The sequence below is a fragment of the Myotis daubentonii genome, chromosome 18 (genome assembly GCF_963259705.1).
Source record: "Myotis daubentonii chromosome 18, mMyoDau2.1, whole genome shotgun sequence".
In the NCBI taxonomy this organism is placed as follows: Eukaryota; Metazoa; Chordata; class Mammalia; order Chiroptera; family Vespertilionidae; genus Myotis; species Myotis daubentonii.
The window spans coordinates 5,543,058-5,685,293 of NC_081857.1; the positions used below are offsets into that span (position 1 = coordinate 5,543,058).

Genomic DNA, 142,236 nt, shown 5'->3' on the forward strand with positions numbered 1-142,236 from the left:
CAGGGGAGCTGCTTGCTGACTTCCTTCACGTGTACTTTGTGCTCTCAGACACCAGGACCCTACGGCACATGCCCTGGGCCCCCCAAGGCCTCCCTCCTTAACACACACCGGACCTGCTTCATCGACATGGACTTGAGACGATTCCGTCCTAAGTTACAGTTCCCCTCCTTCCTTTTTACCTTGTAACTAGACTTTAAAAACAAAAACACACGCCAATAGCCCTGGCATCGCAGGGAGGGTGTGGGAGAGGCGGCTTGTCTGGCTTGAGTTTAGAAAGTGCCAGTTGGGTGGTCAGGAGGGTCTTCATGTGTCTTGAACATGTGTCACGGCGCTCATGTTTGATCTAATCCAAAACACTGTCTCCAAGCAGCAACTTTGGGATCAATGTATTATCCTTTGCTGTTGGTTTGCCATCTCCCACTGCTCCCTGCAGCAAAGGGACCTGCGTTCCCTAGACGCTAAGTGATACTGATATGACATGCACTCGGGGAGTGAGAATTCCGGATTTCAGGTCATTACTGTTGGTCCCGCCACTGGTGTCTGTGGAGCTCCCCCTCTGTGATGGTCTTAGTTAGTCCTGTGTCATGATCTTCCCGGAAGATGAGGACAACATGGTACCTGCCCTCCCAGAGCTTTGATCCCAACGGGGGAAAACAAGACTGTTCACCTACAGTCCCGAGGGCATGTGCTTGCCGCATGCTTTCATGTGGGCACATGAGTGAAACAGACACAGAACTCCCACAGGACTAGTATGGTGCGATACAAGTAGATTTCAAAGCCGAGTTGATATGTCAGTGGGGATAAACATTAGCAAGGCTAGAGCTACTAGTAGAGCACATCAATGCCAGACATGCTCTTATAGGAGCAAACTGCAGTTGTAGTTTTAACATGAATGTTCGGATTCATTATTTGGTAAGAAATTCTGGTTTTACTTGTTTAATTAATTTATGCATTTATTTTTGCTCTACCACCAATAGGATTTACACTTGGGCTGCTTACCTGATTGCGATGTTTCCCATTTGTTTTGTTTTGTTTTGTTTTTTGTGGGGTCTTTTTGGAGGAGGATGTGAATAGCTGCCACTCTTCACAGGCCAAGCACTGGGTTTAGCTCTGAGGAGCGTTCGCAGCAGAAGCAGAACTAGATCCGTGCACCTGAGATTCTGAGCTGCTGGTGCGGAGTAGAGGGCCCTCTCTCGCTCTCACTTCCCCGTTCCTCCCAGGAGCTCTTCCCCGCGCCAGTCATGCCCGGGAGCCACAGCTGCTCTCACCCTCCGGGAGGAGAGACGCTGCTGCTGGAGGCCTCGCCGAATTGGGGGTGTCTGGGGCTCCAAGAAGAGCAAAGCCCTCTGCTCCCCAACAAGCAGCAGGTAGCTGATGTGTGTACCCTGAGAGCCTAAGTCGGGCGTCGCTCACGCCTGCAGTCAGTGTTGGCAACCAAGGGCTGGGTGGCCAGCCCCGAAGCACAGGTCGGAAGGAGGCTTTAGGAGGTTTCTCTCCTCCTCAAGCTGAAAATCACACCTCGCTTAAGATCCCACTTTCACCACTCACGCAAGCGTCGAACCAATGTCACTGTCCTTAAAAGTCGTGGGCATATTCCTTTGGCCCCAGGCGACTTCGGATCCTGTGGGACGGACAGGCTGCAAGAAGCCCAGAGCAGCAGGTCTCAGAGAGGCTCCTGCCCCGGGGTAAGGGCAGCCATGAGTAAATGCCCCAGCTCCAGAGGCGGGAGGAGCGTCTGTCTGTCCGAGATGCAGTGGGAGTTTCGTCATCGTCTTGCAGAGGCCACAGCTTGCACGCCAGGCGCCCAGGGTGGATGACCCAGTGCACACCACCGCTGTCCCTCCACCCCGTGTGCATGAGTTGCTGCTGTTACTGTCGCTAGGGCATCGTAGACTATCGTGTTAATGGTGGGCTTTTTGTTGTCACAGGGCAGTTTTAGCTGTTAAACCACCGCGTTCCAGACCCTGGCGCCCTTCATCCTGCAGGACACTAACAGTCCTCACGGGCCTTCTGTACTGTAGACATGACTCCTTACACAGCACTCCCCCTTCCGCGGCTCTAACCGAGCAGTAATAACAATTGTACGATACTGTTCTCGGTTTGTAATGCTGTCGAGAAGGGCCTCCAGGTTTCAACCTGGAGGGAGGAAACATAAATTAAGGATATGGGGTCAGAGAACCGGTCGCTCTGACCCCAGGCAGGCGTTTCCGGGGTGTCAGGGAAAAGACCACCTTGGAATCCGGCAGCCAGAACTGCCGCTGTTCAGTGTATCCTAGACTTCTGTGTGACCTCCCTGCGCCTCCGTTCCCTCCTGTGCGGGACTGCAGTCTGTTGGCAGTCGCTTCTGGGGCTCTGATCTCTGCTGGGCTCTGTGGCAAGCGCTGCGTGTACAGCTGTGAGTACACAGGCGGGGCCGCACCCTCACAGACATGAAATAATATCATGTCAAAGGCCTATTGCAAAGTACTCAGTCAATGCCAGTTTCCTTCTAACAGACCATCATTATATAGCGCGACATGTCAAAAGTAAGAGGCTGCCGACCATGTCCTACCTCCATAGTTCTGCGTGGGCCCAGCCGCCCATGGCACATGGACTTAGCATTCTGCCTCATGGCCCTTCTTCCTGCCTGTGACCTGGATTTAATTCCACGTAACCACGGATTGCTATCTGTGGTCCACAATGCATCTGTATTTTAGGTGAAGTTCAGGGAATTATACCCACATTTATCCTTTTTTAAATATTGTTTTATTGATTTCAGAGAGGAAGGGAGAGAGAGATAGAAACAGCAATGATGAGAGAGAATCATTGACCGGCTGCCTCCTGCACGCGGCCTACTGAGGATCAAGCCTGCAACCGGGGCAGGTGCCCAGACCCGGGAATCGAACCCGTGACCTCCTGGTTCATTCCACATGACGCTCAACCACGGAGCCCCGCAGGCCCAGCACATTGACCCTTTAGGTGGCTTGTGAAGTCAGTGAGAACCGGTATTACATTAAATCAAATTTACAGATACTGGAGCTGCTAGAAGCAGATTCTCTGAGGCCCCTTGGTCCCCTGGCCCTGCTCTGTGCGGAGGACCCGCTGGGGGCACGGCCGCCGCTCACTCTGCCTCCTCCCCTGCAGGCGGCCAGCGATGGGCGACTGGAGCTTCCTGGGGAACATCCTGGAGGAGGTGAGCGAGCACTCCACGGCCGTGGGCCGCGTGTGGCTCACGGTGCTCTTCATCTTCCGCATCCTCATCCTGGGCACGGCCGCCGAGCTGGTGTGGGGCGACGAGCAGGCCGACTTCGTGTGCAACACGCAGCAGCCGGGCTGCGAGAACGTCTGCTACGACGCGGCCTTCCCCATCTCGCACATCCGCCTGTGGGTGCTGCAGATCATCTTCGTGTCCGCGCCGTCGCTCGTGTACGTGGGCCACGCGGTGCACCGGGCGCGCGCGGAGGAGAAGCGCGCGGCGCGCGGGGCGCGGGGACCCGGCCCGGCGGGCGGGAGGGAGCCGGGCGGCGGCCCGCAGGGCGCCCGGCGGTTCCGGCTGGAGGGCGCCCTGCTGCGCACCTACGTGGGCCACATCGCCTGCAAGAGCCTGTTCGAGGCGGGCTTCGTGGCGGGCCACTACCTGCTGTACGGGTTCCGCATCCCGCCCCTCTACCGCTGCAGCCGCTGGCCCTGCCCCAACGTGGTGGACTGCTTCGTGTCGCGGCCCACGGAGAAGACCATCTTCATCCTGTTCATGCTGTGCGTGGCCGCCGTGTCCCTCCTGCTCAACCTCCTGGAGATGAGCCACCTGGGCCTGAAGCGGGTGCGCTCCGCCTTCCGGGGGCGCGTGGAGCCGCCGCCGCCGGGGGAGGGGCCCGAGACGCCCCTGCGCTCCATCGCCGTGGCCTCCGTGCAGAAAGCCCAGGGCTACCAGCTCCTCGAGGAAGAGAAGATCGTGTCGCACTACTTCCCGCTGGCCGAGGCCGGCCTGGGGGAGGCCAGCCCGCGGTCCGCCCAGCCCTTCCGGCGGCTGGAGGAGAGGAGGGGCGCGGGGCCCCCGGGGGGCCTGCCCGGGGCTGACCCGGAGGCGCTGCGGTCCTGCGCGCAGGTGGGAGCCCCGGGGTGTGAGCGGGGCGAGCAACCCGGGGAGGAAGGAGCGGACCCCGAGCGGGTAGCGGTGGCGGAGAGGCAGGAAGCGGAGAGAGTGAGCACCGACGGGCGGGAGACCCCGGCGGTGGAGGGGGAGGACGAGGCCTCCCGGGTGGGGAAGGAGGGGGAGGAAGGAGAGCTACCGGCTGAGAAGGTGGCGAAGCAAAGGCTGCCGGCCGAGAAGGCACCTTCCCCGGGTGCAGAGCTGCCTGGGGATGACACCAGGCCCCTGAGCCGGTTGAGCAAAGCCAGCAGCCGGGCCAGGTCCGATGATCTGACCGTATGAGGTGGTGCCAAAGGAAGAAAGAGAACACGCGAGCTGGCCTAGGGGGCCAGGCGAAAGGAAAAATGCCCACAGGAGCTGAGTCTTCTGCCCCTCCCCTCGCACCCATGCCTGGTCGCACAGTGCAGGCTGCACAATCAGTGAACTGTCTTTCGCGTATGTAAGGGCTACAAGACAAAGCCATCGGTCTCCTCTGGCTGCCCTGCCCTCTACCCCAGCGGCTGTGGGACTCTGCGTCGGTCCCCATTTCTCCATAGAAATCCTTCTGGTCAGACTTACGACTGCCTCCTACCTTTGTACTAGCCTTCCCTCAAGCTCACTCAGTGGACTTTGTCACCCAGCCCTTCCCCAGCAAAGACCATGTGGCCCTGTACCAGGAGTTCCAAAGGCAACCTCTAGAGCAGTGGTTCTCAGCCTTCCTAACGCCGCGACCCTTTAATACAGTTCCTCATGTTGTGGTGACCCCCAACCATAAAATTACTTTCGTTGCTACTTCATAACTCTAATGTTGCTACTGTTATGAATCGTCATGTAAATATCTGATCTGCAGGATGTATTTTCATTGTTACAAATTGAACATAATTCAAGCATAGTGATTAATCACAAAAACAATATGTAATTATATATGTGTTTTCCGATGGTCTTAGGCGACCCCTGTGAAAGGGTCGTTCCACCCCCAAAGGGGTCGCGACCCACAGGTTGAGAACCGCTGCTCTAGAGGCTGCAGTTGGTGAGGTGGGCCTGTTCGCATGCCCTGGAAACGCTGGGACTGTGAACACTGGAGAGCAGAGTGCAGCTCCTGCTCCCAGGCTGTGGCTACCAGGCTGTCTGATTTTTCAAGAGAAGCCAGAAACGCAAACATTTAAGTGAAATTTCCAGTATTTTTAATGTTGCCCACTAAGTTTTAAATATGCCCATGAGGATCAGACAAATCATGTGTACGCTTGGGGCACCAATCTGCAAGGTCAGCACACTAGTACACGAGTGAGCCCCGCTTTCCTGTGCTATTGGTCATTTTTTTTTATGGTTTCAATTTGTTTCTGTGGCTTCTGAACCCCTTTGCACCATTTTTGAGTGTTCAAATGAAATCATCAGTCTAAGATCCCAGCCCTCGGGGGGGTCAGTGGTTGAGCATCAACCAATGAACCATGAGGTCACAGTTCAATTCCCGGTCAGGGCACAAGCCCTGGTTGCGGGCTCGATCCCCAGTATGGAGTGTGCAGGAGGAGGCCAATCAATGATTCTCTCTCCTCATTGATGTTTCTATCTCTCTCCCTCTCCTGTCCTCTATGTAATCAATAAAAAACATTTTAAAAAAGGAAAGAAAAGAAATCATCAGTCCAAGAGATGCCCAGAGTTCTCAGTGTCCTTTCTTTTGAGTCACTGTAGCCCCTGGATTCTGACACAATGATATCCCTCATCTTGTTGGGAATTCTGCTCTGAGTACCATCAGAGAAAGCAAGCAATACCCCTGTGAACCACAAAGGCTTTCAGGCCTGATGGTAGCTTTCTTCCCGGAAGCAAAGAAGGCCCCTTTCTTTCCTTTCCTCTTCCAACCTCAGTGCCCAGTCCAGCTTGGAGCCAGAGGATGCCTGCCCACAGACCTGCCTTAAGGAGGGTCCGCTCCCCAGCACCAATTGGCCCATCAAAGTGGCACTAGGGAGAGTCTCTTACAAAGTGTGAGTCCAAACAGCCAGGGCCCCAGAATTCAGTCCCAGGCCAGGTTTCATCCTGGAAGGGATGTGGAGATGGAAGGGAACAAGAGGGTTCTCTAAGGTCTCCTGTCCTTCATCCCCACAAACAATAACCCTCAAGCACCGAGTCCAGTCAGGGAAAAGCCTCAGGTACATGTACATATTTCACACAGGGAGCCATTGTACCAGAGCCAATCCATGCTCAGGGCAGAGGGAGCAAGTCAGTGGTCACCAAGATGGTTCATCTAAACCAAGGTGATGCTTCATGCAGTAGGAGGCTAAGGTAGGCGGGTAGAAACTAAGTTGACATGGCGGGGATCTAGACAGGACACCAGCAGGGGACCCCATAAAGGTACCTAGAAAAGCTGCCTTCCTTCTGTCTTCCCCACAACCAGCACCGTCCTAAGTCCCTTGTGCTGCCCTCTGGTCGCCACTGGTTTCCTTTGAGATATTCATTCCAGAGTGAAGCCTCCCCCGAAACTGTTCCTCCCCCAGGGCCATATGCCCGTTTCTTGGTGCCCTTTGCAAAGCAGGGGGGTCTAAAGATTAAGTTCATTCTAATATAAAAAACTATACTTTCCCGGTTCATCCAAAGTGATCAACTTTCAATGAAAGAATGTCTCAGGCAACGCACAGAACAGGGATGTTTATCTCACAGACGTGACCTTCTGGCTACTGCTTGAATCTTCCCCTTGCAACCAACACTATTCCACACCTTCTTCTGTCTGGTGAGAGAAGTAGCCAACTCCCAGGCATCATTGATCCCCAGTGGCTACACTATTGCCCCTACTATTCTGCTCTTGAAGGCCAATGTTAGGAAAACATCAAGTCAGAGCCTGAGAACAGCTTGATTCTTACCAGGAGGAAGGAGAACGTGTCTCTCTCAACTAGGACCTAATCCAAAAGAGAAAGCACTGCTCCGAGTGGAAGCTGCTGGTGCTGTGTCGAAGCAGCTGTAGAGGTGACAGTGGCTGATCTCCTCTCTGCTGGGCGACACGTGTGTGGGTGAGCGCATTTCCTGGGATGAAGCAGCATCCTGCTTCCCTCTCTACCCACCCTGCCACCAGGGAAGTTGACATTTCCCCTCTTTTGGAAGAAACAGACACAGGCATCAAGGGACCAGGATTCTTTTTTTCCTATTTCTGCCCTGTAGGAGCTGCGTTATTATCATCCCTTAACCTCTCTGCACCTCAGTTTTCTGTCTGTGAACTAGAGATAGCATTTGGCTGCCAAGCCTGGAGCCTGCTGAGTGGTGTCACTTCCTGGGAAGTCCCTCCCACAGCAGGGAGACCGGGCAGAGGGGCAGTGGATGCTTTCCATCTGACCCTCCCATCTGCCTGCAATTACCCGGTGAGAGTTTTCCGTGTGGAATAGACACGCCGGAGATCAGTTTTCCCAGAGGAGACTCAAGACAGAATCTTAACACCACATGTTTAGTAGGAACCTGAGACTCTTTGACCTTGAGAGATGTCTGAGGACAGACTGGCAATGACTTTCATCCTCTGAAAAATGTCCCTTCGTGCCCCATCTTAAGCTGCCAGCTTCCATTCCCAGGCAGCTCTGTGTCCATGGAGGCCCTGCTCTCTTTTCACAGCTGGGTCTCTCCATAGCTCCCTCTGAGGCAAGTAATTCTGACTGACTCCGGATTATAATCCACCGGGCTCCATTAGCTCCAGCTTTAAGTCCTACTCCTTGTCCTTCCCTTGTTGTAATAACTCTTTAGGGCACATGGACCCACCAATAAAAAGTGTTGGACAGCAAGACATACAAGTGCCTCCCCCTCCAGAGGACAGGGGCTACTGATAGCAGTTACAACACCTCCTTCAGGGGAGATCTGTGGCCAGGAGGGACAGAGCTACTCAAAGTGCAGTTAGAAAGTTTCAGGCCTGGCTCTGTAAGCCCCATGCCTAGCTTTGGGGGCATTATAAAAAGGCCTACCTGCTTTCACCATGACTTTGTCACTTGCCACACAGGTGAAGCATCCAACTCAGAATTAAACATATATTCCTAGAGGTCGATGAGACCTGGGGATCGGATTTTCCCATAAAGAGCGATGAAGTTCAGCCCGGCGGGTGTCACTCAGTGGCTGAGTGTTGACCTATGAACCAGTTTTTCTAATTCATCCAAGTTTTCCAGTTGCATTTTTCTATCTTTTTCATTTGCTACAGTTATCTCTACACTGGCCAGATCTCTAGATGGAATACAGAATGAGTCACCTCCAGAATTGAGGTGGTCGGCAAACCGCGGCTCGCGAGCCACATGCGGCTCTTTGGCCCCTTGAGTGTGGCTCTTCCACAAAATACCACGTGCGGGCGTGCAAGTACAGTGTGATTGAAACTTCGTGGCCCATGCGCAGAAGTCGGTTTTGGGCCTGGGCGAGTCTATTTTGAAGAAGTGGAGTTAGAAGAAGGGGGGGGGGGCTATTGGTCGGTCGGACGACGGGAGACCAGGCACAGGCGGGCCACCGGATACACAGCGCGGGGGAGGTAAATTGTTTTGAGGTGCGTTCACTGAGGTCGACCCCTTCCAACTCTCCCATCCATACTCGTCTGTCTGAAACAAGTATACAGACGAGTGTGGATGGGAGAGTTGGAAGGGGTTGACCTCAGCGAACGTACCTCAATCAGATTGAGGATGTTTTTAGCAAAGGCCAGCTTAGGAGTACCCTAATTAAGTTAATAACAATGTACCTACCTATATAGTTTAAGTTTAAAAAATTTGGCTCTCAAAAGAAATTTCAATCGTTGTACTGTTGATATTTGGCTCTGTTGACTAATGAGTTTGCTGACCACTGAGTTAGGCTAATAAAACTAACAGAAAATAGATGAGATCAAATAAATGTAGGTGAGCTGAACCAACAGAATATGATGGTAACAACAACAACAAAAAATCCTCAGTCACATCTTTAAAGCAGACATAATGGCCACAACAAATATGGGCATCTATAATAGCTCCTAGATCAGACCTCACCTCTGGAACAACTCTGTATCTATCTTGAAATACAAACTAGTTGTCTTCCCTTTATTTATTTATTTTTTTTAAGAAAGAACTCATGGACATGGATAACACTGTGGTGATTGCCAGGGGGAGGGGGGCGAAGAGGGTAACGGGGAGGTAAATGGTGATGGATGAAGACTTGACTTGGGGTGGGGAACCCACTACAGTGTACAGATGATGTGTTGTGCAATTGTGTAACTGAAACCTGTATAATTTTGTTAACCAGTGTCACCCCAACAAATCCGATAAAAAATAAAATAAATATTTTATGGATTTATCTAATAGTCAAAGACCCTTCTTGACTTTTTAAAAATCCTGTTGACCTAATTACTGTATCTAGTTAGGTCCCACACATATACTGGGACAGATGAGTAACAGACACGGAAAATAACAACAAAGAGGTTGCTGACAGCCGGGAGTCTGTGAAAGGCTTCAGAGAAGAAAACCAGTGGACACCAAAGTAAACGAATAGTGTAATTTCGAAAGATATTTACTTTAGAAAAAAAAAGTTTAAAATCTGCTTTGTGCTCTCAAAATTTTTAAAGAAAACATGAACTCTACAAAACAGGAGATGAAACACATGATAATGAGATGATAAACTGAGTTGGAAAAGGAGCTGGCAGAGTTAAGAATTCAAAGAAATTCACCATGGACCAGGAAAAAAATCTAGCTAAGCGTTTATTTGCAAGTGTAAAGGCATTATTCTACCATTTTCAAAATATAAGAAAACAACCCTTGCCATGATTTGTGTACTGCTAATGGACAGTTATGCTCTCACATTCTTGCCCAGTTGTGAACAGAGTAGGATCATATCCTGTCAGTAGGAGGTGAGGATTCCTGTCAAGAGAACGGCTATTCTGATGTCAAATCCTGAAAAAGAGAAAGATTCTAAAATGAGAAAGAGAAAAAAAGGATTTGGAATGCGAGCCTTAAATAGGAAGAAGAGGGAATTAATTTCTTTCTCTGTCTGAAGCTCATTCTCTTGAGCCTGGAATCCCAAGTCCCAATGCGCTCAATATGTTTCCAAAAGATAAGGGAATAATGGTCTCTGCCATATGGAGGCAGGTTAGGGACGGAGTTGGGGAGTTCATGAGTTAGTCGTAGAATAGTACCTAGCACATAGTAAACACTTGGTAAGTATTGGCTATCATCACCGTCACATATTATTCTGTGATGTAATTACTATTGTTCAGCACAGTATCATTACTAAGACACCTTAGACTCAGCTGGGATTCAGAGATTTAAGGGGAGGCTGTGCGCTTGGTCTGAAAGGCTGGGGGGGTGGGGAGAGATTTCCCTCCCTCTCAGACGCCACTGTTGGTCGGGGGATTAGTCCTAGTTCTAAAGGAAAGGGGAAGCAAGGTAAGGACAAGAAACCCAAACCTCACGGCTTTCCATGACAGCCATCCCTCCCAATGTGGAGTTAGGAAGGGTGTTTATTAAGTTACCCTCAAAGGAAGAAAATATCAGGCTGGCTTCATACTTTTCCATAACATATTACATTTCAGAAAACACTAGAACATCTGTAGACTACTGAGGATTAAATGTTTAAGTCAAGAACTCCACAGTAATCCATATTTCATTCATAAGTGAAGGAAATTTGAAAGGCATTCTCAACTATCAACATACCCACAAAACCTTCTTTAAAGAAAAATGTATTTAACCGAAGGAGAAATAATTTTAAAAAATAATTTAAGCCCGGCCAGTGTGGGCTCAGTGGTTGATCATCGACCCATGAACCAAGAGGTCACTGGTTTAATTCCCAGTCAGGGCACATGCCCTGGTTGCAGTTGTGGGCTCGATCCCCAGTAGTGGGCATGTAGGAGGTAGTTGATCAATGGTGTTTCTCTCATAGATGTTTCTATTTATCCCTCTCCTTTCCTCTTCCTCTAAAAATTAATTTTAAAAAATTTTTTTTAAAAATAAGCATATCCACATACCTAAGCATTAGGTTGAGATCCTATTTAAAAAAACAAAACAGAATTCAAAAAGGTAAAATATGAAAAAGGCTGGTGATGAATACTGAAGATGTTAAGTATAAAATCAATCAAACAAAACTATAGTATGTATAGTTACCAACAGAATACAGGTGTCATAAATAATTCTTAACACATTGTAATTTTTTAAAATTGAGGTTTAAAACTCCAGATTATACTAACATAAACTTGAGAACTGTGTGAGGTGGAGGGAGTCAGGGAGGAGAAATATGAGAAAGTAGAAGGCTCCAATATTCTTAATGTACAAAGATATTATTTTAGTCTCTATGTTAATACTTAGAAAAACTGCAAGTGTTATTTTAAAACAAAATGTATGCCTTCCAAAGTACTAAGAGGAAAAAGTAAGAAACATACAGTCAATATAGAAAACCAGATACACAAAATAAGAGGGAAGAATCGTTAAACCAAACAAAAATATTTAATTTTATTGATATAAAATATAACATGCAACAAAGACATAATATGAATCATTTTGTAATTGAAAAAGTAGGCATTGGGCCATATGTAGCCCTCAGAAATATAAGGAGATATGAAAAGAAAAACAGTAGTAGTGAGAGTCTTTAATAAGCCTCCTTCAGTTCTTGACAAATAAATAGAATACAAAAACATAGAGGACCTGAATACAATTTGTAAGTCTGACTTAATGGATATGTAATGGAGTATTAAATTAATATTTCCTATATCATAGACACAATGATTGCCCCTTGCCCAGAGAAGTTTGAAGACTTGGATAAGTGTTTTTTGTGAACTAAATTTTTCACCACAGTATTTTATTGTAACAACCAAGCAAACAGAAAAAGCAGACTAGTGAAATAAATCATGGTAATCATATGATGGATGCCACTGAGTCAATAAAAATCTTCAGCATGAGAAAATGCTCATGATATATTTCTAAGTATATGGCAAAATATGTTGCGCATTGAACCCATTTTGGAGAAAATGAAAAAGTATGTGTGCCTGGGTATGAGTGCGGAACTGAGGAATCAAGAATAAGAATGAATATCCCAGATTTTAAAAATACGCCAGAAAAGCCAGCCAGCATGGCTCAGTTGTTGAGCATCGATCTGTGATCCAGGAGGTCAGGGTTTGATTCCCAGTCAGGGCACATGTCCAAGTTTGGGTTTGACCCCCCAGTGTGGGGCGTGCAGGAGGCAGCAGATCAATGATTCTCTCTCATCATTGATGATTCTCTCTCTCCCTCTTCCTCCCTCCCTGAAATCAATAAAAAAAAATACATATTTTAAAAATACGCCAGTATTGGGCTCCTTTGTGACCATCTTACCGTAGCCATGGTGGCAAATCACACTTAGTGGTAAAGGCGGGGGCTTCTCTAGAATGAGGGAAAGTTCTCACTGGTAGCATCCCCAGCAGAGGTGAGTCCTGGAGCAAGAAGTGGTGGGGAGGCAGGGAGAGGTTTGGGCCCTGCCCAGGCCCAGAGGGCGGGACACCCAAAGGTTAAGTGTTGAGAAGTGCAGGAAGTTCTTATGGAAGGGCATGCACATCTTTTACTTTTATGTATGACTTTCAATTTATATATTCAATTTTAAATTTTCTATTATTCTTCCCTTTTGTTCATAAATTATATGGATCAAGTTAATTCTGTAGAAGAATCATATTAGTAAGGAATCCTCTGAGTTTTAATAAATGGGGAAAAAGTTTAATGTTATATATTTTAAATATGCCTCTGAGTCTTTCCAACTTTAGGAGGTATACAATCACCAGTCTTTTTATTTCCTTTTAAAAAATTCTTTATTGTTGAAAGTATTACATATGTCTCCTTTTATCAGCCTTTTTTATTTCAATGTGAATAATTGGCAACCACCAATTTTAAATATACATTTAAACTGATTAATAATAAAGGAAAACTCTGAATGGAAATTCATAATAGTAATAATGGGTAAAATTATTGCATACTTACTAGAAAGCACTTAGTTTTCTTAAAGCTTTAAGTATACTACTTATTTATTCCTCGTAATAACTTTATGAAATAAGCTACTATTACTTATCCCTCTTTTTAAGATGAGGAAAATAAGGTGCAGCGAGTGAAGTTGCTTGCACAGGGATACGTAACTATTTAAAGCTTCATTCCTCAGGAATCAGCGGTAAGAACAGCCAAGCACTTGATTCAGAGTGAACTCTAGCTTCGCTGAACCAATCAAGGTCGAGGACAGGACGACGTCCTAAGTGCCGACCAGGTGAGCACCAAGGTCGGCAGATCCAAAATGAGGCTGTAGCCTGGCCAGCGTGCCTCGGTAGTTGAGCTTCGACCTATGAGCCGGTAGGTCACGGTTCGATTCCCAGTCAGGGCGCATGAGAGATCTTCAAAGTGTAATATTTCGTTTGTGCATTAACACATCATTCCTTTTCACCCGGGGTACAAAGAATGCAGCACTCCAGGTGCGGTCTGATGGGTACCTAGTAGGACGTTGTCACTCCCTTGCTGGAGATGGAGGGCTTTGTTGTTGCTATCACACCTGAAATTGACTTGGTTAGCTAGATTTGCTAAAAATCCCACCTGCCTTGACACTCTTCCCTCACCTTATTTGTGCTGTTGTTTGTGGAGCCAAGTATACAGTAGGGCCTTGACTTACGAGTTTAATTCGTTCTGTGATGGAGCTCGTAACTCAAATTACTCGTATGTCAAATCAATTGTGAACGAGTGAGACACGTGATGCTGGGCTGATGTGGTGTTCACTGTGACGTTCGCTACGCCAACTAGGGGTGGGATATCTGAAGCTGGCCCATAACCCGAATTTTAGCTCGCAACTCAAAGCAAAAAATCGGCTGAGAGACGACTCGTATCTCGAAAAACTCGTTAATCAAGACACTCGTAAGTCAAGGTCCCACTGTACTAATAAGTTGTGACATTTAGAACACAATGCCTGGCTTATGGTCTCATTATAATAATCATTATTAACTTCATCTTATTAGCTATGACCACTCTGACCATTACAAAAAGGAATTACCACTTAAAATAAAATGTTAGGTCAGGCCCCACCTCCTTCAGCCTCAGAAATGAAATACTACCTTGCATTACCTCGGCTTCTGGATTTTCAAACCCAGTGTCTTATCTCCCCGAGCCTTCCAGCCAGACTACCTCCAATTAAGCCCCGCCTCCAGAGCGGTGTCTGCCTGGCCCCGCCCCCGTCCCCTAGGCAACCCGCGCCCGTCCCGCCCACTCCTGGACAGAGTAGCTGTCGGTCTCATCGCTGATTGGCTGGCTTGGGCGCAGTTTGATGGCGTCAGGCTGAGCGGCCTCAGTCCCCGCCGACGCCCGGGGCAAAGGCCACAGATGTAAGGGGCTGGGCAGCCCGAGCTGCTGTGGTCGCGGGGAGCGGGCAATGGAGGCACGCGCTCTCCTCGCACGTCACCATGAGTTTCCTAATAGACTCCAGCATCATGATTACCTCCCAGGTGAGCCCCGCCTCCTGCCCGGGCCCCCGGCCTCACTTTTCCGACCACAGAGTCGTCTCCTTGCGGCTCAGCGGTGCTGGCTGGCCGGTGTCTCGCCGCCTGCGCCGCCTCGACCGTGCGCGGAGCTCGGGGAGGGCTGGGGGTTTGCTGCGTCCGGCTGTCCGCCCTTGTTGTCGGGAGGCGGCCTGCGGCAGTCGCACCCCACCCAGCCTCCAGCCACTCTCCCTGCCCCCCACTTTCCTGTCCTGTTTTGGGAGGGGTCGAGCGGCTTCAGAGAGGAGGGAGCGGTCCCCGAAACTCCCGCCTGCGCCCCTGACCCATGAATCGGGGAAGGTGTGGTTCCGGCGCCGTGCGCGGCGGACCAATCGGAGCCGGCTTCTGCGGACACGTGGGCGCTGTTGGTTCGCTGTCAAACGCTGGATCCCGGTGTGGACGCTGTCACTGGAGAGATCCCCAAAGTGCTAGGTTCTTTGGACGAGAACACAGCATCCATCCTCTCTTGGCTGCCCGCGCTGTTCGGGTCCTGCCGAGTTCATAGCTGGATCCCCCTCAGGTGCAAGCACGCAGTAAACATTCGTTGGCCAACTCTTAATATTTGGAGCTCTTCCCCTCATCTTCCCCTCCCTCGTTTTCCAGTAATTTAAACTACCTTTTATTTTTTTACACTTCTCTTGGATTTATTGGGGTGACTTTGGTTAATAAAATTATATACGTTCCAGGTGTGCAATTCTATAACATATCATCTGTATACTGTATTGTGTACTCATCACCCTAAGTCAGGCCTCTCCATCACCATTTCTTCCCCCTGTACCTCCTTCTGCCTTACCCCACCCCACTTTCCCTCTGGTAATCACCATACTGTTGTCTGAGTCTATGAGGGTTTTCTGGTTTGTTTGTTTTGTTGGTTGGTTGTGTGTGTGTGTTTTGCTTAATTCCTTCACTTTTTTCACCCAGGCCCACGACCCCCTTCCCTCTGACAGCTGTTAGTCTGTTTGTTCTCTATGAGTTTTTTCTATTTTGCTTGTTAGTATTATTTTGTTCATTCAATTCCACATATGAGTGAGATCATATGGCACCTGCCTTTCTCTGACTGGCTTATTTCGCTTAGCACGGTGCTGTATAGGTCCCTCCATGCTGTTGCAAAAGGTACTGTTTCATGGTTGTAGATGTATCACAGCTGTTTATGTTATCCACTCGTCTACAGATGGACACAGGCTGCTTCCAAATCTTGGCTGTTGTAAATGACGCTGCAATGAACATAGGGCTGCATATATTCTTTTGAGTTAATGTTCTAGGTTTCTTCAGATAAATTCCCGGAAGTGGAATCATAAGGCAGTTTCATTTTTAATTTTTTGAGGGTTAACTCCATACCGCTTTTCACAGTGGCTGCACCAATCAGCCTTCCCACCCACAGTGCAGGAGGGTTTTCTCTGAATCCTCGCCAGCACTTGTTGTTTGTGGGTTTATTGAGGATAGCCATTCTGACAGGTGTGAGTCATATCTCATTGTGGTTTTAATGTCCATTTCTCTGATGATTAGTGATGTTGAGTATCTTTTTATATGTGTGTCGGCCATCTGTATATCCTCTTTGGAGAAGTGTCAGTTCAGCTCCTTTGCCCATTTTTTAATTGCATTGTTTGTTTTTGGTGTTGAGTTTTATAAGTTCCTCATAAATTTTGGATAGTAACCCCTTATCAGATATATCATTGGTAAATATATTCTTCCACTCAGTGGGTTGTCTTTTCATTTTGTTGATGGTTTTCTCTGCTGTGCAAAACTTTAATGGATGTAGTCCTATTTGTTTATTTTTTTCTTTTGTTTCCTTTGCCCCAGGCAATGTATCAAAAAAAAATTGTTGCTATCAGAAATGTCTGAGACTTACTGCCTCTGTTTTCTTCTAGGATTTTTATGGCTTCAAGTCTTACATTGTAGTTTTTTATCCATATTGAGTTTATTCTTGTGTATGGTTTAAGATGGGGTCTAGTTTCATTTTTTTGCACATATCTGTTCAGTTTTCCCAAGACCATTTATTGAATAGACTGTCTTTACCCCATTGTATGTTCTTGCCTCTATTCTGTTCCATTGGTCTATACGTCTGTTCTTATGCCAGTATCGTGCTATTTTGATTACTATGGCCTTGTAGTATAGTTTGATATCAGGTCATAGAATTCCTCCAAATTGGTTCTTTCTCAAGATTGCTGTGGTTATTCGGGGTCTTTTGTGGTTCCATATAAATTTTTGGAATATTTGTTCTAGTTTTGTGAAATATACCATTGGTATTTTCATAGGCATTGCATTGAATCTATAGGTTGCTTTGGGTAGTATGGACATTTTTATGATGTTAATTCTTCCTATCCATGAGCAAGATATATGCTTCCAATTATTTGTGTCTTCTTCAATTTCTTTCTACAATGTCTTATAATTTTCTGAGTACAAGTCTTTTACAGCCTAGGTTAAATTTATTCTTAGGTCTTTTGTTTGTTTGTTCGAATCCTCACCCAGGGATATGTTTTCCTTGATTTTAAGAGAGAGGGGAACATCAATGTGAAATAGAAACATCCAACAGCACAACCTAGGTGTGTGCCCTGACCAGGAATCGAACCCACAGCCTTTTGGTGTATGGGATGACAATCCAACAAACCAAGCCACCAAGCCAGGGCTTTCATTTTATTTTATTTTATTGATGTAATTGTAAATAGGATTGTTTATTTCATTTGTCTTTCTGATAGTTCATTGTTGATGTATAAAAATGCAACTGATTTCTGGGTATTTATTGTGTACCCTGCTATTATACTGAATTCATCTATAAGTTCTGGTAGTTTATTTGGTGGGATCTTCTAATGTTCCCTACATTAGAACATACAGTATTGTGTCATCTGCAAATAATGGACAGTTTTACCTCTTCCTTTCTATTTGGATGGCTTTTATTTCTTCCTCTTGTCTGATTGCAGTGGCTAGGACTTCCAATACTTATGCTGAATAAGAGTGAAGAAAGTGAACATTTCTGTCTTGTTCCTGATCTTAAGGGAATGCTTGTAGGTTTTGCCGATTAAATATGATGTTGGCTGTAGGTTTGTCATATATGTTCCCTCTATTCCTACTTTGCTGAGAGTTTTTATCATAAATGGGTGCTGGATTTTATCAGATGCTTTTTCTGCATCTATTGATATGATCATGTGGTTTTTATCTTTCGTTTTGTTTCTGTGATGTTTTACATTTATTGATTTGCAGATAGTGTACCAACCTTGCATCCCCCAAATAAATTCCACTTGATAATGGTGTATGATCTTTTTAATATGTTGCTGGATCTGGTTTGTTAACATTTTGTTGAGGATTTCAACATCTGTGTTCATCAGGATATTGGCTTATAATTTTTTTGTGTGGTATCTTTGTCTGGTTTGGAATTAGGATAATGCTTGCCTTGTAAACTGAGCTTGGGAGTCTTCCCTCTCTTGAATGTTTTTGGTTTGAGAAGAATAATGTGTTAGTGCTTCTCTGAACGTTTGGTTAAACTCACCTGTGAAGCTATTTGGTCCAGGGCTTTTGTCTGTGGGAAATTTTCTAATTACTGCTATAATTACACTAGTTGTAAATTGTCTGTCTACATTCTCTGATTCTTCCTGACTCAGTTTTAGAACATTGTATGTTTCAAGGAATTTGTCTGTTTCATCCAGATTGTCCAATTTATTAGCATATAGTTGTTTATAATATTTTCTTTTATTGTTGACTGTATTACAGATGCCTCCCGTTTCCCCTCCTTTTCCCTCATCCTCCTATCCCCCACACGAACCCAGGCCTTCATCACACTATTGTCTGTGTCCATATACAGTATAGTGGGGCCTTGACTTACGAGTGTCCCAACTAATGAGTTTTTTGAGATACCAGCTGTCTCTCCGCCGATTTTTTGCATTGAGTTGATAGAGTAATTTGAGTTAACGAGCTCTTTAACAAGCTCGGTCTCTGAACGAATTAAACTCGTAAATCAAGGCCCCACTGTATACACATATGTTATTTGGTTAATCTCTTCCAGTCTGCCCCACCCCCGTCCATTCGGAGAGCTGTCACTCTGTTCCACGAATCCATGTCTCTGCACTATTTTGTTCACTGGTTTATTTTGTTCAATAGATTCCAATATAAGTGAGATCATGTCATATTTGTCTTCCTCTGGCTGGCTTATTCCGCTTAGCATAATAATCTCCAGATCCATTTATGCAGCCTCAAGGATAAAAGAGCCTTCTTTTTCATGGGCACATAATATTCCGTTGTGTAAATGTACCACAGCTTTTTTTATCCACTCATCTGCTGATGGGCACTTGGGCTGTTTCCAGATCTTAGCTATCGTAAATAGCACTGCTCTGAACATAGGGGTGCATATATTCTTTCTGATCGGTGTTTCAGGATTTTAGGATATATTCCCAGAAGTGGGATCGCTGGGTCAAACGACAGTTCCATTTTTAATTTTTTGAGGAAACTCTACACTGTTTTCCATAGTGGCTGCACCAGTCTGCGTTCCCATCAGCAGTGCACTAGGGTTCCTTCTTCTCCACATCCTCTCCAGCACTTGTTTATTATTTACGGATGGTAGCCATTCTGGCAGGTGTGAGGTGATACCTCATTATAGTTTTAAGTTGCATCTCTCCGATGATTAGTGAGATTGAGCATTTTTCATATGTCTGTTGGCCGTCTGTATGTCCTCTTTGGAGAAGTGTCTATTCAAGTTCATTTTTAATTGGATTATTTGTCTTCCTGGTGTTGAGTGGTATGAATTCTTTATATATTTTGGATATTAACACCTTACCAAATGTATCATTGCCAAATATATTCTCCTCTATAGTACTTTACTTTTTCATTTTGTTGATGGCTTCTTTGGCTGTGCAGAAGCTTTTTACCTTGATGTAGTCCTGTTGGTTTATTTTCTCCTTTGTTTCTCTTGCCCTAGGAGATATGTGGTCAAAAATCCTACATGAGATGTCTGAGATTGTCCTACCTATGTTTTCTTCTAGGATTTTTATGGTTTCATGACTTACATTTAAGTTTTTTATCTATTTTGAGTTTATTCTTGTGTATGGTGTAAGTGGGTGGTCTAGTTTCTTATTTTTGCATATACCTGTCTAATTTTCCCAACACCATTTATTGAAGACACTCTTTACTCCATTGTATACCCCTGCCTCTTTTGTCAAATCTTAATTGACCAAAATGGTGTGGGTTGATATCTGGGGTCTCTCTTCTATTCCATTGATCTGTATACCTGTTCTTGTGCCAGTACCAGGCTGTTTTGATCACAATGGCTTTGTAGTATACTTTAATATCTAGTATTGAGATCCCTCCAACTTTATTCTTCTTTCTCAAGATTGCTGAAGCTATTCGGAGTCTTTTTAGGTTCCATGTAAATTTTTGGAATAACTGTTCTAGATCTGTGAAATAGGCCATTGGTATTTTAATAGGTATTGTGTTGAATGAATAGATTGCTTTGGGTGGTATGGACATTTTAATGATGTTAATTCTTCCTATTCATGAACACGGTTTCCATCTGTTTGTATCTTCCTCTACTCATTTTTTCAATGTCCTATAGTTTCCCTGTAGTACAGGTCTTTTACCTCCTTGGTTAAGTTTATTCCTAGGTATATTTTTTGTTGTTGTTGTTGCAGTGGTAAATGGGATTGTCTTTTTGGCTTCCCTTTCTGAGAGTTCATTATTGGTGTATAAAAATGCCATCGAGCCCTGACCGATTTGGCTCAGTGGATAGAGCGTCGGCCTGCGGATTGAAGAGTCCCGGGTTCGATTCCATCAAGGGCATGTACCTTGGTTGTGGGCACATCCCCAGCAGGGGGTGTGCAGGAGGCAGCTGATCGATGTTTCTCTCTCATTGATGTTTCTAACTCTCTATCCCTCTCCCTTCCTCTCTGTAAAAAATCAATAAAATATATTTTTTAAAATGCCATCGATTTTTTTGGATGTTTATTTTGTATTCTGTTACTATGCCAAATTCATTTATTAAATCTAGTAGATTTTGGTAGAGACTTTGGGTTTTGTATGTACATTATCAATGACAGTTTTACTTCCTTCTTTCCAGTTTGGATGCCTTTTATTTCTTCTTCTCTGATCACTATGGCTACGACTTCCAGTACTATGTTGAATAAGTGTGATGAAAGCAGACATCCCTATCTTGTTCCTGATCTTAAGGGAAACACTTTTAGTTTTTGCCCATTGAGTATGATGTTTACTGTAGGTTTGTCATATATGGTCTTTATTATGTTGAGATATGACCCCTGTATTCCCACTTTGCTGATATGATCATGTGATTTTCATCCTTCATTTTGTTTATGTAATGTATCACTTTTATTGATTTGTGAATATTGCACAAGCCTTGCATCCTCAGAATAAATCCCACTTGATTATGGTGTATGGTCTTTTTAATGTGTTGCTAGATCCCATTTGCTAATACCTTTTTGAGGAGTTTACTATCTATGTTCATCAGGTATATTGGCCTATAATTTTCTTCCTTGTGGTGTCTTTATCTGGTTTTGGATTTAGAAAATGTTGGCCTTGTAAAAAGAGCTTGGAAGTCTTCCTTCCTCTTGAATTGTCTGGAATAGTCTAAGGAGGGAAGGTGTGAGTTCTTTTTTGAATGTTTGGTAAGACTCCCCTGTGAGGCCATCCAGTCCAGGACTTTTGCTTGCTGGGTATTTTTTTTTTTTGTATTACTGCTTTAATTACATTAATTGTTATTGGTCTAGTCAGATTTTATGATTCTTTCTGACTGAGTTTTAGAGTATTTTATGTTTCTAGGAATTTGTCCATTTCACCCAAGTTGTCCAAATTTTTGGCATATAGTTGTTCACAGTATTTTCTTACAATTCTTTGTATTTCTGTGGTGTCCGTTGTCATTGCTAACCCATTCATTGTTTAATGACATGCTATTTAGCCTCCATGTGTTTGGATGTTTTTAAGAGTTCTTATTGTAGTTGATTTCTAATTTCATACCATTGTGATCTGAGAAGATGATATGATTTCAAACTTCCTAAACTTATTTAAGTTTATTTTGTGTCCTTACATGTGGTCTGTCTTTAAGAATGTTCCATGTGCACTTAAGAAGAATGTATAGTCTGCTGCTTTGGGATGCCGTGTTCTGTAAATATCAATTAAATCTATTGGATCTAGTGTGTTATTTAATGTCACTGTTTCCTTGTTGGGTTTTTGTCTATAAGATCTGTCCAGTGATGATAATGGGGTATTAAAGTCACCTACTATGACTATATTGCTATAAATCTCTCCCTTAAAGACCTCTAAGAGTGTTTTGTAGGTTATTTTTTTTAATATATTAGGGGCTCTTATATCGGATGCATATATGTTTACCATGCTTATATCCTCTTGTTGGATCGATCCCTTTAGTATTACGTAGTAACCTTCTTTGTCTGTTGTTATAGCTTTTGTTTTAAAGTTTATTTTGTCAGATATAAGAAAAATGACAATATTTAAATAGCTCTTTTTACTCAATGTAGAAATAAAGATGTCAGTGAGGAAATTGGCATTGCATGTAGCCTCTAAGACTTTTTTGTCTAAAGTTTTACATATGTCTCCTTTTTCCCCAGTTGACCCCCTCTATCCCCCCACCTCTAAAACTTTTAACATGGATGTAATTGATTGATAGGGTGAACCAAGAAAGTGGCTTTCTGATATTTTATGCCCTTTAATACTTTAACTTTTACACATTGCATTTCACATGTAGTATTAAATTCTTAAACCTGTTTTTACAAATGAGAAACAAAGACCCAAAGAATTCATTGCATGAAATATTCTATATCCAAATATTTATGTGGCTACTTCATCATTATTTAGGTATCAGTAAAAATGTCACATTGTAAAGGCTTTACCTGACTCCCCAACCCCTATCAAAGTAGTCTCTATTCCAGCCACCTACTATCTCATTTCACTGCTTATTTTTATTATTTTAAATACATTTTTATTTCAGAGAGGAAGGGAGAGTGAGGGAGAGATAGAAATATCAATGATGAGAGAGATTCATTGGTCACTTCCTCCTGCACGCCCCACACTGGGGATCAAGCCCATAATCCAGGCATGTGCCCTGACTGGGAATCAAACCGTGACCTCCTGGTTCAGGGGTCAATGCTCAACCACTGAGCCACGCCAGCCGGGCTCATTTCCCTGTTTTAATTTTTTCTTAGCATCTATCACTATTGTTTGTGTTTTTGTTAAATGTAAACTCCATGAGGTCCAGGATATTCTCTTTCTTGTTCTCTGCTGTAGCCCCTAACATCTAGATCAGTTGCTGATAGTAGAGGCCTAGTAAATATTTACTTAGTCAAAGCCCCTGTCTAGAGAGATGCGGTTACCTTAGAAACACCTGTCCCCTCATTTTTCCTGATTTATATGAACTGAGAGATTTATTTGAAATGAAAATCTGAAATTACAGGTCATAAATTAATGAAGCTAGTCAGCCTCAGGTAACATCTTAGTGTAGAGATGTTCACCATGTCACAGGATAAAGTGCAAATTCTTAATACGGCTTGAGTCTTATGATGAAACCCAACTCTCACCTCTCCCGCCTTGGCTCTCACCAATTTTCACTTCACCTTATACTGTAGCCCTCTACTTCCTTAACCTTCAGATTTCCAGTTTGTCCTCTTCCTGGACCCTTCACCATATCCTCCACTCCTTCTCCTGGCTGATTCCTTCAGATTTCCAGTTTGTCCTCTTCCTGGACCCTTCACCATACCCTCCACTCCTTCTCCTGGCTGATTCCTTCAGATTTCAGCATGAACATCCAAGAAGCCTCTCCCAGATTTGACTACACGTCCCTATACATATTTCCATAGTACCCTACAGACTTTCCTTGTAATATAATTACATATTCACATTGTTTTATAATTACTTGTCTGTCTCTCCCATAGACTATAAACTCCTTCAGAGCAGTCCACCATTCTGTTCCTGGAACCTGGCACATAGTAGACACTAATAAATATTTGTTAAGTGAATAAAATGGTAAATAAATGACTCAAGAAAGGGGTCTTTTTCAGGCAGTTCTTTAATAACCAGCTTTTTAAAAAAAAATCTGTAACTAATTTTCAATGTAGGAGTGATTTTGTTAATAAAAGCAACTGTTATCTAGCTCACATTTTGAGCCTTCTATGCAGTCATAAGACTTATCAGTTCCAAAGTCCCAAGGTCAAGACTGTACAATTTTTAAAATATTAACCCTCTTTTTTGAATAAGAAGCTGTGCACCTTTTATTTGCAAAACTGTTTGAAAATCCTTTTATTCTTTCTGCGTGTTTTTTAGATTCTCTATAATTTTACCACAATTTATATTTATCTTGGACTTAACTCTCCAGTTGCCATTATTATTATTATTATTAATATTATTATTATTAGTTGGGTAAAAGTCTTAAGCTTTTTTGTCAATGTGAAAGGAGCCCACAAAGAAATATTAAAGGTATAGATTTCTTTTTCTTTGTCTTCCATTTCCCATCCTTTCATATTTATTTTCATTTGTGCTTGTTTTCTTTTTCTTGTTTAAAGATCCATTTCAGCCCTAACTGGTTTGGCTCAGTGGATAGAGTGTCAGCCTGGGGACTGAATGGTCCCAGGTTCGATTCTGGTCAAGGGCATGTACCTTGGTTGCGGGCACATCCTAGTAGGAGGTGTGCAGGAGGCAGCTGATCGATGTTTCTCTCTCATCGATGTTTCTAACTCTCTATCCCTCTCCCTTCCTCTCTGTAAAAAATCAATAAAATATATTTTTAAAAATAAATAAATAAATAAATAAATAAAGATCCATTTCAGGGTGCTCTTAGTGTTATATATTCTCTTTTTTATCATCTGTCTTCATCATACCACTCCCAGTCCTAGATGCCTAACTCCCCCAACTTCAGACATGTCTTCTTAAGTCCTCTAAACTCTCAATTTAAATGTCTTCTCGTAATAATGTATAATAGCCAGAGGATCTCCTGGGTAGTCTAGGGGTATTTTCTCCTAATCTGTTCACCCCTTTTCTTCTCTGTCTGGATTCATATTTCGAAACTACTTTCTCATACCTCCTCGTTTCTTTATCTACATACAAAACTCCACACTTGGGTCACTGCTGTAGTTTGTCCATTATTAATTCAGGGCCTGAGGGCTGATGTAGAAAACCATGCAGTTGTGCAGCTTGCCAGTGCCAAAATGGGGTTTGTTCCCTTAACTCCATCTGTCCTTGGTTGTGGTTGGCAAGTGACACTGAATCGTGGTGTGTTTTTCTTGACCTCAATTAGCTACTTGTTCCATTCCCCTCATAATTTCTCTGAGTCTTTATCTCTCTCTTCCAAGTCCTTTTTTTCCACCCTCACCTCTGGTACTCTTAGCGGATGACCTTGCCTCCTACTTTATCAATAAGAGTGAGGTCAAAGGTGTGATCGCCTTCTACTTCCTCCCTCTTAACCTAGGCAGTTATCTATCTCCACAGCCATTCCCCACTCCTGTCTTCCACGTCAGAAAGTCAGGTGCTCCCTACACCTATTGAAGACCATTTTCTCCACCTGTGCCTTTGATCGTGGAGCAGCTAATTGTGAAATGGTTAAAAGCACACACTTTTAGACTCTGTCACACAGACTTCAGATTGAATTCTGATTCTGACACCTTTTGTAAATGGATTAACTTCTGTAAGACTCAACTTTCTCTGAAATGAGGACAAACCTGCCTTATCAGGTTTTCCTGATGTAATGGCTTTACAACACTAAGCACTTAGAGTTCCTGGAATATACTAAATGATCAATAAAGGTTAGCTACTGCTAATGATAAATTAATAACATCATCAGCTCAGCCCCTTACTGGAAAGGGGACCTGGCCTGAGCAGGTCTGCCTGGGCCCACAGGGTCCTGTGCGGGTTCGGGACTTTGTGCAGGAAACATTTCACAGCCTGAGTCCAGGTGAAATTTGGAGGATGTTCATTAAAGCTGGGGACAGTGGAACAGGAAGGGCCAGGGAAGTGAGCTCACCAAGATGTCCTTGGACAGGTTTGGGGGTTTGCTCGGGGTGAACCGCCACTGCCCGTTTCTGCCCTGGTTACAAGCCTCGTGGGGTCCCTTAGTTTAGGAGATGCATGCCTGTGGGGGGAGAGGGGGAGTTAAGGTGCAGGCGTGCTCCTGGGAGAGAGTGTGTGCACTAGACCTTTGGTTTGAGGGGTTTTAAAGGCTGGGCATTTAGGGGAGGATCTCAATAGATTGTTCACCAGCTTTATGCTGATGAACCAAAATGAGGTTTGTTCTCTTAACTTCATCTGTCCTTGGTTGTGGTTGGCAAGTGGCACTAATTGGATTTCTGATATCTGTCTCCCTGAGTAAGGTGATTTAAGCTATTTGCCCTCTGGTTGGGGAGAAGTACAATCCATCCATACATATAAAAGCCTAAGTGAGCAAACGACCAGTGGACTGGTCGCTATGATGCGCACTGACCACCAGGGGGCAGACACTCAATGCAGGAGCTGCCCCCTGGTGGTCAGTGCGCTCCCACAGGGGGAGCAACACTCAGCCAGAAGTCGGGCTAAGCTGTCAGTCGGACATCCCCCAAGGGCTCCCAGGCTGCGAGAGGGCACACACTGGGCAGAGGGGGACCCTCCCCCCAGTGCACAAATTTTGTGATCCGGGCCTCTAGTTTACTCATAAGTGTCCCTGGTTTAGGGAAAACAGGATTTACTAAGTGGCTGCAGACTGCTGTTTAACTGTCTGTCTGTTTCCCTGTTCTGCTTGTCCTTGCTACTGGCCTGTCTCAGTCCTCCCATGTCCCATCAGTTCCGTCTGTTTATCCTCTTACTCCACTGCCTTCTTCCTCCTGCTGGGAACTTTCCCTACCCCGCTCTCTTCTCTGGGCTCCTACCTAATGTTTTCTCTCGTCCGTGGCTCTCCCTCGGGCAGTCCGTGCTTATGGTCTCTGTCGCCTCATCCCGGCCTGCTAGTCTGGTTCCTGCCTCCCTCTCACTGTTCCGTCTGTTTTCCTTAAGGTCAGCACTGACCTCCCGGTTCCCGAATCCTGTGAACGCTTTCCTGTCCTGCTTCATTTACTACGTCTTTAAACTCTGTTCCTTTGGTCTGAGGATTCCACACCCTCCTGGTGGCGGTTGTTTCTCTGACCTTGGACGTTCCTCTCCTTCTTCCTGGTCTCTTTCCATCCCTGCCCTCTAGTGCCTTCTGGTCATACTGCTCCCTCCCTCCACGTGCTCCTCCTGGTGGCTTTCCTGCCTTGTGGTTTCAACTCAGGTGTATCTCAGCCCTGCCCTCACTCTGTCCTTTATGGTGACCCGGATGGCCCTTAGGCACTTAGCGTTTCTAAAGGTGAACGGCTCATCTTCCCACCCGCCCCCCCATTCCCAAACCTTTTCTTCCTCCAGCCTTCTTTGTGTAAATTGGGCGCCTCACTCATCCTTGATTCCTCCTGCCGATTTTACCTTCCAAATGCTCCTTAAATCTGTTGCCTCCTCCCCACCAGTGTCTTCATTCAGATCTTTATCAGCTCTCTTCTGCAACAACCTCCTGTAGGCTTCTCTTTCTGCAGTGTTGTTTCTTTCAAATGTATCTTCAGTGTAGCCACCACCGTGCTCCATAGAAGACCAACCGAGCCATGTCTTTTTCCCACTGAAATGACTCCTCATCCTCTATAGACTATAATCCGAGGTCCTTAGGGTGGCCTTCAGGGCCTCTCTCGCCTCATTTTAACCACTTCGTTCTTTGAACTTTGCTTTCCAGCCATTCCAAACCATGTGTCGTTCCCAGTATATGCCTTACTGGGTCTTACCTCTGTGTCTTTAATCGTACTCTTTGCTCTCTGGAAAGAAAACCCTATCCTCCTGCCCCCACCCCCTGGCTTTTGCCTGCCTAAAGCAGAGTGATTTTTTTTAATATTTTAGTAGTGATGGAAAACTTTGAATATGTGGTGAATACCTGAGAACCTCTCTTTGGAGAAAATGCATATAATCCCCAAATTTGCACATGATATCAGGTTTTTAACCCAAATTAAAACCTCCTTCAGTTAAGGTATTATCTTCTCCAGGAAAATCTGTCCTAACCCACTACAGACTGGTCTGGTCTCCCTTTTTCATATTCTTTTACCATACCATGTGCATATTTCCCTCACTGCATGTCCGATGTTACATTAAAATTACTGATTTAGGGTATTTGCCACTATACTTTGAGCTCCTTGAAAGTAATGACTATCTTGCTCATCTTTGTATCACCAGGACCTTGCACAGCACATGGGAATTATTACACACACAAAAATTAAGGTTGAATATTCCTAAAGAACAAACCGGCATTTAGCAAACAGCAAACATTTATGGAGAGCCTGCTATGTGCATGCATTGTGCTGGGCACTGTGGATTCACAAGACAAACATGATCCTTGTCCTCACCGAACTTACAATCTAATATCTAAACAATAGTGTGTGTGTCTGTATGTACTTATTTTTTTACTATGTGCAGTAAAAGAGTTAGCATGCTTCCACCTCTTCTCACCTCCCCTATCATTCCTCCCCTCTATCACCAGCTTTTAGTTAATTATATTCTACTAGAGGCCCGGTGCACAAAATTCGTGCACTTGGGGGGCAGTGGCGCTCTCAGCCTGGCCTTTGCCCTCTCGCAATCTGGGACCCCTCACTCCTTACCACCCACCTGCTTGCTGTTCCTTAGCGCCGCCACAGAGGTGGGAGAGGTCCCGCCACTGCCGCGACACTCGCCAGCCATGAGCCCAGCTTCTGGCTGAGCAGTGCTCCCCCTGTGGGAGCGCACTGACCACCAGGGGGCAGTTCCTGAATTGAATGTCTGCCCCCTGGTCAGTGTGCATCATAGCGACCTGTCGTTCTGCCGTTCAGTCAATTTGCATATTAGGGTTTTATTATGTAGGATTATGATTTTAGTTCTAGTATTTCTTTCTATGTTTAAATATCCTTTGTACTTTTATATATCTCTATATAACTTTATACCCTTAAATGTTCTTTTACATCTATTAGTTGACTTATCAGTTTTAATATTCTTTGGACTCATGTTATGAAAGATAAGTTAGTCAGTACATTGAAGCGACTTCATATCTTCCCTCCCCTTATGTTTATCCAGCATTAATAGTTACATTATTTCTAAGTTGTTTTTTTTACATATTATTTTTACTTATTTTTACATATTTTTAAGTTGTTTTCTACATGGGTCTGTGTTTTTAAAAATTTACCCTTGCCTCTAGTCTTTCTTTTCTGTGGTTTCCTAGTCATTTTGTAGTTGACTGAAATTCCCTGGTTTTTTTTTCACTCCCCCTTTCCCTGTTCACACTTTGTACCTCACTGTCCCCGAGTAAAAGTAGCAAGAATATTAACAGCAACATTTATTGGTACTTAGTGTGTGCCTGGCGCATTTATTATTTGTTTTTCTTTTTCTTCTTTTTAATTTAGCTTATACAACTTTATCATCAATAAGTGTTTGATTTTTTTAAAATTTCTCCCATCCCTGCTCTTCCCTCCCCTTTGGCAGCCATCAGCTTGTTCTCTGTAACTATGCGTCTGTTTCTGTTTTGTTTGTTCATTTGTTTCATTTAGATTCCACGTGTAAGTGAAATTATGACCATTCCTCCTCCTCCTTGGTCTCTTTCCATTCCTGCCCTCTAGTGTCTTCTTGTCATATTGCTCCCTCCCTCCACATGTACTAGTAAGTGAAAGCGTATGGTATTTGTCTCTGTCTGACTTTTTATCTTAGCATAATACCTGTTAGGTCCATCCGAGTTGCAAATGGCAAGATTTCATTCTTTTTCTTGTTGAGTAATATGAGAGAGCGAGAGAGATCATCTTTATCCACTTATCTATTGATAGATACCTAGTTTACTTCCATATTTTGGCTATTACTGGTAATGCTACAATGAACATAAGGGTACATGTATCTTATAGAATTCGTGTTTTTGTTTTCTTCAGATAAATACCAAGAAGTGAAATTGCTGTGTTGTATGGCAGCCCTGTTTTTTATTTTTTGAGGACTCTCCATACTGTTTTCCATAGTGGCTACACCAATATACAATCCCACCACTGTGCATGAGGGTTCCCTTTTTCCACATCCTCAACAACACTGTCGTTTCTTGATTTATTGATGGTGATCATTCTGATAGGTGTAAGCTGGTATCCCATTGTGGTTTTAATTTGCATTTCTCTGATGATAGTGATGTTGAGCATGTTTTCATATGTCTGTTGGCCATCTGTATGTACTCTTGGGATAAATGTCTATTCTGGTCCTTTGCCATTTTTTAATTGGATTGTATGGGGGTTTTTGGTATTAGATTTTATAAGGGCCTTATATATATTGCACATTAACCCCTAACTGGGTGTATCCTATCCCATTGGTATGATGTCTTTTCATTTTGTTGATAATTTCCTTCACTGTGCAAAACTTTTTAGTTTGGTATTGTGATGTTTTGTTGAGAGTTTTTTTTAATCATAAATGGATATTGAATAAAAATGTATGTATTTAAATTAAACATTGAAAAAATGTATGGTAAGTGCTTTGATAGGGGAAGTAGGGATAGAATAGGGATCGTATAAAAAGAGCAACTTGTTTTTATTTGAGAGGAGGCCTTCCAGAGGCATGTGGAGACCTGGAGGGTACGGAGGAGGGGACTGGAGAGAGTCTGCAAAGGTCTTGATACGAAGCAGTGTTGTGTCTAAGAGCCAAGGCAGCCCCATGTGGCTGAAGCTAGGACTTCGGTGGGTAGGAGCAGCACAGCAAGAGGAGGAGGCGTTAAACTGTGTCCAAGAGTTCGCCCTTGCTCCTCAATTCATTGGGAGGCATAAGGAATTTTATCCTTCAATAAAGTTCCTAGCCAGTGTAAGAAAAGAGGAGTGTGCCAGAGAGAGAGAGAGAGAGAGAGAGAGAGAGAGAGAGAGAGAGAGAGAGAGAGAGAGAGAGAAGGTGCTATTTACTAGTGGAAAACAAACCAGCTTCCGAGCACTGACCAGAGCTGCCATGTGGCTTCTGCCTCTGATGAACCAAACCGACAGAGTGGTATCATGCAATCGCTTGGATTCACACTGAGATGGAAACCACGTCATATGGATTAGGGGGATGGTACAGAAGCTAAGAAGGCCCCACGAAGGAAAACATAAAAAATACCACTCTTTCTACTACTTTTCTTGGTCTTTTTTTTAAATCTTAACTTCTTTCCCATGAAGTTGTTTGTTATTGTTTTTTAAATACTTGCAAACAGGGATCATCTGTAAAACAGCAAGTTTCACTGCCTTTTTTTTTATTTGCTAATTTCTCTGGCTCATAAAAGGATTATCATTAAGATTACAGGAAAGCCCGACCGGTGTGGCTCAGTGGTTGAGCATTGACATATGAACCAGGAGGTCACTGTTCGATCCCTGTCAGGGCACATGCCCAGATTACGGGTTCATTCCCAGTGAGGGTAAGGGGGGAGGGTGCAGGAGACAGCCAATCAATGATTCTCTCTCATCATTGATGTTTTTATCTCTCTTTCCCTTCCTCTCTGAAATCAATAAAATATATTTTTTAAAGGAAACTTAAAGATTACAGGAAAAACATATACTTTAATTTTTGCTAACTTAAAACACATTCTAAAACATGGATAATTTCAAAGATTGAAGAGTATTTTAATATCTACTCCTAATGTTGAGGATTTCAGTAAATCTTTTATGAGTAGATCTCATCTTTAATATCTGAAATAAACTATTTAGCAGACCTTTTATCATAAAATACTGTATATAAGGCATTTATCAAAAGATATGTATACTGACTTTCTATCTTCTTTTTCCTTCAGATACTTTTCTTTGGATTTGGGTGGCTTTTCTTCATGCGCCAACTGTTTAAGGACTACGAGGTGAGAAGAGATCATTTTGATGATGCTAATATTGTATGAATTTAAATTGTTTTAAAATGGGGCAGAAAGAATACCTCCATTAAAAAAAAAGGTCATGTTAAATAAACCAGACAGAGAAAGGTAAAAAAAAAAAAAAAGAAGAAGAAAGAAAGTCATGTTCACTTCTAAGATAGAAGTTTTTGTCAAATGAGCCCTATGTAATTCTTAACTTGGAGAATATGATTAGGCTTAGTTGGCTTTTTGTTGTTGTTTTTTGTTTGTTTGTTTGTTTTTTAAGCAAGTCGTGTATACAGCCAAGAAGCCAGGAACAAGAAATGCCACGCCTTGGTGACATCAGTGTGCACACCCAAAGCAAACAGTTATTCTTTGGTAGAGAATTTAGCTTATGTCTCATAAATGTTCCTGTTCATTTGGGTATCTGACCTTCAGTATTAATGACCAATCTTACCTCCTAAATTAATACCAAAATCATTGAATCCAGAAAAATACCAACCTCGACTGGACTTTTCCTAATCGATCCTCCCCGTTTAGTGAAAGCTCCATGGTTACAGACTACTTTGAGGTCACTCCTAGGTTGTTCTCCAATAAACTTCCCTCGTGAGATGGGGCTATTGTCTGAAAGAGCCCGGGATTCTAGAGTTTCTAGAGTTTCTGTTCTGCTCAAGACTTCAGGGCCTCCCAGGGGAGGGTCCAGAACTGGCCCAAGGTCTGCAGAGCATTGGAGAAACCCTTTTAGCTCTAACCTGTGGACATAAATCTGCCATTTTGATTGTCCGTGTCAGGAATTCTAAGGGCCGCTGTGACCCTGTCACTTCACTTTCTTATCCTTACCCTCCCCCTTCACAGGAGGGGGATGGTAACAGTGACCCAGGATTCAGAAGTACACCTACTTCCTTTTAATTTCTAGTTTATTTTTACTATATTTTACTGAAGTTATGTTAGGTAATAAAATTACATAGGTTTCAGTGTACAATTCTATAATACATCGTCTGTAAATTATATTGTGTGTTCACCACCCCAAGTCCACTTCTGTCACTGTTTGTCCCCCTTTACCCTCTTCTACCTGCCCCCACCCCCCTTTTCTCTGGTAATCATCATACTGCTGTCTGTATCTATCAGGGTGGTGTGGGGGGGGGTGTTATTGCTTAATCCCTTTATCTATTTCACCCAGCCCCCCAACCCCTCTCCCCTCCAACAGCCCTCAGTTGTTCTTTCTATTTCTGTTTTGTTTATTTATTTTGGTCATTGGATTCCACAAATAAGTGAAATCATATATTCATCTTTCTCTGCTGACTTAACTCACTCAGCATAGTGCTCTCCAGGTCCGCCCATGCTGTCGCGAAGAGTAAGAGCTCCTTTTTATGGCTGAGTACTATGCCACTGTGTAGATGTACCACAGTTTTTTACCCACTCATCTACTGATGGGCACTTTGGCTGCTTCAATGAACATAGGTGTGCATATATTCTTTCAAATTAGTGTTTTGTGTTTCTTCAGATATATTCCCAGAAGTGGGATCACTGGGTCAAAAAGGAGTTCCATTTTTAATTTTTTAAAAGTTATCTTCATTGTTGAAAGTATTACAGATGTCCCCCTTCCCCCCACCCCATTGACCCCCTGTACCCTGCTCCCATCCCCTCCCCCAGACCTTCACTGCACTATAATTTTTTGAGGAAACTCCATACTCTTTTCCACGTGGTGCACCAATCTGCATTCCCATTACCTACTTTCATCTATTTCTTTAGCTCCAGGCAAGTTACTTTTGTGGCCTTCTTTCTAATGACTTGAGAATTTCTTCAAAATAAGTTTTCTGGCTTATAACCAGAAGATTATCAATTCAGTATTTCAAACAAGAAAATGACCCTCAGTCTCTGCTTGGCTTTTAACAGGTACGTCAGTATGTCGTACAGGTGATCTTCTCGGTGACTTTTGCGTTTTCTTGCACCATGTTTGAGCTCATCATCTTTGAAATCTTAGGCGTGCTGAATAGCAGGTGAGTAAGGGTATTATCGGGCTCTCCGCTTGAAGAGACCCTGTGACTTTCTTTGCAGTAGATGACTGTCTTGGATCCCATAGCTGAAAAAATCCAACATGTGGGTAGTTTAGGCTCAGTGCTATAACAACACCAAATACGGGTGTCACCCACCTAGTAACTGGTTTGACAGAGATTGTGAAATAGCAGGGAAAGTCTGACCATTAGCTCTGAGATATTAATTGAGAATAAGTTTCTAAGAGCCTCATCCTACCGAGGCTTCAGTCCTAGAAGTTTTACTTTTTCTCAGCTGTTCTCTGACTGAATTCCCGTAACGGCCTTCCACATTGTGCTGGTGATCGAAAAATCTCTACTTGAGAAGATCAGAATTCCTCCAAGTTAGTTAAGGGTTTCTTTATTTTTTAATATATATTTTTATTGATTTCAGAGAGGGAGAGGGAGAGAGAGATAGAAACATCAGTGGTGAGAGAGAATCAGGGATCGGCTGCCTCCTGCACACCCCCCACTGTGGATTGAACCCGCAATCCAGGCATGTGTTGAGTACGGAGGCAGCCATCAATGTTTCACTCTCACACAAATGTTTCTCTCTCTCTCCCTCTCCCTTCTTCTCTCTCTAGAAATCTATTTAAAACTCTTTACAAAAATAAAAGAATGACTGGAAACAAGATTGAAAATAAAGGTGGGATGTTTTTGGCTGCAATGCTACAAATTAATTCATCCTTAGAGAACTTAGATCTGGGTGCCTGTGGTCTGGGAATGCAGAGTGTGATAGCACTTGCTACAGTCCTAACTCAAAACCAAACAATTAAAGGAATAAATCTAAACCGACCTGGACTGGAAGAGTCCATAGTATACGGGACTCACATGTGTGAAAAGGGGCTTCTGTCTAGGGTACATAAAAGTTCTTACAACCCAGTAATAAAAGGGCAAATAACACAACTGAAAAATGGACAAAGGATCTGGCTAAGCCTTTCTCCAGATAAGATGAAAAGGCCAATAAGCACATGAAAAGATATTCCACAGCAGATCAAAGAAACCACAATGTGATACCACCTGGCACCCACCGGGATGGCTACAATCACAAAGACAGTAATGCCCTAGCCAGGTTTCTCAGTGGTTAGAGCATTGGCCTGTGGACTGACGAGTCTCAGATTCAATTCTGATCAAGTGTGCGTATTTCAGTTGCAGGCTCAACCCCTGGCGCTGGTCAGGGGTGCACATGGGAGGCAACCAATCTATGTTTCTCTCTGTCTCTTCCCTCCCTCTCTAAAAAAATCAGTGGAAAAAGTATCCTTGGGTGAGGATTAACACACACAAAAAAGGCAGTAACAAGTGTAGACAAAGCTGCGGAGAAATTGGAACCCTCATACACTGCAGGGAGAATTAAAATGGTGCAGCCACTTTGGAAAACAGTGGTAGTCCTTAAAAAATTAAATACAGAGTTATCATATGACCCAGTATTTCCACTCCTAGGTATTTAATAAAAATAAAAACATATGTTCACACAAAAACTTATACAGAAATGTCCATAGCATCATGTTTATAATAGCTAAAAAGAAGAACAACCCAAATGTCCACCAACTAATGAATGGATAAACAAAACGTGGTTTATCTGTACAATGAAATGAAAATAATCCAGCCATAAAAAGAAATGAAGTATTGATAGATGCTACAGTATGGATAAACCTTGAAAAATTATGCTAAGTGGCCCTGGCTGGTATTCTCAGTGGTTAGAGTGTTGGCCTATGCACCGAAGGGTCTCGGGTTCAATTCCTGTCTAGGGCACATCCCTGGGTTGCAGGTTCAATCCCCAGCCCCAGTCGGAATGCAAGTGGAAGGCAACCAACTGACGTGTCTCATCAATGTTTCTCTCTCCCCCTCCCTCCCTTCCACTCTCTGAAAAAAAATCAATGGAAAGAATATCCTTGGGTGAGAATCAACAAAACAAACAAACAAACAAAAATTATGCTAAGTGAAGGAAACCAGTCACTAAAGACGTCATATTACATGATTCCATTTCTAATAAATGTTCAGAATAGCAAATCGGTATGGACAGAAAGTTTCCTAGGGCTGGGAAGGTGGTAAGAAGGAGGAGCGACTGCTAATGGGTATAGGATTTCCTTGTGCAGAGTTGAAAATGCTTGAAATTAATAGTGATGGTCACACAACTCTCTGAAGATACTAAAACCCATTGAATTGTACACTTTATTTTTTTTCTTAAATTTATTTTTAAAAATATTTTTATTGATTTCAGAGAGGAAGGAAGAAGGAGAGAGAAATAGAAACATCAATGATGAGATAGAATCATTGATCAGCTGCCTCCTGCACATACCACACTGGGGATCAGGCATGTGCCCTGACTAGGAATTGAACTGTGACTTTTTGGTTTATGATCAATGCTTAACCACTGAGCCACACCGGCTGGGCAAATTGTACACTTTTTAAAAAATATATATTTTATTGATTTTTTACAGAGAGGAAGGGAGAGGGATAGACAGTTAGAAACATCCATGAGAGAGAAACATCAATCAGCTGCCTCCTGCACACCCCCTACTGGGGATGTGCCCACAACCAAGGTACATGCCCTTGACCGGAATCGAACCTGGGACCCTTGAGTCCGCAGGCTGACACTCTATCCACTGAGCCAGACCAGTTAGGGCTGAATTGTACACTTTGAATGGTGAATTATATCTCAATAAAATGATTATAAAAATTCTAAAATATTTTAATAAATAACATATTTAGGTGCAATAATAAAGTCATATAAATCAGATGTTTAGTTCTGTACCCACAAGGTACAGAAGAAGTATTTCTGAGTCTTTATAGAACACATTACTATTAACATTTTTTTAATTCTCATATTAGAATAAGACTCCCAGTGGTGAGTGAGACAATAGTCATTGTGCCAGTAATAATATATGTTCATATATATTATTATACATTATCTATGAATATAACTAGAACACTAACATTCTCATTTTAATAAGTGAAATGTTAAGAGGTTAAGATGATTATATATACCTTCTGGAACTTTTTTTCTTCTCTCTATAAATGAGCAGGTAATAGCAGGCTAGTTGACTAGTTAGATGGGTATATTCAGTATTGAGTTCAAAGAGCAAGAGATCCTTGGAAGACTAAGGAGAATGACAGCTGCTGCCCTTCCCTCCTAGTGACGGGCGTTGCCGTGTCTTGCAGCTCCCGTTACTTCCACTGGAAACTGAACCTGTGCGTCATTCTGCTGATCCTGGTCTTCCTGGTGCCTTTCTACATCGGCTATTTTATTGTGAGCAACATCCGCCTGTGTGAGTGTTTGACCCTCAGGGGCTGTTGTTTGGGGCCACCTCACACACAGCATCTTAAAGGGCTGGCACAAAATAAATATTGAGTGAACGGTTAGGTTATTTGTCCTGCCACAGTTCTGGTTCTGGTTCTGTCAGATCATCTCCCATAACTCAACCCACAGCTTAATTTCAGCCAAATTTCTCTTAAAGTGATCAGCATGCTTTCTCTAAAAATAACATTGTTCCATCGCTCATTTGCCAAGTGAACAAGCCAGCCAAATATTAGTTAGTGTTATCCCATAGCTTTTAAGTAGAGCAAGCTCTTTAGCTTGTATCTATTTAACCTTAGTCTTGTCTCCTCTTTCTCAGTGCACAAACAGCGACTGCTTTTTTCCTGTCTCTTATGGCTGACTTTTATGTATTTCTTCTGGAAACTAGGAGATCCATTTCCCATTCTCAGCCCAAAACACGGTGAGTGTTGGGGGGAGAAGAGGAATGGGTTGTTTATAATTATCTGATACGGAAAAAAAAAATAATTTTTAAAAACTTGTAGTTGTGAGAAATATAGCAAATTAAGTCTCTAAAAGTTTTCTGGTTTTGAACCAAATTGTCCCTTCATCCTAGGAGGGGTCACATGCTGGTTTTTGGAACAGACTTCTTTCATTCAGAATCGGAGTTTTTGACCTTAGAGTAGTGACTAAACTTCAAGGGAGTAAGGAGTGGACAAAGGTCTCTTTAACTTCAATGTCCTGACACTCTGTGTAGATTATGGGAATATATTTGTGTGTGTATTTGGAGGTGGCATGTCCATAAGCTTTTACCAGATTCCCAAAAGGGTCTGTGGCCAAAAGGACACTGCTGGAGTGAGGCTGAAGATTCTCTTCAGGGGGCATATGGATTTGGGGAAAGAGCAGTGAATAAAACACAATTTAGTGAAAGTAGAAAATTTTCTATGAAACAGTATCTCTCTTCACACAAAAAGCTCATTTTAAATCCAGGAACAGGTCATGAACAGTCCTAATTTCTCTGCTAAAAACAAACAAAAATGTCTTGACTAACAAATTCTTCCAGGACTACTTCACAAATACATGTACAGATCTGTCTAAAATCCATTAGCTCACCTGTAATAAACATACTAGAGCTTTCATACTGGAGCTTTTAAACTATATATATAGCCATAGCCAGTAGCTCAGTGGTTAGAGCGTCAGCCTGCAGATGGAAGGATCCTGGGTTCGATTCCGGTCAAGGGCACTTGCCCAGGTTGTAGGCTCGATCCCCAGGAGGGGGTGTGCAGGAGGCAGCCGATCAATGATTCTCATTATTGATGTTTCTGTCTCTCTCCCTTCCTCTCTGAAATCTATAAAATTATATTTTTAAAGAATTATATATATATTCATTTAACTTTTCTGCTCTATAAGATCCTTATGGCAAAAAACAAACAAACAAACAGAATCTAACTAATTTAAAGCAGAAAGGGACTTATTACTGGGTTTTAGGGAGTTTATAGAATTTCTAGGAAAGTACAGATGTGAAGAGAAGTATCATAAAAATACCACAGGACTAAACCTGAAAAAAACCACTGAAGTTACCACCTGCCACTTAAGACTGTGACATCAGGGACTAGACAATAGAACCTGTGTCCCAGCTGCTCCAGCCCCCAAGCGCTGTTATTCCTACAATAGTTACGAATGCATTTGAGGTTTCACATGGCGGGTGGATTTGATGCGGCCTCAGAAACATTCAGACCCTTGCCTTCGAGGAAGTCTAGGAAGAACCTTCGGCTTTCCTCCAGGTTCTGTCGCGAAGGAAGTGCTAGGAAGGGGAGCATCATGAATGAGCCAGGTCTAGCATCTGCCTCTCCCCCACGCATCCTTCCGTGTCGCCTCGTTTCCTGTGCCAGGGATTTGGAAGAGAGGTTATGAGACGCTCCTGCAGGAGGAACAGAGGAAATGTACAGATTTTAAAGCATGTGCAACACCATAAACAACTGTATATTTTATAAACTAACTACTTTGAAATGTTAAATAACATTAAAGAAGGCCAAACAGTTAAGAAACACCAGCCTACCAAAAACGTTCAAACTCAACATGGCATGCAAGACCCTCCGTGGCCTGACTGTCTCTGTGTCTGCCCTCCGGGCCTCCCGAAATACTGAAGTTTCTGGAGCTGCTCTGTCAGCCTGGACAACCCCTCCCCCCTGCCTGCCTGGGAAATGCCGATTTATTCTCTCAATAGTCAACTCATCAGTTCCTTTAAGAAGATTTTCTTGGCCTTCATTAGGGAATATTAATTGCTCCCATCTCAATGTACTTATATCACCTATAAAATTTAAAATTACTTGTTTTCTGACTTCCTCATTCATCTTTGAGTTCCCTGAGGTCAGAAACTACATCTTGTTTATCTTTGTATCTCTAGTGCCTAGGGAGGGACCTAGCACATAAGTGTTTATTACCTGTTTATTGAACCAATGAATGAAAAAAAGTTTGTCTTGCCAAGGTAGTAGGTGAACTTACTCACCTGTGAGTTCCCTGAGGCCAGAAACTACATCTTATTTTCTTTGTATCAGGAAAGTAACTGTCACTCTGGATAGGGATTTGGGGTGTGATAATATGGTAAGGTGCCCATGCCAGTGTAGGGAAAGATGGAGAAGGGAGACCCTGATAAGACAGCTCTCATATAAACTATCTCAAATAAACCCACAGAGGCAAATTGTTTCAGATTTGTTTGTGATACTAGAAATGAGGGACAAGAGCTATTAAAGGACCCCAGGGCTGCTTACATGATAGCACAAGGTCACATTCAGTCCAAAACTGACGAAGGACACCATTCTCCAGCTTTTCCCTTGTGAGCAGCCAGAGCTTGCCCCAAGGAAAGAGCAGACCATCATACCTTTTGGGCCTGAAGCTATCCCTTTTTCTAAACTCTCTGGGAATATCCTGAAGAACACTGAGAGGAAGAGCTAGGGAGATCGTTTCCCTTTAGTCTTACCTTTGTGCTCCAGTAAGTAGGCATTTTGATTTTCTGTCCCAATGTCCAGGTGTCTAATTTATTTGGCCTGAAGAGAAGTAAGTTGGGAGGAAAGTTTAGGCAGTGGCTGGGGAGCAGCCAGCCCCGCACTGCTTGGAGCTTTCCCAGGACTGTGCCACAGCCAGTGCGGTTTATTGCTGTGGAAATCACACTAAAACTATCAGACCTACATGAAAACATGCCTGCAAAGTGCTCTAAGCAGAGCCTGGCTCTGGAGAGGTTGGACACTCCATAGGGAAAGAGGAAGAGACTGGAACAGCATGTGAAGCAAGAAAGAATCTGTGTGGGCAGATGTGACAGTGAATGGTCTGCAAGTTGCCTCATCGGTCTGACTCCCCATTTATTAGCTGGAAAACAGGAAAGATGATGACGGTCCTTTACTTCATAGAAATGCTGATATAAGGAGATAGTATCTACAAAGTACTTTAAACCAGAAAAAATATTCAAGAAAGGGACGTCACCTTAAGATAAAAGTAAAGGAGACATTTTTCCAATTCCTTATATTTAGTAACCTGTATTAATCCCTTGGATATTTTTCATGTTACTGGGTGATAACTACATCCCCAGAGTCAACAAATCTTTGTTTTCCTGGCTGCCTGGCACATGGAAAGTATTTAACAAATATCAGTCAGACATGACTCTTCTGTAGAGAAGATGCAAACTCAAGGGCTATACGGAAAGTAGAAGCGACAGAATTTGGGTGAGGATTTGTTCATTCATTCAATATTCCATAGCTATTTACTGAGTGCCCAGTTTATATTCTGTGCTGGAGATACAACCATGAACAAAACAAACTTGACCTCTGCCTTCTTGAAACTTCTAATCTGGCCGGAGCGACTAAACAGTAAAGAGGTAAATATATAAACAGACATTTGCCAGTTCTGATCATTGTCACCGAGGAGCAAACAAGCAGCTCTGAGAGGGAAGAGTGAAGAGAAGGATACCAGCTTTAATGCAAGTGTTAGAGTCAGTCTTTCTATATTTAAACTGAGATCTAAAGGGCAAGACCAAAGGTCGGCCAGCAGGAAGGCACAAGAGACATCATGTAAAGCTTCAAGGTGTGTTCCACGAGGAATGAGAGACAGAGTGAGAGCAGGGCACAGATTGTTAACGTTGGTGACTAGAGAGCTGACGGTGTCATTTTCTAAGATGGTCATCAGAAGAAGGCAGTTAGCCGGAGCTTGGGATATGTTGAATTTGAGTTACCTGTGCACATCCAAGTGAGGTTCAGTAGGCAGTGGACACAGCGTCAGGAGCTTCGGAGAAAGACATGGGTTCATCAGTCCTCATGGAGCTAACTCCAGGAATCTAGAAAATTAGACATCCTCAGCTAACTGCCCTTAGAGGAAGCTGGGCAAACGGGCGAGATCACCCACGGAAGATGTATAGACTGAAGTGAAAGAGAATTCTGGTCCTTTTGCAGAGCAAAAGGCCCAAAAAGGGGGGCGGGGGGCGGAGGCAGCTAGAGAAATAAAAGGGAAAATGAGGGAAATGGTCATATGAAAGCCAAGAAAGGAAACTAATGTTCAATAGGAACAATTCCATATCATAAAAGATCAGATCAAACAAGGATTGGAAAATATCATTGAATTTTGCAGCCAGAAAATTGATGACCATATTACAGGAGTGGGAAGAGCCCGGGCTCTGGAACTAGGCATCTTGGGTTTGAGCCCGTCCTCTGCCACAGCTGCTGTGTGGCCTCCACTGAGTTATGTAACCCCTTCCTGCCTCCATCTCCTCGCTAACATGAGGGTTTCAGTAACATCTCCTTCCGGTTGTTGGGAGGAGTAAGTGGACTAATACAAGTGGAATGCTTAGAGCAGTACCAGGTACATAACAGGTGCCTCACGAATGTGACCTGTTGCATTGCCATCACTGTCATCAGTGAAAGCGGTTCACTCAGCGTGGAAGATTCGGACGGAGCTGGATTGCAGCCAGTTGAGTAATGAACGGAGGTGACGGAGTGTGAACGTCTCTCAAGAAGCTTGGCTCTTACGGGGAAAGGAGAGAAGATTGGTGACTAGAGGGAAACTCAAGACCACGGACAGATTATTCTTAGGAAAGAGATTTGAAACCGAAAGGAAAGAAGCAGCAAGGGATCCCAGAGAGAAGACAAGCAATGGAACCAGAGCCTGGGCGGTTGGAAAGGGAAGAACAAAAGCACACGTAGAGAAGTCAGCTGTAAACACCGTGTTGTCCTGAGGGGGCACGTTGGGAGGATGATTGCAGATGTAAATATTTATAATAGAGTAGAGGCAGTGCATGTCCGATAGCTCATTTCTTACGTAATACGAGCATTAGCTCTGGAGAACAGGATTGGAAAATGGATTAGTGTCTGCTGAGGGAGTGGGAAGAGATGGCTGACCAAGGGCAAGAAAGGCCCTACGTCTGTACTGGCCCCAGTATCAGTGTGCTTTCTAGCAGCTTCAGGCAGCTCAGGGCGGCACCGGGACTCAGGGTGTTGGGCTGGGCGTGCGGGACCAGTGCTTCAGGAGGGGAGGGGACTGAGTCCTGGGGAGAGGAGTGGAAGCAAGGAAGCCTGGAGCCCAGCTGGGGGAGGAAGGAAAGGGAAGACAGGGACGTCCGAAGAGTGCTCAGGTGGTGTCATGGAAACCAAGGAACAAGGGACTCATACTGGAATTTTTTTTGTTGGTTTCAAAGCTAAGAGAATTTCTGAACAGCAGCTCTAACGTTTGGCCGTAGAAGTAAATGGTTGAAGTGGATTCTATCCTGGAAATAGAAAGTGAAAAACAAATGAAAACTATTTTTTTTTCCTGTGAAACCAGATGTTCTGAGTTATTCTTCAGCATTGCTTTCTCTCATTTATCCCAAATACATCAACAGCAGCATTTATTTTAACTACTGAGTTGATTTTCAGCACTGTCAAATAAGGAAGTAATTGATAATTAGAATACAGTCCATCATCTGAAATTCATGTCTTTGCCTTTGAATTACTTAGTCATCCTTAAATTCAGCCCATTTTTAGGTGCATTATGTGTTTATTGGTGGTAAACACGAATAACAGATAAGCTAGCTAAAGAGCTTATGACCTGAGGGAAGTATATGTATCGCAGGTGGCTATAGATGCCATAGATGACGCTGGGAGACAGTGAGAAAGTGCTGCCTCCTATCTGTACTCTTCCAGCACACTTACTCTTGTTGTTTTTTTGCTTCTGTTTTTTATTTGTTCATTTGTTTGTTTTTAATATATTTTTATTGATTTCAGAGAGGGAGGGAGGGAGGGAGAGATGGAAACATCAATGATGAGAGAGACTCATTGATCGGCTGCCTCCTGCACGCCCCACAGTGGGGATCTAGCCTGCAACCCTGGCATGAGCCCTGACTGGGAATCAAACCATGACCTCCTGGTTCATAGGTTGATACTCAACCACTGAGCCACACCGGCCGGGCAGTTTACATTTTTTTTTTTTAATTTGCCAAGACTTTTACTGAAAGTACTTTGTGTTGTTAGAGTTCATACTACCTTGAATAAACAGTCAATAGTGTTATTTACAATTATTGTTGCTAATCTTATTATTACCATTACCCAATAATAGAGATGATTCTGGAAGCATATGAGATAAGAGGAAAATCAGTAGACATGTATTTATCATAGATTGTCTGATAGTAACAGCATCTGGCCTCTGTTGGTTAGTTCTGTGCGATGGTTGCCATGTTCAGTGATGTGTCCACTGCAGGTGGAAGCCCTCGCTGTCACCTGGCATTAACGTGCTTGCATGTTTTCAGGGATCCTGTCCATAGAGCAGCTCATCAGCCGGGTGGGTGTGATCGGTGTGACTCTCATGGCTCTTCTTTCGGGATTCGGTGCTGTCAACTGCCCGTACACGTACATGTCCTACTTCCTCAGGTAATGAGAACTCTGTCTCGTGTCTTTTCCCCTTCACTTCCTGAACACAAATGTCATCTCATGCCACCATCATTAACACTTAAATCTTAGACCTATGCCACTGCCCTTTTCTTCTTTCCTCTGTCCTTCTGGGCATTGACCTAGGGATCTTTCTAAATAAGTCTTATTACTTATATTGCTTGCCCTTATTTGTCCTACATTTATTTCTTTTAATGACAATTTCAATTTGACCCTCTCCACCCCTTACTCACCGCACCCCTTTTTAAAGGCACAGTGAACAGTAATGTGAGCTAATCCCAACAAATTAGTCCCTCCCAAAATTGGAACAGACATGTGCCAAGTTAAAAATGTGCTCACACATGCATCATAAATATCACTGGCTGAAAGCTAAGAAAGATCAATAGAGAACTAATTACTTTCCATTGTCCTGAGACCCTGGAAGTATTAGCTATAGAAAATGACAACAAAAGCATTTTTGCTCATTTTCATTTCCTTAGAAAAAGACAGGTTCTTGAATTGCTGGGTAACAATTGAGGTGTATGTGTTTCTCCAGCTGCCTTGTGTTATGCCCAAGGACGGGACCTCAAAACATTGCTAGCAGTTTGTGCTTATTATAGGAATGTGACGGACGTAGACATCCTAGCCCTGGAACGGCGACTGCTCCAAACCATGGACATGATCATAAGCAAAAAGAAAAGGTAAGATATCAGCACATTAAAAACTTGTACTCTTAGAATTTCTCAACAAGAAATTTTACTATGAATTGGTGCTAACAGGGAATTTCATCTTACTCATTTCCATTATAAGTTAAAGCATCATCAAAGACAGTGTCTAGTCCTGCGTGAAAGAAAATTTTCAAGTACAGTCATATTTCCTGACTTTTGATCAATTCTCTTGAGGTGAATTATTGGAATAACTTATGTTTGAAGGTATTCTGCATTGGATGTTCTAAAAGTCTATTATCCTGAATGTTTACAAACTGTTTCATGCCTGACTTCAACCTTTTCAACTTCCTTTCTCTTAACTACTTTAAAAAATTATTCATGCAGAATAATCATTTGGTTTTAATTCTTTGCCTTCATTTATTCATTCACATATTCATTCACTTAGTAATTATAGAAGGCCTAGATTATTCCAGGCACTGTACTAAATGCTGAATAGTACGTAGAAATCCAGAGGTGAACAGGATACTCAGTCTCCACCTTCATGAAGCTTATTAGTCCACTGTCTTTATTCAAATTATTATTGCCCATGTAACAATGGTGACAGAGGTTTTAAACTGCATGAGTGGTTTTGCATTTCATGTTCCTTCCTTCAACACCTTTTTATAGTAAGACCCAAGGTCAAGTCAAAGAAGCCTTAATGTAAGAGATAACAATAGACATTCGAATGATAGAGGCCCAGATTCACCCACCAATTGCCTCCATTTCTATATATCTTTACTAGGATATTGAAAGCAGATACACATAGGTATACATTTATTTACTTAAATGTTTTGTTTTTATTTATTCTATACAGTTGATTTTACATGAATGAATATGAATGCAGATTTTAAAAACATAATAATAAAAGCAACAGTATTCAATAGTAAGAGACACTTATATAGAAACAGTACTATTTTGATTCCTTCTCCCTTTTACTATATTTCTTTTATTCATACCGAGATGAATGTAAAGTCATTCCCATGTCAGGTGTGGATGTGTACTTGTAAGCCACCTGATCTCTAGTCATGGTGAGTCGTTGGCTCTGATGTGCCCCTACTGACCTTGTCTAAGGGTCTGGGGTGGTGTGTGGCCCTGCGATAGGTCTTATTAATTTGAGTGGCTCTCAGATGAATGAGTCTCCTGACTTGACCTAATTACCACAGCTGGGTACCCAGTGGAGCCAGCAGGGCAGACTGACAGCTAGCATGTAATCCTAGGGCCCTGGGGCTTCATACAGTGCCCTTGTTATTTACCAAAATATAGAAAAACTCTTTCACAAACACAGACTGTCTTCCAATTTAACAGCAGAGGGCCATAGTGAGGTGACATACAAGAAAAATAACATGTTAGAAACAAACAGCTGATGGTTGAAAACGGAGACAGGAAAAAGGTACACTGTCTTCTCACATGGAACCCTGAATAGATGAGCTTTACAGTATTTAGGAATGCCGGGAGCCGGTCCATCCTTGCTGTTTCAAGGGACCTGGCATATATGGCATACGGTTCTTAATATGTTTGCTCACCTTCTTGGCGCTGTGTTTTAACCAAGGTCACCTCTCCGAGAAAGGTTGAATCCCCAGGTAGGGATTTTCCCCTAAAGTTAGGGAGGGAATAAAACCCCTCAACTAAGTGCCAGGCGGGTAATTAATCACTTTAACTATGAACAATCATGCTTAAGCTACATAATCTTTACTCCCTGGAATGGAGATAAGAAACGCCCTAACCTTTGGAATAGAGATTGATAGGATTGAATCAACTGGTATAAATACAGATGTAACAAGACAGAAAGAGACAGAACTCAGAACACAGAACCTACACTCAGAACCTAGGCACAGAACCTACACAGAACGTTCTCTAGAGACAGAAGAACTTTGCTGGAGAGAACATGGCAAAAGATCCTGGACAGAAACTGGCCTCAGAACCTAGAGACAGAACCTAGCGAGAGAACATGGCAAAAGATCCTGGACTGAACCTGACTACAGAAATTGGCAAGAGAATCTGACTAGAACCTGGTGACTGAACCTGGCTGGAGAACCTAGACAGAACCTGGCTGGAGAACCTAGCGAGGGAACATGGCTACAGAACCTGGCTGGAGAACCTGGAGAACCTAGCAAGAGAACATGGACACAGAACCTGGCTGGAGATCCTAAGCAGAACCTCTCTGGAGATCCAGACCAGAACTTGGCTGGAGATCCGGGCTAGAGATCCTGGCTAGGCTACTGATCAACTGAACGCTGTCTCCGTGTCATTCCTTCTTCGCCGACTCCGTCCACACCTTTGGGGACCCCTGGACCTGCTGGGGTTGGACCCCGGCATAGGAACATTCATCAAAAACTAGTTCAGCCTTGAGCAGTGGTCAGAGCATCGACCCACCAAAGGGTCATGGGTTCAATTCCCAGTCAAGAGCACATACCTCGGTTGCACATTCAATCCCTGGCCCCAGTCAGGGTGTGAGTGAGAGGCAACCAATCGATGAGTCTCTCTCACATTGATGTTTCTCTCTCTCTCTCTCTCTCTCTCTCTCTTTCTTTCTCTCTCTCTCTCTCTCTCTCTCTCTCTCTCTCTCTCTCTCTCTCTCTCTCTCTTTCTCTCTCTCTCTCTCTCTCTCTCTCTCTCTCTCTCTCTCTCTCTCTCTCTCTCTCTTCCTGTCTCTCTTTAGTGTGACCATACTGGTATAGTGATCAAGCCTTTCAGCTTCCTTCTGCTTGAGAGAATTAGTGATTCATTTTGCTTTGTCCTTCTGTTGACTTAGATATTAAAGCTTTTGTATTGGTAACCTATGATATAGCTGAAATATAGTCTCTATTCACAAACAATAATAGTACAATTTTGAAATTATGGTTTTGTAGAAGATAGAAAATATAGCTGTGCAACTACACCACGGTGTAATGAAAAGAACTTGAACTAAATCACATTCCTATTAACTTGTTAAGTGGTCTCGAGCAAATACTCATTTGTAAGATACCCATTTAGTCAATGCCAGGGCTGACTAAAGGGTCAGTAGGGTCCCTTTCTACCCACAAATTCTGAATTCACAGTATTTCACATAGCTTGTGACATACAAAAGAAAATAGAAACTATATCATGTAAAAGTTAGATGCAAGCTACTAGTGTGAAAGAAAAATCTTAACCTCTATCCTTGATATTTTAGTCTCTCTTTTGAAAATGTGTAGTGATAGGGAAAAGATACATATTCACCTATGGAATGTCAACACCAGCCACAGCTCCTGTCAGACCATAGCAGAGGAGCCCGGCCGGCGTGGCTCAGTGGTTGAGCATCCTCCTATGAACCAGGAGGTCACAGTTCGATTCCCAGTCAGGGCCCATGCCCAGGTTGCAGGCTCAACCCCAGTGTGGGCCCCACCGGAGGCAGCTGATCAATGATGTTTCTATCTCTTTTTCCCTCTCCCTTCCTCTCTGAAATCAATAAAAATAAATAAAAACCATCATAGAACCCTAACTGGTTTGGCTCAGTGGATAGAGCGTCAGCCTGCGGACCGAAGGGTCCCAGATTCGATTCAGGTCAAGGGCATGTACCTTGGTTGTGGGCACATCCCCAGTAGGGGTTGTGTAGGAGGCAGCTGATCAATGTTTCTCTCTCATCGATGTTTCTAACTCTCTATCTCTCTCCCTAAAAATAAATCAATAAAATATATTAAAAAATAAATTTTAAAAAATTAAAATAAAAACCATCATAGAGGAAATTTCCAGGAATGGCACTATATAAAGATTTCAAGCAATTCCTTCAATAGAAAGTCATAAAAATTGTTAAAAACAAGTATTTGAAAGCCCTGGAAAATAAACAGACAGGCAGAAATTTGAGAAGGGTATCAGGTAACTGCCTGTGTGTGGCTTATTTGCCCAGGGGTGCTCTTCAGCCCCCCCCCCCCACCCTCCCAGCATTCACTCACGTGTACAGATTGATAGAGTTCAAATCAGCAAAGGGACTGGAAATCTAAAAGGAAATTTTTAGAAGCAAGAGAAATGCAGAAGGATAAGATCTAGAATCTACGTATAAACTCTGCCCAAATCTCTGCCTCATCATTAAAAAATATATATGCAAAGTAAACACCAGACGGCCCAAGAAAACACTAGAAGGGGGTCTACCCTTGACACAGATTTGCCGATCCACAAAGGTTACATGCTGTATGATTCTACTTGTATAACATTTTTGAAATGACAGAATGGAAATGGAAAACAGAGTCGTGGTTGCCAGGGTTTAAGAGGGGCTGGAGGTGGGAGGAGGGAAGTGGGCTATACAGGGGCAGCATATGTGATCCTTGTCGTCATGGAGATGTTCTGATCCTTGACTGCATCAGTGTCAATACCCTGGTTGTGATACTGTACTTTAAATTTGCAAGATGTTTCCATTGGGGAAAGCATGGGATCTATCTATATTATTTTACAACCACATGTGAATCTATAATTTTCTCAAAGTAAAACGTTTAATTAAAAAAGAAAAGTATGCCCTGGCCGGTGTGGCTCAGTTGGTTGAGCATCATCCCATGCACTGAAAGGTTACTGATCCCATTCCCAGTCAGGGCACATGCCCAGATTGTGGGTTCAATCCCAGGTTGGGGTGTGCCCGGGGGGAGGGGGGGCAACCAATTGTATATATATTGCCCCACTGGCAGGTGGACATCCCAGGCTGCCAGAGGGATGTCTGACTGCCAGCTTAGGCCTGATCCCCTGGGGAGTGATCCCCCAAGGGGTCCCAGACTGCGAGAGGGCACAGGTCGGGCTGAGGGACCCCCCGAGTACACAAATTTTTGTGCACTGGGCCGAGAGAGAGAGAGAGAGAGAGAGAGAGTATTTTTTAAAATTTTATTAAAATACAAAGAAAGGGAGGGAGGGAGGGTGAAAGAAAAGTAGCCTGGCCAGGTGAGGGTGGCTTAGTTGTTTGTACACCAAAAAGGTTGCAAGTTCAGTTCCTAGTCAGGACACATACCTAGGTTTCAGGTTCAATCCCCTGTTGGGTATATACAGGAGGCAACCAATTGATGTTTCTCTCTCACATCTGTTTCTCTCTCTCTCCTCCCTCTCCCTCTCTCTCTTCTCCTCTCTGTAAAATCAATAAACATATCCTCAGGTAAGGGTTTAATAATAAATTTTAAAAAGAAAAAGAAAAGCAATTTCTGACTTCCCACCAGAAATGGAGACCAGAGAACAGTATGGTAGCATATTTAAACCACAGGAAACATTTTCAGCCTCTTCACTTGAAGACAACCACCAGACTGCAGCCCAGAGCTTATGTTTCTCCAGGTTGTGGGTTTTTGAAAGGCATTCGGCTAATAATAGATATATTCTTGCTCCGGACCTGCCCTGTTATAGAGAGACAATAGTGATGATGATCATGGTGGTGGTGGTGGTGCCAGTGAAGAAAAGTTCAAGGTCAAAGTCAGCAGCGTCTATAGTACCTCATTGGTTTTTATTCCTTTTACCACATCTCAGGGAGTTCGTTGTTCCTTGTTCTTTTTTGTATATATTAATATTTATTTTTTATATGTAACGTATTTGATAAAAGGAAGATCGGTTTAGAGGCCAATGATAAAAGTGAAAGTGATTGTTGAGAGCAAGGCCATGCTTGTCAGGGTGCAGCCAGCTCGCACTTCTAGGCCCTGCCTCTGCCTGTGGGGAGGCCCCAGTGCAGGCTCAGTCCCCCTGGCAGCGTCAGCCAGTCCCACTCACAGCCGGGCACTGTGTTTGTTGTGCTGTAAACACTGGGACTAAGGAAACTAGAAATGGCTTTGTGCGCCCCCCACCCCACCCCCACTGCCTCCCTCAATCCAGCACGGTAAGCTGAAGTCACATTCAAGTGGGTGAGACAGACCTTCCTTATGTACATACTTGCTCCAGCTTTTCCACCTATGACAATGGGGAAACTATGGGTGATGAGTCTTGTCAAGTCAGAAGCTCCCCAGGTCTGAGCCGCTTGTTGGTCATTAATTACCCCTCCCAGCAATGCTGTTACAGCGGGGGTGTGTGTAATTAGGGAAAAGGCAGGAGGAGCCAAGTTGGAGCTACAGTCCATCCCAGGCAAAGGTCATTTTGAAGAATAGCTAAGTCAACGTGGCCAACACACCTCACGTTCTTTGCTGTTAATGCCATTTTAGCCAATAGCTTAAAAATGTAGCCCATGGAACTCCCGTTTGGTATTTGGTCCATTTGCATAAATACCAGCACTGCTGCTTCCTCCTCCGCACTTCTGTCTCCGGTCACCCAAAAACTGTTCTGAGTTAAATTTTTCTTTAGTTCTGCTACCTATTTGTATTAGACTCATGCTGGTTTATTTCAGGCCGGTAGGCTTTGACCCATTTATATACAAATGATCTTAGTTTTCCTCACAAAGACTGTTTTTTGTTGCTGTTCTTAAATATATTCTATTTCAGAGAGGAAGGGAGAGAAAGACAGAAACATCAGTAAGAGAATCCTTGATCAGCTGCCTTCTGCATGCCCCCTAGTGGGGATCGAGCCTGCAACCCAGGGCATGTGCCCTTGATGGGAATCAAACCCAGGACCCTTCAGTCCGCAGGCCAAGGCTCTATCCACTGAGCCAAACCGGCTATGACCAAAGACCCTGTTCTTAATACCTATGTGGTGGGCTGGAACATGCCAGCAGCTCCCGCTGAGGCAGTGGGCTCGCTATAGACCTGGAGGGCAAGAGGAAGGCAGAGGAAGTTTCCTGTTCACTGATTCAGCAGTGGGAGGAGATTGGAGTTAGAAGGGGAGTGATGATGTTTAGAAGAGTCCAGGTTTGTCTGGTAGTGCTGGCTTTTTCTTTTTGTGTCTGCTTTTGGAAAGAAACATTCATTGCGTTCCTAGCCTGTGCCTGGCCCTTTAGTTAGGTGTGTTAGCTGTTACTCTCTTTTGGCCTGAAATGATAACAGTAATAGTTATTAATATGTGTACAACTTTGTAGTTGACCACATGAATTCATACATATTATTTCATTGGTCTTCACAACTCTCCATAGATGAGGAGATGAAAACTCTGAGGTCTCTCAGCGTCTGAATGGCAGACCAGTCCCCACGTGTGTTACCTACTCCCCACGCCGTGGTCCTCACCCGGCACATCGCCCGGGTGCGCACTCCCCTCAGCCGCAAGGTGGGGAAACGGGGCTCCCGAGCGCCTCCCGCCCTGAGCACCTCAGCAGATGCAGGGGCGGGTCTGAGCCTAGTGGGTGGGAATGACTATGAGGGTTTATGCTTCCTTGCCGAGCTGTTTGTTGTTTGTTTGTTATTTGGGGGTTTTGTTTGTTTTTCATTTCAGGATGGCAATGACCCGGAGAACCATGTTCCAGAAGGGGGAGGTGCATAACAAGCCTTCGGGATTCTGGGGGGTGATAAAGAGCATCACCACTTCAGCTCCAGGAAGTGAGAGTATCCTCCGTCCCCTGCTGGATCCTTTTCCCAATTACATTTGACACTCAGCATGATGGTGGTCTCAGGTGTGCACCATAGCGATCAGACACGTACCTGTGTACCTTACAGCTTGGTCCTCCCTGTCAGTCTAGGGCCCAAATGGCGCCATATTCTTTTTCTCAACTCCGGACCAAAGGCAAGAGGAAGAAGTAGTATTGGGATAGTCTCTCCCACGGCAGCTGACTGCATCCAGGGTCCAGCTGGCCAGGTACAGAGTCCTCTTTCCAACACCCACAGGTGATCATCACATCATGGGCTGAAGGGTCCTAACAAGTGAGTCTTTCCATTTTACAGATGAGGAAGTAGACCAGAGGAAGTTGTCACGCAGTGGTTTGTGGCAAAGACAGAGTGGAACTGTGGTCTCCCTCTCTTGGCTCTTTCCGCTAAGCTGCCACTGTCCCAGCTCTGAGCAATGATGACAGAACGGAACGGCTCCCTAAGGGGGTGGTTTGTATATAAGACCAGAGGGGCCCGTTTCTTAAGCAGTCAGTTTCCTAAACAACTTTAAAGCAGCTCTGTATCTCCAGTGACTTTTTGGTTTAAAAATCAAAGAGTTTGGGTTAATGGATTATTCTTGGCCCTGCTGGTTACAGTGTTAAACTAATTCCCAAAATGAGTGGCTAAATCTTGTGAGTCTCAGGCTTTTAGGTCAAAACTCTGGGGACCCAGGACTGAGGTAGCATAATGCTGCCTCTCTGCCTGGGGAAGCACACATTCCCTTTTGCTTCCACTGGAGGAAAAGGATGAGGCCTGTTCTTATTACAAATTACTAAATGTCTTTCTGGAGTCAAATGCATGTAAGAACTAGACCAAAGGAAGGTAGGGTGATGAGAGGAGAGGGGAAGAAAGGATTACTTTAAATCCATTTAATCAAGAAACAGTTATTTCACATCTCCTGAAATGACGAGCGGATACCGCCTCCCTCAAGAAGCTTATGCCTAATCATGAGAGGAGCAGGCACGTTAACTAGTTAAACTCTATTGTTTGTTGGCAGCCACTGCTGAGGAAGGGTCTGTAGGGCTGATCTGTGAAATCGGGAAAATCACAGAGGAAGGAAGATGCAGATTAAAGTCTATGCTGTGTCAGAAGGGCCGTCTTTACTATTCTTATTACATAAGAATCCATAAAAGCAGAAGTTGAGGATGAAGCTATCTTAGTGACAGTAAGTCAACTCAACAAAAGCATCAGGATTCTCTAACTACTCTGAGCCCGTTTCCTAACTGGAGAGAGGAATAGCACGGCCTCGCTGATCTGGGAAGTGGCGTAGTGTCATGGAAAGAGCAGGCCTGGAGCAGGACGGATCTGACTTTGCATCCACGCCTGTCAGCTGCGTGACTTTCAGCAAGTTATTTGCTGCCTCTGAGCTTTACTTTCCTTGTCTGCAAAATGGATAATAACACCTATCTTATGTGATTGTTGTGAGAATAATAGAAGATCATGTCTCTAAAGAAGGAAAGAAGGTCTATAAATCCTAGGCTGTATTAAAAGCTAGTAAAGATTAACTCAGCTAGTGTAGCTCAGTGGTTGAGCATCAACCCAGTGATCCTATTTCTAGGAATATATCCTAAGAAACGCAAAACACTAATCAGAAAGAAGCATTGTTTCTTTCTGATTTATTTTTTACTGAAGCATTGTTTACAATAGCTAAGATCTGGAAATAGCCCAAGTGCCCACCAGTAGATGAGCGGATAAAAGCTGTGGTACATCTACACCAGGGAGCACTGTGCAGCTGTACAAAACGAGTGAGCTCTTACCCTTGGAGACAGCGTGGAGGGGCCTGGAGAGCACTGTGCTAAGTGAAATGAGCCAGTCAGAGAAAGACAGGTATCACACGATCTCACTCATCTGTGGAATCTAATGAACAAAATAAACTGATGAACAAAATAGATCCAGAGGCATGAATGCATGGAACTGACTGACAGATTTCGGAGGGGAGGGGGTGGAGGGAGTCAGGAAGAGAATAACCAGAGAACTTGTATGCCTATGTGCACAGCCCATGGACAGGGACAATAGTGGGGTGAAGGCCTGGGGTGGAGCAGGGGCGGGGTGCAGGGGAGCAAGGGCGGGGGAGTGGGGGACTTCTGTAATAGTGACACAGCAGGAAATTGAAAATCTAGGCAGTTCCTAGAATCCACACTGTACGAGAAACCAAAAACATGCTTTCTTCATGTCTATTTCTTGAAACTTCTATGTGGTTTAAACCTTGATGCCCATTCTGTGCCAGATCTTACTCTGATTCAACAGGAAGTGGATGCTTTGGAAGAACTAAGCAGGCAGCTTTTTCTGGAAACAGCTGATCTCCATGCTACCAAGGTACCGAGCAAGGGAACTGAAGTGTGCTCTTGTCAATGTGATCGACGTGAGGGCAAGACTGCCTGGCTTTTTAGTGTCCTGTACAGCCAGTCAGTGCAAGAGACACTCCATAGCGTCAGTGTTAGTCACAAAGCATTGGAGTCTGCTCTCTCCGCAACAGTGCTCCTCCCACTAGCAACGCCCTTAATGGGATGCTCTCAATAATAGAAAGCAGTGGGGTAGTCAAAAGAGGCTTTTCAGCCGCTGGGAAGGCGGCGCACACCACTCCCCCTGACCCAGGATCCCGATGGCCGCTCCTCTGATTGCTCTTTATTCCCTTACAAGTTAGTTATATTGTAAAAGCAAGAAGACGCTTTGCGGCCATGACCTAGCCCCATTTTAAAGGTTCCAGAACAAGAAGTGAACTAAGGACAAGAAGTAACTTTTCTATTTACACCTAAAATGCAACACAATTTAAATATGCAAGTCTCTTCATTAAAGTTGTTCCAACTATTTTCATCCTTATTGAGGATCACTTCACAGGAGCAGCCCCATAGGAGAGAGGTGAACAGAAGCCTCGGGGACAGAGACCTGAGCCTAACTTCCCCTCCTCGCTAGCTACACGGCTGGGGGCACGTTATTTAACCTCTAAGCTTCAGTTATGAGGATTAAAGTAGATAATGCATGTAAGATGTTTGTCTCACTTTCTGGCTTAAAGTAGTAGTCAGTAAATGTTGCCACTACTATTGTTTTTTTAATATTATTATTACCATGTGTGGTTTTTTTATTTAGCCTGAACAAGTAATGCATTTTTGTTATATATAAACTTACATTTTGCTGAGACTGACATGTTTTGTGTTTGTTTTCCCTCAGGAGAGAATAGAATACTCCAAAACTTTCAAGGGGAAATATTTTAATTTTCTGGGTTACTTTTTCTCTATTTACTGTGTTTGGAAAATTTTCATGGTAAGTATATTATTTTCACCTGTCAGAGTTCAGGTGCTCTTCCCTGGTAATGGCAGAAAGAGGAAAGTGGGTTTGATGGAGGCATGGAGCTGAATTCCAGCCTAATTTTTCAAATCCGGTTGAGTCAACAGAGAAGGCGGTCTTTCACGTATTTGAGCCTCTCTTTTCCTTCTCCTTTTTAGCTCACCCCGAAAAGGGAGGTTGCATTTTTCTTGTGTCAGAAATCAATAAGGCCTTAGATTATGAAATGTATGAAGCAAACGTAAAAGTTTCTTTCTTTCCACTCTGCTTTCCATATTACCCATGAGAATGTGACTAATTCAACTCCTAGCTGCAGCTCAGAGCAGAAACCCCTGTCCTTTAAATAATGTGTGTATACCTAAAAACTCAGTCCAGAGCAAATTCTAAAGTGTGCTTCCGTAGATAAACTCAGCCTGTGTGTCTATAGGTCTTATTCTTGTGTGGCTCTCTCCTAATGTGTATTCTGTATGGGCATTTTATGTACATTACTCAGCTCTACCTGTGGCTCACCTGCAGGTATTAATGGGTTTCAGTGTGAGTATAGAAAAGGCTGATTTGAGTTTCTGGTTCGGTAACCTTCCCACTGGCACTGTATTTGCACAGAAGAGCTTGTTAGTTCATTTTGATCAGTGTAGATGAAAGAAAGATTCTGGATTTAACAGATCTAATGTTAAAATAATTTGATGTCAGTGCCTATTCAGATGACTTTTTAAAATTTATTTTTATTGATTTTAGAACAGAAGGGAGAGAGAGAGAGAGGAACATCAATGATGAGAGAGAATCATTGATCTGCTGCCTCCTGCACGCCCCACACTGGGTATCGAGCCAGGAACCCAGGCCTGTGCCCTGACTGGGAATTGAACCGTAGCCTCGTGGTTCATAGTTCTACACTCAAGCACTGAGCCACACCGGTTGGACTCGGTGCCATTTTAAAATCTTGATTCACTCAGTGGGAAAGGATGAGTGAAGATCGTGTCCAGTTAGCTGGGCTATGAAAGCTTTTTCCTGAGATGCAGCCTTCAGGGGAGCGTAGCATGTTTTCTTTCTGTTACGTTTGACATTCAGTGTTATGTTAGCTCCAGGTGTAAAGGGTAACAGTTATACGTTTATATAATTTGTGAAGTAACCCCGGGAAGGCCAGTGCCCACCTGGCACCACACACGGTTGCCACACTATTAGTGACTGTATTCCCTGTGCTGTACTTCACGCCCTCATGGCTGTAACTGCCGATTTGTCCTTCATCCTTCCCCTTTTTAACTCAGCCCCCAATCCCTCTCTCAAGTGGGAACATATTTTTTAACAGTTTTATTGAGATATAATTGACATTCACTAAATGCACATATTTAAAGTGTACAGTTTGGTACATTTTAACAAATGTGCGCCTATGCAGCAGCCATCACCACAGTCAAGATAGAGAGCATATCCACTACCACTGCCAGAAGTTTCCTTGTACCCCTTCGTGATGCCCCTCTCCCACACCCCATCTCCAGGCAGCCACTGACCTGCTGTCATCCTACACTGGTTTATCTTTTCTAGAACTTTCTACAAATGGAGTCTTATAGTATGTACACTTTTCCTGTCTGGCTTCTTTTACTCAGCATAATTATTTTAAGTTCCATCCACGTTATTGTGTGCATCGGTGGTTTATTCCTTGTTATTACTGAGTTGTATTCCATAGTATAGTTATACCACAATTTGGTTCTCTCCTCTCCTGCTGGTGGAGATCTGTTTGCTTCCAGTTTGGGGATATCATAAGTAAAGCTGCTGTGAATATCTGTGTAGGAGAAAACAGCTGGGTCATATGGCAGATGTATGTTTAGCTTTTGAAGAAACGGCCAAACTTGAACCATTTACATTCCCACCTGCAGTGTATGAGAGTTTCATTTACCCCACATCCTCACCAGCACCTCAGATGGTCAGTCCTTTGAACTTTGGACATTCTAATACAGCGGTCGCCAACCTTTCGAACCTCACCGGTTGGCGACCGCTGTTCTGATAGGTATGAGATGGTATTTAATTCACATGCCCTAAGGCCTAATTAGATTGAACAACTTTTCATGTGCTTATTTGCCACCTGTTCATGTTCTTTGGTGATCTATCTATTCAAATTTTTGCCAGTTTTAAAATGTTTGTTTTCTTACAGTTGTATCAGTTTTTGCTTCCAGTATTTTAAAGCTCTGTTATTAGGTACATACACATTTTAGAGTCATTATGAACCCTGAGTCAATGCCAAGAAGAGTCGCTGCAGTATTGTAGGCAAAAGGTGGCCCAATGAAGTACTGATGGGGTGGTCATAATAATCTGGCCACTCAGTGTATATATTTTTTAATTCTTTTCCTTTTAACCTATTTGCACTTTATATTTCAAGTGGGTTTCTTATAAGCAACATTGAGTTGGGTTTTGCCTTTTTATCCAGTCTGACCATCTCTGCCATTTACTTGGCACATGTAGACCAGCAGTCAGCCATCTGTAGCCCACAGGTGAAATCCAGCCACCACCTGCTTTTGTAAATAAAGTTTTATTGGAACACAGCCAAGCCTATTTGTCTACGTATCATCTGTAGCTACTCTCATACTACAGCTACAGCATTTGCCAACCCCTGGTTTTGAGCATTTACATTTAATGTGGTTATTCATATGGTTTGCTTTAAAACAACCATAATACTACATGTGTTTTATTTGTCTCAACTGTTTTCTGCCCTTTTTCCTTTTTTCTGCCTTCTTTTGGATTGACTTTTCTCAGGATTCCATTTGCTCTGCTTTGTTGGCTTGTTAGCTTTAACTGTCTTTTTATCTTAGCGGCTGCTTTTGCAGCACTCAGGGAATAACCACAGGGAGAGATCCTAGAGTTCCTTTATTCTCCTAACCTGGCTTCATCTCCCAGATGTTCCTTTCTGGCTCTGATAAATCCAGACGTATATGCCATAGCCTATTCCCCTGTTCTCTTTACAGAAAAGAAAGATAGGGACTTTTGTTTGTCTCTATGTGGATAGCCAAAGTAGATTTCTTATATCTGATTTAGATTGAGTCCAATTTCATTTTTAGGAACATCCAGCAGTGAGATTTGTTATGGTGATTAATTCATTATTTTGAGTCGCCTTTTTGAAACAGTAGGTGATTACTGAAACGCTCTAATGTAAAGCTGTGTGTCTTTGCAGGCGACCATTAATATAGTTTTTGACAGAGTGGGGAAGACTGATCCTGTCACAAGAGGCATTGAGATCACTGTGAATTATCTGGGAATCCAATTTGATGTAAGTGTTGTACCAAGATCCTGGTTTGTTGTTTCTTTCTCTTTTATCTGCTATATGTTATAATTAAGATTCTAATTCCTTCCTACTTGATTCTGCTTTTGTTCTTCCTCCTCTCCTGGGTATGTTTTGACATGTTCATATGCAGATTTGTAAAAGGCGTAAAACATAAGTAATGACTGGGACTTACTGTTGTGGATGCGGGTTATGTCGAGTTCCGCCTCTGCTCCTCTGTAGCCAGCTACCACTCACCACTTTCTCCCCGCCAAATGCTCAGATGCGTCTCTCGGTGAGATCTTCAAACACACAGCTCACCTTTGGTTCCTCCGGTGGAATATTAACTACTAATTAGTGTTCTGTGTTAGAACTGAGATGATTTATACTGTAAAAAATTATCTTGATCAATTAATTAATGTGACTGTGAGCTAAAGATGGTAACTGTAACCTGTGTACAATTTTTTTTTCATCTTTCTACCCGTTTTAGAATACCACCGTCATTGAATGCACTCTTGTCCTAACTTAAATGTAACATCCTTATTTGTAGACTAGTGTATTTTCTAGGCACGTAGATGGCCAGTGATTCTGGCTGATCAGAAGACCAGTGTTATGTGCCTGTCCCTTGAGGGCCTGATAGCTGTGCTGATTCTCATCCCCGGACAGCCTGCTGCCCCAGCAGCCATCCCAGCTGCACACGCCCCGGGGGCTGGATAATATGAAATGAACCAGAGCACATTCAGCTCCAGTCCTTAAGACAGCCTAGAGCACACTTTAAAAAATCGTGTTGATTGATTTTAGAGAGTGAAGAAGGGCGGGGGGGCATCGATTTGCTGTCCACTTATTTGTGCATTCATTGGTTGATTCTTGTATGTGCCCTGACCAGGAATTGAACCCGCAACCTTGGCTCATTGGGATAATGTTCTAACCAACTGAGCTACCGAGCCAGGGCCAAAACACACATGTTGATAGACCAGTAGTGTATCCTTTCTCCTATGAAGGAGCGTGTCTCTTTCCTTCAAGAATCACATAACTGATGCTGTGAAGTATGCTTCACTGGGTAGCATGTGTTCTCCTCTTTTAAATTTCTTACCGGGCTGAATTTTTAGAAATGCTCTTATCAGTCTTCCCGAGGCTGTTCAGTTGCTCGTGTGTATCTACGTTCACCTGTAACGCACCTGCACACTCACACTTCACAATTCCGAATGACACCTGGTAGGGGCAGTAAGAGCAGCTCCCCCTGCATCATGCATAGGGTCCTAAGCTGCCTCTCACTGGGAAACAGTCCAAGAGGAGAGAACGGTGTCATGTGATTCAGATGAAGGTCGACTATTTCCTAGACCATAGCCGAGAAGGTCTGTAATTCTTTTAAGAAAGAAAAGTTCCTTAATGTTTTGGGTGACCCGAGAACTATCATTCACAGATCATAAAAGCAATCAAGCTGCTGTTTTGTTTCCTTTAGTCTGTGCTTTTCACTTTTCACATTGAAGCTATACATTAGGCTTGTGTTTCTTCTAATTTATTCATGTTTTTATCACTTCACTGCACCTGGCTTTCTTCTGCCCTTACATCTTGATTCTGTCTGCTCATGAAGACACCACGGCTGTCTTCCTCTTCCTGGAGGTGTTGTCCTTGCCACTGCTCTCTTCCCCACTTTGTTTTCATCAGATCGGGCCTCATGACGCTACCTCTCACAGTCACATAAGCCATCGGTGCATCTTCTTTTTGGTTTGTTTTTGTTAATCCTCACCAGAGGATTTTTTCCCATTGATTTTTTTTTTTTTTTTTTTTTTTTTTTTTTTTTTTTTTTTTTTTTTTTTTTTTAGTGAGAGAGAGTGGAAGGGAGGGCAGGGGAGGGGAAGTGGCAGAGAGAGAGAGAGAAAGGGGTGGGGGGGGAGAGAGAGAGAGAGACATCAATGTGAGAGACACGTGGATTGGTTGGCTCCTACACGTGCCCCAATCTGGGCTGAGGATCAATCTGCAACCCAGGTATGTGCCCTTGACCAGGAATTGAATCTGCGACCCTTTGGTGCATGGGTCAGTGCTCTAACCACTGCTCAGTGCTCTAACCACCAGCCAGGGCTAGAATGCATCTTTTTAATCTTCACATCTCTCTAAACAGGGATTTAACAGATTTATTCTTTCTATTTTGGTGGCAGGTGAAGTTCTGGTCCCAGCACATTTCCTTCATTCTGGTTGGAATAATCATTGTCACGTCTATCAGAGGACTGCTGATCACTCTTACCAAGGTATGTTCTATCAGAGTCAGAAAAGTAATTCCTTAATTACAGGTGGCACCGTGAGATCATTTTACCTATTTAAGATTTCTGTCTTCTGAAATCTTAAACAACAGTCACAAATATTTAAAAGACAACAACAGCCCTGGCCCATGTGGTTCAGTTGGTTGGAGTGTTGTCCTGTGTACTTTGGTTCAATTCCATCAGGGCACATGCCCAGGTTTTAGGCTCAATCACTGGTAAGGGTGTGTTGGGGAGGCAACCAATCAATGTTTCTCTCTTGCTCACTCACGCTCTCTCCCTCTCCTTCTCCCTTTCTAAAAAAAATCAATAAAAAACATATTATAAATAAAAGACATACAACAGAATTTTTAAGAAGTTAAACTGATACATGGATTGATGATGATGGACTTACATCATATAATCAGATAACTACATTTACCAAAGGTCATAGAATGAGACCATGGTCTGTTTTGTTGACTGATATGTCAGCAGCATGTAGAACAGCACCTGGCACGTGGTAGGTGTTCAGAAGATAGTTGGCATGAATGAATGAGACGGAGGTTTGAGGTTAGAAGAATAACTGAGAGTCGCCTGTAAGGAGGATGTGGAGGTAGGAGAAGCAGAATGTTCAACTGTGTTCTGATCAGCATCGGAAGGTAAATCCTCTGGTAAGAGGTAGGGACTTCAGACCCAGCTGTTGGAGTCAAAGGAGAGAAGAGGCTGAGAAAGGGGCGGAGACAGGGTCTCCAGGCGTCTAGCACAATTCTGAAAAGAGCTCTGAGCCCAGGAACAGTGACAAGGGCCTGGGGTGACTGTTTTGATGTTAATGTCAGGTGATCACACAGCCTCTTAAAAGTTTGTTAGCCATTGTAATCCTTTTGTGTTTCAGTGTCATACTTACACCCACAACTAAGTCCTTTTCACTCCAAGTCTCTTCTTTACAGCCTTAATCATACAAATGGTTACAGGATTAAGGCAGGGGAGTGACACCTTTAATTAAGTGTCAGCCACGCTCCTAATGTTCTGGACACAGGGCACAGCAGCGCTGCATAAACTCCTCTCTCCCCTTTCTCGACAGTTCTTTTACGCCATCTCTAGCAGCAAGTCCTCCAACGTCATCGTCCTGCTGTTAGCACAGATAATGGTGAGTTGTAAAAACCAGCTTCATGTTTGCACCTGTAGAGTCCCAGACGTGTCTTATACTTTTAAACATTTAACCACGGCCTTTGACCCGTCCCTCACTACACGCCAAGTGACGTGTGGACTGGCCTGTTTGACTTCCAGGGCATGTACTTCGTCTCCTCGGTGCTGCTGATCCGCATGAGCATGCCCCTGGAGTACCGCACCATCATCACCGAAGTCCTCGGGGAGCTGCAGTTCAACTTCTACCACCGCTGGTTCGACGTGATCTTCCTGGTCAGCGCGCTCTCCAGCATCCTGTTCCTCTACCTGGCTCACAAGCAGGCACCAGAGAAGCATATGACCCCTTGAACTCACGGCTGTTGCAGACTGCGAACAGGCCAGTGGTGTCCGCATTTAGATAGAACAAGGGAAAGTGGAGGGACCAGGGCCTGGTATTTTTTATACAAACAAGATGCTGTGGTAGCCTCTTCCACCTGCAGCTATGCCTTCCTCTCAGACGATACGGTGTTCGTGAGCCGCACTGGCTGGAGCGGAGAGCCAGGTAACTGAAGCCAGTGCTCCGCCGAGAGGTTCCTGTGGGTTTGAGGCTGGTGCAGCGTTGGGAGGGGAGAAGTACACTGGAATCCGGGGTAAGCGAGTCTGCGGTAGCTGGGCCACGCGTGTGGGTTTCTGCTAAGTCAAGGTTCACATGGAGGAAGTTTTGGCTTCCATTTTGTCATTAAAATCCAAGATTGTAAGTCTGGCCTTAGCTTTATTTCATCAAGGACAGCTCCCTGTTTGCTTGTATGATCTCACATGAGTTAGCTACTCCCCCTCCCCCCTAATCCTTACCCCATTAAAATAACCAAGAGCTTGTCTGTTCTTTCCTGGCATAGGATGGGGTGCAACTGAAAGAAATTCTACCAAGAGAGATTTCAAGGGTGCCATTTTTCCTGATTTCCTTTCACTTAATATCATGTAAGAGTGAATTATTCTACATTCAATTAAGTAATGATGGCTCCTATTTTCTTCCCTTCTGCCCCTCATACTGTGGGTAAAACAATGAATAACTGCTAACTGGAATAAGTCACTTTTTTCTCCGACTCACTTTCTTCATCTGTAAAAGGAAGATGTTGGAAAAGTTGTAGAACACTCAGAAATGCCATTTAAGAAAAATCCTTAATTTTACTACCAGGAAGTCTATTACTAAGGTCTTATTCTGAATTTTATTTTGTTTTTGGTTCCTAGAGGCAAAACAAAAATTAAAGCATGAAATGCTTACCAAAAACAAACACAATTCAGGTTAGATCAGCTAACAGAAGGTTCAAGCAACTCAAAAGACATTTTTAATGGCATTTATTTTAGTAACCACACATTCTTTAAAAAGCATAATTTTAATAGGCAAACTCACATCCTTTAATTAGCAGTTTCAGAATTACAGATTTATGAATCATCTTTGGTGCTCAAGGAGCCCATAGAAGTAAGAGATATCATCATACAGAGAAATACAGTTAAGTTGAAGCGTGGAAGAGATTACATGAAAAGAATCTGGTCCCGCCTTAGCTTCTCCTAAGTTGACCATAAATAAGCCGTCGGCAATAGGCACTCGAGGCAAATGACAACAGAAAACAATTGCACGTGAGGGGCCAGTTTCCAGAGCGTTTTTCACCAGAGACGGCAGGTGGGTGGCCGCTCATCCCTTGGAAAGGATTCCTATTAAATACCCAGAAACCGCGTCAGCCACAGCCACTGTTCGTTCTCATCACAGCCTTGTATCCTCAGAACTGGAAGAAGACTGCGAGGCTGTACTGTGGGCCTGTGCAAGAGAAGGCGAAGGGTCTGTGAGTGCTGGAGCGTGGACAAGCCCGGGGGCAGGGTCATGACTAGAAGCCAGGGGACCTGACTTCTGCACTTGGCTTTGCTTTCAGCTTGCTGTCTGAAACCAATTTCCTTTGTGTAACTGACTCCCTGCAGAGAGATTATAGAACTCTTGAAAGACGAGAATACTTTCTTGTTAAGAAATCTACAGTATGGTCAGTGGCTATTACGTGCGCCTTGTCTGAATATTTGTCTCTCCCCCGAATGCATATGGTGAAACCCTTATCCCCAAGGTGATAGAATGGGGCATGGCCTGGGGGTGTGATGAAGTCAGGAGGGCAGAGCTGGGATTGTGCCCTCAGAAAAGAGGGCCCCAGGGCGCCCCAGCTCTGCCACCCTGAAGGGGCAGAACAAGAAGCCTCGGAGAGGCCTTCCTGGGCACCGATCCGCCGGCACCTGGGGCTTGGCCTCCCCAGCCTCCGGAACTGTGAAAATAAATGTCTGTTGTGTACAAAGCCACCCAGCGTATGGTATTTCGTTATAGTCGCCTAACCAGGCTACGACCGTGGGTGTTCCTTAAAAATTAGTATTTTTGTATTACCAGTCGGAAGAATTACATTAATGTAATGAAAGAAAAATAGGATTAAACTTTAAGTCTTGGCTTTGCCAAATGTTTCCTTTATGCACTTGGACAGGTCAGTTCACTCTTGGACCTCAAGTTCATCTATGAAAAGAAATTGGACAACAACTAAAACTGAGATTTACCAAGGAATTTAATCTAAATACAGCATAGTGTTTGCTCTTCCCTAGTAATAAAACTTGAATACCTACCAGTTATTTTAAAAACAACTCTGTCTCTAACCACCACCATTCCTTTTATGCCTACTGTGCACAGGGCACTAGCCGAACCACTTTAATCGTCTTAGTCCATAGAATCCTGATAACAGTCCCACAAATTATCCTTGTTTTATAGGGAGGCTACCAAGGCACAGAGAGAGTAAATCCGTTTGCCCACAGCAGAACCAGACTTTGTACATAAATAGTTTGATTCAAGTTCCATTCCCATTATAATTTTGATAAACTTATTTCTTGTCAACTCTGTGCTATGAAAAATAAGAAATTTGTTGTTCTTGTACTACATCCTTTCCCCTACAATAACTTGATTTGTCAGTTACCTTTACATGATCATTTTTAGTATTGTAGGAACTCTGTGGTAAACATGGACATGAGATGCATTTAGTTAAGGTCTTTACTATATACTGGTAAGTTAGATCATTAAAAGAAATGTGTTAATAAAAAACAAACAAAATAAATAAATAAAAAGTTAATATACTACATGTCCTAAAAAAAAAAAGAAAAAGAAAAATGTGTTGCCCAGCTGGTGTGGCTCAGTGGTTGAGCATCGATCTATGAACCAGGAGGTCACGGTTCGATTTCCAGTCGGGGCACATGCCCGGATTGTGGGCTTGGTCCCCAGGGGTACCTGCAGGAGGCAGCTGATCAATGATTCTCTCTATCAATGTTTCTATCTCTCTCCCTCTCCCTTCCTCTCTGAAATCAATAAAAATATTTTTTTAAAAGCAAAGAAATGTGTCACTACTCACTCTTTCTTTTGCCACGTGTGAGTCGAGCTCTGACTCCACCCATGTTTCTTCTTTGGAATCAAGTGGGTCAGCCATGGAGGAAACGATAGGGATTTTCTTTGCCTGGAAATAATCGTAGGCCTTCTTTCCACAGACTAAGAGCGTGACACTCTCCCCACTGCTCTGGATTCTGTCTATCACCTTCTCATAGAGTTCGTCCAGCACATTCACCCCATTCACCTCAATGATGACGTCCTCATCCTCCAGCCCCGCCAGCTGGGCAGGGCTGCCCGCCTGCACCTGTGAACAGGGTCGGAGTTGTCACGTCCAGACACAGATAAGGGAACTAGCCTAGCTCCCTTCAGGGACATGAGGATTTATTCCTCACTGTGTTGTGCCTTCTCCTTGAGGCACAGAAGTCGAGGACAATGCTCTAACGCTTTCTGCTTTGAAGGCTACAGCTTCTGTACTCCAATCAGTGGTGTTACAGTGGTTGACTATTGTGTTATATGTCTTCTGGGTTAAAGGCATCAGACATCATAGGTCCCTTCTGCAGGCCCAGTGTGAGAGCTCTAAGGGCAGTCCTCTCCCTCAGGCCCGACAGCGAGAGGCATCATGCCCGTGCACAGAAGCAAGCAAGCATCACCTTCAGTGCTGATGGTGACTCACCTACAGTCATGCCAGCTCTACTTGATTTGAAAGTGTCCACAGACGACTGAGTGTAACAGATGTTAAGAAATGAAGGCTGTGGGCTTAGGATGTACTAAGCTATCTTAAAGGGGCCGGGACCATGACAGCAATTATTTGAACCCAAGTGAGACACTCAACGCCGGCCTTCAGTGTACCCTTTTACTGAGCCATCAGTGAGTGGGAGAAGCCCGCCCTCCGATGGTGGCTGCGGTCACTGGGCTGCGGGAACCGGGTTACCGTACCTCTTTGACAAATGGGCCTGGCTGGCCCCGAATCGCATTTAAGTGGAAGCCGTAGCCATTGTCACCTTTAACCAGCCTGCACAGCTTAGGCTTGTGACCTGGACTTGAGCTGGCCAGAGGCGCAGGAACCAGGGCCTCCTTGACAGAACCGTTAGGCAGTTGTTGACTTTGATAGTAGAGAAATGGAGAAAAATGAGCCTTGGGAAAATAAAGGGGAAGAAGCATTAATTGTAAATATGAATAATTACGCTATTAAATGTGCTGATTTATTTTATAAGGTGCGTACATGTTCCACTCTTCCACATACATGGTTGTGGGCGGAAAATTTCTTGTTACTTCAACCAGGAAAGGGATAAAGGAAGACTGAGCTTTGTCATGGAGCAATGTGTATAAACATGTAAACAAATGCACATATCCGTAAAATAAAGTGTTGTACAAGGATCCAAAAATAAGCCTAACGGAACTGCTGGTTTCTTCTGACTTGATGATAGTAAGCAAACCACTCAACTGTTGAGGGTTAGCGACTTGCCCTCTATCTCATGCAAGTTAGGTCCATCTGGCCTTCCCCTTCAGTAAGAACTTCAAAGCTCCTTAAACACGTAGAGAGAGTAATACAAGACGCCATATCGCATCCAAAGTACAGACAACAGTGAATTGGTGGAGGCAGCAATCATATGGTCACATGGTTTCTCCCCCACTACCTCTCCAGCACTGTGATCTATTGTACTCTATTTTACTAGTTATTGTTGTGACCATTAGCTGACACTTCTGTTATGCCAAGCTCCTCACTCACTATCTTTATCTATTTCTAATCCATTTCAACTCCCAGAACATCCATGCAAAGAAGGCAGTGATAGTCTTGAATATAGAAGAGGCATTAAACAGGGAACATATGACTGGTTTTATTATTATTATTTTTTTATTATTATTATTATTTTTTTTGCAGAAATAAGAGCCCAACCATTGTGGCTCAGTGTTTGAGTGTTGACCTATGAATCAGGAGGTCACAGTTCAATTCCCAGTCAGGGCACAAGCTCAAGTTACAAGCTCGATCCCCAATGTGAGGCGGAGGATGAGGGTGTGCAGGAGGCAGCCAACCAATGATTCTCATCATTGATGTTTCTTTCTCTCTCTCTCTCTCTCTCTCTCTCTCTCTCTCTCTCTCTCTTTCTCTCTCTCTCAAATCAATAAAAATATATTTAAAAAGAAGAACTTAGCTGACTGGGTTTTAGTTGAGAGGATTAAAAGGCTAGATTCGGGTATGCTGAGATCCTAGATCAGTAGTTAAATTGCTGCCCACAGGTGCCCAAGACATTTGTGAAGTGATGAGTGAAAAATGAAGCAATTGAAAGCGAGTACAAGTTGTGCTCTCCCCTAAGTCGTCCTGTTCAGCTGCCTGGCTGAAATTAGATTGGAGGGCTCCGGTTACCATCTGTCTTACTAACCACAAGACCAGGGCTTCCTTTCTAAATGAGAGTAGCACCTCATTTAGAACCTTTCAGTTACCCAGTTCCACTAACTCCAGACCTCTCAGCGATATGCTTGCAAATTTTCTACATTTCTGTCCCTCTTCAAAATGTGGGAAATTTTCAGTAACTCCTTACATGCAAAAATACCTTTGACATCACTACCCAAACAAGCAAACCAGTGGCAGCTAATCCTAGGCAAAGTACAATAACATAAAACAGTGAGTTTTTATTCTCATTCAGATATTTGGGTGTCTAGTATGTTACAAGAACTGATTAGGTGTTTGCTTTATTCACTGATATATCTCAAACATCCAGCCCATGCAACTCACTTTGGGGGGAAGAGGGAGGAAGAAGATGGGGACAGTCATCTTTATAGATCAAAGTTCTCTTTTTTAACCAAAACATTAAAATTATAGTGAACTCATTCTGTCCTAAGATTAGAAGTTGGAAAGGATTCAATGCTAGAATCTGCTTTACAACAGCAAGAGCAGTGACCTTCTGACTTGACCTTTTCTACCAACTGGGACCTCTGCAGAAATGGCTTACCCTGCTCCCAGCAGCTTCAGTTATCCTAAGCCCAAAGCTCGCTCCCTACAGCTTCTCTATCTGATCAAGCTACATCCCCTAGAACACCTCAAAAATAAGTCTGCTGCTTGTATATAATAGCCTTTCAAATTATTACAAGCTGTTTAATAGCCCTGTCTAGGCTTTTACATGGGATGGTCGATAGCTTAAAATCCAATTGTTCCCTACTTAGGAGAGTTAGGGCTACATCTGCCTATTTCCAGGCTACTGTTCATAGATTTTTCTCAGATCACCAAGAGTAATTCTGCAATTATATGCAAATTCTTTCAAAATCTTGAGTCTAAGGACTTAAAACTTATATACCAATCACATGGCATTCTCTAATCACTGCCACTTTGAGCTTCAAAGCAGCCTTAATATGGTCGTTGTATACTTTCCAGGTTGAAGATCAAAGTGGTCATTTAAACCCCCAAATAGAGACAATGACCCAGCCAGTTGAGATCAGCCAGACTCTCTCATCAGCTGACAATGAATACCAACGCTGACACGATGGGCTCACGAAGGGAGTAGCCAGGGTAGTAGAAACAAGCTATTCCTGGGCCAAACAGCATTGGCTAAAAATGAGGTAACTTAGCCAAAGCTGGAGGGCATTAGTGAGTGGACCCAACCTTGATGCATGAATACATGACCTTGTATTACTTACCAGCCTGTATATGCTGTCCGTCTCCTTGTCTACTACCAACAGGGAGGTCTGATCTCCACTCTTCCTGATCATCTCCACCACGCGGTCATGACTGAGGGATTCCACAGACTCGCCGTTGACAGCAATTACCAGGTCATTGGCCTTCAGGCCAGCCTCCTCGGCTGGACTTCCAGAATCTATGTCTTTGATGAATTGACCTAACCATCCCCAAAACAATAAGTTATCAGAAAGACTCCTAAAAAAACTAGGGTTTCCTGCCAGAGCCCAGGGCCCTAATAGCATAGATAGAGTAGGCATGCTGAGTCCAACTACTGTCCCTCCCACTGGCTCCGAAAAAGCCTGTAAGCCCCCTCTGCAGTCTCATCCCCGGCTCAGGACTCGCTCCAGGAACAAACCCAGCCTATCAACCACGAAAGGGTCTTCAAGAAAAGAATCACGTGTTACTAAAAGTGTCTCAAACTCACTCTTGTCAAGAGAGCATGCTAAGCATTAAGGGTCAGCGAGTTCCCAGAAAGTCAGTGGGCATACTTGTACCCATATGTCTTAAGTAGACAATAAGCCATAAAAAGGGGGGATGGAAGAGTGAAGAACAAAACCCAAGAAATCAAACCCTAGGAAACCCAGCGTGACTGTGTCTGTGTGTGTACGCTAAGGGTGTGTCTGTAGTCTTTTCCTAACAGAACTGTCTTCACCAGATGCCTCCATATCGCTCACACTTTTTTGGCCCTCGCACGGTTTTAACAAGTGTTCGTTTCACTTTTGCAGCTGGCTGTTGGCCCTCTCCAACTGGATATCCCGCAGATCCCCCTCCCCCCCCCCCCCCCCCCCCCCGCCCAGAGTAATCTATTCCCCAAGCCCCTCCTCTTGGTCACCTGTTGGTGGGAGCACCATCGTCCCGTCAGACGCTTGACAACTGATTCTTCCTCAGCACCCACTCCCCATATCTGATCACCTACTAAGTCCTTCAATGCCACTTTAATATCTTACACTTTTCTTTGGTTCCACTTCCCCTACTTGCAGTTTGTATTCATTAGTTCCTGTCTTGGATTCTATCTAAACTGCTACCGCGCCCGACCAGCTGCTCTCCCTGTCCCTGATCATTGCTGTCTCCTGCAGGTTCATCTGGATGCAGAGTCTGACCAGGTCACTCCCCAGGGCAACGGCATGAGCACTGGCTTTGGAGCTAAACAGACCTGACTCTGATCCCAGTTTAACCTGATATAATCACTGCATCTTCTCCAAGCCCTCAACTTCAGCAATTCTTGCAGAATTATTAGGAGAAATTAAGCCCCCAAGACACTGTAGGCTTAATTTTCTTCTTCTCTCTGGCACTGCTCAAAAAACATTGAACTCCTCATAGACTATCGGATCAAGTCCAAACTCCTCCACCTGGCATTAAAGATCCTTCATTGTCTCTCTCCAACTGACCTTCTAACTTGGTTCCCCGTGCTTCACACTGGATGTCAATCACACTGTGCATGTGTTTCCTTGCTTTGTTCACACAACGCCTATCTTTCTGGGACAGCCTTTCTTGTCCAAATTCTACTCATACTACAAAGCCCAAGCTCAAGTGACACCTGTATTATGAGGCCTCCCAGTAGCTTTCCAGTGAGAAAAGCTTGCTCCAACCTTGAATTCCTTCAGTTATGGACATACGTGTGTTATCTAACTAGGAGGCTCCTTGACTGAAGAATTCATCTGACTCACTTGATATTCTCAAAGGCCCTGGGGATGATTTTATATAATATCAACCAAATTAATATTGGATGAATGCATGTAAACATCCTATATAATCAAAGGCTAATACGCAAATTGTCCCCTCGACCGGGAGTTCGACCAGAATTCGATCGCTGCCCGCCCCCACCCTGACTGGGGGCGCACTGGCTGGACCCCACTCATGCACCAGGCCTCTAGTATAAAATAAAAAGCAAATAGTAAACCTCCAGGTGTGTGACAGTTTACATGGCCTGAACCTACATTCTTTGATGTAGTCACCTTCCCTAGGAGGGTCTTTGTACTTTCCTTGTTGAGTTACAAGGAATCAGCAAGATTCCTGCTTCTGTTTGAGTCTGAGATCCCAACCCATACCCGTGCCTCAGACCTGGTGGTGTGCTGCAGCTGCCTCACCAGCTCATGAGCACCAGTTGTGCACAATACTTCTCAACTTTGCATTCTGTGCCATGTTGGCAGCTTGAAATCAGACACGGTAGGGGTATTTATACCACAAACATCAACAAATGCTATAAATTAGGGCCTTTCCCTGCCCCAGAGCCAATTTAGCAGCATACTACTGCTCAGATCCAAAATTCTGCCTTATCCTTCTGCTATGGAAACCTGGGTGCCCAGGATCCGGCCCCCGTGTGACATGGAAACTGACCCAGCACCCTGGCTAGTTTTGCTCAGTGGATAGAGCATCAGCCTACAGACTGAAGGGTCCTGGGTTTGATTCTGATCAAGGGCACATGCCCAGGTTGCGGGCTTGATCCCCAGTAGGGGGTGTGCATGATTCTCTCTCATCATTGATGTTTCTATCTCTCCCTCTCCCTTCCTCTCTGAAATCAATAAATTTTTTTTAAAAAAAGAAAGAGACTGACCTAGCTATGCTTTCTAGCTTCTCATGCCCGCTCCGTGCTGGGGTTGCGGGCCTCATGGCCTCCGGGTCAGGCTGGGATGAAGAACCGGGTGATTACACTGCCAAGCGTCGCGCTCTCCTCCTGCCTTACCTCTCTGCTCCGGGCCTGCTCTCAGGTAGAAACCATAGCCATTGCTTCCCTTCTTCATCTCAACTACCCGGGGCTGGCGGGGCAGTAATTTCAAACTGGCTGTTTCTCTCTTGAGTTTGATATTCTGCTCTCTATGGTGCTGGTCCGTTTCCTTGTCCACCAGCAGGAACGCGACGCGGCTCCCTGACTTCCGCACCTGCAATGACACACACAGGTGAGGGCCAACCTCAGTCTCCAGAAACGATGCTGGGAAACAGGCAAGTCTCTGCACGTGGCCTCTAGATTCAGCAGAAAATATGGGAAGTAAAACGTGTCAGCTATTGAACTGCCACCTCGCTGGTACTTTTCTACCTCCACGTCCACAGTTTTTCCCTTGGTTAAGGATGACCTCCCTACACCAACGCTAACTGAACCCAAGGAAGAGCTGGAATTCAGAAAACCCAGAAAGGTACTTAGGGGAAAGCTGGGAAAGGAGTTTGGAAAAGAAGAAAAAGTAAAGTTCGATTGTGAAGGATTATTCTACCAGGAAAAGACTCCAGAGGATCTTAAAGGAAAACCTCCGACTGTTTTCCATGAGTCTGGCTGGGACCTAAGATTTGGGGTAGCTGCCTCCCAGAACTCCCCAGCTGTAGCTCTGTATTCCTCGCCACATTGGTCATCTTGCAGCTGGTATTCAAATGGTTTTGCAACATCGGGTCAACAGTAAATGTACTATAAATTCAGAGGGTGCTCCCAAGCAGGTACAGTAAGATTTAAAAGATAAAGTTAAACACTTGTCTTCAAAATAACATGAAACTAGCAAAGGCCTTATTCTCAAATCTTAAACACTGCTTAAGTCACCAGCGAGTCTGTTTGCTCTTCATACAAAAGGGCCACTTCCCACCGTTACTTCTCTCCCGTCATAAGCTGTCACTCCTGCCTCCCTGTCACCTCCAACGAGAGCGAGAGAAAGGGAAGGCAAGAAGGTACCTTTTCAACCACTTCCTCGTGAGTGGCATCTTCTACGTTCTCTCCGTTCACCTCGATCAAGTGATCATCCGCCAGGACACCCGCTTTCATAGCCACACCTTGCGGGGTGATGTCAGTCATGTACACCCCCTTTATACCTGAAGGAGAGTAGGGGCGGGCTGAGGTTACGGGAAGTACCGCAGTTAACGCGTTTTCTCCCAATAATGTAAAATTAGAACGTCCCATGTGAGAGCTAACTCAACTAGCCTTTAGCTTCCGATTTAGCTTTATAACTACAGCTCCTAGCCAAGCTTGCCACAGCTGTTCCTCAATTGGCTCTGTTGATTTGAACAGAATTTCTGAGCCCAAGTAAAATGCAAAGAAGGAATCACAGGTGGCTCTTGCCTCTTGAACCAGAAAGACCCAAACCCCACCCGTGCTGCCTCCCTGACTCGTACCCCTCTCTTTGCATTTGTGGAATTGGAAGACACACCCCCCTCCATTCTGTCCTCTTTCATCAGCACTGTCATCACCCATCCCAGACCAGCGGAGCCCGTGAATGTCACCAACGAAGGCGGAGAGGAACAGAGGCGCGGGAGGGAGGGGCGCATACGTGCCTGCCGGCAGATTCGCAGGTGGTGTGATGTCTTAAATTCTGTCCATTTTCTCAAGATATTAATATTCAGTCTAGGTAAAGAGTGGCTTTATAATGACTAAATACATTATTTGCAAGAATAACAGTAACTAATTAAACTCTGCTTTCCTAAACACAATTCTGCTCCTCCTTAGATCTTTGTCATGAAGAAAACATGTTCTTTGTGAAGCTAATCTAAACCATTCCCCATGCCCACTAGCTCAGGGGCCTAATGAATAGAATCTGTTTTTTACCATTTTACTGACAACGGACGTCTGAGAAATGCCCAGCTGCCCAAACACGGACAAGCTTGAGAAATGCCTCTCGTATCTAGCTTGTGTCTCTCGCTACAGGTTTTCCATGATTTGCCCTTTATCACTTACCAAGTTACCCAAAACCAGTGCCTCTCCAGGGCCAGGAATGGAGGAGCAGCATTAGAGGTGGAACCACAAGTTTCCAGCCTTGATCCCACAGAAACTACTAAAACCATTGTCAGCTGGACACAGGTCAGCCTGCACCTCTGAGACTCCAGAAACAGGACTTCTAGGACTTCCTGATTGGGGGGGGGGGGGGGTGTTCAAATCACTATGTGCCTCTCAGCTAGGGGTCAAGGGCTGGGCCACAGCTGGGGGTCCTACTTCAACGTCATAGCAGGTGGGGATTTTTGCAGTATCCTCAACTAGAATTTCTCGAATACAGGAGTGACAACCTGGGTACGCCAAGAGATGAAAAGAGAGATTCTTACTCAAAAGTAGCTATTATGACCCAGCCGGTGTGGCTCAGTGTTTGAGCATGAACCCATGAACCAGGAGGTCGAAGTTCAATTCCTGATCAGGGCACATGCCCTGATTGCGGGCTTGATCCCCAGTAGGGGGCATGCAGGAGGCAGCCAGTCAATGATTCTCTCTCATCCTTGATGTTTCTCTCTCTCTCCTGCTCCCTTCTTCTCTGAAATCAATAATAATAAAAAAAAAATTAAGTAGCTATTATGAAGAACCTCCATCTTCTTGCTTATTTCCCAATCTTCCCTCCACCTTTACCTAAAGAAGCTAGAAAAGAATACCAAAGAAGCATCAATGCTCTAACCCTCTGGCCTCAGAGGCTCAGCCTAACAAACTCTGGGGGCCAGAAGCACCCAGTGCCACTCCCCCAACCCGGCTGCTGTCCGATGTCTTGATCCCTCATTGCACCATTGTGCAAGGCCAGGGGCGGGCTGGAGAGGAGGGAGAGAGTGTAGCTGTGGGGTATCCATAGCAACTGAAACGTTAAATCAAAGAAGTCATTCATCGCCAGCATCACTTTCCTGGAAAGTCGGTTGTTTGCGCCCCACCCTCGAGCTTACCTTGGACGGTCTTCAGAGAAAAGCCGAAGCTGCTCCCCTCCTTCACCAGGTAGCAGAGCCGTGGCTGGGTCCACGCCTGGGCTCCTCCGTTCATCACAGGGGGCAGTTTCTTATCATTCAGACTTGGCCCCTTCTGACTCTGACCCAGCTCTTTCAAGTCTACCTTTTCTCTCGTGGCTTTCTCGTAGGCATCCCCATCCAGAACTAGAAAAGCCACTGAATTCCCGCTGTTTCGGATCAGATCCACCACCTGGGAGGAAGGACAACTGTAACCAATAGCCTGTCAGCCACCAGAGGGGCGTGGCTGGCTCATCACCCGGCCCTGGCGATTCCGATAGCAGATCCCTGACACCCAAATAGTCAGTAGATAATGCCCAGCCATCTCCGCCTCAGCCTTCCTGAGAGCCCGAGAGCCCTGTGCAGATTAGGAATCAATAGTGTGACCAGCCCTGCCCAGGGGACTCTTAAAAGGACCGGTCCTGCCCTGGCTGGTTTGGCTCTGTGGATAGAGCATCCGCCTGCACACTGAAGGGCCCGGGTTCGATTCAGGCCAAGGGCACATGCCCGGGGTTGTGGGCTCGATCCCCAGTAAGGGGTGTGTAAGAGGCAGCCAATCAATGATTCTCTCTCATCATTGATATTTCTCTCTCTTGTTCCCTCTCCCTTCCTCTCTAAAATTAATAAAAATATTTTTTATAAAAGGGCCGGTCCTTTCGAGGGGTAAATGTCACCTTAGAGCACAAGAGGCCCTCCCAGGTCTATGAAGACAGCATGGAGGCAGGCGGAGTTGGGGTAACAGGCACTCCCCTGTGTTCACTGCATGAACACACGTTATCTGAGCCTCCACTTCTCATCTGGAAATGGTAATGTGTACCTCGTGGGTTGTGATGAGGATTTAACAAAATAATGAATATGAAATTAGTTCCTGTGCTAGGCAATATGCAATGCATTTCAGACCTGACATGGTTGAAATCTAGGAATCATGTGTACCGTTCTCGGTTTAGTGTGAGAGACTCGATTCGCTGGCAGAAAGCACAGCCATCAAGGTGCCCTGCCTTGCCAGTGGAGCCAGGAAATCTCTGTTAACCCCAAAACAGAAACCAGCAAAGACTGGGGACTGGCGAGGTCCTGGAGGAGACACCACAAATGCCCACCCACCTGTTTATGTTCTTCCTTGTCCACAAAGACGCCGTTGATCCGGAGAACTCTGTCTCCATCCTGGAGCCCCGCCCGCTCTGCGGGGCTGCCCTTCTCCACCACCCGCACCAGGTGGCCGTCGGTGTCCTTCTCAATCCGCAGGAAGAAGCCGTAGCTCTGCCCTTCTTGTTTAGACAGCTTACACTCCCGGGGGCTGAAAGCGGAGGCCATGTCTGCGATGAGAAATAGGCGGGTAAGAAAATCTAATTGGAGTGAGAACCCTGTCCTCCAGCCCCTATAATGTTCTTCTAATCACACCAAATCCAGACCATTTGAGTAGCAACACTGGGGGTATAGGAGGCCTCTTTCCAGGACTTACTAATGATTTCCAAATCTATTTCCCCATAGACAACCTCTTTACTTGAGTTTCAGATGCCTATATGTGTGTGGGTACTAGACACAGATGCTTTCATCTCAATAGCTCCAAAACCAAATTCTTCTTTGTCCCCTGACATAAAGAAATTAGGTCCAAATACATGGCCTAGAATGCTTAAGAAAATACAAGCCCACTTTCATTCAAATATTTTAAGTGCCTGGCGAGCTCTAGGCACCCAGGTGCCTCTCCTGTCGGGGAGAACCTACGTTTACAATGACATGTGGTGAATTGGTAAAAGGGGGGAATAGCACAGAGGCCTTGGGAGTGGGGAGTGGTGGGAAGCATGAAGAACGGGTTGCCGGAAGACTGGAGGAAGACTTCCCGGACCTGAAGGATTCATTGGACTTAGGTGAGACAGGACAGGACCAGGAAGACTCGGTTAAAAAACAGAGCAGCCGGCCTCAGAGCTGGCCTGAGACCCTGGAAATGAGGTAGAAAGTTGGTTTCTGGAACCTAAAGTTCCAGGCAGAGCAGAGCAGGGATGCCCGATAGAGAAGGATTCCCATGGCCAGGTTGGATCCTGGCTCCTGAGCTTCCATTTCCGCCCATCCTTCCCTCCACGGCCCCAGGCAGGAGCCAGGTCCTGGGCCAAGGAGGACAGACGGGTGTAGGGACCACCAGCTGCAGCTCTGGCTCCAGTTAGTCAGAGGAAGGCTCCTGCCGGCATCCCAAACCCTCCTGGCTCAAGCGCCTTTGTTCCTCAGAGTGAGAACGAGGCCAGGCTGCCCCTGCCAGAGCAGACAGCAGCCTGCTGGGAAGCCCCTCCTCACCCATCCCTGCCAGAGATAAGCTGACGGTCCCTGCCCTCCTGAGGGACAGACACTGAAGACCAGTGTGTGGGGGTGAAGGACGGAGAAGAGGCACAGAGTGCTCCGGGCTCCTGGATGCCACCCCGCGATTGGAGATAGCCATCTCTGACCTCTGTGTACAGTACGAGCGGGGCGGGAAGCCTCCCACTGCTGGAGACCGGCCTTTTCACGCGGTCACGGCAGAGCCTGGCAGCCACACCGCCGGTGGCATGAAGGCCAAGAGCCAAGGAAACAACAAACAAACAGGCCCTGTTTTAAGTGATCTCTTACCCAGGGCTCAGGGCCTGAGCGCTCTGGCTGAGTGTCAGGGGAAGGGGAAGGGCGGCCAGGGGCAGCCAGGGGCACTGATCAGGGCTGACCCCTGGGAAAGCAGAGTCAGGGCCAACTGCTCTGGGCGGAAAGGGGAGGAGCAGGGAGTGAGGGGAGAGGAGTGCATCCCGGAGTGGGTTCCTCGTGCAAGCAGCTGGGTAGGCCCCTCCGACTTTGACCTTCTAGTAGCCTTCCCGCTGAGGGACTAGCCTGCAAGCGTCAGGAACATTTTCAGCTCAAACCCACATCTGTACCCAACCTAACCCTCCATCCCTGTCGGCTCTCAGTGTCACAGCACCGAGAAGCCTTGAAGGGGAAAGGCAGAGCCTCTGACGCTCGGGGGTAATTATAGAGAAACCTCATCACATCCTCCAATACCCACACATGCCCGTCATCCAAGTGAAGGCCCTGGAGGCCGTTTCACCGAGAGCTCAGGCTGTGTGTGAGGCGCATATAAATGCTTATTTCTAAGGCACCCCCCCGCCCCCCCCCCTGCAAAACCCACTGGTCTCTCCCAGGCGGGACAGGGACACTTCCTTGCTAGGACTAGTCCTGTGCTTGGGGAGGAGGGAAGAGGTCAAGTGTTCTCTGTCTCAACAGAGATGAGAAAGCCTGATAGTCAAGGAAACAAGTCACTATTCCTGGACGAACCTCAAGTTGTTGTTTGTTTGTTTGTTTGTTAAAGTCTTTACAGCCAGACTGCTTGCTCAGATCTGCCCTGTGCCTGTGAAGCCCTGGCGTTTGAGGGCAGAGCTTTTCTCACCTGGGGTTTAAGCCCAGCGAACTGGGCAGCTCACGCCAACAGAAACCCCAAGAGAAATGCCGGGTGCGGCTTGGAAAACCGTGGCTGCTTGGGCCCCACGCTGCCTCCTGCGCCACACCTGCCTCCCCCAGTTCAGCCACTGAAGGCTTAACGCGGCCGGTGCCGTGCCCAGCTGGAGACACTAACACCTCCGGCTGCACCAGGGAGGAAGCTGGTCAAAGCACCAGAAGCCTCGCTGTGCACGGGGTTCTTAGAGTCCTTCCTAAGGACTAAACGCATTGGTTTTCTTTGCCCTTTTTTTTGTTAATCCTCACCTGAGGGTATTTTTCCCATTGCTTTTCAGAGAGTAGAGGGAGGGAAGGAGAGAGGGAGGGGGAGGGGGAGAGAGGGAGGGGGAGGGGGAGAGAGGGAGGGGGAGGGGAGAGGGAAGGGGAGGGGGAGAGGGAAGGGGAGGGGAGAGGGGGAGAGGGAAAGGGGGAAGGGGGGAGGGGGAGGGGGAGAGGGGGAGAGGGGAAGGGAAGAGGGGAGAAGGGAAGAGGGAGAGGGAGACATCAGTGTGAGAGAGACACATCGATTGGTTGCCTCCTGCACGCGGGTACACGCCCTTGCCCAGGAATGGAACCCGAGACCCTCCAGGCCCGGTCCGATTTGCAGTAACCTGTCTTCTTGATGTTCAGGAGGCAGCTGAGGGGCCTGTGCTCATGAGTCGGAGCAGCCCTGCCCACTCCAGTGAGCGAAGCGAAGGAGCGACTTGTCTGGGGAGGAAGCAGCTGGTGGGGAGCAAGAAGCTACTTAGCAGAGCCGGCAAGTGCCACCCCTACTCCGGGGCGCGAAGGGTGACCGGTAGGGCCTCAGTCACAGACGGAGCTCCGGACTCCACCCATCGGGCGGCCGGCGGGTGGCCTCAGCTCTCAGGTGCTTGGGTTTGGGGGCCCGCAGACTTGTCACAGCATCAAGGGCCCCCCGGGGCTGGTAAAGGTGGTTTCCGGCTGCTTAGCGCTAGGTTTGCCCGGCTCAGAGCTAGCCCTGGGGAGGGAGGCGCACAGCACAGCTCGGGCCGCCCCGCGTTCCTTCCCTGTTGGCGGGCACTGGCTGCGGGACACAGGGCGCCGGGGCCCCTCCCAGCCCGGCTGCCCCCGGCTTCTCCGGCTGAATGAGGTGCGTCAGGTGGCCGGTAACAGCTGACCCAACCTGGGCGTCCTTCTCTGACCCCCGAGGGCGCTATTCCAAGACTCGGGGGAGAGGAGTTACAGGCAGCAAAGGGTGGTTTTAAGCACTCGTTTCTTCTTTGGGGGGTTTTAGAAACGCTCATACTCGGGTCTGAAGCCTGGGGGCTGAGTCCGTGAGCAGGTGGGATGGGGGGCCTCAGCGTTTACTGCATGAGCCTCTCTAGTGATGGGGGCAGCGAGGGCTCAGAATCAGACGGGTAAGGTGACTGTGAGCACTAAATGCGACAATGTGCCAGGCCTGACACCCATTTACTGCCAGTGGTGCATCGATCTACCCCATTTCACAGCCATATCTGTGCACTTGGATGAGACCGCAGGTGCCTCGGGCAGGGCGGGCAGCGCCCAGGCCCGAAGACGTGAAGGAAGACTCCACTCTTCTTGCCGACTTCACTCCCGTGGGTGACATTCCCGCTCCTTCCTCAGCAGGATGGCTCCCCCGGTCTGTGTCATCTGGTGGCAGCGACGCCAGGATCCCCTGACAAGATGATGCCTCCCGGGGGTCGGACAGCAGCTCTGCTCTCCCCCTGGTCCTCTTTGTCTGGGGAACTGTTTCTGTCCTCAGGTTCCCACTGACCTTGAACTCAAGTATTCCTCAAGGCGTCACGGATGCACATCCCTTCATCCCGACCCGCCCCTGCGCTGCGGAGGCCTATGAGCATTCACACCGGGAGTTCTTAATCGGGCGTTTCCACCTGCGGCAACTACCTCAGGACAGAGCGCGTTTTCTGCGCAGGGTCCCAGGGCAGGCGCGCTTTGCTGCGGCCTCCCGCACACGGGACTGTGAGATGGCGTCTCCCTCCCCAGCTAGCCCGCTGCAGGGCCCTGCGGCTTCCAGCCCCGCACACACAAACCAGCTCAGCTGGACCTCTGCTATTTGGTTTCACTTGTGGGGTCTCGACGCCCCCAGGAGCCTCTCCGGGCTCAGGCCTCCAGCCCCGCTGCGGGGGCAGGGGTGACGTGGGTTGGGGGGCGTTGAGAGTTGACTCAGGATCATGCATGTGGACTAGACAGACCCAGGGCTGGGACTGGACCAGAGCCCAGCCCTCTTGAGACCTAGTTTAATTGTCTCTACAAAATGGCAAAGATCGCCCTGGCCGGTGTGGGTCAGTGGTTAGAACCTCGGCCTGCTCTCTGAAGGGTCTCGAGTTCCAGTCGCCGTCAAGGGCACGTACCTGAGTCGGGAGGCAACTAACCGATGAGCAGATTTCACCTGTTAATGCCACAAACGCTCGCCTCACACTTACAGGCAAAACACTGTTCTCAAGGGACTTTATCGTCAAGTAGGGATGAAGGGGAAGCTTTAGTGCCAACACAGCTGCCACCGCGAGCAGCGTACAAACGCCCCGAGGCCTGTGACATCAGACAAGTGAAGGGAAGCTTTACAAATGAACTCGGGTTTCATTTACACCTCGGTGACTTCAGCAGGCACAGACGTAGGAGGAGGACGTGTGAGACAAATAGTGTGGACACCACCCATGGCAGCGGCCAAGTTCCTCAGTTTGATCAGAGACAGGCTCAAACGCACTGTGGCTGAAGGACAGCCGACAGGAGGGAACTCGTGGGTGTCACAAGACTGTAAAGGCCTTGGATATGAGCCCGGGGAACCTGGCCTCCGTTTGATAGTCAGTGGGCACCACTCGAGGCAGATAAACGAAGAGTGACAGGGTCAGAGCTGGGCTCCGAGAATGGTAGGCGGCATGAACTGGAGCAAAGACGCCCTGGAGGCCGGCCAGGTAAGGGCTGTTGTAATAACCCGACTCCATTCAACCGAGCCTGCCCCTGACCCTGACCCGCTGTGGTAGCCATGAGGGCGCAGAGGCAAGGGAGTGGGAGAACTGCAGGGAGGGCTGAGGGACAGGCTGGGTCCACTCTTCACCCCGTGCCCTCAGATTTCTCCACGCGGAGATGGCCTCAGACAGGACAATACAGACGTTCAAAATATTTATTCGCCCCGGCCATGACCAGGGGAGGAGGCCCGAGCCAGGGCCACAGGCCCCGCTCCGCTCCCGAATCCACCTGCTTGCAGCTCTGTTGTGGGTTCAGGGCTCCTGTTGCCCGAAGAGGTCCCTGGGCAGCGAGGCCTCTGGAGCCGCAGCTCAATGTGAGCAGCTGTGCTTCGGGCTCCTCTCGGTTCTGAGTTCCGAGAGCATTCTCACTCAGCAGTCACTTCTCCTGCCGCCTGCTTCTCCGTAGGGCCAGCTGCATACTTTCCCTGAATTTACTCCTGGGCTGTTTTTTCTACGGATCTATCTTGATGCCTGTCAAGCCCTAGACTACCTTTCTGTTACGGACTGAACTGTGTCCCTCCCAAAATTCACATATTGAAGCCTTAACCTGCTATGTGACTCTATTTGGTGACAGGGCCTTATAAAGAGACAATTATGGTTAAACTAGAGGCCCGGTGCACGACATTCATGCACTGTGGCGGGCGGGGGAGCTGGGGGGGGGGTGTTCCCTCAGCCCAGCTTGCACCCTTTAGCAGTCTGGGAGCCCTCGGGAGATGTCTGACAGCCTAAGCCGCAGTCAGACATCCTTAGCTCTGCCCAGGAGGCGGAAGAGGCTCCCGCCACCACTGCTGTACTCACCATGCGCTCGCCAGCCATGAGCTCGGCTTGTGGCTGAGTGGCACTTCCCCATGGGAGTGCACTGACCACCAGGTGCAGCTCCTGCACTGAGCATCGGCACCCTGGTGGTCAGTGCGTGTCATAGCGACCGGTCGTTCCGCAGTTCGGTAAATTTGCATATTGCCCTTTTATTATACAGGATTAGATCATAAGGGTTGGACTGGCATCCTTATAAGAGAAAGAAACACCAGGAGGGCATTTACTCAGAGAAAAGGCCATGTGAGGACACAGTTAAGAAGAGAGGCCTCAGGAGAAACCAAACCTACCAACACCTAAATCTTAGGCTTTCAGCCTCTAGAACTACGGGGACTTAAATCCCTGTTGCTAAGCCAGCCAGTCTGCGATAGTCTGTTATGACAGCCGGGAGGTTGTTAGATCTTCTGAGTGATGCTACCCACTGGGCTGGCTGTTGGAAAGGGAAGATGTGAAAGAAAACCAGGCCTTGGGGACTGGCAGGAAAGTGGTATCACACAGTGGAGGGGTCATGAGGAATGAGATGGGTTTAAATCAGAGGACTTGGCAGCACATCCTGCCGGCAGCCAAGCGGGTGGGCCCTGCGCTCAGGAGACGGTGGACTAGAGTCTGCACGGCTGTGCGAGGCTTTGAAGGCCCTGAGTGAGACCACGACAGGAAGAGGGCCCAGGGGAGCCTGGGGTAATGCCTGTACTTAGCGACAAGATGACGCAGAGAAGGAATCATCGGAAGGCCAGGCTTTTACAGCAGAGTCGGAACCAAAAGACGAATTTCATGGCAGGCGAGCTAACAAAGTGACACTGAAAACAGGAAGCACCACTCAGTTTAGAAAATGGAAGTCCAAGATGGGAAGGGACTGATAAACAAGTGGATAGTCAATCACAGGCAACGAATGTAGATGCATCTTAAAACAGATCAACTGCCGAAACCGGTTTGGCTCAGTGGATAGAGCGTTGGCCTGTGGACTGAAAGGTCCCAGGTTCGATTCCGGTCAAGGGCATGTACCTGGGTTGCGGGCATATCCCCAGTAGGAGATGTGCAGGAGGCAGCTGATCGATGTTTCTCTCTCATCGATGTTTCTAACTCTCTATCTCTCTCCCTTCCTCTCTGTAAAAAATCAATAAAATATATTTTTAAAAAAAAAACAACAAAAAAAAAACAGATCAACAGGAGTTGGGCTAGTCGTTTGAGGGGAAAGCAGGGTTGGTGGATGGTTTTATTTTGAATGTTGAGAAAACATCAGCATGTTTGTATATAAGGGATGAGGCTATGGAGAGCAAGGACATGGGTTTAGTCTCGATGAGATGGAATACTTCTGCTAGGCAGGAGAAAAATGAGATTAAAATAAGGCCTGGCTCAGTGGTTGAGTGTCAACCTATGAACCAGGAGGTCACAGTTCGATTCCCAGTCAGGGCACATGCCTGGGTTGCAAGCTCCATCCGCAGTGGAGGGGGTGCAGGAGGCAGTGGATCAATGATTCTCTCTCATCACTGATGTTTCTATCTTTCTTTCCCTCTCTGAAATATATATATTTGGGAAAATAAGGTCACTTACCTCAGCTTCCATCTTTCCTGCAAAGCAGGAAAACAAGAACTTTGAAAATATGGACCAAAATAGCCACTGAGCTCAAACTAATTAATGAGTGAAGCCGCCAGGAGAGGACTGTGGATTAGCTGCTACTCACAGTTCTTGTGAGGAAGAGCCCGGTGTGACAGATTTCTCAAGAAATTGAAGCAAAATGTCGCCATTTTAATTTTTTCAATTGCAGTTTACATGCAATATTATTTTGTATTAATTTCAGGCATCCAGCCTAATGGTTAGACAATCATATGCTTTATAAAGTGTTCTCCCTGGTACTTTAGTACATAGTCACCATAATAGTCATTACCATGTTATTGACTGTATTCCCTGTGCTGTACTTTACATCCCTGTGACCATAACTCCCAATTTGTACTTCCTAAACCCTTCCCCTTTTTCACCCAGTCCCCGAGCCCCTCTGCCCTCTGGCAACCATCAGTCAGGTCTCTGTATCTATGAGTCTGTTTCAATTTTGTTTGTTCGTTTATTTTGTTCTTTAGATTCCACATACAATTGAAATCATGTGGTGTTTATCTTTCTCTGAGTGACTTATTCACTTAGCATAATACCCTCCAGGTCCATCCACGCTGTCGCAAGTGGTAAGATTTCATTCTTTTTTATGACTCATTGTATACATGTACCACCACGTTTTTACCCACTCATCTGTTGACGGACACTTGAGTTGCTTCCATATCTTGGTTATTGTAAATAACGCTGCAGTGAACATAGAGGTGCGTATATTCTTTCGAATTAGTGGTTGGGGTTTCTTCAGATAAATGTCCAGAAGTAGAATCACTGGGTCAATAAGGCAGTTTCATTTTTAATTTTTTTGAGGAACCACCATACTGTTTTCTACAGTGGCTGCACCAGTCTGCATTCCCACCAGCAGTGGACAAGGGCTCTCTTTTCTCCACATCCTCACCAACATTTGTTGTTTGTTGATTTGTTGATGACAGCCATTCTGACAGATATGAGGCGATAGCTCATTGTGGTTTTAATTTGCATTTCTCTGATGATTAGTGACTTAAGCATCTCTTTATGTGCCTATTGGCCATCTGTATGTCTTCTTTGGAGAAGTTTCTATTCAGGTCCTTTGCTCACTTTTTAATTAGATTGGTTTTTCTGTGTTGAGTTGGATGAGTTCTTTATAAATTTTGGATACTGACCCCTATCAGATTTACCATTGGTGAGTATATTCTTCCATTCAGCGGGTTGTCTTTTTGGTTTTGTTGATGGTTTTCTTTGCTGTGCAAAAATCTTTTTAGTTCAATGTAGTCCCATTTGCTTATTTTTTCTTTTGTTTCCCTGGCCCAAGGAGATATATCAGAACATAATATGGCTAAGAGAAATATCAGAGATTTTACTGCCTATGTTTTCTTCTAGGGGTTTATGGGTTTGGGTCTTACATTTAAGTCTTTAATCCAGCAAAATACTCCCATTTTAAAAAGCTGTCAGCTATTTCAGACTTTTAAGAAACTCCATGTAAACTAAACAGCTATCAGCTGGGATGGCAATTAAAGGATTTCCAATCGCAAAGCATGGTTTCACTACAGTGGGTCAGCAAATTGAATAAAAAATTCTAACCACTTAGACTAAATGCATTTTTATATTAGATGGATAGATAGATCTCATGACTTTATAGCTGACCAAACAGCATGGTTTCTCATGGCTTTTCTCAGCATAATGTACAATAAGAATAGGAGGAGGAAGTGGTCATTTCTACCCCAAGTTGGGTTTTGACATGCTGAAACACAGAAGGCTGGAGGTGAGGATTTCCACATGCACCTGGAAAGTGAGACTGTGGTCCATGTGAACTGGCAGGTAAGAGAAGCCAGGACAGATGAGCGTTTCAGGGACTGGCGAACAGGGAGAGGGGATAAGAGGGGGTTAGGGGAGCAGTTTCAAAAATTAAGAGGCTCACATGGGAAACGCCATCTTTTTTTTTTTTTTTTTTTTTAAATATATTTTATTGATTTTTTACAGAGAGGAAGGGAGAGAGATAGAGAGTCAGAAACATCGATGAGAGAGAAACATCGATCAGCTGCCTCCTGCACATCTCCCACTGGGGTTGTGCCCGCAACCCAGGCACATGCCCTTGACCGGAATCGAACCTGGGACCCTTCAGTCCGCAGGCCGACGCTCTAGCCACTGAGCCAAACCGGTTTCGGCAGGGGAAACGCCATCTTAAAGATCTTTGGAACAGAGCAGTTTCCGGGAAGGAAAAGCCTACAGCGGCCAGATGGGTATGTGGCTGATGGGAAGGGAGTCTGCACTTTTCTTTCCATCTTCCCAGCGCTCTAGTCTAGGTAACGAACATTCAAAAAAAAAAAACTAGAGTGCTAAGTCTGCCAGTTGGTAATCCTGGCGCCACTATGTGCCGCTGTGAGAACATGAGCGACTTCCTTCATTTTGAGCCAAAGACAGAAGCGCGCCCAGAATAGACAATGCGCACGGACAGGGTGAAGGGCCTTCGCTAGAACACGGAAAGCATCGAAGCGCAGCCTCTGGGACAGAGAGCCGGGACACGCACACCCGTCCCCCTGTCCCCCGGGGCCGGGGAAACTCCTTTTCTGAAAGAACATTTGAGCAGCGCTCCTCGTTTCTGCTCGAAGCTGAGAAGTAGAGACTGAATGATGGACCAGGGATGGGCAAGCACCTCCGTTGCCGGGTTCTGTCCACTCTCTCCAGACCACCTCTGCAAAGTTTGTTTTGTTGCTGTTGTTTTGTTTTTTAAATATATTTTTTATTGATTTCAGAGATGAAGGGAGAGGGAGAGAGAGCTAGAAACATCAATGATGAGAGAGAATCATTGATTGGCTGCCTCCTGCATGCCCGCTACTGGGGATCCAGACCACAACCTGGGCATGTGCCCTTGACCAGAGTCGAACCCAGGACCCTTCAGTCGGCAGTCCAATGCTCTACCCACTAAGCCAAACCAGCTAGGGCGCAAAGTTCGTTTTAGCTGCTAAAAGGCCAGGGCTGACAATTTTGTTCACCATGAAATTTTAAAGCTCAAATAATAAACTCAGATTTCTCTGAGCCAGAAGTAGCATAAAGACTGAGAGCTAGGGGACTACAAAGATAGCACCACATGCTGTGTCAAGGAGGTCTGGGATCCCAGGGAGCTTTCACAGAACTTCAGACGAAGCTGGCCAGAGTCCCCACACCTGCACGAGATGGGCCCTAGCAGATGTGAGCCCAGGGTCCCCCAGCAAAGGGACCCACGGGACAGACAAGGGTGGAGAAGTTGAGTGAGGGGCAGGTGCCTCATCGGGAGATATCTGGCCCACGTGTGAATCATGGTAACCAGGGAGGAACTAGGGAACGGGCTCTCTCACAAGACAGCACCACTGATTTCCAAAAGATGGGAGAAAGGATGTGGGATGAGCAGCATTCTGCTGGGAGGTGGACAAACAGGAGGGTGCTGGGTAAGCCAGCGATGGCCAGGCCGGTGACGCCCATCAGGAGAGACAGCCCAGGAGTATCTTCCTTGCTGATCTCCCAAAGTCCAGATGTAACAGGACTGTTCTACGATGCGGTGATTCACGCTGTTAGTCACGAGTACTCTGGCCTCACCACCGTCTTATCTAATAGTAATTAGGAATCAGTGATGCCGTCGGTATCTGACTATAAAGAAAAGACAGCCCCTCCTCACAAGGCACTTATGTAACCAACCCTTGAGCCAGGAAAACACTAAACAGCAAAACTTAGCAAAACAGCAGATGAGTAATATTTAACCCTAGTTACTGAGTCTATGGAATGCACAACCTGGATGGAACGGTGGAGTAAATGATTTCTGGTTCATGGAGGCATGAGGGGGAGAGAGGGCGAGAGCCCTGGGTCACGTCCAACCTGCGAGCTGTTCACTGTGCACTAGCGAAGAGCAAGCAGCATTCCCGGGACGCGTGAGCAGGCGCACGCGCACACCGTGCCTTGGGGGGAAGGCTTCTCCGCCAGCCTCTGTGTGCTTGTGTGAAGGGCAGACAGACAACTCCTCCACTTTTGCTGGGAAACATAATTGGTGAAGACTGGGGATGTTGTCAGTAGCTCTAGACCGGCCGGGACCTCCCCACGGCCAGCAGCCCCGAAATCTACCGGTTGGGAAGACCAGACATTAACTATCACAGTGGGCGAGGACAGTTAGAAAATACATACGTTAGGGCCCCACTTATCCTGGCTCCCCGCCCCGCGCCAGGCATCGCTGCCTTCCCCAGAGCCTGCCCGGCCTCAGCACAGCTGTGTCCTCCAACAGCAGGAAGGGAATCCCAGCGGCCTCAGCTGGTACCTACAGGTGTCTCGAGCAAGGGAGTGATGAAGGCAGTTCAATGTTATTCTTCAGAAATGTTTTACCCAGAGCAGATCCTATATCTTGAAGGCCACCTGGATTCTTCCTTGGAAAAAGGCAAGACCGGTGGAAATTCAAACATTCAAGTGTATTAATTTTTAATTAATAATTTAAAAATAGGATAACTGGGGCCCTGAAATAAGTATTTTCTGACTGTACTTGCCCACTATGATAGCTACTGTTTGGTCTTCCGAACTAATAGATTTCAAATCCGGGAAATTAATGAAATGCATTTCATGGAGAATTATGTGGAAAAGAGTGATCATAGGTCCAGTGAGGAATTCTTTTTTTTTAATATAGATTTTTTTTAGTATATTTTTATTGATTTCAGAGAGGAAGGGAACAAGAGAGAGACAGAAACATCAATGATGAGATAGAATCATTGATCGACTGCCTCCTGCACGCCCCACACTGGGGATGGAGCCTGCAACCCAGGCATGTGCCCTGACGGGAATTGAACCATGACCTCCTGGCTCATATGTTGACGCTCAACCACTGAGTCACACAGGCTGGGCGAGTAATTCAATTCTGATTTCTGATTTCTGATTTCTGATAAGGAATGGAATCATCTGTCCCGGCCACCACGAACAGCACTATGTCCTATATGGCAGGACTACAGGCTGGAGTTCAAAGTCTTTCATACTTTGCTTGCTTACCTAAGAGTTCTGTATGTTGGGAGAGAGATGGAGTCACTACTGTGTGGAAACAGAGACACCTCATAGAAAGGACCACTGTCCACTCCTGCTGATAGGACTGGTGCCTGAAAACGCCCAGGCCATCCTGAGAGTTGCTGGAACAAAGGTTCCCTCCTAAATTGGCATCTTGTTCTATAAGGTCCTTTGAACTTGAATTTCTACCCCCTCACTTTTTGTTGTTGTTTCCTTCTTATTTCATAATCATACACTGAGCTCTGCAATCCAGCTGCCCTGGCAAGTGGTGAAGACAATATGGAACCCAATGAGCTGCAGCAAGAGCACGAAGGTGACAGAACATTCCAAGCAGACGGGGTGCAGGGGTGCTCTCCTGGCGACAGAAGGAACGGTCGATGGGTAAGATAAAACCCAAGTCCAACTGATTGGAGGTGTCCACAGTGAGCAATGCGGGTCTGCCGTTGGCCCTACCCTTCCTGGACCCCAGCTCCATGGCTGCCACAACCTCCAGCCGTCGCTCAAAGACCACACACTGGCCACCCACCCTCTCAGGCTTGGGGGTGCAGAGAAAAATTCGGAGCCCTTGTGCTGGGTCCAGCCTTTGCCATGGACAGATGGGCTTCAGGATGAAATTCTTGTCATCGAATGTCTCCCCTTAGACAGACTTGCCTCCTGGGCCATCATGGGTGTGAGGTCACCACCTGGCACATAAGTCCAGAGTGTTCTGTGAGAGCAGGAACCACTGTAACCAGACCCTCTCTCCCCGGGGCTGAGAGCGCGGGAGTGTCTGCTGTCTTTGGGACTTTGTCTGCCAACAGCTCGAGGGCTGGCATGGGCAGCCATGTGGAAGGACATGGTGGGTTCCCCATGGCTGGGCACGGGTGGCCCCAGGGCAGTGGCGTCTGCGAGGCCCCCGGATGCCTGGCTCTGGTTTTGAGGCTCCGCATGACCCAGCCCTACATGCAGCTCTACTCTGCAGGCACCGAGCCCGCCTTCCCACGGGCCCCTGCTCTGCCCGAGACCTGTCCCCACTCAGCATAGGTCCTAAGCAAACAGTTTTCACACATGAATGAATTCAAGACCTACCCATCCTCAAGGCTAAGCTCAAATTCTAGATTATTTACAAATCCTTTCCTGACCAGCACAGTCTGAAGGTACCACTCCATCCTCTGAAGGTCAAATATCATTTATACAATCAATAGGTTATATTTAGTACCTTCTGTGGGGCAGACACTGAGCCTCAATCCAGATTCGTTACTGTCCTGCCCTCACAGAGCCCAGAGCGCAGTGGGTGCTGAATATTGAAAAGTACATGTTTTATGCAGAGACAAACTCACTGATACAGAGAACAAAATGATGGTCACCAGATGGGAGGGGCGGGTTGGGGGATGAGTGAAAAAGGTGAAAGGGATTAAGTTCCAATTGCCAGTTATGAGAACAGTCACAGGGGATATAGCTAACAATAAAGCACAGCGCAGGGAATATAGCTAATAATACCGTAAAAACTACGTATGAGGCCAGATGGGAACTAGATTCATCGGGGCAATCACTTCATTCATAAGTTATATAAATATCTAATCACTGTGTTGTACACCTGAAACTAGTATAATGCTGCATGTCGACTGTAATTGAAAAAGAAAAAAAAAGAAACCTGTGGTTGTTACACATGTGTATTGAGCTCCCCTAAGGCCCCAAGCACCAGCTGAGGCGCCCTTTATGAGTTCTCATTTAATCCCATTTTATAAGGAAAAAAGCAAACAAAGACTCTGGAAGGTTAAGTTGGTTCCCCATGGCTACTTGGATACGCAACAGAACCTGGGTTCAAACCCAACTGAGTCTGGGCTCCTCCCACCACCTCCCAGCCTCCCAGCCACGAGGAAGATGTTGTTAGGAAGCTCGGGGTTGGGCTGGAGGAGGAAGGCATCCCAGGCGGGAGAAGCACCCGGAGAACAGGTTTATGTGGCAGGGATGCAGGTCAGACGGTAAAGTGCCTCACACTCCGTCCTGTCGATTCCAGAGGACCTTCCGTGTCCATGAGGCCTGGAGCCTGAGAAGCTGGTGGTCTCAGACCATGAGCAGCCCTCCCTCGCTGTCACTGAAAAGCTAGCAGGTCGCCCTAGCTGGTTTGGCTCAGTGGATAAAGCCTCGGCCTGCAGACTGAAGGGTCTGGGGTTCAATTCCAGTCCAGACCATATGCCTGGTTACGGGCTCATCCCCAGAAGGGGACGTACAGGAGGCAGCTGATCAGTGATTCTCTCTCATCATTGATGTTTCTATCTCCCTCTCCTTTCCTCTCTGAATTAATAAAAATATATTTTAAAAAAGAAAAGAAAAGAAAGAAAAGCTAGCAGGTGCCTTTTCCTGTTTATCAAAGCTCCTTGCCACTGCCAGGTTCCTTCCTTCCCCAGATCATGCCCCTCCCAAAGCCGTGAAGATCATCGGAATACACTGCAGGTGTGCCAGGCCCGAAGTGCCTTCTCCCCTCCGATCCTCGTAGCACTAGGAAGCAGGTTCCATTACGCCTGCTGGACTGTGAGGAAATGGAGACTTAGAGAGGGAGAATCCGTCTGCTCAGGAATGCAGGCGTCCAGTTCCAGCACCCACACCCCTAATCATGTAGACATGACTCCCACCAGGCAGAGAGAGATCTGAGCCGCCCCTCATGAAGGACCGGGGTGAGGGAAATACGTCTAGCTCTAACTTGCTACTCTCATCAAATTCCTGTGCAACGAATGTGAAAATCATTTAACCAAGATGTAAAACAGAGACGCCCATTCCCGCATGATCAGACTTGGGACCACGGATGACCTGAGAGAGTATCCGAATTCCTCAGCCTCCCCTCCTTTGGAGCAGCTTATGAAAACAGCCCGATTCTATCTTTGCAGTCCCTCCCGTTTATCCAGGTAGCTCAGCATCTCCTCTTGCGGGTGTCCTAGGAGCAGGGATGACACAAGGACAAGATCCCTGCTCTCCTGAAGCTGAACACCTGGCAAAGGTGGCATCTAAGAAGTAAACAAGATGGTTTCTGAGAATACGGCTGCGTATGAGGGGTACGGTGACGGGGTGGAGGGGGAAACTGGGGGGCTAGCATTGTAATTCATACCCAAGTGACGAGAAGGAGCCAGTCTTCAAAGCCCCTATTCTACTTGGTCGGCTGGGAAGAACAGAAGTGATCGGGAAGTCTCAGCTCCTTATCATAGATGAGTAAATAGAAGCTCGGTGAGATTAACAGACGGGACAAGGTCTCCGACTAGCTAGCCCTGACGCGGTTTCTCCCGCTCATCCAGAGCCTTTGGATACATCATTAGAAATGTTTTGTGGAATCTAACGAACAAAATAAACTGATGAACAAAACAGATTCAGAGACATAGAAGCATGGAACAGACACCAATATCAGAAGGCAGGCAGGGCTGGGGGTGGGAAGAGATCCACCATATATGCATAACCCATGGACACAGACAATAGTGTGGTGAAGGCTTGGGGGGCAGGATGGAGGGGGCCAGTGGGGGGGGGGGCGTCTGTAATACTTTCAACAATAGATAATCTTTTTTTAAAAAGAAACGTAAGCACATTTGTGTTTCTGCTCAAACACATATTTATAATTTTACTTTCAGTACAGCCTTCAGCAGAAGACGAGAGCCTATGGCTCAGAGCCTGAGGCCCAGCTGGCTCAGTGGCTTGTCCGCTAGCCTGTCACTAACTGCACCATCCCCGGCGATTGGGATACCGCCCCGCGTTCCTTGCCTGGATGAGAGGCAGCTGTCTATGGACACAAGACATCATTACTAGCAATTTCCTAGTTTACGGTGCCAAGAACGTGCCAGGGAGTCTGAGATAAGACCAATGTACTTAGTCATAACACACAAACTCAAAGTCCCTGAGCTGTTCGCTTCAGGAGAGAGCATGTGACTCCAGGTGACCAGACACCCAGGACCTGAGACATCAGCCCTGTGACTGCTGGTAGAGGAATGCGAGCGTGCCGTGCAACCTCGCAGACCCTGGGTCCAAGGAGCCGGCCAGCACCGATTCTCCTCAGCGGGTGAGCCCTTAGAACAGACGGAAGTCACAGTGAAGTCCCTTCACCCCTCTGCTTAGGACAGAAGCTCCCCAACCTGCACGCACACGAGAATCACCTGGGTGAGGATTCATCAAACCGAGACTTTTCAGACCCACACAAAACCCACAGGACCAGGAATTCCAAAGGGGAGAGCCTGGAGATCTACATTTAAAACTCAGCCAGCCTGCAAACCCACGGCTTCCCCATGTCTCAGTGCGTAATGGAATGAAAAGAGCGATGCCTTTCTTTATGATCCAGTTGCAGTAGGTTGTGTCCTTTGAGAAAATCTCTAACACCCAAGCCTTGCCCAGCGGGAAGGTACCGTGAGGACCGCCCCGGGGCCTGTGTGGCCTGTCGTCTCCCTCCCCGTGGCCGCACATCAAACCTCCCGCAGCCTGGGAGAGCTTTCTCTCCAGACCCGCCGGCCAGGCCAGCTCCGTGGGGAAGCGGCCTCCGTGCAAGTGTTGGAGCATCTCAGGCAGAGAATCCAGGAGAACAGCCCTCACACACCCTCACACCCACCACCACCACCACCAGGCCTGGCTCCTGGCTCCTTCCCCACCAGCCTCTCTGCTGCTCTGGACGCCCAGCCGCCGCTTAGAAAAGGGAAAAGGAAAAGAAAGACGTGGCCCGGTGGCCAGGCCCTCGTCGGGACGCAGAGTCCGTGCTTACCTGGATCTGGGAGGAAGCGCTCACTGCTGGGTCCACTGGGGAATCCACTCTGCTGGGGAGCTGTTGCCGTGGAACTCACTGGACTTTGAACAAAGATCGATTTAAAAGCTGATCTATTTAACAGGGACACATGGTCTGAGTTCAAGTGACCTCTGTCCTGCTTCCTGCCAGCTGGCTGGGCAAACCCAATGCACTGACCCACCAGCCTAACCTGCCGGAGGCCACTGCTTGCCAGCCCCTCCCAGCCAAGGAGGGCAGGGAAGAGGGGAAGGACGGCCAGGGAGGAGGTGCCCCTGCCTTCCGTCCTCATCCTCGGGTCTCTCCCTCTCCCTGCAGCAGACGCCTGGTCACATCCAACTCACACCCAACGCCCAGGAGCCTCCGCTGTCGCCCACCAGGTCAGGGCTGAGGGTCACTTGAGGTCTTGCTGGGGCGCAGGAACCTGTGCAGCCGCCCCCAGCAGGAGGCCAGTGAGCCCGGTCCGTGCAGCAAAGCCCCCCATGGCCCATCCTTTCTCTCCGGCAGCGGGAGTTCTCTCACTCACTTGCTCCCTGGGAGCTGAGCAGTAAATGGCTCCTATCTCCCAGGCTCCCTTCCTCTTGTGTTATATTCTCTCTCTCTCTCTCTCTCTCTCTCTCTCTCTCTCTCTCTCTCTCTCTCTCTCTCGCCTGAGCCCTGTCCCTCTCCCACCCCGCTCACTTCCTCTCTCACCTGAGAGCTATTCCTCTCCCACCCCCTCTCTCACCTGAGAGCTGTCCCTCTCTCACCTGAGAGCTGTTCTATTCTCAACTGTCTCCCCTTCACACTCAGCCTCGCAGACACACCCGGCCAGGTAGGTGGACGGCATTTCTACGAGCTCCTCTCAGCCCCAGGCCCCAGACGGCCAGCAGCTGATCCCGATCAGCGGCACCCACACAGGCCAGCCCGGCTCCCAGCTCTCGCTGACCTGGATCCTCAGCCCACACTGGAAACCAGGGCAAGGATGGCTCCAGGCGGTGAGGCAAAGCGAGCCACAGGCTGCGGAGGGGTGGCCCTCCACCCACACCGGCAGGGCCCTGGTCTTCGCTGGGCCTGGGCTGTCCCCAGCCAACGCACGGCCGAGCCCGGGGGTAAAGAAATGCTCAAAACCGACGACCATGTGAGCAGCTACCTCAGGTCAGGTCCTCCCCACCTTGACGCTGTGCCCAAGCCTCCGTAGATCTCCCAAAGCAAAGGGGAGGACGGGAAATCTGGACGTAAAGTCAGGTCACCTGGGGTCAAATTCTGACGCTACCACTTCCAGGTGCTTGATCTACAGAACTCACCTGCACGGCCCCGACCAGGGACCAAGCCTGAAACCTGGGTATGTGCTCTGACCAGGGATCGAACCCTCAATCTTTCAGTGGACGGAACGGCGCTCCAACCAACTGAGCCACACCAGCCAGGACTAGAGGTTTCTTTTTTATACCGAGTCAAAACACCTCACACTTCCACCCACAGGTCCTGATGGCTCCCTCTGAGCTGCCCTAATTCTCTCTCTATATACATCGCAGCCTTTAAATACTGGGAAACTGGGCATTCTCCATAAACCTCATGCCTTAGGTTGGTCTGCCTATGCCGTGACTTCAAGACTTCTCGCCCTGGACCCCCACCAATTTGTCAATGTCCCTCTTAAAATCAAGGACCTAGCCCTGGCTGGTGTGGCTCAGTGGTTAGAGTGTTGGCCCATGCACCAAAGGGTCTCAGGTTTGATTCTGGGTCAAGGGCATGTGCAGGAGGCAACCAATCGATGCATCTCTCTCACATCAATGTTGCTCTCTCTCTCTCTTTCTCTCCCCCTCCCACTCTCTCTAAAAACCAATGGGAAAAATATCCTCGGGTGAGGATTAACAACAACGAAAATCAAGGACCTAAAGGGGAACCTTTAAAGTGAGGTCACTGTTCTATAGCCTGAGTGAGGAGGTGGCTATGCAATTGTCTACAATTATTGAATTTCACCAAACTGTACCCCTAAGACAGATGAATTATATTACATGTAAGTAGTACCATAATTTTCAAATTAAGGAGCACACGTGAGTAATATTTATTCTTGAAACTTCTAAAACAAAAAAAGTTGTATGACACACACACACACACAAACGACAGCCCTACTCTGGCCAGTGTTGCTCAGTGGCTAGAGCGTTGGCCTGCAGACTAAAGGGTCCCAGGTTCAATTCTGCTCAAGGGCACATACCTCGGTTGCAGTCTCCCAGCCTGGGTCGGGGGCATGCGGGAGGCAACCAACCGATGTGTCTCTCACATTGGTGTGTCTCTCTGTCCCTCCCCCTCCCTTCCACTCTCTCTAAAAATCGATGGGGAAAGTATCCTTGGGTGAAGATTAAAAAGAGAGAGAGATTTCTCAGACTCGCCCTCAGTATGGCAAGCGGGAACATGGGCGCCTGCCCAAGCTTTAACTCCCTTCCCACCGGTGGGCAGCCTGCGGGACGGCCGTGGCACATCTGAGGCTGGGAATTTGCAGGACAGATTTTGTTTTTTTTCCAGAGTCCAGGCCACCCTAGTGGTTTCCTCACTCTCCCTGACCCATTTTCCCTTGTTGTTTTTCCCATAAACAGGTCCCCTTTTATCATACTGATAACTTACCTTTATTATTTTCTGTCACTCCCCCACCAAAATATAAGTCCCCCGGGCACAGAACCCTATGTTCTGTCGCTGTAGCCCACAGCGCCCAGGATACAAGCCCAGCTGATAGCCAGCTTTCAACATGTCCCTGAGTTACCGAGTGAGGGAACGACTCTTCGCCACAGGACTGGTTTCCTTCCCCTGCGAACGCCGCTGTATGAGGCTCTCAGCTCCGCCCGGGTCTCTGTGCCTGGTCTCACCTCCTGTCCCTGAGCGACCCTGTGAAGAAAACTTCTCCCAAGTTCAACTATCTATTTTTAAAAACGGTTTTCTGCCGAAGCCGGTTTGGCTCAGTGGATAGAGCGTCGGCCTGCGGACTGAAGGGTCCCGGGTTCGATTCCGGTCAAGGGCATGTACCTGGGTTGCGGGCACATCTCCAGTGGGGGGTGTGCAGGAGGCAGCTGGTCGATGTTTCTCTCTCATCGATGTTTCTGACTCTCTGTCTCTCTCCCTTCCTCTCTGTGGGGAATCGGTGAAGTATATTTAAAAAACAAAACAAAACAAAAAAAAAACAAATAAAAACGGTTTTCTGTATTTCACCCAGTACTTCTACAAACTTTGTAGAGGAAGGGTTTTCAGAGGATCTAGTCTAGTCCGTCATGTTTGAGGAAATGCTTCTACCATTTCACAGCCACTTTGCCTCTCAAGGCTCCAGGTTTTCTTCTGTAAAATACAGGTAAGACTAACGACCTCACAGTGTTCCCTGAAGCCTTAAGTAAGAAGGCGTTTGTACATCCCCCAGAACCAGGAGAGTGCTCAGTACATAACCGCATTATTAATGTGTTTGCAAGAACAAGCCCTCTTAGTTTATGGGCACACATGGTACCGATAGGCTGGTGAAGTAAACGGGCTGCAAGTACACACTGGGCAGCTTGGGAGTTCAGGACCCTTGGTGGCATTCTTGCCCACGCACAGCACAGAGTTTTGTGCAAATGGTCAGGAACAGAAAACTGGAAAGACTCTCAATGCTTCCCAACATTTTCCCACAGAGAAGTTGGTGATAGTTGTATAATTCACCAGCGTCAACAGCTGCCCATCTGTCCAAGGCCGGAGTGACCTGCCTCGGGCCAGGATAGCTGCCCAGGCTCTGCCCAGACTACCAAAGGCTGAGGGACCAATGCCCTACCATACTTCTAGAAAACTGTCAAACATCCTTGAGAGCAACTAAAGAAAACTGAAATAAACGGAGGTTATACCATGTCCATGGCTTGAAGCTTCAGCACTGCAAAGATGTCAATTCTCTCCAAATTGATTTACAGATCAGTGTATTTACAATCAGAATCCCCCAGGGTCTGTTTGGTTATTTGGCTTTTGGTTGACCTCGATGAGCTAGTTCTGAAAAATAAGAAGGAAGGAGTTGCTCTACTGGGTAACAAGACAGTAGAGTGGCAGTAATTACTACAGTACGGGATGGGCACAAAGCAGACAAGTGGACCGATGGAATATTCTAGAAAGCCTCAACACAGACCCGTTCATTCAAATAAAACAGTTGATTTATGACAAAGAACAGGGGAAAGAGTGGTGGGTGTTTTCTTTTCTTTTCTTTTTTTTCAATAATTTGCTCTGATATATTCCTCTGGGGCTGTTTTATTTCATCAATATGGTATGTATGAGATTCATCCATGTTGCTATGTGCAGTTGTTTATTTTCATTCTGGGATTCCATTTATAAAGGGGGGGGGCGGGAAAGTAGGTTAAATTACCAGTTATAAGTACCTAAAAGATAAATCATAAGTAATGATATGAAATAATAACAATAATGAGAAGACAAGTATTACTAATAAATAATACAATAAATAATCGTACAGGAATAAACTGTGTTTCGTGTACTCACAACAGTAAACCTACTTGTGCCCACCCCTGCTTCTGTCCGAATGTCAGGCAGAACTTTGGGTGATGCCTGCCTAGGCGGGAACACACCTCCCTGCCTTCTGGGGTGCTGCAAGAGTAGCTCCTGAGCCGAGTGGTGGTCACACAGGGGCTTGAGATGAAATCTGAGCTGTGTGTTTTGGTTCTATGTACTTTCCTGAACGTATATTATGTCAGACACTTAATGAGGTTAAGAACGAAGGCCTGTTAACAGTCATGACATGTGTATAGCACCCCGGGGTGAACAGCAGCTCTTCAAGGCTGGCCGTGACCTACCTGATGGCTTCAGCTGCCCTCAGCCCTGCCCGGCGAATCCGCAGTCAGAAGGGATCGTGTCTTGGCAATGGCGAACCTCGGCACTCTTGGCAGGAATCTTTCCTCTACCTCAATACTTTTCAATGTGGTGACATTTACCATCTTAACTATTTCTGAGTATACAGTGCAGAGGCATTACGTACATTCCCATGCACCCAGCACCACATCCATCCCCAGAACTATCTCATCTCCCCGACCTGAAACTCCACACGCATTGAGCAGTCCCTGCTCGTGGTCTCCCCCTCCAGGCCCTGGCAACCGCCACTCTCCTCTCTGCCGATGGATTTGACTCCTCACCTCAAACAAGTGGAATCGTGCAGTGGTTGTCCTGTGGCTGGCTTATTTCACTTAGCAAATGTCTCCACGGCTCATCCGTGTTGTAGCACGGATCAGATTGCCTCCCTTTTTAAGGCAGAATCATATCCCATTGTATGTATACAACACATTTTATTTATCCATTCACCTGGCAATAAAGGGATTACTCCTGCCTTTTGGCTACTGTGAACAATGCTGCTATGAACATGCGTGGACAATGATCTGCTTAAGTCTCTGCTATCAATTGCTTGGGGTATATGTCCAAAAGTGGAATTGCTGGATCATATGGTGATTTTATATTTAATTTTTTGAGGAACCGCCATACTGGTTTTCACAGTAGCTGCACCATTTTGCATTCCTATCAGCAATGCACAGGGTTCCAATTTCTCCACATCCTCACCAACACTTACTATTTTCTGTGTTGTTGTTTTTTTAATAATAGTCATCCTAATGGGATAAGGTGACATCTGATGGCGTTACTTTGCATCTTCCTAAAAATGAATAAGGTTGAGCATCCTTTCATGTGCTCACTTACCTTTTGTATGTCTTCTTTGGAGAAATGTCTGTTCAAGTCCTTGGCCCATTTTTTAATCAGGTAGCTCAGTGTTTTGCTGTTGAGTCGTACCTCCTCGCTTCTTGACTATGAAACAAAGATCCAGAGAGATAAAGTGACGGCCCAAGGCACGCGAGTTCACAGCAGAGCCGTGGCTTACGTTCTGCTCTCGCCACCGAGGCCAGCCCTTCCCATCCAGCAGTCTGCCTGGCTCGGCACAGTTCACCGCCTCCACCGTCACACTGAGATCCCCCTCTGACAGCCCCAAGTTTTCACTCCAGCTTCAGATCTGATCACCGCATCCCCTCGTTTTTAGTAGCTCATTAACTTACTTAGAGCCGCACTTTAGGCTCCAGTGGTTTTCTGTCCCTGTCCTGCGTCTCCCTTTTCACTCACCCTCCATGCTGCTCCGGCCTCACCCCCCACCTGCAGACCTGCGGTCAATGGCTCACAGCTGTGCAGGGGCGGGGGCGGGGCCAAGCCGCTCTCCTCTGTTGCCTCACACCAGTGATGGCGAACCTTTTGAGCTCGGCGTGTCAGCATTTTGAAAAACCCTAGCTGAACTCTGGTGCCGTGTCACATATAGAAATTTGTTGATATTTGCAACCATAGTAAAACAAAGACTTATATTTTTGATATTTATTTTATATATTTAAATGCCATTTAACAAAGAAAAACCAACCAAAACAATGAGTTCGCGTGTCACCTCTGACACGCGTGTCACAGGCTCGCCATCACTGCCTCACACAGTGTGGCCCTACCTGGTTGCTGACCCGGTCTTTTTCACCAACCAGGTAGCAGGTCAGCGGAGGCCTGAGAACCCCTGAGAGCAGCGAATTATTAACACTCGCAAGCTGGCTGCAAAGGGTACCTCAGCTGTCGTTCCCTCCCTCGCCCTTCTCCCAGCTGAGGTGTCAGACTACACGATCCTTTTCCACCGAAAGGAAAGAGGAGGAGCAGGCAGGAGCAGGCCGCGCCGGGTTCCTGGGGTCCAGTCCAGGCACTCGGAATGCGGATCAGTGTCCATTGCCTCTTTCTGAGAAACCCGGTGGTCCTTGGGACGTTTGCCTCCCACTCCCCCCACCCCCGCCCGTTTCCAATGACACTCAGTATTATTTTATATCAGCTTCAGGTGAATAGCACAGTGATAATTTATGAAGTGATTCCCCCAATAACTCTAGCACCACCCGGTCCATACATACTTATGACACGATTATTGACTATGCTCCCTATTCTGTACTTTGCATCCTATGGCTATTTTATAACAACCAATTTGTAGGTCTTAACCCCTTCACCTTTTTCACCCAATCCCCCTCCCATTTGGCAGCCATTTGTTTGTTCTCTGTATCTAGAAGTTTGAACCCTGTCTCAGAGGGTCAGTTTCTCAGGGCCCTCGAGGGACAAGCTGGGGGGCAGGAGAACAAAGTGCCAGGGACCTGAAGACCACACCTCGGCCTGACGCCACCCCTCACAGAGAGACGGGGGACCATCCCAGCCAGGGCCAAGATGGGGGCCACGGCCAGTGAGAGAGAATCAGCCTAGTGACCCCAAGCCTGTGGCCTGATCTACAAGACACCCGGCCTCACAGTATCCCCTCCCTCAGAGTGGTCCCCGTGTCCCCTGACGTTCCTGCTGCTAATCCTCCCCCGAGGATATTTTTCCATCGAGAGTGGAAGGGAGGCGGAGAGACAGAGAAACATCCATGTGAGAGGGACATACTGATTGGTTGCCTCCCGCACGGGCCCGGGGATCGATCCTCCAACCGAGGTTTGTGCCCTTGACTGGAATGAACTCTTGGGCAGAATCAAACCCGGGACCCTCCAGTCCCCGGGGCCAATGCTGTGTCTGTGACAGGCCCCTCTCACTGACACCAGAGAGGTGTTACCCGACAGCCAGTGGGAGAGGCTCTCTCCATTCTCGATCCTTGTCTTCTCATATAAGTGGATTTATACGAGAGATCGGGACTGCATGGTGAAAAGCCAATGTATTAAAGAATGAAAGCACGCCCCTGCGTTGGAAAAGCAAAGCAAGCAGCTGATCTGCCGAGCAGGTGGGGTGGGGGTCCGGGGCGTTACACACCCTCCTGTCCACAGGTCTCACAATTCCTCTGCTATTTGGGGGCAGGTTAATGCTCGAGGTCCCTTTTCTACGTTGTTGTGGCCTCCCCAGGATTCAGGAGCAGCACCTGGCAACTGTATCGCGCCCGGCCTGAGACTGCTGGCTTCTCCGCTTGGGGAGCGGCACTGCCCTGTTTTCCTTCCCCTTCCCCCTCCCTTTCTGCATTCTCTCCTTAGGGCAGTGGTCTCAACCTTGGCTGCACATTAGAATCACCTGGGCATCTTTTTAAAATCCTGATTTCTGTTTCTTTGTTACTAATGTTGTGGCCCCGCCCCATCACAAAGAAACAGAATTTCCGGAGGATGAGGCCCAGAAATCAGGATTTTAAAAAGATGCCCAGGGGATTCTAATGTGCAGCCAAGGTTGAGAACCACTGCCTTAGGGTTTTGTTTTGTTTTAACCATTTGCTCTGTGTCCTGGGCTGGGGGAGATAATGGCTTGTTAGTTACAAGCTGGCTGCAAATTGCCCACACTGTTTGGCCTTGTTTTAACTTTCCTGCCTCCGTTTCCCTATCCCTCCTGCCCTGGAATCCTGCAACATCTCCACTGAACCAACCCGGCTGGGCTCCCTGACATTCTCGCTGGGGTTGCAAACCAGCCTGTGCGCACCTGCTTTCCCCGCTGCTCTAAGGCAGGAGGGGATGGGCGGGCGGGGCGGGGAGATGCTTGCCTTCAGCGCCCACTGGAGAAGGTGCATGTTCCTCGCGGAAGCCCCGTCAGGCTGAGGATGGGGCCATCGGTCTGCCTGCAGGTGGAGTCGGCCTAGCGCTCCCCGCCCCCCACTCCCCCAGCGGTAGGAGCGCCCGCAAGCCCGCCCTCCTCAGCGGCTCCTTTGCTAAACATCCTCTTTTCCTTTCCCCCAGATCATATTGAAAACACTCGGGAAAAAACGGCTGTGCCCGCGAGAGCAGAGTGCAGGCTGCGGGGAGCCTTAGGGCGGAGGAAGGCTGGAGCAGGCCGAAGGCCGCGGGAGGGCATTGGCTCAAGACGGAGATCACGACCCAGACGATACTCTCAAGAAAGAACACCTTGACATCATAAACAGGAAAATTAGCCAACTTCCCAAAGCAGACAGGAATCTACTTGAACATGGATGGACTGAATGCTGCTCTCGGTGGCCAACTAGCAAACAGTCTTTTCTGACGCGTCTGAAATGTGACACGGGCTCGTATCGCTGCTGGTTTACCAATGGCAGTGACCCCATTTTTGACAGCGGACGTAGCTTACAGGTGCTGTAAGTTTACCGTTGAACACAGGTGACCTGAACTGTGAAACCGGTACCGCAACACGCGGTGGGTTGCTGGGCTTGTTTTGGGAGGTCTGCACCCTGTTTTCGCGGCCATTCCTGTGGCCTAGCAGCCAGGTAGGCCTCAGCCCGGCCACCAGAGAGAGGAGACACCGTAACCTACTGGACCGGAATTCCTCAGCCTGCTTCTAGACGTGATTTCCCATTTTGCTCCAGACTGGGCTTTCAGCAGACCTTCGTTCCAGACAATACAACTACTTCTAAAGGCTCCTCAGCCTAAAAATTCAGTGATTGTTAAGCAAATGTGTACACAAAAATAAAACTGTAAGAATAAAAAAGACAGAGAGAAAGAAAACGCCCCGAGAGCACAGTGTTAAGTCTCTGATTCAAAGAATCAGGCCTCCGTCTCCTGGCTTTCCTCTCTGCAAGCAGGTGAGAACCCAGAGGCTGTGGCCACCGACTCTGAGCAAGAGCGTCCGACGTCTCATGACCCACACGGTCAGAAAGCCTTCCTTGGGGAAACAATGACGTCAAGAAGGTCCTTCCTGCCCGGCTGGGTGGCTCCGTGGTTGAGCGTCAACCTATGAACCAGGAGGTTATGGTTCGATTCCCGGTCAGGGCACATGCCCGGGTTGGGGGCTCGATCCCCAGTGTGGGGTGTGCAGGAGGCGGCGGAGCAATGGTTCTCTCTCATCATGGATGTTTCTCTCTCTCTCTCCCTCGCCCTCTCTCTTCCCCTCTGAGATCAATAAAAATATATTAAAAAATAAAAGGAGAAGGTCCTCCCTCTCGGGCGATGGTGAGCGTGACGCCGGTGGCAGGTGCACGGGAGGCTCAGTCCGTGTCCTCCTCAGCCACCGGCACAACGCCGGCTTCACGCTGTGGTTTTCCTGGAATGAGACATGACAACAATCAGGCCCGAAGGCTGGGACTCCTGGCGCCATGTGGGGAGATGGGGGGTGGGGGGGGCGGGATGGGGGTAGAGGCCAGAAGCATGGGAGGCTCCTTTCCTCAACCCCTTTGGCCAAGGACGGAGTCCAGCAGGGGCAGCAGGGGCAGTGGCTGCGGGCGGCAGAGGGGGAGGGGCTCAGCCGCAGGCCCTATGCCTGTGACAGTGTCCGGAGGCAGGGTGGCCTGGGGATGGGGAGGGGCCTTGTCCCTGCGTGTCCTCATGGCGCAGTGTGGCCTGAGCTGGTGAGGGGCGTCCGCCCAGAGGGCAGACGGAGCCAGACCTGAAGCATCTGTGCCATCAGGCGGGTGCGTCCTGGAGACGCTCAGGTTGGCCCCACACACACACAGGGCAGCGTGTGAAGCAGGAGGCAGCCTGGGCCTGGGCACCGGCGGGAGCCCGGCTGCAGGGAATCTGGCGTCCTCTATGAGCAGGGATGGACAGACTCTCCGGGAACCACAGGCACTGGACAGACAGCTTTTTCTCCACCTTCTACTTAAAAAGATGGAAGCCCTGGCCGGTGTGGCTCAGCGGATAGAGCCTAGGCCCACGGACCAAAGGGTCCTGGGTCCGATTCCAGTCAAGGGCACATGCCTGGGTTGCGGGCTCGATCCCCAGTAGGGGGCGTGCAGGAGGCAGCCAATGAATGATTCTCTCATCATTGATGTTTCTGTCTCTCCCTCTCCCTTCCTCTCTGAAATCAATAAAAATATAATAAATGAATGAATGAATAAATAAATAAGACGGAGCTTGAGGCCAATGGTCCTAGTGAGCCATTCGCTGCAGACAGGGAGTGAGGGCTGAGCTAAGGAAGGCCTCTTCCCAGATCTGCCCTGTCATCGGATCCTCAAACCCCTGGAGCTGCGGCCGCGGGGGTGGGAAGGGAAATGCGGGCACAGCTTCCTCCCAGTGCCCTCGGCCCGAGGCCTGGTTTCCTTCCAGAAAAGTCTTGGCTGAGCCACAGGGTCAGCTCCCCCTTGGGGGAAACACCTGGAGCTGAGAGGGCGAGGCCGGCAGGGTGGGGAGTCCCCCCCTCTCCTCTGTCGGCCTCCGATGTGCTCCCTCCGGTGCCCGAAGGCCCCATCAGTCCCAGCCGCTGTAAGCCCCAAAGGAAGCCAAGAGTTAGAGGTGCTTTCCCCACCAACACCCACAAACACACACACCCAGCAAGAGCCCGGGGGGGCGGGGGTAGGGGGAGGCAGCCCGGGGCCTCACGGGCAAGGGCACTAGCACAGCTCCCTGCTGCAGACGTGGCCGGGAGCCCGCGTGGTGAGCGGGACTGGGAACCAGCCACAGAGGCAACGTGCTCTCTGGCTGCAGTGAACGCACAAAACTCGCCTGTGCCGAGGCCAGTCCCGCCCCCGACAAGGGGCCTGGACACACAGGGTCTGGTCCCGGAAGAGCCACAGGACGAAGGGCATCTTGAAACTGCGCCACAAAGAGGAGCTGCGGGAGCCGGAGCCATTCAGCCGGGAAAGGAGAACCCCCAGCTGGAAGGACTAACTCTCCACAGGGGCCTGACGGACATGCAGACAAGGAAGACTCGGCAACGATGACAGCCAGCATGGATTCTGTCCCTACTGTGTGCCAGGCACATGCTAGCTGCTTGCCATACATGTTTTCATTTCAGGCTAGGCGTCAGTCCTATGGTGTAGGTGCCTGTATTCTCCCCAGTCCACAGGGAAGCTGAGTGCCTTGCCCAAGACCACGTGAGTGGGGGAGTCCGGTGACCAGGTGGACCAGGTGGCCTGGCTCCCGTGCCGCCCTGACACATGTCTGTGGGCCCCGCCAGAGTGAGGAGCAGCGCGAGGAAGCTAAGGTGTGGGGGCAGCACGAGGAGCACTTGTCAGCACCTGGGGGTTTTCAACAGAGAGCACGGGGGGGCCTCGGGGGTGAGGAGCTGCACACCACTGCAGAGAGGAGAGCAAGGGTGCAGAGAGGAGAGCAAGGGTACAGAGAGGAGAGCAGGGGTGCAGAGAGGGGAGCAAGGGTGCAGAGAGGAGAGCAAGGGTGCAGAGAGGAGAGCAAGGGTACAGAGAGGAGAGCAGGGGTGCAGAGAGGAGAGCAGGGGTGCAGAGAGGAGAACAGGGGTTCAGAGAGGAGAGCAGAGGGTGCAGAGAGGAGAGCAAGGGTGCAGAGAGGAGAGCAAGGGTACAGAGAGGAGAGCAGGGGTGCAGAGAGGAGAGCAGGGGTGCAGAGAGGGGAGCAGGGGTGCAGAGGGGAGAGCAGGGGTGCAGAGAGGAGAGCAGAGGGTACAGAGAGGAGAGCAAGGGTGCAGAGAGGAGAGCAGAGGGTGCAGAGAGGAGAGCAGAGGGTACAGAGAGGAGAGCAAGGGTACAGAGAGGAGAGCAGAGGGTACAGAGAGGAGAGCAAGGGTACAGAGAGGAGAGCAGGGGTGCAGAGAGGGGAGCAGGGGTGCAGAGAGGAGAGCAGGGGTTCAGAGAGGAGAGCAGAGGGTACAGAGAGGAGAGCAAAGGTGCAGAGAGGAGAGCAGAGGGTACAGAGAGGAGAGCAGGGGTGCAGAGAGGAGAGCAGGGGTACAGAGAGGAGAGCAGGGGTACAGAGAGGAGAGCAGAGGGTACAGAGAGGAGAGCAAGGGTACAGAGAGGAGAGCAGGGGTGCAGAGAGGAGAGCAGGGGTACAGAGAGGAGAGCAGAGGGTACAGAGAGGAGAGCAGGGGTGCAGAGAGGAGAGCAGGGGTGCAGAGAGGAGAGCAGGGGTGCAGAGAGGAGAGCAGGGGTGCAGAGAGGAGAACAGAGGGTACAGAGAGGAGAGCAGGGGTGCAGAGAGGAGAGCAGGGGTGCAGAGAGGAGAGCAGGGGTACAGAGAGGAGAGCAGGGGTGCAGAGAGGAGAGCAGGGGTACAGAGAGGAGAGCAGGGGTGCAGAGAGGAGAGCAGGGGTACAGAGAGGAGAACAGAGGGTACAGAGAGGAGAGCAGGGGTGCAGAGAGGAGAGCAGGGGTACAGAGAGGAGAGCAGGGGTGCAGAGAGGAGAGCAGGGGTACAGAGAGGAGAGCAGGGGTACAGAGAGGAGAACAGAGGGTACAGAGAGGAGAGCAGGGGTGCAGAGAGGAGAGCAGGGGTGCAGAGAGGAGAGCAGGGGTGCAGAGAGGAGAGCAGAGGGTACAGAGAGGAGAGCAGGGGTGCAGAGAGGAGAGCAGGGGTGCAGAGAGGAGAGCAGAGGGTACAGAGAGGAGAGCAGGGGTGCAGAGAGGAGAGCAGGGGTGCAGAGAGGAGAGCAAGGGTGCAGAGAGGAGAGCAGGGGTGCAGAGAGGAGAGCAGAGGGTACAGAGAGGAGAGCAGGGGTGCAGAGAGGAGAGCAGGGGTGCAGAGAGGAGAGCAGAGGGTACAGAGAGGAGAGCAGGGGTGCAGAGAGGAGAGCAGGGGTGCAGAGAGGAGAGCAGGGGGTACAGAGAGGAGAGCAGGGGTGCAGAGAGGAGAGCAGGGGTGCAGAGAGGAGAGCAGGGGTGCAGAGAGGAGAGCAGAGGGTACAGAGAGGAGAGCAGGGGTGCAGAGAGGAGAGCAGGGGTGCAGAGAGGAGAGCAAGGGTGCAGAGAGGAGAGCAGGGGTGCAGAGAGGAGAGCAGGGGTGCAGAGAGGAGAGCAGAGGGTACAGAGAGGAGAGCAGGGGTGCAGAGAGGAGAGCAGGGGTGCAGAGAGGAGAGCAGAGGGTACAGAGAGGAGAGCAGGGGTGCAGAGAGGAGAGCAGGGGTGCAGAGAGGAGAGCAGGGGTGCAGAGAGGAGAGCAGAGGGTACAGAGAGGAGAGCAGGGGTGCAGAGAGGAGAGCAGGGGTGCAGAGAGGAGAGCAGGGGTGCAGAGGGGTGGCAGAGACGGCTTTGCCAGGCACATCACAGAGCGGCGGCAGCAGGGAAGCTGTTAGGAATGCAAACCCCGCTAGGACCCTAGTGGATGGGAAACTCGGTGGCTGGGCCCCGTCGTCTGCGGGTGAACAACCACTCGTGATTCCGACACCCGCTCACAAGGGCGAGAACTGCTGGCGTAGGAGCCTCGCACCTGCCAGGATGGACCAGCTGTGCTCGCCCTTCCCACTGCCGAGCCCTCGCAGTTCCACTGACGTCACATAAATACATGCAAGCCCGGCCGGCGGGGCTCAGGGGCTTAGCATCGACCTATGAACCAGGAGGTCACGGTTCGATTCTGGTCAGGGCACAGGCCCGGGTTGTAGGCTCCATCCCCAGTGGGGGGCCTGCAGGAGGCAGCCGATCAATGGTTCTCTCTCATCATTGATGTTTCTGTCTCTCTCCCTTCTTCTCTGAACTCAATAAAAATATTTTTTTAAATATATGATTTACCATCCAACCAGAGTTCCTTTTCATGTGGAACATTTGCCAGTAAGATCTTAAAAACAGTATGTCAGTTTCTAAATTGTGTCATCGGACTCAGGTGCCCAGACAGCCACGGCTGCCAGGATATTTGGGGGGCTCCCCCCAGCACCCTATGTCCCAGCCACCTCAGTAGCTGCACTGCTTTCCAAAAGCCCAGCGTGTCCCTGTACCTGGGTTCATACTGTTCTTACGTCGGAAAAACGCTCACCCTGGCCGCCTGGAATCCTACCTCCTCACAAATCCCATGAATAAACCCATGGCCCCCAGGTCGGGAGCTCTGCTGACAGCTTCCTCACTGTGCAGCTAGGGAAACTGAGGTCTCCTGAGTCCCACCAGGTCAAAGGTCTCCCCGCTAACGTGCGCGACTCTGAGCTTTGGGAGAACGATCTATTCTACACCATTACTTTCACCCTGGAATTCCCAGCTTTACTCGGCCGAAAAACATGCCAGCGGCCTGAACCCCCTTGCTTGCACCACCTCCAGAGCACACATCTGGGGTGTGTACCTCCCTCAGGGGTGCCTCGCAAGGCCAGCTCCCAGCCCATGGAGCCCAGTGGCTTGTCCCAGGCTTTGAGGAGTAAAGTATGGATAGTTGATCAATGCTGGTAACGCTCCTTTAGTACAGCGGTTCTCAACCTGTGGGTCGCCAACCTGTGGGTCGCGACCCTTTGGGGGTTGAACGACCCTTTCACAGGGGTCGCCTAAGACCATCGGAAAACACATCTATAATCACATATTGTTTTTGTGACTAATCACTATGCTTTAATTACGTTCAATTTGTAACAATGAAAATACATCCTGCATATCAGATATTTACATGACGATTCATAACAGTAGCAAAATTACAGTTATGAAGTAGCAACGAAAATAATTTTATGGTTGGGGGTCACCACAACACGAGGAACTGTATTAAAGGGTCGCAGCATTAGGAAGGTTGAGAACCACTGCTTTAGTAACTAGCTCCTTTTTAAAAATATATATATTTTTTATTGCTTTCAAAGAGGAAGAAAGAGGGAGAGAGAGCGAAACATCAATGATGAGAGAGACTCATTGATTGGCTGCCTCCTGCACACCCCACACTGGGGATCAAGCCCACAACCCGGGCATGTGCCCTGACTGAAGACCTCACAGGGCCTGGCACACAGGGCAGCCCCCCCCCCACCCCACCCCCCACCCCCGTCCTCCTCTCCTTCCTCAGGTTCTCTCGCCTCTGGGTGCCAGACCCTGGGAAGACTGCTGTGTCACTGGTGAGGGGCCGCTCTGACACAGCGAGCAGAGCCCGGTCATGCCGGCCACACCGTCTCTAACAATCATGTTCAACGAGGAGTGATCAAAAGCAGTGTTTAAACAATCGTGTCTGCGAGATGGACAGACGCTGCACAAAGGCTGAGAAGCTCTGTGTTTCCGTCTCGAGCCCTGAGGTCTTTGCAAAAGTGTGAGAACGTTGCAATCACAAGTGAGAATACACGTACACCCGCGGGTGCTCAAGCGGCCCCACCTTCCGCACCGACAGCCCTTGTGGCTTCAGCTCCCCTGCATGTTCGTGGCGATCAGCCTCCGGGTGACGAGAAACAGAGAAGGCAGGTGTGTGACCATTTAGGGACAGCGAATCAGGACCCCGGGTTACGGGTGCCAGCCCCGCTAGCAGCTGATGTCTATGTGGCCACGTGCCCTGCGGGGACCAGGATGGAGAGGGCCGCCCCTTCCCTCTCCCGGCTCCCGGATGGACTTACCCGTTGGCGGAGCCGAAGGGTTTGGCGGCAGATGTTCCCGGCGTCTGTCTCTCCCGCCAGCACTTGGGAAGGGGCTGAGCACCGTGTGTGTAGGGCCACAGTGAAGCGCAGAACGGGGTCCCCCCACACAAGGGGGAGCGTGGCCCGAGGTCCGGCATGAACAGTCCCACCTTCAGGACCGCCCTCGGGCTCCCGGGGACCCAGCACCGGTTGGCGCTCACGACAGGTGTCTCCCTGGTGCCCGGGTCCCCTCCGGCACTGAGCCCGGCCGGCCTCGTGAGGTTAGATCCAAATCAATGCTCGTTCCACCAAAGGGCACAATCCTAGAACCTGGGAAGAGTCACCGCCTTCTCCCAGCCATCGCCAACCAAGGAGGAGAACAGACGGGCATGGGTGAGGGGTCACAGGTCATGCCCCTCTCACCCTCCGTACAGGACCAGTTGGGTGCCCCCCCCCCCCCTGCCTCCTCAGCCTCCTGGGATCAGGCCCTGCCCTCCACGTCCTACTCCTAAGCAAAACCTTCTCTCGGGAAAGGACTTGGCACCTTTCTTTGTACTTAAGAGCACAGCATGTCCTCATGTCTCCTGGTTACTGTTATCAGTCTTATCCCCACCAACTATCAAGGGAAAATCTGTGGCTCCCAAGGTGAGAAGACAATTTCCACGGGTGGTTTCTCAGCCCTCCCAGCACCATCGTCTGTTTCTAACGCAAGAGAAAGGAAGCGGGAAAGGAGAAAGCAACAGAGAAGGAGGGAGGAGAAAAAAAATTCACAGCTGCGGTGGAAGAGAGAAGCAGGAAGACCCCTGATTGCTAAAAAAAAACAACAAAAAAACCCCACTGTGTGGTTTTCAGAGATCATAGATGCCAGTAATGAGGCAGAGCAAGGCCGGAAGTGAGAGGGGGTTTTAACTAGACAAGAACCAGGCGAGAGCTGAGAGCACATTCACGCGTTCCCACCAGAGCCAGCAGCCCCAGCAGAAGAGCTTCTGTCGGAAGGTAAAGGGGGCCCCGGGAGGGGGGTGGGCGGTGGCAGATCTGCTCAAGCAAAGACAGGCTCCAGGGGACCCCGAGGAGCCCCGTCCCCTCTCCCAGGCGCCCCGGGAGAAGCGTGCTCACTCTGCTCAGGGGCTCAGGCACCCGGACACTTTCCTGACGTGGGGAAGAACCACACGGGTGTTCACGGGAGGGAGAGCGGGGTGAGCTCTGGGAGTCGCCGACCTGTGGAGCCGAAATCCTTCCTTCTGCTCTAAAATCTCCTGGCTACTCTGTGTTGTTCAGTCCTCATGGGGGACAAATGACAAGTCATTCCTAGCGATAAAAAGGATATAGTTAGGCCTGGCCGGCAGGGCTCAGTGGTTGAGCATCGACCTGTGAACCAGGAGGTCACGGTTCAATTCCCAGTCAGGGCACACCCGGGTTGTGGGCTCGATCCCCAGTGTGGGGTGTGCAGGAGGCAGCCAATCAATGAGTCTCTCTCATCATTGATGTTTTGCTCTCTCTCCCTCTTTCTTCCTCTTTGAAAGCAATAAAAAAAATTTTTTTTTTTTTAAAAAGGAGCTAGCTATTAAAGCAGTGGTTCTCAACCTTCCTAATGCTGCGACCCTTTAATACAGTTCCTCATGTTGTGGTGACCCCCAACCATAAAATTATTTTCGTTGCTACTTCATAACTGTAATTTTGCTTCTGTTATGACTCGTCATGTAAATATCTGATATGCAGGATGTATTTTCATTGTTACAAATTGAACATAGTTAAAGCATAGTGATTAATCACAAAAACAATATGTGATTATAGATGTGTTTTCCGATGGTCTTAGGCGACCCCTGTGAAAGGGTCGTTCGACCCCAAAGGGGTCGCGACCCACAGGTTGGCAACCCACAGGTTGAGAACCGCTGTACTAAAGGAGAGTTACCAGTATTGATCAACTATCCATACTTTACTCCTCAAAGCCTGGGACAAGCCACTGGGCTCCATGGGCTGGGAGCTGGCCTTGCGAGGCACCCCTGAGGGAGGTACACACCCCAGATGTGTGCTCTGGAGGTGGTGCAAGCAAGGGGGTTCAGGCCGCTGGCATGTTTTTCGGCCGAGTAAAGCTGGGAATTCCAGGGTGAAAGTAATGGTGTAGAATAGATAGTTCTCCCAAAGCTCAGAGTCGCGCACGTTAGCGGGGAGACCTTTGACCTGGTGGGACTCAGGAGACCTCAGTTTCCCTAGCTGCACAGTGAGGAAGCTGTCAGCAGAGCTCCCGACCTGGGGGCCATGGGTTTATTCATGGGATTTGTGAATTTGGGGAAAACAGTCATCTTTATGTTCACTAGTCTCTACTCGAAAGCATGTCCTTCCATTATGGTACAGGCAACAAGCCTCAGCAGAATTGGCCGTCAGTAGAAATCGCAGTCAAATCTCATTACAGGCAGAAACCGGTTTGGCTCAGTGGATAGGGCGTCGGCCTGCAGACTGAAAGGTCCCAGGTTCGATTCCGGTCAAGGGCATGTACCTGGGTTGCGGAGCACATCCCCAGTGGGAGATGTGCAGGAGGCAGCTGATCGGGCAGCTGATCGATGTTTCTCTCTCATCGATGTTTCTAACTTTCTATCTATCTCCCTTCCTCTCTGTGAAAAATCAATAAAATATATTTTTAAAAAAAAATCTCATTACAGCTGCGACAGGCTCCTCAGATGTTGTCAGGGTCATCACTCTGATGTGTCCCCTCTGGGGCTGATGAGGGTCTAAAGGAGCACGCTCCGTCTTCCATCCCACATTCTTCCAGCTCCGTTATCCTCTGCGTTTCATTTTATTCATTTTAAGTGTTATTCTGAGAACAGGATCCACAGACATCACCAGACAACCTAGAGCAGCGATTCTCAATCTGTGGGTCGCGACCCCTTTGGGGGTCGAACGACCCTTTCACAGGGGTCGCCTAAGACCATTGGAAAACACATATATAATTACATAGTGTTTTGTGATTAATCACTATGCTTTAATTATGTTCACTTGGTAACAATGAAATTGGGGGTCACCACAACATGAGGAACTGTGTTAAAGGGTCGCGGCGTTAGGAAGGTTGAGAACCACTGCCCTAGAGGGCCCATGGCACACTGAGGTGAGGGTGAGGCTGCCCTGGGTGCTGAGAGCAGACGAGTCTCGGGGCCTCCGGACCCTAAGGGTGACTGACAAACGGTTCTACTCTAAGGAATCAAGGTCCGGGCACCTTCCATTTTGTGCGAGATGTGCAGACAGGTGGCCGTGGAGCCCCGGGGCTGGGGCTAGGCTGGGAGCCTCCCCTTCGCAGTCCTGTCCCACCAGCAGCGCACGCTCAGGGAACCTCTGCACAGCTCTAGGCGTCATTTGATTGTCACAGCATTCGCGTGGGTGGGAGGCTGAGCGAGGTCGGTAACGCTGGATTTGATTCCAGGCCTCCAGGTGCCCCCCACTTTAAAGGTCGGGCGAGGAGACAACCGGGGCCTGGGAGGGCAGAAGGGGGGTGTCAGCCTAATGTGCACCCCCATTCTTGCCCGCTGAGGGGTTCGCCCGCATCTTAGGAGGGAGGGGAGGCCAGAACGTCCCCAGGCTCCCTCCCCCAGCTCTTGGGGCCATGGAGGGCGAGTTGCCACTGTAATAAGGCTTCTCTCCAGGGCCCATCAACCCATCGGACCTGATCTTGTACTCCCCACGCCGCCACACTAGTTTAGGTTTTTCCAAGCTAGCCGCGCAAGGCCGACCCGAGCGCATCCCCCACCCCCACCCTCACCCCCCAAACCCCGGAGGCTCAAGGGATCACATTTTGCAAATTTGGGGCTGATGAACTGCGGGGAGGGTCATCTCCGCTTCAATTGGAAGGCGGCGCCCTCTAGCGGTCAGAGTGCAGAACCAGCAGTGCCTGGTCCGCCCGGCACCAAGGTCACAGCTGTGATTCCAGGAGCATCCTTTGCCCACGGTCCTCGCCGGCCTCCGGCCCCCCTAAGCGGCCCAGGACAGACTTACATGCCCAGCTCCAGCCAGGCCGCAGGCACCCCGAAGCACCCCTGCGTCAGCGCCCGAGGGCGGGCAGCCTGTGTGCCGCCCCCCTTTTGGAAGCAGTCCCTGCCCCAGCCTCTCCCACCCCGTTGCACTAGTCCCTCGGGAAGGGGCCTAGAGAAGGGACTTGACCTCCCCAGGGCTCACAGCTAGCCAGTGCGGAGCCCAGACTGGAAGCCGACTCTCCCCAGCCCATCCCCACCTTACCTCACCCCTGTATTCATGGGCACCGGCCCCCAGCGCCGACAAACATCTGCCAAGGCCTAACTCCGTGGCCATATCGCAGCCTTTGAAGATCCCTCATTTAGCATCTCCTGCCGGCTCCTTGGAATACTCACGGCCTGATTATCATCACAGTCCTCGTGCTGTGACCCTGCCTGAATGGCTTGGATTGGCGTGAGAGGGGGGACAAAGGAGAGTAAACTCTCAGAGACCTGCCTAACTTGGGAGCTGGAATCCTAGCTGTGACTTCAAGCTGGTCACGCTGCGTGTACGCCTCCGTGGGATTAGTACAATAGCGTTTCGCTCAACTTGTAATGTTTGTCTCAAGAGTCAGCAGGATGTTCTGGAGGAGACAGGGTGCAGCATTAGGTGTGACCACAAGGAGGGGGCCAGAGGTCAAGGTGAGGGCAGAAGCATCGGGGGCCAGACCACTGGGCTGCTGCTAGGACTTATTAGGATTGTGACAAATGTTTAGGTAAATATAGAGAAATTAGCAATTGTCTCCATTTATATTTTCTTTTATGTTCCTTAATAGCACTTTATATTGTTTATCCTATAGGTCCCATACAGCAATCTTGTTACATTTTAAACCCATTTTAAATTTTGGGGCATTTTATGGGTATTTTACTGTTGTTATAATGCGTGGGATTTTTCCTTCTATCATATTTTCTATCAATTGTATGTAGGAAAAACGATTTTATGTATTCATTTCATAAGTGAATACCTTATGAAATTTTATTTTTGCTATGTTTTACATTATTTTATGTAAGTTGTACTTACATAATAATCCATACTATGGATATGCCATAATTCACTCAACCATTCTCTAACCAATGGGTCTTCACCTTTTTCTAATTTTTGGTATTTTAATCACTGCTGCAGTGATTATCCTCATGCCTATACCTCAGCACACTCCTGCTTTTACTTCTGTAACATGGAGTCAAAGGTACAGGGTACACACACTTTCATTCAGAGTAAATGACCGCCTATTTCCTCACACCCTTACTAGGACTGGGTTTATCAATCTTTTTTATTTTTGTTCATCTATTGGATGGTAATTCTGAAATTCTGAACTCTGAATTTTAAACAATTTGACCAGTAAGACTGAACAACTTTTCACTGCATTTCCTTTTTTGTGTACTGTCTATTCATATAACCTACCTTTCATTTCTAATATTCTTAATTCTCTTGGGTTTTCCAGGTGTAAGTTTTATCATATATAAGTAATAGTAATTTTGCCTCAAGAGTTCCAATATTTACCTCCCTCCCTTTATTTACCCTCTTGTCTAAATGCAATAACTAACATTTCCAGAGCACTGTGAAATAACAGAGGTAGTTGGAAGCATCTTTACCTGGCTCCTTGTATCAATAGAAATGATCTTATATTTTATCATTAAATGATGCTAGAATTTTGAGATATGTATTTCTCTATTATGTTGACTAATGTTCATACATTACCATTTCACCTGGGATTTTAGTGGGAATGAATATAAAATTTGATCAGAATATTGACTTTTTTTGCTAATCACTAGGTTAATTACATGATATCAGTACCACTCCTTTTACTTGAGTTTGCATTGACAAGAACTTAGCCACATAGGAACCCCTCGTTATAAAGGAGCCTGGGAAACGTTGTCTCCGGCAGGCAGGCAGGCAGGTTCTCTGCTAAAACACAGTGGAGGTGGGTTTCTTAAAAAGGGAGGCAGAGGGGAAATGGACATGGGGGCGGGGAGGGGAATTCCAGTCTATCCCTGGCTAACAATTCCATTAGCCATCTCTTCAATTTGTTAAAAGCAAAGAAATTGAAACCACTTGATTCACGAATGGATTTTTTTACCTTCAATTAGGCTTGATAATTCAAATCATCCCTGGGGTTCCCTGGAGGTCTTTACACCCCATGACAGTGTCCCAGAGAAGAGCCAGGATGAGTGAGGGATCTTGCCTTTCCTTTCTAGGGTGGGAAAGTGAAGGTGGGAAGGGAGAATCCGCAGCAGGCCTCTACCACAGGCATCTATCTTCTCATGCAAATCCATTTTAGGAAGAAATACAACTGTAAGTGATGGATCTGAAAATTAATTCATTTAATTATTTGTGCCCACATACCCCTTTGAAAGTCTTTAATGCCTGCAAGGTTATGCATTCAGTTTTAAGGACATTACCTTAGAGCTTTAATTCTGACTGCCTTCTCAATTCTTTTTACTTGCTATCATCCAGCATTTTAGTTCTGTTCTTTTTGTTAATCTCAAACTGACACATTTTAAATTTTAACCTCAGATTACTTTGACTAGGTTTTTTTCTTAAAACTTTCATTGTAAAAATATATAGTATATAAAACCCATACCGAAAGTCCCTTTGGTCCCTACACTCCCCACACCATTCTCAAGGTGATTATCTTACATTTTGACATTTCCAAATGTATTGTGTGTGTAGACAGACAGGAAGATAAATGTAGGTACAGATATATACATACACACACGTATATATTCTGTATTCAATTTTTTAATTATCAAAGTTTTACAAGCTCATCTAACAAGTCAAATAACTTAAAATGGTATAATAAAAATTAATAGGTTTTCACACTTCCCTCACAACACACCTCTGAGGATAAAAATATAAACAATGTGCTATGTACCGTTGTACTCCATCCTCTGTGATCTGTAAATAAACAGGGTGGGGCAAAAGTAGGCTTACAGTTGTTCATATGGAAAATAAAACAATAATTAATAAGTAACAATAAACAGTTTTGAGTACTCAGGACTGTAAACCTACTTTTGCCCTACCCGATATACAACTATCAAGGAGGAAATTTCATCCTCCACCCTTCACGGTTCTTCTGGCTGGTGGTCTAATAACCAAATGAACACAAGACAGATTAGCAGGGAAAACAGATTAAAGTTTAGTGATAGGCTCAACTCCTGTATACGTGGGATTGGCCCAGGAACACTGAGTAACTCCCCCAAGTGGTGGAAGCCAGCACCTTTAATACCACCTTCAGCTGAAGACAGAAGATGATGCTGGGTGAGAGTCCGTTATGGAAAAGCACAGTAAACAAGGTTTAGATGGTTTGCAAGTTTAAGTGCAAGCCTTCTCCACAGTGAAGGGAGGCCTGGCACAGTGAGGGAGACGCCTTTACAAATGGAGATTTCCCTTAGGAATAGAAATGTCCTTTGCCAGATGGCAACTTCTACTTGGTTTTCAGAGCTTCTCCCAGATCTGCTGTTTCTTAAAATTAACCAGCCTAAAATCATCAATGTTCCAAAGGGACGTATTTTGGGGTAGAAACCATTCTAAATCTACAAAAAATGATTAAACATTTTAAAATAAAATATGATCAAGTCTATACATTATTTTCTAAGAATTAATATATAAATCTACTAACATTTGTCAGGCATGTATACAAAAATGTAAAGAAACAGACAATGCATCTCAAGTGAATGATGAAAAGAAGTTTTACTCAAATAAAGGTACTGGAATCACTGGTGGTTAGCTTGAAAACATTTACATTAGGTCTGCACCTCATACTTTCCACCAGAATAAATCCCATAAAGACCAAAAGTGTTAATGTAAGATACGAAGAAATAAAAGTACTGGAAGAAACCATAGGAGATGATTTTCAATTTGGGGAGAGGAGGCCTGTACAGCATGTCACAAAACCTGAAAGCCATCAAAGTAAAAGAACAGAGTGATAAGAAAATAATTTTTTTCCCCCGCAAAACAATAGAAAAAACAAATGACAAACTAGAAAAGTATTTCTCCCTCCCATCACGAAGGACTAATTTTCGAATCTATAAGCACTCCTGCAAATCAATCTATGGACACCGCAGGAGCCACTCTCCGGGCTGCTGGTGGGGAGGCACTGCAATGCAACCCCCGGAGGACAGCATGGCAGCATCACTCAACACAGCAAATGCACATGCCCTCGGGCAGGCAATGCCACTCCCAGAGATTCATCGTTTGCAGAGTGATGTATGTGCATGGTTACTCACCGCAGTAGGGGAAGAGATTGGAAATAACCAAAATGCTCACTAACAAGAATCTATATCAATAAATTTGCATATTTAAGAATACTGTGCAGCAATTTTCATGTGCTGATATGGAATGGTCTCCAGAAAATATTGGCAAGTGAAAAGAGCAAACTGTAGGGCAGAGTGATTTGTATGCCATCATTCTTCCTTGTTGGTTTTTAAACGGGGGTGGGGGGGGGGAGACATAGGGAACTGTTTACATATGCACAGGCTATCTCTAGCTGGAGCCACAGAGTCAGGCAACTGGATGGCTGTGGGGAAGGGTCACTGGGGCATGGGAGCTGCAAGGAAACTTTTAACTGCATACCCCTCTCTGAAACTTGAACCCTGTGAATGTAATTATCTAGTCAAAAAGTTATACACTATAAAAGTATTTAAATATATTTTTAAAACATCTACAGAGGATTTTCTAAAATAAAAATGTATTTTTTTAAATATACATAGCTCTGAAATGTCGTTTTTGACACAATTGTATATTATGGACACCCATCCCTTCAGGTCCATAAAAAAAATATAACTCATTTTTTAATATTATTCTACTATATAGATGAGTCAAAATGTATTCACTCATTTCCCTACTGATGAAAATTCAGGTATTTTCTTGGTCTTGGTTTTCTGTTCAGTTTGGGTTTGTCTTGATATGGTAATAAAATTTTCTTAGCTAGGATTGGAAGATATAAACATAAAAGGTGAAACAATAAAAATATTGGAAAAGCCCTGGCCGGTGTGGCTCAGATGCTTGAGTGTCGCTCCATGCGCCAAAAGTTTATGGTTCAATTTCCCATCAGGGCACATACCCAGGTTGTGGGCTGTCCCTGGTGAGGTGAGGTGTGTGTGTGTGTGTGTGTGTGTGTGTGTGTGCGCGTGCGCGATCGCAAGAGCAGCCGATTAATGTTCCTTTTTCTCTATCCCTCTCCCTTTAAAAATCAATATTTTAAAATATTTAATATATATACATATATATGAAGAAAATTATAATCTGAGCCTGAGGGAAACTTTAACACTGAAAACATAGATGATTTTTTTAAATTTTTTAAAATATATTTTATTGATTTTTTACAGAGAGGAAGTGAGAGAGATAGAGAGTTAGAGACATCGATGAGAGAGAAACATCAATCAGCTGCCTCCTGCACACTCCCTATTGGGGATGTGCCCGCAACCAAGGTACATGCCCTTGACCGGAATCGAACCTGGGACCCTTGAGTCCTCAGGCTGACGCTCTATCCACTGAGCCAAACTGGTTAGGGCCATAGATGATTTTTTAAGAAAAGTTACAAATGTAAATTTTTCCTATGAAAAAAAAAAAGTCAAGAGACAACACATTGTGAGGTAATATTTGTTTAAAAAAAAATGGTCAACTGATGAACCAGGAGTTATGGTTCGATTCCAGGTCATGGCACATGCCCGGGTTGCGGGCTCGACCCCCAGTTTGGGGCGTGTAGGAGGCAGCCAGTCAATAATTCTCTCTCATTGATGTTTCTCTCTCTCTCTCCTCTCTTCCTCTCTGAAATCAATAAAAATATATTAAAAATTAATTTTAAAATGGCAGACAGGTTAATATCCCTAATACAGAGAAAATTTCTAAAAGTTGAGTTTAAAAAATGCTAATACTATGAACAAGCAATTAATACAGAAGGAAATATTAATGACCAATAAACATCTGATGAGATCTTCACCCTCACCAGTCATGGAAATGCCAAAGAAAACCTAATTTTTCATCCCGCACATTGGCAAAATGTAACAGATATAACATCCAGTGCTGGCCAGCACATAAAGTAATGTAGATTTTCAAATATTATTGTTTAACATCTGAATCTCAACTACTTTTTAGAGGAATTTGATAATTTAAAGATATTTTAATGTTCATATTCTTTGACCCAGAAATCCAATTAAACTTTAAAAAAATCTGAAAATACAGCTTTTCGTGTCTCTCTCCTCCACCTCCCTCAGAGTCACGCCCACAGCAGCCAGGGCCTCGACCAGGGAGTGGCTGTGGAGCTGCCGCGGCGGGCTCCCTCTGTGCTTCCAGGAGAGCGAGGCCAAGGACATCAGCAGAGCCACCTGCGTCGAGTTCCCGAGCTGCTGACAACCTGCTGGACGCCGATGGCCTCTGGCAGAGGCTGCTGGGCCCTGGCCGCTCTGCTGGCAATTGTGGACATCGAGCTTGGCGGTGAGGACAGCCCATCCCCAAGCCCCAGAGCAGAGCAGCCCCCAGGGAGAATCCCGGGCTCCTGAGGGGGATGGACCCCATGTTCTTTCCCTAGCGAGGAAGGAGGGACCCGCTCTTCTTGATGCTAATGCCAGGGTGACAGGCGTCGTTTCCTTTTCTTTGTTAGAACCCTATCGTGCACCCATCAGACATCGCGTCTGTGCTGTGTGTTGCAAAGAGCCTGGTAAACTGGCCCTCCCTCCGAAATTCCTACAGGCTCATGAACTCTAAATTCATGAAGTCCAGGTACCACATTTGCCAACTCCGAAAACCCATTTAACCGCTCTGTGCTTCGTATTTGTTCATCTATAAAATGGGGAAACACCTGCCTCTAGGGCTCTATCAAGGATGAGGTACATTAACAAAGCACTTTAACTTAAAGGCCTATAGGTTCCAGGTGGACAGTAAAAATCAAACGCAAACCATTCAATAAATGAGGAGCTGGGATTGCAGGTCTCCATCAGACATGGGTGTAACTCATGGACAACTCCTCTAAGAGGATGGCATTTAATGTCCTGGGGCAGCCCCCCTCTCTGCCTCAACATTTGGAAATAACGTGAATTTATTTGCCATGTACTCCCACGGCTAATCCTTCCTTCCCATTTCAGGATGCATGCACCTCCTCAGCTCAGCGTCCCAGCAAGGAAAGCGACTAAGCTTAACCTGCACCTTGCGGCACACGAACGAAGAGGCTGAGGGGGCCATCGTGTTTCTGTGCAAGGACAGGCCTTCGGACTGTTCCCCTGAGACCAGCTTGAAGCACCTGAGCCTGAGACGCTCGCCCGAGATGGATGGTGCCAGTGAAAGATCATCTCAGTTGGAGTTCACCATAACCGAAGCCACACCATGGGCCAATGGGACCTACCAGTGTTGTGCCAAAAGCCAGACGCCAGAAATCCTCCTTCAAGGTCACTTTCTCTCCATTTCAGTCACAGGTGAGCTCCTAACATCCCTAATACCACAGGCGGGAGGGACCCCAGCAGGGTCAACAGCTGGGGACAGTAGGTATTTCGGGTCCTGACCAGGCAGCCTCCTTGAGGGCGTCCTTCCCGTTACAATCCTTTTCCCTCTCCCCCACTGGCCAATGCCGCTTTCCTACGAAGGCAATCTCCCTTTGTCTTCAATTTCAAGAAAGCTTACCGAGGTAGCCACCCCATTTTTATTGACACTGATTGAGTCACGAGTAAGTAAAAGCAACTTGTCCGACGCCCCCACTGACCAGGGCCAGTAAATGCAGACGGAGGGCTACGATGGGAGGTCTCTGTGTTTCTAAACACAGGCACCGAGCCTTCAGGCTGGGACAGAGATTTGAGATAAAATGGATGGTTGTCTTAAAGACGATTTAGTTGTAAGAAACAGAAACCCCTTCAAGCTGCAATAGATTAGAGGGGGGTGTCGATGGGGAGACAATAAAGCAAGAAGTGTAGCCGGCCTGCATGAGATCATTTCCAGAAACCAGAAAGCCAGCAGAAGCCGAGTCCCTGCCTCTATCTCACTGGGGCAGCAAAGCCTCGCATCCCTACAGGTCGCCTCCACTCTGCTCCCTGCTGTTACTACTTGGGCACAGGTTGAATAGGACCACTCCAGCCTCAGCTGTACCTACAGCTTCCTCATCTGCCCAGCAGAGCGACTCCGTCCCTACATGCCCAAAGGGGCAAGCCTTCCAGAGAGAAAATTCTATTCCGCCTAGAATTCCGTGCCCAACCAAGCCACCAATTAAACGTGAGGAAGGAATAGACGCCGTCAGACAAGCAATGACTCAAAACTTGTCTCTTACGTGATTGTTATTAAGAAGTTACCAGAGAATGTGCTTCAGGAGAACTAGAAAGTGAACGGTAGAGTGGGTAAAACGGGATCCCGGAAACAAGGAACCTAACAGAAACGAGGATAAGGAAATTCTAGAAGAAAAGGGCCCAAAAAGAGCAATTAGTCCAGCAGAGAGCGAGGGAGAGAGGGCTCCAGAAGGAAACGTTATAGGACAGAATAGAATTGACAGATCAGCTCTCAGGAGGCCTGTGACAGGTTGAAATCCTCATCTTCAATCAAAGTCAATAGACAATATCTGAACTTTATCCAGAAAGTGGTAACATGAGCATATTATTTATAAACTAGGGGCCTGGTGCACGAAATTCGTGCACTGGGTGTGTGTGTGTGGGGGGGGGAGTGTCCCTCAGCCCAGCCTTCCCCCTCTCACATACTGGGAGCCCTCAGGCGTTGACCCCCATCACCCTCCAATCACAGGATCGGCCCCTTGCCCAGGCCTGACGCCTCCGCCAGAGGTGTCAGGCTTGGACAGGGGACCCCCATCTCCCCCCGATCACTGGCTCTGACCCCCGCCCAGGCCTGAGGCCTCTGGCCCAGGAATCATGCCTGGGCAGGGGACCCCCATCTCCCTCTGATCGCTTGTTCCACCCCCCGCCCAAGCCTGACGCCTCTGACCCAGGCTTCAGGCCTGGGCAAGGGGACCATCATATCCCCCCCAATCCCCGGCTCCGCCCCCCACCCAGGCCTGATGCTTCGGCCAGAGGAGTTGACCCTCATCACCCTCCGATCACCAATCACCGGATCGGCCCCTTGACCAGGCCTGAGGCCTCCGGCAGAGGTGTCAGGCTTGGGCAGGGGACCCCCAGCTCCCCGCGGTTGCAGGCTCCGCCCCTGCCCAGGCCTAACGCCTCTGGCCTAGGCGTCCGGCTCGGGCAGCGGGGACCCGCAGCTGCAGCGGCCCCGCGATCCTGGGCTCCGCTTTAGGCCCAGGCAAGGGACCCCTAGCTCCGGGGACTGCCAGCTTTGACTGTGCCCAGCTCCCATCGCTGGCTCCACCCCTACTTCCTGCTATCACTGGCCAGGGCGGCAAAGGCGCCTGATTCTCCGATCATGGCTGGGGGGCAGGGCAAAGGTGGCCCTGGGGCCGCCTTTGCCCTGCCCCCCAGCTCTTAGCTCTCCCCTGGGTTTCCGATCACTGTCAGTGGCAGGGGGCTTCTTCCTGCTTTCCCTTTCACCTCCCTGCATTGTCCCTACATATGCAAATTAACCGCCATCTTGTTGGCAGTTAACTGCCAATCTTAGTTGGCAGTTAATTTGCATATAGCCCTGATTAGCCAATGAAAAGGGTAGCTCGTACGCCAATTACCATTTTTCTCTTTTATTAGTGTTGATATGGTGAAACATGTCAAAGAATTGAGAGTGATGGTCTCTGGGGAATAGGCCTGAGGAGGATAACAGGGCACTGCTATTATTCTTTATGAACTTTCAAAGAATTACTTGTTAACTTTAAGAAAACTAGGGATAAATCACACACACACACCCAAAATAGAAACCTGGCCCAGAGCCTTTTAACAAATGTTTTCATCCTCTCCTGTGGCTAGCCGTCAATCCAAATCTTCTACTTCAGTCTCGGTTATTTCCCTTCCTTGCTTCCCGGTGTGTCTTCCTTAGCCCGAGCTACAGCACTCAGCACGTCCACTCTCCCCGATCAACTCCCGTCTCCATTGACTTCTGTGGCTGTGCTCCCGTTTTTTTCTACCTTTCTGACTTCTGTGCTCTCCTTCAATGCTTCTATTTCCCCCTCTCAAACAAGGGAATTCCTTCCCCAAGACTCCTCATTCCCCCCATCCATCTTTTCACTCTCTCCCCCAAGTTCTCATCCACCCTCTTGATTTAAACCTGCCCCTCCCTGCAGCTGACCCACAAATCAACTTCTCCAGCTCTCAACTCTTCCCTAGGTTTCAGTTAAACATTTCCACCGACAACTGGATTCCAGCTCCTGAATGCCTACCATCTCCTCAGACTCAAACCCTTTCTCCTGAAACTGTACTTCTGTCCACTCTTTAGTCTAAACCTTGGTCCCTCCTTTTTCCCTTCCCCCATCCAGTTATTGAGTACTACTGGTTCTTTCCCACATTCATTCCTTTCTTTCCGGTATTCTCCAGGTCATCATCTCACTTAAAACATCCCAATAGCCTCTAACTGGTGAGCCCCTTGAGATCCAACTGTGTTACTCATCTTTATCTCCCACAGCAACTGCAGGGCCTGGCACTGAGCTGTTGCCTAATAAATGGCCCATCAACTCTAAAATATGGTCTCTGCCTCCAATCCACGCTACCACCCACCATCTAAAACGCTAATCCTATATAATAAAAGCCTAATATGCTAAATGTCCAGTTGTCTGGCCGGCCGTTCAACCAATCAAAGCATATGTTAATGATATTCTAAGGCCACTCAACCACTTGCTATGATGTGCACTGACCACCATGGGGCAGACACTCAACATAGGAGCTGCCCCCTGGTGGTCAGTGTGCTCCCACAGGGGGAGTGCCGCTCAGCCAGAAGCTAGGCTCACGGCTGGGGAGCGCAGCAGCAGTGGCGGTGGCAGAAGCCTCTCCCGCCTACACGCAGTCAGACATCCCCTGAGGGTTCCCGGACTGCAAGAGGGCACAGGCCGGGCTGAGGGACTCCCTCCCCCCGCCCCCCACCTGAATTTCATGTACCAGGCCTCTAGTTTGTACATGATACACCACCATCCGGTTTTAATGGCTTTTCATTATCTATGATACAAAACCTAAGTTACTTTGACCTGGCACTACTATTTAGTACTGTTCCAGTTAACTTCATTCACTAGTGGAACCTCCTTTCATTCATTGAACAAGTAAGTATTGAACACCCCAAGCACAAGCCTTAGAGAACAGAATGGGGGTAAACAAAGTCATTGTTCCTTGTAACGTAGCATTCATGTTCTAACACAGAAGTACCACAGTCGGCACATGTGGATACTCACCAAGTATGGAAATAAGGTTCCTTCTGGAAGATGAAATGAGGCCAGACAGGTAACAGTATCAATAAACAATGTCTACCATTGAGTGCTTACTGTGCCGGGCACTGTGCTAAGTGATACTTCATCTTCATGATCTTTTAAGAAAGCTACTATTTTTGTCATGTGACAACTCGGGCTCCAGGGAATTTGTGTAAATCCACTCAGCTAGTAGTGAGTGGGGGATAAAAATCCAGATCTATTCCAAAGCCCAGATTTTAACTTAGGCTGAACTGCTTAACCCACCACCCCGCCGATGGCTTTTAGATGAGACCAAGTCCAAGGGGACTAAGCTATTTTAACTGTCTCTCTGGCATGAGTTTAAAGTTCCTTCAAGGCAGGCTTATTTGCATTCCCAGCGTGACAAACAGACTCATCATCATCATCACCCACAAATGTTTTTTGAAAAACTTATCTGGGCAATGAAGTATGCTGATACTTGGAGACCAAAAGAAGTTCTGAGGTGATGCAAAAGGACGTTCTGATGATTTCTGAAACCCTTCCCTGACCCCGATTCTCTTTTGAACCAGAGACAGGGAACTACACAGTGACGGGAGGGAAACTAACAGGACAGCAGGAGTCCAGCCATGGTAATGGCCCTCTCCACAGTAAAGGCCCTCTCAGTCCAAGCGTCCTGCAAGAGGTCTGGGTGATGCTGGCCACCAGCCTGATGGTCCTTCAAGGTAAGTTCAGATGAAGCTTAAGCACCTGTTACGATCCAGAGGGTGGACAGGAAGCCGAGTGGGGAAGGGACATGCTCAGCAACCCCTCACTGTCCACAGGGAAACATCGAACCCACGAGGGCAAAACTGACCCACAGGGACTAACTAGGGAAAGACGGTGAGTCAGACTCTCCACGTGTAGGAGGTCAGACTTGTTAGGAAAGGCCTGGGGAGAGGCCATTAAATACAGCTCCTGTGCTCAGTAAGGAACAGAGGGCTACACGCCGAGGCCATTGTGTGAAAATGAACAAGGAAGAGACAGACTTGGTCCAGAGGTGAGGTTTGAACAGTGCAGCTCCTCAGCAAAGGCTGATGCCAGATCGAGTATATTCAGCACTTCTGGCTCAGCCCCTGTGCACCCTTTATCAAGAGGAATCAGGTTTTCCCTAACAGACTGGAACTTGCAATGCTTTGCCATTACATTTTTGCATAAATCAGATGCAGGGTTTTGTCTGTCCTTGGCATTCTGTTCCATCTTTATTTAGGCATTCCTCAAACCAATCAATATCCACCACTTGGTTGTCACCAGAATGTAAGCGCTCTACATGCTGGGACTTTGTCTTGCACATGTAGGCTCTTAGTAAACGTGTTTGAAGAATCTGCATGATGGGCTAGGCTTTACACGATGATTCTAACCTCCTACCACCCTTTGAGACAAAGATTCCTGACTACTCATCAGGAAAATGGGTACAAAGAGGTGAAATGTTGCCCCGGTTCACAGGAATTAATACAGGTGCTTCTCACTAACACCCTGTGCCCTCAGGAATTATCTACTTCAATCTCAACTCCTTCACCTCCCTCCCCATTCTGAGGCCGCCTCCTCACATTTCTAGAAACAGGACCTAACACCCCCTTAGTCCAACTCTTTACCTACAAACCATCAAAAGAAAAGTGACTTTACCTGTGATGCTTGGCGAGGACCTGCCAAATGTAAGCCTAGGCCAGTTTTCAAGAAGAAACTGGTGAAAATCAATCAAGCAGTCTGACCCTATAGACATATTCTTTACTAGAGGCCCAGTGCACGAAATTCATGCAAGAGTAGGCCCTCGCAGCCCCGGCTGCCTCGTGCCCCCCGCCCACTGGTCATTCCGGAAGGTCATTCCACCATCCAGTCTAATTAGCATATTAGCTCTTTATTATATAGGTTTAAACCTAAATTCTCTCAGGTGGTTAGGTTACTGTTAGTAAAATAAATTTTACTCCTTCATACAGAATAAATGCCCTAAAAAAAGTGGAGGAAATAAGTCTAGCCATTCAATCTACTACACTTACTACCCGAGTCCCAAATTATGCCAGAGTAAAAAATCTCTAAGCTCGTTTCCCTTCTCCTGTCAGATGAAGAGAATGAAGTTTTGATAGTTCATTCCTTTTCTTTATTCTCCCTCCCCCAACAAGACTTACCAGAATTATTAAAGAGGCAGCATTCAGTAGGAAAACAGTACGTGTTTTCTCAGGTCTAGGGGAATCATATGGATCAAGTTAGCATGTTTACACATGACAAAAAGGATGAGGGCGTTTCCTAGGTCTGTACCTTCTTCAGCTCATGACTAACTTCACTGAGTACCCTGTCCTATCACCATGCCAGCCATTCAGTGCCCTCCATGGAAAACCTACCTTGAACTTTGAGTGGCATCTACTTCTTCGATTGTCCTACCTCGCAGCACGGAGAGATTGGTGGTTAGCCCCCTTCCCACTGCCACCAGAATGTGAGATTTGTAAAGATACAACTGCAACCTCCGTAGTAAGACACAACACATAGCATGCACCCCATTTTTCCTTTTCTGTTCCCTCTCAAGCCAGGAGCGCCTAGCGGGGATGAATTTACATGAGGTATTTTGTTGCTATTCTAAGTCGTGTGGCAGTAATAAACTTTCCATTTTCTTTCTACAGCTCTGTAAGAGCTTCCTGCCAGAAGAAATCTTTTTAAAAATCACAGCAAGATAAGTATGTTTACCTTGGTATCTTTCACATTACAACATGGGCACAGGGGGACGTGCCAAGAATCTGGGGAATATAAAATGGGACAAATGAGTGGATCCTTTGACCTCCCCTACTTACTTCCAGGGCAAGCCTGCCTTCTTCCCACCTCAGTCACAGTGAGGGGGAGAGCAGCTCTCACCGTGGCTGGGGCAGTGCCCACTCAGACACGGGCTAAGTCCATGTGTTTCTGTGTCCCCAGAAGAACTTTTCCTCGGTCCCACCCCCACAACCCCTGCCCCCAAACACAGTAAAAGAAGCAAGTCAAACCAAGTGAGAACACCAATTTTTGGGGGAGAAATTGTTATTTACCACTAAAGGGAAGAAAGAAGAAAGAAGCAAAAGAGAGGTAGGAGAGGAAAGAGACCAAGACCCGGTGTCTCGACTCTGCATGAACACAGAGAAAATGAAGAGAGCACCTGGTGTTCGATGAGGGGAGGAATCCACACAGCACTGATGGAGGAAGATTTGTGCAGACCAGATGCACCACGGATCACAACTGTCTACCTTCAGCGAAGTACTTACCAACATCTTCGGTCATTTCTCTTTTTATATAAATGCCCAAAGCAGTATTTGCATCCTTTTTTCTCCTAAATTCACAAACCCTCTTTCTCTTTAAACAGATGACCTCTTGTCATAGTTAAGCAAGGAGGTGGGAGGCGGGGTGGGGGAGGGAGGATATGCCTGACAGGAAGAACTACATGAATGGAGAGGTACGAACACAATTTCACTGGAACTAAATAGTAAACTATCGAAAGGAACCACCTTACCTGCAATCGTTGGCCAGGATCTGCCCAGTGTGGGAGCTAAGGCTTGTGGGAACAGAGAGAAGGCTGGAAGAGACGGGTAAGACCCTTATTAGTGATGGTCTTGAACCTCAAACTCAAAGGATTTTGGATTTTGTTTCATAAGGTAAAAAAACTAGGCATGGAGTCAAAAGACCTGCTCTGCAACATACCAGCTGTGTGTACTTGGGCAAGTGAAGTTCTGAAATGTATCTTTCAAATACGTCAATACTGTGTTTCAACTGGATGAGGATTCTGGTGTGACTAATAAAGACAAATTGATTTAAAAGTATTACTGAAATCTTAGTAGCTTTTTGTGATGTATTGATTCACTAAGATACTGAAGATACAACTATCATCTCGTTGGGAAGGAATCTAGTACCTTTTGGACCTTAAAAAATAGTACATCTTATTAGAAAATGTGAAGAACCAAAAGCCTGCATCCCGTAATTCACAGGTAGAAGTATCCTAGCTGAGAGAGAAAGGCAACATGTGGAATCCACTTCCGTGGACCCCTTCTAAGTGTAATCAGCAAGACGAAGTTCTCATGTATAAGATCACAGAGTTGGATGCATGTAATCCCATTGTCTGGCAGGTATGAGATGAAAACCTCAATGTCCTTTGGATAAGAGAAGGGCTCTACTTTGGCCCTGAGAAACCTCTCCAGGGGTACACAATGCATTCTACCCGTTCTACTTTAAACCCCTGAGCGGCCTGTGGGGTCCAGCCGGAGTGCTGAGACTCAGACATTACTACAAGCTACAATTTCCTCCCACAGGACAGCCACCTGGAATTTTTAACCCATCAAGCCTCCCCCGCAACTCCCTGCACCAGAACTCATGCGAGATTCATTTTGGAAACTTGCAGGAAGAGAACTCTGTCCTGCTGGTCCCCCCAACTCCCAAATCTCCGCTGCTGATTTATTCTTGTAAACAGCACTCTGGTCTTCCCACCTCTCCATCAGCGGTCAAACAGGGTTTCCCCCTAGCATCATGTTACCACCCCCTCCTTTTCCTCCTCCTGTTGTCTTCACTGACCTGATGTCAGTGTCCTGCCTAGATCAGCTCTAACAACCAACTCTGAAGTGCCCTTCACCTCCAAAACCCCAGACGCTGCTGTGTTATTGTTTATAGCAGACACAGACTCATTCCCCCGTCAGACTGATATATTTAATTAGTTCCTTGAGGAAGCAGCACCTAGACACCAGGGAGAAAGAAACTGAAGCACGCAAGTCATGAGAGAAAGTCAATTGGCAACAATAATTTATCGAGAAAAAATTTTAAAAACAAATTATATTTGAGTTCAACTTAATATCATACAGAAGCAATGGATGATAAACACCCTTTTCTCAAAAGTCCTTTATTCTTAACTTCATCAATGACCACACTTTTACTTCTACTGAATCCCTTCACCACACCATGTAACAGGGCGCTTGCCAGGCCAACGGTGTCCCAACACAGAACTGCAGAAACACAGGAGCCAAGGTGCTCAGGCCTCTGCCGGGCCCCTGCTCACTGCACCTCAGTGCCCATCAATCATATCCTTTCCTCTACAGTGAAATGTGCATGTATGTGTGTGTGTGTGTCTCTGTGAATATATACATATATACATACACACACATATATTTGAATACAAAGACATAAACAAATACTTTTCCTCCTAATAACCACTTAATCAAAGTGATACCTGTTGGAGGGGAAATGTTCCCCAAAACCTTCTAAGTTGAGAGCTAATTATTGGACCAAAGAGTACTACTCAAGGAAATATCTGACAAGTACTTGGCTCAATTGTTAGGCAGTAAATGTTGACAACTACAATTTATAATAAGCTAAGGAAGCTATTTGATTTATAGCCATTTCCATATTCTCCACCTAGAATAATCCTTTTTCTTAGAAACTAATACTTTAAGGAAAGAATTAAGCTATACCAATAGGGACAAAATGTCATTCTGGATTCTCCAAGTTTCTCAACTCTTCAGAGAACTGACAATAAGAACTTTGAAGGAAAATTAATGCTTGTACCAGGATTATTCCTTCTCCCTGCTCCAAACTCATTAGCTTAGAAACTTTCAAGATGTCGAAGCGATACCAGCTAAAAGTACCACTTTGCCCTTCCCACCCTACTGCCCAGTTCTGCCGAGTCAGAATGAACCCAGAGGAGCATGACTTACACTAACCCATCTGGAAACTACCTGAGAAGCAATCATCCCTTAGAGGCCGGAAAGGAGTGCCCTATATAACCTCTCAATGTTCAAGTCTACCAATTTCCAGGACATGTCTCTGACTTACATGGTAGTTTTCTTCCCTCCTATTTCAGATCATAACGGACAAGAGGAAGAGAAAGACATTCGTGAATAAAAAAAACAATCTGTTTAGCTCTGCCGGGACTCATATTACATTTAATATGAATGTAAAAGCCTCAAGTCTAAGGGCTCAAGATCTGAAATTGCAACCGTTTTCTCTTCTCTTTGACAATCAGAGAAAGCTGTCGTCTTTTGAGTCCCATTAATGCTCCAGGTTCCTGAGTCTGTAAGCCTTCCAGTTATGAAGGAAAGAAACACCTGAGAAGTCTGGGTTATGTAGCCCTCTGCCTTCAGCACTGCCTCCTATTTAAGAGCAAGGCATTCCTAGAAACAAACTCTGCATGTCTCACCCCAGATATGCTGTGGTGTTAGACCAATGAATCTGCAAAGTTTCTCCCTAGAATGGGAGGTATCTCAGATTTCCAGGTGGATTTAAATTGAAGAGAAAAAATAGCTATTATGCACACAGCAAACTGGTCCTCATCCCACGAATGTTTCTTCTACCATTTAACCCTAGTACTAAGGTCTCTAAACAAGACAGATATTTCCATAATTTGGCAAAATTTAAGTGGGATAAGGATCATTCGACGGTGTGCAACATTTCTATTTTTCCTTCTTGTGATGGTTAATTTGTGTCAACCTAACTCAGCCATGAGATGTCAAGATACCTGGACAAACATTATTTCTAAGTGTTTCTATGAGGGTAATTTTTATAAGATTAATACCTGAATCAGTAACTGAATAAAGCAGATTTCCCTCCCTAATATGGGGGAGCCTCATCCAATCAGCTGAGAGCCTGAATAGAACAAAAAGGCTGATAGTCCTGCTAGGAGGAGCTCCACCTGCCTCGCTGCCTGAGTTGGTTCATCAGCCCTGTCCTGCCTTTGAACTCAAAGTAAAACATCAGCTCTTCTCGGGTTTCCAATCATCTGGCTTTTCAACTAGAACGTACTCCATCAACTCGCCTATGCTCAGGTGTTTGGAATCAAATTAGAATGCCACAGTTGTCTCTCAGAAAAACTGTGACAGCCTGGAAAGATCTTGGAACCTCTTAGCCTCCGTATCACATGAGCAAATTCATTATAAATCCATACATGTATACACACAAGCACACACATATCCTATTAGTTCTGCTGCTTTATAAAACCCAAATATATTGCTTAACCTAAATTAACCTGAAGTCTGAGATGCCTCCTATTTTAGGAAGAAACACTTCAGATACATAAAGTGGGAGGAGTCTGGGGACAGCAAAAAGTGAAGAAATTTTCAGATAATTTAGACTGTTACTAGCTATTCTGTGTACTGAGACAGTAAATCCCTATTCCAGCACTTTGTTTCCATCCTTCTAGGAAGCTACTGAGATCCTTTCTAGTTCTCTGGTTTTAAGTAAAAATACAAACGCCTTCCTGGCATCTCCAGACACTTAACAGGCAGACAAAGCTTTCCAGGCTGTCACAATTTTTCTGAGACAGTTGAATAGTGGCCATTAAATATTCATAATATACCTCACACTCCCTCCAGCTTCTCACCTCCCCTCAAAAGCAATGTTTATTTGGAGGCTAGATTTCAATAGGCTTAGTTAATAGCTCACATTCTCCAAAGAAACAAACTCTACAGAGATATGACATGAGAGGCATATAAAAAAATCTTTTATTTCCTCTTGGCCCAACCTGAATCAGACCTTATGGACACACCTTTTATGGGAAGGCTATTAATTCAGCAGGCCACTTTTCTTTCTCTCTTCCCTCCCCTATCATCTACCACTAGAGATATCATCTATATCTCTAATCCCCTTCCCTAAACGCCCCCCCCCAAATCAGAGTATAGTGCATGATATTCAACAAAAACTAATAAAGACAGAAGCCAAGAAAGAGACTCTCTTAGAGGCTTTCTTGCTCTGATCATTCCAAACTATGACCAGACTAACAGTGCCTCTCTGTAACCCTTTTGGGTGTACCAACAGTACCCATCATTTCCCTTTGAGGTTTTGAGATTCTGAAGACATTTCTGATCTTTTCCAAATGCACCAAGCAGCATATGCGTGTAGATGGGACACTGTTAGGCTAAAAAAAAGTAAGGCCTACCTCTCCTAGACCAGGCTGTTTTGAACATGATCACAATAATCAGTTTGATTAAGGATATGCAGAACCAAGCAAACAAAGGTTTCAGAGATGATCAAAGGGCTTAAAAAATTAAAGCAAGACAATGTAAAACTCTCAATTCCTAAATATCAATGAATTACTAAAAACAGTGAACAGAGCAGCAATGAAGGCATTCTATTTCTGTGAGGGAAATTATTTTAAAGTCCGCAGGACAAAAGACATAAACAGTGAGATGGGGATCATTAAAAAATGTCAGAACCAAAGATTTCAAACATGTGTCCTTCTTTGCCTGTATGCTGCTCCACTCTTTCGAAAAAAGGAGCCAGAATTAGATTCCTACCAACAGAAGACCCCTAAGTCACATTGGCTGGTTTCTGCAGAAACTGCATCTTTTGAAGTAGTCTTTAAAAACAAAATGAGAAAACCAGAGTATAATGATAAGCCACTTTCTCCTTCCCAATGTAATTTTTCTTTGATTTGCTGTCTGAGGGTTCAAAGTCATTAGTCTTAGATTTCTGAATTAATCTGACCTTAATTCATAGCTAATGTGGCCAAGAATATATGCTTTTGTATGATTAAAACAGAAAGACTTACATCAGTGGACTTTTGGGCTCTGGTTCCACTGTATTTACCATAAAATACACTAATGATAGGATGGAGGCTGGACAAGGGGGTGAAAACATCTAATAAAGGGCAACATGGCAGATAGCAGGACCCTAGCTAGACTTTAAGGAACTAATTCTATTCTGGCAGGGGGAACCCACATAATGAAGTTTCACACTTGTAAAATTATTACTCTGATTCAGCAGTAAGAGGCATCTGGTTTTAGATACAATTCCATCTATAGATGCTAACTTTAAATTTAAAGAAAACACTCTGCATTAATATTATGGGTTGGGGTTTCTTACACGATTTCTAACTCCACCGACTATTTTGTTTTTATACAATTCACAGCTATGGTAAGACTACCACAGCCCTGGCTCAGACGTGGTCTTTAGATTCAGAAAGTCCATCGGTCACGTAGCTGGTTGTCACTGCTAAATCTGTTGCTTGCAGAGGCCTCAGAGTTCTGGGTTTGCCAAGTAGAGTCCTCACCATTTAAGCTCTTCCTACATATAGGACATGTATCGTGCTGAAACAGAAAGATATCAGTCCATGTAAACAGCTTGCCCTGAGACGTTGTAGGTACTAACACTTAGAAAATCCTGAGAGTTGGCCAGTAAAAAACAAAAGGGTATGCATTCTCACACAGTGCACACCGGGCTCCGAGGTGTTAACACCAGGACAGCCCCCAAACAGAACTTTAAACGCAGAGAGAGCTTGTAACAAGAGCTAACACATACCACCAATTGGAACTAACCAGAATCAGTGACCTGAGATGATCTAGAGCAGGGGCCAGAAAATTTTCTCTGTAAAGGGACAGGTAGTAAATATTTTAGGCTTTGCAGGCTAAATACCACCTGTGTCACAACTACTCAGTGATGTCACATGAAAGTAGTCAGAGACAATTTATAAACAAATAAAGCATAGCTGTGTTCCAATGAAACTTCACTTACAAAATCAGATGATAGGCCACAGTGACCTGTCGGCTATAGGTTTGCTAACCCCTAGTTATAGCCAAACAGTAATTTAAGAAACAGTAACGGTGTTATTAAGAGTTAGCCGGGGACTAAAATCTAATCTGCATGAACAATTAACTACACCCTTACACTGAAGCATTCCCCTGACAAGATGTGACTGGCATAGATGCCCGTCACAGAGGAGAGTTGTCTGTGCTCACCAGTTCCAGCCACGGCACAATACAACTGCTGTGAAAGAAGTGGTTGCAGGGTAACTGCCGGACTTCCTCTTCAGCCGTGTAATCTTCTTTGCACACTGGACACTCTAAACCCATATCTGTTAGAGGAGGAAATGCCTTTTAAAGTAAACAAGCAACAAGAAGGAAGAAAATACTAGCCCGATTTCTTTAACAACCAAAGGAATGCATAAAGAAAAGACACAAGGGCATCCAAGGTGGAGGCAGATAGGAAGCATGAGCTTTATTTCAAAATGGGGTTGGTGGTAACAGACTGGGATTTGAAAAGGAGGACTGATGAATGTGCCTACTGATTGCATTCATCTGATAAGACCTACTTTTCCATGTAAAAGGTTGGAAGAAATAAACTAGGGCTTAGGCTAACTGTTAGGTAAAACAGGAACATCGTCCCAATGTGTGACAGACTTCTGGCAGTTTCTTCTTAGGACCCGACACTGGAAATCTGTCCACCACAATCGAGGGACTCCTCTCAGTCATCTTAGCTGTTCCAGTTCAGTTTACCCTATTTTCCACATTAGGCATCCTCTTCCAACACGGTTGCCCAAAGCCCTCTGAACAAGCTGTAGTTAAAAACTGTACCAGCAGGTGGTGCTGCAGAACTGCAAAGCTCTAGGGCAGCTCCAAGTCCAGAGACAGGAAGCCCCCTTCTCCTAGGGCACCAGCCAGTCTATTTCCCCTGCAGGATCCGCTGTGTCCCACAGCGCTCAAGGCAGTCGGAGTAAGACTTTCCACTTAGTAGACGCACTGCTTCCTCTTCATTCCTACCACCTGTGGGCTAATTCTAGCTGTTACTTCTTATGCCTCGTCTACGGGAACAGCCTCCCAGGTTGGATCCCTACCCCAGGTCTTTAACTCTATAAATATATACACTTTGGGATCTGCTCATTTCCCCTTAATACCAGCTCCATAGCACGCTCCAATTCATCTTCACTTGGATTCCCAGCTGGTGCCTCAAAAATCAACAAATTCAAAATTAAAAATATTATATCGCCTCCTTACCAAACCAGGGCCTGTTAACAATCCCTCATTCCTGATAATGCCAGCACCACCTCTGTAGTTGCAAAGTTGCATTATCTTAGAATCATCTTTGACCTTTCCCCTCCTTCAATCAATTATGCAATCAGTGATGAATGCCTTTCTCTTCTGTATCTACCCTTTCCTTTCTGTCAGCCTTGTCACCATCGCCCGAACCCCACCTAGATGCTGCAACAGCCCCTCACATTCCTGTTTCTGCTTTCTTCCCCTTCCAATCTACTTTAGACACCACCTCCAAACTAATCTACTCTGCAGACCACTTAAATTCCCTTATCCCTCCATTTGAGGGTCTACAAAACTTACCTCTCCTCAAAATATTCACCGCTCACTACTCTGCCACAGCTTCAATGTCCAGCATGACAAGATCTACCCTTCCTATCCAATCATACCTCCCAAACCAGATTCTATTTCAGGTCTGATAAGGTCAGACCTGATTCAGACACTATATCCATGCAAACATTTGTACATTGGTTCATACTTTTCCTGAAATAGAATGACCTCTCTAAGGAGGCCCGTCCTACCTTTAAAATCTGACTCTAAATGTGTGGGGAAAGAAACTCCCAGTCCAAAGTCATGTCCTTTATCACTAAATTCCTCCAATATTATAAATAAAATATCTATTCCTAATGTACCTAACTATAGAGTTGATATAAAACCAATTCCCAGACTCTCATTTATATCTTTTCCTATCTCCCCAGAGTCAGGAAGTAGCATCTGCTCAACAGTATTTTTTACACTGTTATCTAATTATTTGGAGAGTTTTGCTTCCCCTGGTAAATTCTTCAAGAAATCAAGTCTTATGTATCTTTGTACCACATGGTAATTGCTCATGGTACCTAATGAAGAGTAGGTGCCTTCCTTACACGGCACCATGGTAGGAATTTGAGGAGTGCCATAGGTTCACTTGAAGATCCTTAGTACAGGAAGTGCTGGAATTGTAAACAGAAGATGACGGAAACTGAACCTACCAACTTGTTCCTGAGTTACTGTCACTGTTGGAAGAGATGTGATCTTTTCCTTGTCAGCTGGGGGAGGCCCCGTGTTTTCCAGCTGTCCTAAAAGCTACAAAAAAAGAAAAAGAAGTGGTGAACACCTAACTATCCCTGGGTAACGAGTTGCTCTAGCCAGAACAAACAGTGCAGATATTAGAAGTGTTAGCTGCTCTTACTTCTGTAAAGGCTCTGAGAGGCACAGGTTTCCTCTTACTGCCGCCATAATACTCATGACTGCTTTACAATTTCAGAGACATCTGTATAAGTCTACAGACAGACCCGATCATTGCAAGGCCCGCCTTTGGGCACAAAGCAACTTTAGAGGCAGCAAAAGGGTTGTGACATCATGAATAAAACTAAAGCTTAACACAAAGTAATACTTAACTGATCCAAAAACTTCATTCTGCTGGAAGGAAGAAAAGGGTGGGAGTATGGAAAGTAGCATAAGGTAAGCCAAGAAATTGGTAAATACTGCCTATAAGATTTCTATTCAACATGCTTTCTATTCTCAGCAATCCACAAGGGAAATGAAAAAAACAATTAAATTAAAATTAACATTAACAAGTGGAAACAATTATCCATGGCATGGGAATATCTTTTTCTCTGCTTCCTTGCCCTACTTGCTCCATCTGGCAGAAATCCCTGCTTCAGCACATGAGACCTTCCTTTTTTTGTGAAGTAACTTGAAAATAGGATCCTTACAGGCCTGAACAAGAGGCCAAAAATACAAAATACTGTTTAAGAAAAGGCTTTTTTTAACTGATTTTTTTTTTTTTTTTTGAGAGGAAGGGAGAGACAGAGACCATCAACTTGTTGCTTCACTTATTTATGCATTCACTGGCTGATTCTTGCATGTGCCCTGACCGAGGATCAAACCCACAACCCCGGAGAGTATGGCAACGATGTTCTCTGAGCTAACCAGCCAGGGCAAAAAATCTTTTCTTCCTATGGAGGTGAAGCGATCTTCAAAAAAGGTCTTCAGATCTAGAAGATACATGGGTACTGAGCTAAACCAGCAAATCATTAGTAAAATGAAAATCCACAAGCTCAAAATATTAGGGAACGCAGAGGGACTGCCATTTCAGAAAGTAGCAGGAGAGCAGGAAGCCTGTGGAACCATGAGACACACTGAACAGACACCTTCAACAGGCAGCTCCTCACCTGGGTGACAATGGCATCAAGCCCTGTTTGACCCCAGGCATAGTCCCCAGGGTTGGAGTGCAGCATCCCGCTCCTAGACATGAGATGAGACAGACAGCATTAGATGAAGTGACCAGGCTCCGCCTTACACCACAGAAACACTGGCAGAGGGATCCTGCTCTCTCAGACCTGCAAAGTCACTAGTTCTCTAAAATCAAGTGGCAAAAAAGTTCTCAGTATTTCCAAGGTCAAACAGATTATCCAGACAGTCTCCCATTCTGTAGGAATTTTTCCTAAACTGAATGGAATAAAATGTAAAGCCACTTGAAATACCACATGACACACAAGAACAAAAGGATTCATTGCCTGTTGGTTAAGAAAAGTTGATCTTCTCTGTGCCCACTTACATTAAACATAGATGGAGCAGCTTTCTAAGAGTTTTTCCCTCATGACTGGACAAAATCTGGAACAGACCTCGCCCGTGGTTCTGAACAATGAGGAGCTTTCAAGTAGAAGCAGCCATCGCAGTCTCTCTGAACCACAACTTAAAACAATACAAAAGAGATTTGGCAGTATCTCTCTGTGGAGCTGCTGGTGCATGGCCCTGGTTGACGGAGGGAATATGTTTAGAGAAACTAGAGGTTAGAAAATAGAATAACTGTGTGGATGAACTGAGGTCACTCTAAGCAACGAAAGGCTTTTGGGGGCAGAGCCAGAAGTAGCAAAATAATTGTCCAGACAACACCAACCATATGTAAGTGTCACTCTGATACTGAATTATAGTCTTGTTTCTTCTGATGAACCTTCTTACTTAGAAAAAGGGATTATGTTTTCAATTTCAGAGATTCTTAAGGAATAAAATCTTCCCATATGATTAGGAGAAACCCACAAATCAGATAGTTACCAAGCCTGGCAGAAACCTACTCATTCCCCACCTCAACACACTCCAGAATCAGACACATCCAATGCCCAGACAACCTGGGGACCAGAATGACTCTTGTGAGCCTGAACAAAAAATTAAGTTCTAATTCACCCTAGCCGGTTTGGCTCAGAGGACAGAGCATCAGCCTATGGACCAAAGGGTCCCGGGCTCAATTCTGGTCAAGGGCATGTACCTCGGTTGCAGGCTCCTCCCCAGCTCGAGCCCTGGTCAGGGGCGTGCAGGAGGCAACCAACTGATGTGTTTCTCTCACATTACTATTTCTTTCTGTCTTTCCCTCTCTTCCACTCTCTCTAAATATCAGTAAAAAAAAATATCCTTGGGTGAGGATAAATAAATAAAGTTTTTTTAAAAAAAGCTCTAATTAAGTTTGAGCTCAGCAAATAATGGCAGCCTGCCAGCCTGCCAATCACATCTGTATATTCACCTATGAAGCTCTTTCTCTTTCTTACCATGGCACAGATACTAAAGTTAGCTAAAATGATGCTACTCCAACAGAATAAAAAAGGCAATTAGTTACTTACCAGGTAAAAGGGGATCCACCAGGAACTGCAGAATTTGCAAAGAATCCTGCAAAGATCTGCTGTATTATTCTGTTGGAAAAGAAAAAGTTAGGTAAGACAACAGACTACTGAAAGTACTCTACAAATATCCATGGCTGACCAATCAATCCCACCAACCCCTTCTCCAAGCCACTATGGCTTTTCACTATTATCTATATACTACAGGCCCAGAACACGAAATTTATGCACGGGGGCCGAGGGGGCCGCCTCAGACCGGCCTGCACCCTTTCGCAGTTTGGGAGCCATCGGGGGATGTCCAACTGATGGCTTAGGCCCGCTCCCCACAGAGAGTGGGCCTAAGCCGGCAGTCGGACATCCTTAGCGCTGCCGCAGAGGCGAGAGAAGCTCCTGCCATCGCCGCTGCGCTTGCCAGCCGTGAGCCTGGCTTCTGGCTGAGCGGTGCTCCCCCTGTAGGAGTGCAAAGACCACCAGGGGGCAGCTCCTGCATTGAGCGTCTGCCCCCTGGTGGTCAGTGTGTATCATAGCAAATGGTCATTCTGCTGTTTGGTCAATTTGCATATTAGCTTTTTATTATACAGGACTAGAGGCCCAGTGCACAAAATCGTGCATGGAGGGGCTCCCTCAGCCCAGCCTGCACCCTCTACAATTAGGGACACCTTGGGGTTTGTCCGACTTCTGGTTTAGGCCCAATCCGTGGGATCAGGCCTAAACTGGCAGTCGGACATCCCTCTTGCAATCTGGGAATGCTGGCTCCTAAATGCTCACCTGCCTGCCTGCCTGATCACCCCTAACCCCTCTGCCTGCCTGCCTGCCTGATTGCCCCTAACCCCTCTGCCTGCCTGCCTAATCACCCCTAACCTCTCTGCCTGCCTACCTGATTGCCCCTAATCACCTCTGCCTGCTTGCCTGAGCACCCCTAACTGCTCCCATACTGGCCTAATCGGCTCTAACTGCCCTCCCCTGCAGGCCTGATTGCCCCTAACTGCCCTCCCCTGCCAGTCTGGTCTCCCCTAACTGCCCTCTCCTGCTGGCCTGATAGTTTCCAACTGCTCTCCCCTGCCTGTCTGGTCACCCCTAACTGCCCTCCCCTGCAGGCCTGATCGCCCCCAACTGCCCTCCCCTGCCAGCCTGGTCTCCCCCAACTGCCCTCCCCTGCCAGCCTGACCACCCCCAACTGCCCTCCCCTGACGGCCTGGTCGCCCCCAACTGCCTCTGCCTCGGCCCCCACCACCATGGCTTTGTCCAGAAGGAAGTCGGACATCCAGAAGAGCGCTGGTTGACCTGGTCTAATGTGCATATTAACCTTTTATTAGTATAGCTAGATTATATAGGATAGGATTGCTTAAATGGGGGGAAAGCCTTTTTCAGCAAGAGGAGATGCTGTTGGCAGACAAAAACACTGGACTGATAGTCAGCCATATGCACTATGCTGCCAAACCGGTCATTAAAAAATTGAACCGCTTTCTTACACCTTACACCAAACAGCTGTTGCCCTTAAAACCCCTCCTCAGCCCCACTTTAGGTTCTGCCTTCATAGTTCACCCAGATTAGGTTCTGACTGGTTGGTTTCTATGCCAGTCAGCATCAAAACCTCCCCCTCCTAGGCAGTCATTGGCTACTGACACTTCACCCAGATTTGGTTCTGATTGATCGGTTTCTATGCCAGTCAGCGTCTCTGGGCCTATCTCTGGGCCTGATCAAAGGGCAGGGCTGATCAGCAGCCCCACAGAGGCCCGGAGAGAAACAGAGACCCGGCTGCTGGTGAAGTCCGGAGAGAAAGAGAGAGGCAACGGCTGATCAACAGCTGCCACTGAGGTTGCAGATCAGACCCTGCCTCTCTCTCTGCAGGCCTCTCTCCGGGCCTAATCCGCAGCCCCCTCAGCAGTCAGTGTTAGGTCGAGCCTTAGGTCCTAACAGATCCTGGCTCGATAGATAGATAGATAGATAGATAGATAGATAGATAGATAGATAGATAGATAGATAGACAATTAGATATTTGGCAGATACTACCTTAACCAAATGGTCAAACTTAACATTAGCCATGATAAAACAAGCTGATATCTTGTGTCCCTTAGTTGTGATACACTGAGAAGGGTACATCATTTATTTGGTATTCTTGCCCAGATATTTAATCTGAATGAAGACACCCAAATAAACAGACATCTTAAAACAAAATAAAAAACTAGCCTTGATTCCTAAGACTAAGGAGGGTCACAGGTGGATTTTCCAGGTGACAGCATGAACTAGAACCCTAGTCGCCAGCTAGCATTAACATGTAATACATGTAAGCAAATAAGCCTACAGATGATTCCAGTCCTTTGGTCCTAGACATAATACAGCTGAGGCAACTATCTCCCCATTCCCTATTCAAATTCCTGACCCAAAGAAACTGTGAGAGATAATACATAATTACCGATTCAAATCATCAAGTTTTAGAGTAGTTTCTTATGCAGTAACAAATTACTAATATATATTCTAATAAGGCAGGATCTCAATTTTCCTCAGCAGTACCTGATAGGGTTATTCAAAACATTAAGTCAGCTAATGAATGCCAAGCCTGGCACAGTATGCTTCCTGAATGCTAGTTAATAATATTACTTCAATTTGCAGAGTTAGAACTATGGTGGAGGAATGCATAAGGGCTTTGAGGAGAGCACAAAGAAAATGCATTTGATACAGTCTTGAGGGTCATGGGAGACTTCCTGAATTCAGTAAAGGACTGATTTAATTGGGTCAAAAAAGCAGTGGAGGTATTTCAGACAGAGAAAACAGATTAAGCAAAGATACAGAAGCATGAAACAGCATGATAACTAAGTTTTGTATTGGAGCAATACAAGCAAAGGCACCAGGAAAGGAGGCTGCAGAGCTTGGGAGGATTCAAACACAGAAGGCTTTGTATCTTAGGTTATGGACCCTGTGCGAATGGACTTTAAGCAGGAAAGTGATGGCACAGATTTGAAAATGTAGGTGATAATCCTGCAAGGATATTACGGATGTAATTTAAGAATGATAAAGCTTTAGCCCTGGCCGGTTGCTCAGTGGTTAGAGTGCTGGCTTGCAGAATGAAGAGTCTCTGGTTCAATTCCCAGTCAAGGGCACAAACCTCAGTTGCAAGTTGCCCAGCCCTGGTAGGGGTGCGTGCAGGAGGCAACCAATCAGTGTGTCTCTCACACATCACATCAATGTTTCTCTCTCTCTCTCTCTTTCTCTCCCCCCCCCCCCCCCCCCCGTCCTTCCCTCACTCCCTCCCTTCCACTCTCTGGAAAAGGAATAAAAAAAAATATTCTCAGGTGAGGATTAAAAAAAAGAATGATAAAACTTTAAAAGAGACAGAAGAGTTAGGAATCTAATGCAGTAGTGCAGGCATGCAAAAGATGTGGATGTGTGCCCAGGCTTTGTGGCTCAATGGCTGAGTGTCGACCCATACACCAAGAGCATGCTGATTTGATTCTCAGAGCACATGCCTGGGCTACAGGTTCGATCCCTAGTAGGGGGAGTGCAGGAGGTTTTTGTCTCTCTCTCCCCCTCTCCATTCCTCTCTCTCTCTCTAAAAGAAATCAATACAAATGTATTTTTTAAAAATAAAAGAAATAAAAATGTGTGGATGTGAACTAGGGGGGAATGGTTAGACAATATAGAAGTTGAGAAATAGGAAATAAAAATTAGAAAGACTTAATGTCTGGATATGTGTCTATAAGAGGGCTGGGTGAGACAAAGATAGG

General features: G+C 46.6%; 5 protein-coding genes and 1 pseudogene across 14 annotated transcripts in view; 4 read left to right on the forward strand and 2 right to left on the reverse strand.

Moving 5' to 3' along the window:
• The first annotated feature begins 3,133 nt into the window (after positions 1-3,133).
• On the forward strand, positions 3,134-4,994 carry GJA8 (gap junction protein alpha 8). Its single transcript, XM_059673270.1, has one exon. The coding sequence runs from the start codon at positions 3,134-3,136 to the stop codon at positions 4,409-4,411; it is 1,278 nt and encodes a 425-aa protein (XP_059529253.1). The 3' UTR covers positions 4,412-4,994.
• Positions 4,995-14,346: 9,352 nt separating this feature from the next.
• GPR89A (G protein-coupled receptor 89A) lies at positions 14,347-63,150 on the forward strand. Of its 5 annotated transcripts, XM_059674331.1 has the most exons (14): positions 14,347-14,510; positions 31,303-31,362; positions 33,250-33,353; positions 36,549-36,655; positions 37,004-37,105; positions 43,409-43,529; positions 44,147-44,227; positions 51,503-51,612; positions 53,879-53,967; positions 54,820-54,912; positions 58,091-58,186; positions 60,337-60,426; positions 61,496-61,561; positions 61,702-63,150. In XM_059674331.1, the coding sequence occupies exons 1-14, from the start codon at positions 14,469-14,471 to the stop codon at positions 61,906-61,908; spliced, it is 1,368 nt and encodes a 455-aa protein (XP_059530314.1). In that variant the 5' UTR covers positions 14,347-14,468; the 3' UTR covers positions 61,909-63,150. The 5 variants fall into 5 exon arrangements, with proteins under 5 accessions (XP_059530314.1, XP_059530316.1, XP_059530318.1 ...); XM_059674333.1 differs by lacking the exon at positions 60,337-60,426; XM_059674335.1 differs by lacking the exon at positions 58,091-58,186.
• PDZK1 (PDZ domain containing 1) lies at positions 62,879-93,026 on the reverse strand. 2 transcript variants are annotated; one of them, XM_059674329.1, is made up of 9 exons: positions 92,799-93,026; positions 75,375-75,586; positions 74,217-74,466; positions 72,262-72,398; positions 71,293-71,488; positions 68,570-68,766; positions 65,873-66,070; positions 64,962-65,240; positions 62,879-63,355 (listed from the first exon to the last, which is right to left on the reverse strand). In XM_059674329.1, exons 2-9 carry the CDS (start codon positions 75,582-75,584, stop codon positions 63,302-63,304), a joined length of 1,521 nt encoding a protein of 506 aa, XP_059530312.1. In that variant the 5' UTR covers positions 75,585-75,586; positions 92,799-93,026; the 3' UTR covers positions 62,879-63,301. The 2 variants fall into 2 exon arrangements, with proteins under 2 accessions (XP_059530312.1, XP_059530313.1); XM_059674330.1 differs by lacking the exon at positions 92,799-93,026 and adding an exon at positions 91,173-91,279.
• LOC132221071 (transmembrane protein 126A-like) lies at positions 80,597-102,217 on the forward strand (annotated as a pseudogene).
• A 7,415-nt stretch (positions 102,218-109,632) lies between these two features.
• Positions 109,633-127,955, forward strand: CD160 (CD160 molecule). 2 transcript variants are annotated; one of them, XM_059673450.1, is made up of 5 exons: positions 109,633-109,895; positions 119,114-119,333; positions 119,981-120,307; positions 124,710-124,862; positions 126,792-127,955. In XM_059673450.1, exons 2-5 carry the CDS (start codon positions 119,267-119,269, stop codon positions 126,797-126,799), a joined length of 555 nt encoding a protein of 184 aa, XP_059529433.1. In that variant the 5' UTR covers positions 109,633-109,895; positions 119,114-119,266; the 3' UTR covers positions 126,800-127,955. The 2 variants fall into 2 exon arrangements, with proteins under 2 accessions (XP_059529433.1, XP_059529434.1); XM_059673451.1 differs by having other exon boundaries at positions 119,193-119,333.
• Positions 127,956-128,908: 953 nt separating this feature from the next.
• RNF115 (ring finger protein 115) overlaps positions 128,909-142,236 on the reverse strand; it is a 74,974-nt gene continuing 61,646 nt past the window's right edge. For all 4 annotated transcript variants that reach the window (XM_059673448.1, XM_059673445.1, XM_059673446.1 and 1 more), the window contains 5 exons: positions 138,515-138,583; positions 137,072-137,144; positions 135,887-135,980; positions 133,848-133,963; positions 128,909-133,199 (listed from right to left, as the gene is read on the reverse strand). In XM_059673448.1, coding sequence (XP_059529431.1) covers positions 133,068-133,199; positions 133,848-133,963; positions 135,887-135,980; positions 137,072-137,144; positions 138,515-138,583 — 484 coding nt within the window. In that variant the 3' untranslated portion in view covers positions 128,909-133,067. The remainder of the gene's footprint in view (positions 133,200-133,847; positions 133,964-135,886; positions 135,981-137,071; positions 137,145-138,514; positions 138,584-142,236) is intronic.

Bases quoted from the DNA above. Each gene is read 5' to 3' on its own strand.
- GJA8 (XM_059673270.1), top strand. From the start codon at position 3,134: ATGGGCGACTGGAGCTTCCTGGGGAACATCCTGGAGGAGGTGAGCGAG.
- GPR89A (XM_059674331.1), top strand. From the start codon at position 14,469: ATGAGTTTCCTAATAGACTCCAGCATCATGATTACCTCCCAG. The intron at 36,656-37,003 runs GTGAGTGTTTGA...CCTCTTTCTCAG, and splicing joins TGTGAGCAACATCCGCCTGT to TGCACAAACAGCGACTGCTT. The intron at 58,187-60,336 runs GTAAGTGTTGTA...TTTTGGTGGCAG, and splicing joins ATCTGGGAATCCAATTTGAT to GTGAAGTTCTGGTCCCAGCA.
- CD160 (XM_059673450.1), top strand. From the start codon at position 119,267: ATGGCCTCTGGCAGAGGCTGCTGGGCCCTGGCCGCTCTGCTGGCAATT. The intron at 119,334-119,980 runs GTGAGGACAGCC...TTCCCATTTCAG, and splicing joins TGTGGACATCGAGCTTGGCG to GATGCATGCACCTCCTCAGC. The intron at 120,308-124,709 runs GTGAGCTCCTAA...CTTTTGAACCAG, and splicing joins TCTCTCCATTTCAGTCACAG to AGACAGGGAACTACACAGTG.
- PDZK1 (XM_059674329.1), bottom strand. From the start codon at position 75,584: ATGGCCTCCGCTTTCAGCCCCCGGGAGTGTAAGCTGTCTAAACAAGAA. The intron at 71,489-72,261 runs GTACCTTCTTGC...GTGTCATTGCAG, and splicing joins ACGAGGAAGTGGTTGAAAAG to GTGCGGAAGTCAGGGAGCCG. The intron at 68,767-71,292 runs GTAAGGCAGGAG...GGGGATGGTTAG, and splicing joins AGCAGGCCCGGAGCAGAGAG to GTCAATTCATCAAAGACATA.